General features: G+C 40.1%; 5 protein-coding genes across 6 annotated transcripts; 3 read left to right on the top strand and 2 right to left on the bottom strand.

Annotated features, from left to right (window-relative positions):
• The first annotated feature begins 202 nt into the window (after positions 1–202).
• gghl (gamma-glutamyl hydrolase like) lies at positions 203–8,148 on the top strand. The gene is made up of 9 exons (XM_088335085.1): positions 203–413; positions 1,940–2,054; positions 3,686–3,736; positions 3,808–3,892; positions 5,678–5,816; positions 6,689–6,795; positions 6,872–6,965; positions 7,728–7,865; positions 8,003–8,148. The coding sequence occupies exons 1-9, from the start codon at positions 302–304 to the stop codon at positions 8,119–8,121; spliced, it is 960 nt and encodes a 319-aa protein (XP_088191211.1). The 5' UTR covers positions 203–301; the 3' UTR covers positions 8,122–8,148.
• Positions 8,149–10,307: 2,159 nt separating this feature from the next.
• Positions 10,308–28,403, top strand: rnf122 (ring finger protein 122). Of its 2 annotated transcripts, none has more exons than XM_088336148.1 (6): positions 10,308–10,606; positions 19,563–19,719; positions 24,183–24,228; positions 24,299–24,340; positions 25,832–25,911; positions 26,385–28,403. In XM_088336148.1, exons 1-6 carry the CDS (start codon positions 10,582–10,584, stop codon positions 26,494–26,496), a joined length of 462 nt encoding a protein of 153 aa, XP_088192274.1. In that variant the 5' UTR covers positions 10,308–10,581; the 3' UTR covers positions 26,497–28,403. The 2 variants fall into 2 exon arrangements, with proteins under 2 accessions (XP_088192274.1, XP_088192273.1); XM_088336147.1 differs by having other exon boundaries at positions 25,829–25,911.
• Positions 28,404–33,961: 5,558 nt separating this feature from the next.
• Positions 33,962–50,713, bottom strand: rgs7bpa (regulator of G protein signaling 7 binding protein a). The gene is made up of 6 exons (XM_088335084.1): positions 50,477–50,713; positions 47,730–47,896; positions 40,234–40,364; positions 39,994–40,138; positions 36,399–36,469; positions 33,962–34,842 (listed from the first exon to the last, which is right to left on the bottom strand). The coding sequence occupies exons 1-6, from the start codon at positions 50,624–50,626 to the stop codon at positions 34,751–34,753; spliced, it is 756 nt and encodes a 251-aa protein (XP_088191210.1). The 5' UTR covers positions 50,627–50,713; the 3' UTR covers positions 33,962–34,750.
• A 1,265-nt stretch (positions 50,714–51,978) lies between these two features.
• On the bottom strand, positions 51,979–72,982 carry rnf180a (ring finger protein 180a). Its single transcript, XM_088336146.1, has 4 exons — positions 72,184–72,982; positions 57,041–57,275; positions 54,914–55,039; positions 51,979–52,689 (listed from the first exon to the last, which is right to left on the bottom strand). Exons 1-4 carry the CDS (start codon positions 72,853–72,855, stop codon positions 52,475–52,477), a joined length of 1,248 nt encoding a protein of 415 aa, XP_088192272.1. The 5' UTR covers positions 72,856–72,982; the 3' UTR covers positions 51,979–52,474.
• Positions 72,983–76,300: 3,318 nt separating this feature from the next.
• htr1aa (5-hydroxytryptamine (serotonin) receptor 1A a) lies at positions 76,301–80,196 on the top strand. The gene has a single exon (XM_088336145.1). The coding sequence runs from the start codon at positions 76,605–76,607 to the stop codon at positions 77,856–77,858; it is 1,254 nt and encodes a 417-aa protein (XP_088192271.1). The 5' UTR covers positions 76,301–76,604; the 3' UTR covers positions 77,859–80,196.
• The last annotated feature ends 41,700 nt before the right edge of the window (positions 80,197–121,896 follow it).

The following is a 121,896-nucleotide window of genomic DNA, read 5'->3' as shown; positions in this document are numbered from 1 at the left end:
TGTCTTTTCTCATTTTAAAATGGCGACTAAAAGGTGGCTACCAGTCAGTGCTTTTAGCAACATTCGGGCCAACAGAAAATAACTTGCCTGTTATGTTTCCTCGCTGACTAAAACACTTCCTCTAAAATGATGATAGCGTCCTCTTGAAAATCCCTCAACTATCAGCTTGCATGTGCAATGTTGTGCTTGTGATTAGTCACATGTTCCTGCATTTTACTTCCTTATTCAACACCTTGGTGTATGCTTTCTGTTTATGCCTCTTTCAAGAACAATTTGATTTGAATCTGCGTAAGGCTTCACAATGCCATTGTGCTCATTTTCTCGTGTCTTTTTTGTTTGTGTTTGTGCACATCTTTCCCAGGCAAAGCTTACTGGACGTAAGGAAACCATCGTCAATGACCGACCCGTTATTGGTGAGCACTGGACGACAAATTTGGCATTGTCTAAAAAGATGTCTAGCTCAAGATAGCAGTACCTGTATGTCCCTTCTATACAATTATTATATTCTTTATCATATTGTACAGTAGGGCAGCACAGCAGAACAGTGGTTAGTGTGTGTGCAGCACAGTTCGGAGGTCATGGGATCAAACCTTCCTGTGTGGAGTTTGCATGTTCTCTCTGTGCTTGCGTGGGTTTCCGCCCACATTCCAAAAAAACATGTCAAGTTAGTTGGATGATCCAAATTGTCCCTAGGTGTGGATGAGCGAGTGACTTGTCTGTCTCTGTGCCCTGCGACTGGCTGGCAACCCGTTCAGGGTGTCCCCTGCCCACTGCCCAAAGATAGCCGGGATGGGCTCCAGCATCCCCTTGACCTTACTGTGGATAAGCGGTGCAGATAAAGGAAGGATGGATATTGGACAGTAGTGAGTTAATTGATAGACTGATGCGATGCATATTTTTCAATTCCTGTTCTTTTGTTGCTGCTGATGTAGCTTCACTTCTGTCATGTGGCACTCCCTATTCAAATGCTGAGACAAAAATAAATAAATAAATAAAAATAACAATAATAGAATCATAATATTAAGTATACTTTCGTATTAATTTAAAGCTGAAAAACTAAGAAAAAAAAGTGATTAGAATTGAAACGTTTTAGTTTACAATTTTCATATTTACAGACGCTGCCTGACTTACGAACGAGTTCCGGACGATCGTTCGTAAGTTGAATGTGTTTGTAAGTTGCTTCAGTGCTATATATTGTATGTTTAAGGTTTATATAAGTATGTTTAAGGCTTGCAAACTTAACCTGTATTGTTTTGTACCAAAAAAAACGTTTCATAAAATAATATGCTCTATAAAGATAAATAAAGTTTAAATTACTTTTGGAAGATGCGCTTCAAGAGGTCCTCCTGCGTTGTAAAAAAGGGGCCGAAAAAAAGCATTTCAACCATTTTCTCAACCACATCAAGCTTTCTTATTCCACTTTCATTTCAAAAGAAACGGCTCGCCTCTCCTTTACACTTTATACTTTACACCAACCATATTGAAAGGATGCACGAGATAATAAACAATAAAAATGGAAAAACTTCTTAGCACGCTGGAGATACAGTATAGAATGCTTACACACGAACTAGGAAGAGGAAGCGGATTCCTTCTTCAGGGTGGATGCTGGGGGACCTCTCACACGCCGGTAGTGGCAGAAAGATGCTCTATAGTAATGTCCTGTACTCTGAAAAAGGTGCCCACATTACAAATGACAACTTTACAGCAATATCTGGATATTTTTCGACATCCCGAAACAAATGTTTGTATCTACCGTTTTACGTAAGTCGAATGGTCATAAGTAAGTCTGTACTTAATTTATTTTTGCAAATTTAAAGGCACCCTGTCTAAAATTGGAGCACTAGATGTCACTGTATTACATGTAAAGTGGGGAAAAGTACCACCCCCACTTAACATGTAAGTCAAAATGTTGCTTGTCATTGTGTTGATTCTATTGCAGGTATTTTGACTCAGATTGTTTCAGATGAATCCATGAAACAATATGGCAGTACGTACATCCCTGCCTCGTATGTCAAGTACATTGAGTCTGCTGGCAGCAGGGTGATGCCAATCAAGTCAGTCAGGAACATTTAAATAAATTAAAGGGATAGTGTGCGTTATTTTGCGCTTCCTGGTGGTTAAAGATAATTATTCACTTACAAAAGACAATATTGATTTGAATAAATAATTTAAATAATATTTATACTATCATATAAATATGCATGATTTTAAATAGTGTAAGTTCAAGACATTAGCATTTATTTTACATGACATGAGCCTTACCTAATTGAAGGTCGCATAATGTTCTGCTATCTTACTGCTATGAGTACTCAAAAACTTAAAAAAGACTGGGCAAAAAAAAAAGAAGTAAAATGATGTGTTTTGGTCACTTCGAGTCCCTGCAGTTTGTTTTACTTCTTACACGTTGAAGCAAATGTGTTTGGTTGTACTTCACCAGGGTTTCGGGAAGCGATTCCACTTAAAGAGCCACACAACCAAATATTTAGATGTTTTTTTTAGTGTTAGCCACACATTTTAAGACAAAATTCAACAAAGCCACTTAACATCTTCTCCAGACAAAAACTAATTCTTCACTGCATTTTATTTCACTGTGTAATGTTTGATTATTTGATGAAGTATATGGAATTATAATAATACTGTGTCCTCTAACAACAAATATCCTACAATTTATCTCCCTTCAGTATGTTCTTAAGGGTAGGATACGTCATTTGACGTGTCCTTAAAAACACTTTTAATTTAAAATATTTTCTCTATTAAGTATGTGTCAACATTGCCTGACTGAGTTCAAAGAGCCCTTATGCCTTATATTCCACTGTGCCTATCTGGTTTTATCTTACTTTTAGCAAAGCCGTAGGAGGCGAAACATATTTGGTTGAAGGAAATGGGGGTGGTGAAGTGCTGGAGAGTGACGCCATGTTTGTTCCCACGTCTTTTTTTTTTTTTTGTTTGTTAGTGTAGTGGTAAGCACATTCGCCTGACATGCGAAAAGTCCCCGGTTCGAGACCGGGTGGAAACATGTTGGCCTAGAGAGGGATGGGTGCCAACAGGCTGACACACTGTAGGAAATGGTGCCCCTACTACCGTATGGGTTAAGGGATCCAACCAACCCAGCATGAAGAAGCTAGTCATAGAAATACGGTATTGCACTCCCCAAATTCGTTAAACTATTGAATTTGATCTCTGAGCCAGATGCACTCGTGAAAAGCCAGACCTTCCCAAACCCTGCCATACAGCAACATCTAGTCGTCAAATAATACCTACTGTTCCTTGAAATAAGATATGTGAATTATTCAACCACTAGATGTCGCTGCACATTGTTGTGCCACCAAAAGAAGTGCTAAAAGTAAAACAAGTAATACAAACTACGGGGACTCTGAGTGATCAAACCTCATGATATATTTTTCCAACATTTTTGGCCACACTTTCATGAGGGTTTTGGGTAACCGTAGCAGCAAGATGTTGGGCTATTATGTAAATAAGAATCATTTCATGTAAAATGAACTCAAATTTCTCGACCAAAAGTATTTGAAAAATTTATGTTCAAATGATACATTGTGTATTTTTGCTCATCGTTTCAATATGAAGTTTTTTTGTGACCACTAGGAGGCACAAAGTAATACACAGTGTCTCTTTGACATCAAATTCGAACAAAACCTTGTATTCTGAGTCTTCATCTTGTGCATAGGCTGACGCTTACCACCGCAGAGTATGAAATTATCTTCAGCAGAATAAACGGGTAAACGACAAAACAAAACATAAATAATGTAACTTGTTCTCCGCCCCTCGACACTTTGATTTGTTTTTCAGGCTCCTTCTTATCGGCGGAGCGTCCAATCTTGAGACATCTGATTTTGCTCGAGTGGCAAAGATTTTTTATCAGCTGGCTTTGAAGGTTAGCACCGATCGTGGGAGGTTTTATAATAACTCACCTTTACGCATATCGTGTTGTATGAACTGTATGTATTTTCATTTAATGATTATGATAGTACTGTTCTGTCAGAAGTGTACTATACCTTTCTGTATGTAATGTATGGTGGCCAGTATATAAGGACTACTTCAAACGTCCATGGTAAGGATTGGTAAAGGGATAGTTTGAAAAGTAAATGAAACTGAAGGTAACCCAAAGGACTCCAAAACAGCATTATTTTATCATCTCTACTTCCGTAATTCCAGTCTACAAGTCGCTACTTTTTTTGCTACATTTGAAACACTGCGGCTTTAACTACGGTGCAGCTTATTCTTCACTGGCGATTGGCATTTTGTTTTTCACGCCAGGTGCGCACTGTCACTTTTCGGAGGAAAACGCCTTGGCACGTTTGATCATTTTGGGCCTCAGTTGCCAAATCCCTCAAGTGTGTGCAGCACCTAGAGCAAGCTGCTCATTTCACAACTTATGCGCTATAAATACAAAATACCGCGAGATGTCTTGAAACATTTCTGACACACTTTAAGAGAAGTTGATCCATATTTTTTACAGCACTATTCAAATAATGTGTAACTGGAGCAAAACGGGAGGTTTAACAGAACTATATTGAATATTTACAATTTGCTAACAATATTTCAACATTTTCACCCACAAATCAAGTTATACCTCCGGATTGAACAGCAGTGGAAGTTATATATCAATAACACCACACCTCTCCTTTTGGTGTAAATCTCAGATGGCTGGAGTTTCCTTTAATCCTCGAGGAGCGATAACAAGTGAATGTAATCTGGTCAATTACAGCAGCAACCACCAATCACAGCAGCGCAAAAATACATGTCCTTGTTTCAATCTGTCACTATTATCCACAGTATGATGGCCCTGGTACTGTCATCTAGAAATATAGCTCTCACATTTTATGCGACGCAGCCCTTATTTACGTTTTCTTTGGGTGCAGAAGTGAATATGTGCTTGTTGATCTAATCACCATCTTGAATGTTCACATAATATGAAAACATGTGACCCAAACAACTTGGACCAGAACTGAAAACGAAGCTACGAATGGAGTCAGGTGTGCTGGGGCACAGCAACATTGGCGTTTTGTAGCCAAAGGCGTAGAGGCTGAATTCCCCACAAAGGTTGACACTACGTATCCGCTGGGCCTAAAGTGTAAGAATTGCAGTTAGTTCAATTACATGGCTATTTAAGCCAGCGGCTTTAAATCTTGTGCGGCTTTGACAAAGAGAAAATTTAATTTCATCCTTAAATTTGAGCCTGCAGCTTTTAATCGGGAGCAGTCTGTCGTTCTTAATTTACAGTATTTTAAATATGAAATTTATCACTTTAAGCTTGAAGTCAGCAGTATAGGACAGAGTTCCTTCCTCTTTCTTTCAATAAAACTGGTCGTAAAAGTTACGCATTTGGGTCCTGATTCCGTTCTGACATGACATAACGTTGTTTTAAAGTTGGCAGGTATGCATTACATTAATAAATAAGATAAGATAATCCTTTATTCGTCCCACAATAGGGCAATTTTATTTTGTTACATTAGTAAGACAGTAATTGAATAAATCTGTGTTTCGACTAGTTGGGGACCTATTCAATATATTCTTAGGATAATCTTTTGGGTTTCAAGACATAAACTGCTTTTGTATTGTTTGTGACTTTACAGCTATTTAACCTCAAACAAAGCCAGGAAATATTACAAATGTATCGTTGACTGTTTTAAAATGTCTCCAAATTGTCAAATAACAGGCTAATTCGGCGGGAGATCACTTCCCAGTGTGGGGCACGTGCTTGGGCATGCAGCTTCTTACTGTCCTGGTGTCGGGCCACAACTTGTTAACCAGAGCCACAGCTGAAAATGTTGCCTTGCCTCTCAATTTGACACAAGGTTTGTCACTTTTTGTTTTTTTTGTCCAATATGAAGGTTTTAAACTTTTTTTTTTTTTTTTTTTAACCCTAGTTTCCCCCATATTGCTTAGAAGGCCTTTCGCATCCATTCCATGCAGCTCTTGTTGTGTTGCATTGTATAAAGAGCTGAAAAATTGTGAAAAAAATGGATGATCATATTATCTAGATAATCTAAATGACCAGCCCGGTAGCCTAGATGGTAGGGCGCCCGCTCCGAGACTGGGAGGTCGCTGGTTCAAGCATCCGGCCGAGTCATACCTAAGACTTACAACATTGGTACTCATTGCCTCCCTGCTTGGTACTCAGCATTAAGGGTTGGAATTGGGGGGTTTGCTCACCTAATGACTAAAAATGGCTGCGCCCTGTTTGGCTGCGGCTGCATTGGCTCGCTACAGTTTAACTGTACGGGTCAGGTGTATCGACATTTCGATCTGTGTGCATTGTTACAAAGAATGACAATAAAACGCATAAAGCTGAACAGCAAAACAATTCTGGTTGTAAGGTATGGGATTTATACATGTGAGGACATCTGCTTTTGTTTTCCTACGCAAAGTATTATTCAAGCATGCTATGTATGGGATGTTTTGTTCTTTTAAGCCATGTTCATACATTTGTTTAAGTTACATTTGGAACATGTGAACATGGCTTAACAGCACTACAAGTCCAAAGATACACTAACACGAAAATGGCACCACAAGCAGACATAGGCAAAATAAGGGATGTCTATGGAGACAAAATGAACCTCAAAACCAAAAGACAGAGTAAAGCGCTCTCCATAGTGAAGCTTTCACAAACTGCCTTACACTAACATTGACAGTGAGTAATCAAGCTTCGTTTATCTGTATTTTACAGCGGCCTTTTCTAGTCGAATGTTTGAGAGATTACCAGAGGAGCTCATGAAAGCTTTGCAAAAAGAACCGCTCACTGGCCATTTTCACCATTATGGACTCACAGTGAAAGTAGCACGACACTCTCCATCTGTCAGTTTAAATTGATAACTTATTAAATGTCATGATTATTGTATGATGTCCCCAGGCCTTCAAACAGAGCACAGAGCTGATGGACTTTTTCTCTGTGATCTCGACAAATGTCGGTGAAAATGGAGTCCGTTTTGTTTCTACCATCGAAGGTCTGTGAAAGTTAAGTATTTTCAAGACTATAAGGTGCTTCTAAAATATCTTAAATTGGCCTGAAATGTGAAGTGCGCTCTATGAACCAGTCAGTGCACCTTGTATACCACAGAATACGGTGGATAAGATTGGAAATGCATACAGTATTTATAGGTGTGCATTACTACTCAAGCAGTGATTGATTTATTGATAGTTTTCGCAGGTCTAATTGGAATACATTGTACAAAATGGGATTCGAACGAAGGTTTTGGTGGCGAGGGGACCAACACTTTACCGCTAGACCACACTATTCTACTCGGTGCCAGAAACACTGATTTGCATAGTGCATTCTGTTAGGTAAAATAGACTATTGATCCGCATGTTGGGTTAAACAGTCTCTCCACTTCTTGACCTGTGCGTCAATATTGTTGCAAATGACAGAAACAATCTTTAGACAAAATACTATACAAGGTATTTTATGTACGTATACATATTAAACCAAGAAGTTATTAAGGCATAGGCGAAGAAGTGTTTTTTAGTTTTTCCTTGCCCTCATGTAGGTTTTAGATCAGGAGATGGTTTAATAGTAATCTGTAGTTTGCAATAGCCTGTGGTCCGTGCAGCCCTCTGAGACTCCTTGTGATTTTAGACTATTTTTGGAGGGTATACCTTATCATCCAGTTCCCCTTATAATGCGCAAAATATGGTAATATCACCCACAAGCCACGTGTCCCAATATCTTTGTCCATTTCTCATCTCATGTTCCTTTATTGTATTTGCAGGCAAGCAGTATCCTTTTTATGGGGTGCAGTGGCACCCAGAGGTGAACTGTTTTCAGTGGGACAGCACACTGAACTTCCCCCACTCACGTCACGCTGTGCAGTTGTCGTCACTTGTGGCCCAATTTTTTGTGAATGAAGGTCAGCAATTACCCAGGCCAATCAACTCAAAATGAATGACAGGCTTTTGACCTTTTTCATAACAAACGCTTAGTCTGTTCAGGACTCAATTCCATGCATAAATTGTATACATTTTGTTTCTGATTGTTTTTCTTCAGGAAGAAGAAGTTTACATAAGTTTGATGACCCTAAAGAAGAAGCCTTGAAGCTGATTTACAACTACACTCCTGTTTTTGCAGGAAACTTCAGTGGTTACGAGCAGATCTATTTCTTTTGAAAAGGCGTCATTAAAAAAGTAAAATGATTTGTCCCAAGTATTATTGAAAAATGTGCATAACGGTGGCTGACTGGTTAGTGTCACATTGGTAGGTGGACCCAAACGCAGGGAAGCCAGAACATAACTTATTTAAAAAAAAAAAAAGAAAGCAAAGAGAAAAGTGTCTAAACCATAAACAAATAACCAAACCATGGTAACTGAAGAGAGAATAGAAGTGCATGGAAATTACAATGACCCGACCGTGTGTGCTGTCCAAACAGTTATTGTAAAGGTTAATCACCATTAGGTGTGGGGAGAATGGGTGCGCTTGTGCCAAGTTCAATACCCCCTGATTAGTGCCCTCTAGTAAAGGTGGCGTGCAAGAACCCGACATTACCATCCCCTCAAGGGCCGGATGCCATACGGATCAAAACAAAAAGAAAAAAAAAAATCACATAGGTTGCAGCAGACAGTCCTGTGTCAGAGTATGGGGCGGCTGTAGGTCCTTGTCTATCTTTTGTTGCCATAGTAGGGACGAGAAGCGGCCGGGGGACCCTTCCTTCACCGCCGGGACAGGGATGTTGAAGCCCTACAGTCATGCCGGGTCCTTTGTGTGTCAGATCTTTTTGTCCTGTTTTTATCCTTTAGGGTGATCCTCTGATAAAAGACTTAAAAGAAAGAAATTCGATGACAAAATGTCAAGATAAACAGGTAAAAATGTTGACAAAGTAGTGCTCGGAGACTGGCCCAAGTTGTAAGTGCATCAAAACAGTATTGCTATTAAAAATAGTGCAATTACATTAGCAGCAACCTATTGTTTCGGGTGGTGTTGGCCCTGGCAGCAAATTTAAAGAGGGTTTTGATTGAGGTGAGAGGAGTTTTTTTTAATGATGCAGAAAAATAACCTTTTAAATTATCTTATATTCTCATATTTTATACACCGTACTTTTCAAAGCATTGTAAGTCACTGATCTATTGTCATTGTAACATGTGAAATGTTCAAAGAAATTAACATTAGTCTGTGGTAACATCTCGAAAAATTGTGCAATCATGAGAAAAAACCTAATGCTTTTTCATCTGTAATTTATCCTTTTACAAAAAGTTGTTTTTTCTCAGATGTTTTCTTTGAAACACTTATTTCCCTTTCTTTTGATATGTCCTATGCCTATATGGTTGTTTGGTTGGTTTCCTGTGGTGTGTCTTGGGTAAGTACAGCCTGGAGGCACCTTTCCCTCTCCTGGCCACTAAAATGAGTCAAAATAGCAAATAAATGTCTGGCGTTTAATAAGGGGAATTGCAGTCTTTAATAAGTGAGGCAGTTGGCTTAGGTTTACAGGTATGGGTTTGCTTTCCAACGTGAAACAGATTGCACTGGTTTCCATGGATACCAGTAGCAGGAGAAGCCTCAGAATCTGACTCAGATACAGCACCTCCTTCGTCTGGTAGCCATTGTTGTCTGTTTAAAGCAAGGGTCTCCATCGTGGTACCCGCAGGCACGAGGGTGCTCCCTAAGGACAGCGGAGGTGCCTACAGGCCTGTTTTAAAAATGGCTTTCAATGCCAGGTGACTGGGTCGTTATGATTTTCTAGTAAAATTACTTTTTTTGTGGTTGACAGATTATTAAACCTACTTCCAATAATGAACCCGACATGGTAATAATTCAGTAATAGCATCTTTGTATTAACAAAAAGTAGTAGTAGTAGAAAATAATTGGAGACCTCTAGTCACTAGACTCTAGTGACTAGAGTCTAGTGTATAGCATCCTCCTGCTCTTCAGAGATGCGCAGGACCTGATCTTAAATCACGAGCGTCTGTCCGCCATTGTGCGTAAAATATTGAGCACAAAAAAGAACGAAACGATAGAATTGACTCAACTCAAATTTAACTTTATTGTCAAATATGCTATATGCGCATTATACAGCACAGATGAAATTACTTCCTCTTTCCCGGGTGGAAACATGGAATAAACAAGGCACAATACAAATAACAAATAGGAGCGAGAGGGAAAAAAAGGAAAATGTATGCAGATACAAATATAAAAATATGCATTTTAAAATACAAAAATATATATAAGACTTATTTTAAGAAAACATGGAGAAAAAGAAGAAGCTCAATACAAAAACTAATCAAAAATCTAAAAACTAAAAACAAAGCAAAAACAAATGCATTCACGCAAATAGAACACACGTCACCGTCGTTCTCGGCGGGGCTGGGGGTTGGCAACAACAGGAAAGCTAAAATCGAGCCAGTGTTCCACTTTGATTCTTCAACAGATGCTCCTGGTCTCTCAACAGGACACGCGGTTGACAAAATCCCTCTTTTCGTGACGGTTACGCGTGGAAAGAGCAGTAGGACGCGGCTGGGATCGTTTCCATCGGTTTGAATGGATGACCTCATCCTATCTGCCGGATACTTTTTTTGAGATCTACTATCCACTTTTGGGGGATCTTCTGATAGATAGAGACTCCCCCCGATGCATTGATGCACCCTTCGCAGTGGTGCAACGGTAAGCAATGATACTTTAGAAAGTAAGAAGCTCAAAATACATGATGATGTTTTCGTTGCACTACGATGCGAAGTGTTCAAGTGAAATGGTACAATATTCGCTCGCTTCAGTCTGGGCTGAGCAATTATTCCCTTTGTGTTGCTCAACTTCTCTCCTGTTTATGAGCCCCTTTTTATCCTTCAAAAACGTGCAATAAGAACCATACACAGGGTAGAATCTCGGGATCATCCTAATATTTTATTTATGCAGTCCAAATGATTAAAATTGGATGATTTAATAAAACAAAATTCACTTCACAACTGTCATTTAAGGTCAACAAAAACATGGTGCCAGAAAACATCCAAAAATTAATTATTCGGAATGAGGGAAATGATAACTTGAGGGGCTGTAGTAAATTCAAAATCCCAAAGGTGAGAACAACCAGGAAAAGTATGTGTCTGTCTGTGTGTGGAGTCAAACTTTGGAATAATTTACAAGATGAGATCAAACAAGGTCCAACTATTCATGTGTTCAAATTTAAATACAAAAAAACATTACTGGCGCAATACAGGGATAAAGAAAATGGGATATGAGTGAGATTGGAAATACTGCGTTTAAAACTATGGTTAACTTGTTATTGTTGCTATTATTATAATATCATAACTGTATTTAAAATAAAAATTATTTTTATTTTTATTGTTATTATCATTGGTGCCGCAGTGATATTTGGTAACTAGACGTTGAGGGATGGGTATTACAAAGATTATTGTAAAAAATATGTGATTATTGTAATTATTATAAATATTAATATCTGACCTATGTAATAAGTATATCCATGAGATTTTGTTATATTAGACACAAGAGGAGAAGAGGATTTGTAAAATGTATTTAATAGGGAAGATAAAGGGGTAGGGATCTGCTTCTGACTACCCCTTTTCGAACATGTTATGTAACATGATTTTGTTGTTGACTCATTGTTTATGTCCTGTTTTTGTTTTAATGTTCGAAATAAAGTTTTCATTCATTCATTCATTCATTCAAAAACTGTGGAAAGTAGCAAAAGAACAGCGTTGGGCACGTTACTGAAAAACATAAATTACAGTCATGTTTTTGCAGGTTCTCAAGCAACCCCAAAAATTATAGCGTTCTTTTCCTCGATATAGAACAGGACAGGCTTGAATACAATGAAAAAACGCTAGATAAATTAAAACAAAAGTAAAACAAAAAAAAGGTGAACACGGAAGCGTTGGAATGACAGTAATCCACCGCTTTGAAATAGTTCAGTTTGTTTGATTCCTAGCACCGCTTTCACTCCTCTTTCGCATGGCTTGTGTCACTTACGGCATAGCAGAGGAGTCCATGGGCCTCGTTGGTGTATTACCATGAGAGTATCTTATAAAATGGGTATGTTGAACAAATATTTTTCCAACTTTGTTTTCATCAACAGATATTAGTCCTGATTTTAGCCACACTAAATCGAATGCAACAATGAGCCTAGCTTACTGTAATTGTTGAATGTGTTTAGGCTATGTGTGTAGTCATCCTATCCAGCACCAGCATGGACATTCACAGTTTTTTTGTGTAAGAAAAAGCACCATGTTCAGGTGAGAGTCTATTACCCACAATGACTATGAAAAAATTAACAAAACCCGCTCCTGATATATTTGTATATGGTTGTCAACGCTAGGAGAGAGAGAGGGGTAGAAATGAATAAGAGGGAACCCCGGGCAACACCGGTAACACTCTCACGAAGAAGCAAAATATGAACAGTGGCTGAGGTTAAAAGCATCCCACCCAAATTGAAATTTAAGATGTATTCTGATAATGAAGTATTTTTTCCCTCATAGGTTAACCCCATTATCACCTCATTTTAATTCATAATCTATAAACCATTCACTATTTGAAAAAAAATGTGAATTGATTCTGAATTCTATGATACTAAATTCTTATCTTCTTGGTAATAAAACAGCTTGTGTTTGAGAACATGGAGGTAGATTATTTATTTATAATTTTGTAATTCATTACTTATTTAAATACCTGAATTAATATTTTAATGACTGAAAGATGTTTGTATGTGGTTGTTAGTGGAAAGGGCGAGCGATCGGACATACTGGGTGCTCAGCACCCCAAAAACTCTGATCCTTACATCACCCCTGGTTACAGTTACTAATTTTTTTATTAAAAAAGCAATTCCGTTACTCGAACAAGTAGTGTGTTACTCTGAAAGTAAGTTACTAATTACTGTTTATACTCTCATTGAAGGCAACATCCTAAAACTGCTTTCAAATAGCCACATAATAAAATAACAGAATAGAATAGAATTTACTTTTATTGTCATTCTTTGTAACCATGCACACAGAACGAAATGACCCGTACAGTTAAACTGTAGCGAGCCGATATGTATAGCAACTGTGGAAGTGGTGAACCCTTCATATCTGTTGGCTTGTGTAATTCCGAACACTCAGAGACACTCCATATCCATTTTGTCTCTGGGATTCAAACCACTCAAATATCTTCTCCTCTTCTGTGTACTGTCCAAGACATATTCCTTTTTTTCTCCAGGCATTGTGTATAGCAGACATGGGGACTTGAGACTTAGTGACTTGGACTCGAGTCGACTCGAGTCGCTGTTTTTATGACTTGTGACTTGACTTGGACTTGGCAATCTAAGACTCGGGACTTGACTTGTGACTTGACTTGCCCAAGAAAAAAATACTTGGGACTTACTTGGGACTTGAAGGTGAAGACTTGAGACTTACTTGAGACTTGCACATGTGTGACTTGGTCCCATGTCTGGTGTATAGTGAAACTATTTTAACGGTTAAAGCACACCTTTATCGTAAATTCTGTGCTAACGTTTGCCTCATCGTTTCCTGTTGTTTTTTTTTGTTTCTGTATAATACACGCCCTCCCACCCCTCCTACACTGCCTATGTATTCTTGCCGCTTAGTTGCAAAACTCGATTAAGGAAACAATGGACTTAAATTAACATGATATCTTGTCGCCATCATGTGGACGTTATGTAAAACTGTTTACTTTCCGGTCCACAACCCGAAATGTTGAGCCATGTAGAACATTAAGTAAACAAAACATTTAAAGCCTCATATACGCCTTATAAGGAAGGAAACACATACTGTATTGATCTATATTCATTTGTAGACGTTAATAACATGTTCTGTTTGCCCTATTGCAATACCCTACGTATTTTTCCTTTATCGAACTTTTTTGAAAAAGCGCCAGGGAGCCACTAGGAAGCGCCGAAGATCCGTATGCGTCTCCGGAGCAAGTTCAGCATTTGAAAAGTCAAACTTTGTTGGCAATAGTAAGCATCTTCCTCTGCCTTTTGGTAATTTTGTAAGACCAGAGCGCTTTGTTGACTTAATGGCTTTTAGACAAACTTGAAGTTGAATAAGTTCTGAGCATACGTAATGTAGATTCGTCAAACCGTTTTACGCATGTGTACAACTCGGACTGCATCGTCACATGCAGACACAGGCAGAAAAGGGGCGAGGCAACTGTTAAGACAATCAGAATGCAGAAGACAATGCACGATGAAAATCCACGAAGTAGCAAAACCACGAAAAGTAAACCGTGATACAGCAAGGGATTACTGTGATTCAATATCAAATCCATATAGACACATATGGGGCGGCACAGCGGCTCGGTGTTTAGCGTGCAGGCCCACGGTGCGAAGGTTCAGGGTTCAAGTCCAGCTACCGCAGCCTCCCCATGTGGAGTTTGCCTGTTCTCCCCTTGCTTGCGTGGGTTTCCTCCAGGCACTCAGGTTTCCTCTAACATTCCAAATACATGCATGTCAGGTTAATTTGCTGGTCCAAATTGTCCCTAGGTGTTAATGAGCGAGCGAATTGTCTGTCCTTCTGTGCCCTGCGACTGGCTGTCAACCAGTTCAGGGTGTCCCCCGCCCACTGCCCGAAGATAGCTGGGATGGGTTCCAGCACCCCCGTGACCCTACTGAGGATAAGCACCGCTGATAATGGATGGGTGGATAGACACATATGGGAATTGTGTCCATACAATGTTTAAATATTCTTTAATTGAATCAATTTAATTTTCTCCCCCTTACCCATGAAGTAAAGATTTAAATGAAAGAGAAAATTATCTGCTGGATTTTGTGGACGAGCCCACTCCACCAGCCTTATGTTGACTTTTATTCCGCGCCGTGTTTTTGTGACAATAAGATTTCATGTCACCATGCTTTGGTCTCAACGTATTTTCTTGTAGCTACAGAAAAAGGCTCCAATGATCCTCCTTTGCCTCTTACGTGAACAGTTGAATATTTGATGGGATTTTTGGTGCGCGTAGCAGCGCTCCTTTGTGTAAACAGAACAAAACCCCGCCAGGAGGTGTTTGAGGAGTTATAGAATCACACGGGGGCTTTCCCACTCTAATTTGTCCAAGAAGCAAAAATTAGAGCCTTCTTTCTGGGAGGGGGATGATTTGCTAATGTTATTGCTATAGCAACGCTGCAAGTGCGACCATTTATAGGTCAGCGGTCTTTAGAGTGCTCCCAAACCCATAACAAAAAATCTACCGTAAAATCTTGACTACTAACCCCTACTTTTTTTGCTACATTTAAAAACTGCAGCATTAAATAAAGGATTATTCTTTTATTTTTTTGGGCGTCACTGAGTAAAACGGCAAGCTGCTCTTCTCGAAAACGCATGCGCTCTAAATACAAAACACTGCGGTAACATCTGGAAACATTTATGACACACTTTGAATGAAATTAAGTTTTTGCCAACATTATCCATATAGTACATAACAGGAACAAAACGAGAGGTTTGACAGTACAATACTTTTTCAATATTTACATCATACTCCAGATATTTGAACTTTTTCACCCAAAAATCAAGTCCTCAATTTATACATCCAAACTGAACAGCAGTGGAAGTTATTGAACAAAAACGCGACACTTCTCTTTCTGTTCGGCGTCATTTTCAAGTCACATGAGTGTCCTTTAATCCTCGAGGAATAATGACAAACAAATGTAATTCGGTCTGTCACTGTGGCAACCACCAACGACAACAGAACACATTTTATGTCTGGGTTGCAATCTGGCACTATTCTCCACAGAATGCTTGCCCTTGTAATGTTGTCGAGAAATATATGGCTCACATTTTACTCAAAGCTTTTTTTTCGAATTCCCATCTTGAATGGTCACATGATCAAAAAAAATGTGAGTTAGACAAATTAGGGGGGAGAGGAAAACAACGTTCCACAGCCAAAGGCTCATGCGGCTGGCAACTGTGTTTGCGCTGGGCCTAAATTCTATAAACAGTTGTGAATGACCTTATTTCTATGGCTGTCTAAGCCTGCGGCTTTGTATCCAATGCGGCTTGTACAAAGACAAAATTGAGTTTCATTTTTCATTGTAAGCACGCAGTTTTTAATCAGGTGCGACATGTAGTCTGAATTTTTTGGTTAATTTTTTTCAGGTATCGCAGATTTACCCCTGTAAGGGATGTATGTGGGAGTTTCTTCAGATCATCCAAGCAGTTTGGTTGGACTTATAAAAATTTACTTATTCTGAATGATTAGAAAACTCCTCAATTTTATGTTCAATTGACTTTTGAAGTTGCTGTTTCACTCATGACACTCGCCCTGTATCATAACAGGGTCATGAGTTGAATCCTCATTTGATTTACTGAGGTTATTTCTTTAAACATAACTTCTGAAACGTACTGTGAGTACTTTTGCAACCACTGCAAAATAGCTCGCAGATCGCCCCCCCATGTACACATAGGTGGGGGCAGAACATGCAGGCACTCATGCGTGTTGACAGCAGTGATAAGGTTAGAACGTGCAGTGTGCTTGACCCAGATTGCCGAATGAGTGTGCAGCAACCTCGCAGGTGTCGTCAACTCCTTCCTACCCACCTTGGGTATTGATAATTTATTTGTATGTGCGCATGCTGTCACCCATGGCAATCGCATGGATAATGAAGTATTTCCTTGCCGGGGTTCCCAACAAGGAGGCCGCTGATTGATAGTTCGTTCTGACAGAGTAGGGCACAGAGTTGTCCTCTATCGATCAGCTCGAGGGGGCATCCATTTTTGTCCAGAAGTTGATTGTCAAATCCCACATGGAATGTTGTTTTTAGGTGAGGCTCTTGGTGTAAATGTGACCTTGATTTCTCGAACAAAATGAACAAAAAGGAAACAAGAAACATGTACCACCAGAAAATCTTGCCAGTGTTGTTTTCTATATTCCTTGAGAGTGCCAAGCATTTAATCAGGGTTTGCGGATCCCTTAATTGTTAAGGTTGTTGGGACATCAATTCCTGTGGTGTGTCTTTGGCAAGGCCAGTTTTTGGAGCTGGGGTTTTCTCTCCAGCGTAAAAGAGATAGAACTGGTTTCCACAGTTACTAGAAGCAGGAGAAGCCTCCTGATATGACGTTGATACAGTACTATAGGGCACCTTTTCAGTTCCTATCAACTTACACAGCTTTTTGATTTGTAAGGATTCAAATTCCCGTCCCTGGTCACAATGAAGACGACTAGGAAACCAATAGTAAAATAGGAAACTCTCCCACAGACCTTCCACAACATTTTTTGCCTTTTGATCTTTGTTGGGGAAAGTGACCGCAAATCTGGTGAAATGTTCTCAACGCCGAGATGATTCTGGTGTCGCGACTGACAGATTTAAGAGAAAAGTAGTCCATGCAAACTCATTGTAGCTGGTAAGTGGTTTTAACGTTCTCTATGAATGCTGATCCCTGTGGTTGAGTCTTTCTCCAACACTACTTTTAATTTGCCTCCTCAATTCGAGGCCAAGAACAATGGACTAGCCTTAAGTCTGTCTCTAGGCATGTAAACAATTCATTGGGATTTCTCCCCAAATCACAACTTTGATCCCAGACGGTCTATTCCCTACATGTAAAAGAGGCCTGTTGATATACCAATTTTTCAAGAGGCCTGGTTCTAGCAATCACATCCTTTCCAGAGATGAATACCGGGTTTTGTTTTTCTGCAATCAGCAGCACCGTATTTCAACACACTTATCCCGGCATCGCTCTTCCTGTAACCTTGGCGATATGGTTATGATGTGTTTTGCATTTGAGGAAAGAACACTAAGGAATCAGCGACAAAGTAAGGCATGATGAGACAAAGGAGTGTACTTACAGTGTCATGTAAAGGCCGTCTTTTTGTAGCAGAGGTAGACACGAGAGCATTGGCTTTCTTATTTTGAATTAATATGGCGCAGGCTCAGTACTCAGTACTTTGTATTACGTTTCAAACAATCTGCATAGTAACAATGGTCACAAGAACATCACATTACACACGGATCACAAACTCTTCAGAAATGTATACCTACACCAGAAGCCAGTAAAAAACAACATTGTTCATTGGTTATAGAAGAGCACTGAGGTCTACAGTTATGAAGTGGACCCCCATCTGCAGTGTTCATTTTACCTTTGAAAAGTGATGGGTCCCGGGGACTCGCATGCTCAAAAATCTATGGGTCCCAACAGAGATCTATGGGTCCCCAAAATTTAGTGTTATCGGGGTTGAAATTGTAAATCTGGGACAAATATATAATATAAATCCATATATTCATTCAGTTTTAATCAACACAGTTTATTGGTCATACAAATCACTTCAAAATTTTTCAGTTCACAACAATATTGTACATTATACAAAATAATATTGTCGAAATAATTATATTAATCTACCTGTATATTTTCATTCAGTTTTAATCATCACAGTTAATTGGTAATACAAAGCAGTTATCACTTAAAAATTTTCAGGTCACAATATTGTACATTATACAAAATAATATTGCTGAAATATTAAGCTATATATTCATACAGTTTTAATCATCACAGTTATTTGGTAATACAAAGCAAGTTATCACTTCTGATTTTGCAGTTCATATATTCTTTGTGGTTTGCTGTCCCGCCACAGTTGTAATGCCTTCTCAAGGTCCAATCCATTATCATCCTCCTCATAGCGTAACCAGGAATATAATTTAGGTCGCTGGCTTTGTCCCACTGGTTTGGTTTCTAGCTTGATCAAGCTTGGCTGCTCACTTGCCAAGGTTCTCTGGCTGCGTGTTGAGCTGAGACTTGGTAAGGACCGTCCAGGATTTTGGTCCAGTTAGGATATGCCCTCTTGCCTTGCTGGCCAAATTCAGACTGCCCTTGCGAGGTAAGACGTGTACCCGCTCTGGGTTCCAGTATCCTGGGAGGGACGGACCCCCTGTGGTGGAGTTGTCACGGCAACCTTTGATGCGCAAATGCAGCTAACATCCCCTCCCCAACCTCACATTCCAGCAGTATCAGTCAGACAAGATAGCTATGTGATTAACTTAAAACACAGTATTCACTTCACATGTCTTGTCATTGTTTTATCATTTTCTGACATTGTGAAACGGAATTCTCACCAAACGTTGAATACTTCTATTTGTAGTCATATTGTGTGTCATGTAAAAAAATAACCTCAAACAAAGTTAGAGGTAATACAGAAATTGTGGTGACAATGTAATGGTTCAATGTATTGCAACGTATACACAAAACTCCCAATTCTACTTTTCTGTATTCCTTAGGGTGCCTTCTAGAGATAAAGGGCGATGGGTTGTCAATATTTTTATCCCTATCCCTTTAGTTTTATAATGTTAAATTAAAACACTTATTGAAAAAAAACATTGATCTATAGACAATAAAGTTAGGTTTTCAATGTTTATTGGTACAAAGGAAAGGAATTATATAGAAGATGAATGCTTCACGTTGTTCTATTTACAGTAAATGAATCCACTTTTGAGCCAGTTGCATGTTAAAATAGCATGTTAAAGATCAACAAAAATGTAAATGAAATGCTTTATTAAATAGCATCCATTTACTAACAAAATTGCTCCTGCTGCGGTCCTTTTATAATAGCATAATATTACTTTGATAGTTCCTTTCACTTGACATGTTCTTTATAAGTCCCATTCAGTGGTCTTTTTATCTTTTCGCAGGCTGCTTCTGTGGTCTGGCTCTGGATTATTCCAACAAATCGTGCGCCATGCCGCCTATCTCCTTCCAGGACCTGCCACTCAACATCTACATGGTCATCTTTGGCACGGGCATCTTCGTTTTCATCCTCAGCCTCATTTTCTGCTGTTACTTCATCAGGTAAGGAGATCAGGATGGAAATGTTACAGCGTCATTATTTACGAGCCCACTCGGAGTGGTGCGGAAGCTGAAAACAGAAACACAGATTAGTACAGAAAGCTGCAGTCTTATATTTGAGCAGGGTTCAGTACACGGGAGATCAGGTAGCGAGGCAACAATCGTGCTCCAAGAAGCAGGCCAGGGGTTAGTGTTTCAGGAAACCCAAGTAGCTGTCAGACAGCACTTGTGATCCCGGGGGGAAGGCAAGAGTTTGGTACACTGGAATAACAAAAGGCTGGGACAAGAGTACTTGGGACGTGACATGGAAACAATGAACTAGCACAGAGCCAAGGAGACAGCGTTTAGCGGTGATAGGAGGGAAATCAAAACTTGTAACCGCAGCTGCGGAGGAAAATTCAACCCAAAAGTGAGTGATCAAATAAGGTAAAGTTGAGAAACATAGAAAAGAGTGATCGATAGAGTGAGAACCTACAGAGAAAATAAAACATGAGTTCAGTATTGTGACATCGTAGAGCTGCAACAAACAATTGGATCAAATCGATTAAAATCCATGTTTAAAAGCGGTGGCAATGAATTAGGTCATCAATTCCTTGTGTCACTCAGCACGTTGATATAGGATACATGAATTAATCAAAGCACAGAAAGCATTTAAACACGCTCTATAAACTCAACGCAATGTAGCTTATTGTAGATAAAATCTTGAAAATTCTTTAAAGCCGTTCAGGACTAAAAAGTGGGTTTCAGGTCTTTACTTTGTCAGAATAATGCTAAGAAAAAGAAAAAAAAAAAACAACAACTGAGTGTCAGTGACATTCTTTAATAATAGATGGTGATAATGCCCTGCAAATGTGAGTAGACACCCGTTATTTCACATCTCAGGAAATAACCAGTAAAATTTGTTTACACATGCTGAAAGATACAATGAAAAATATGTGAGATATTAAATGTACTGAAAGCTACTGAAGTGAAGCCTTTTGCATTTCATTAAAAATATATGTGGGTATTGTTTGACCACTAAATGTCGCTTTACTGCATTGTGCAACCAAAGACGAGTGTTAAAAAGCCCAAGGAAGAATAAAAACTACAGGGATAAAAATGACCAAAACGCTTTTTTCCCCGCAGCTGTTCCCAGAAAAAGAAAAAATGGAAAAATAAGAAACAATGAGAAAAAAATAAAAAGGAAAAAAGAAATAGAAGATAAAAATAAAAAAACATATAAAAAAGATAGAAGAGGGAAAGAAAGAAAAGAAGAGTAAAAACAAAATGAGAAAAAGGAAAAGGGAGACAAACATAAGAATAAGAAAAGAAGAACAGAGAAAGGAAACAGAAAAAAGGCAAGTGAAAAAGAAATAAGAAAAATCTGAAAAAAAGAAAAAGAATGCAGATTAAAAAAGGGAAAAAGAAGGAAAAAATAAAGAAAAACCAAAGGATAAAAAAGACAAAAATTGAAAAAAAGAGAGAAAAGGGGAAAAATATATTTTTTGTTTACCCATAGCAGCAAGATGGGCGACAATGCTTTTCAATCGATGAATTTAAAAAGTGGAAATGTTTTTCGAATTGGGTCAAGACTTGTAGTTAGGGTGGGGCATTGTCAAGCAGGACCAGTGGAATTTGAATTTCAAAAACACTTTAAATCTTTTCTGTTACAGTTAATAAAGCCTTATTTTAATTTAGTACATTGTCTCTTTTTTTAATTATCTTACACATTAATAAGGATACAGTGTTAGGTGGCTGTGTACTTAAAACTATCTTATACGCAAATTATACTACTTTTAGCTGTGTTAGGAAGGGGGAGCTTGGGTGAGAGGTTTTCTTCTTCCGAAGGGGCACATGACAGAAATGAATTCACAAGCACTGTTTTAAAGGCAGAATGTGTATAATTTAATAACTCCTAGTGGTAGTAAAAACTTCATTCATTGAAAAAAACTCCAGTAGACTAATAAATACAATTTTCATGGCCATTTTAATTCCCTGCAAAACAAATCCTCTGCATCAAGATTAGATACGCTGAAACAAGTAAAGCTATTAGAAGGCAGAAAGAAGCCTCGATTATTTGTGTCAATTTTGATCCCCTCATAAAAGCCTCGTTTGATGACTTGAACATGAGTCATCGGCAGCGATTCATTTCCTGCGCCCACTTTCGCGCTGTGACGGCTGAGCTGGAAAGAAAGCCACTAAAAGCTTCATTTAAAACGCGACTTATTCATCTGATGAATGGCGCTACTTGTCATGTCGGGGGCATTCTTCCCTCTGACGAGTTCCTTGCTGGTCCGGATTCTCCTGCATGATGTTGTGTGTCATGAAATCTGGCCTCATGTTGTCTCTCACGTTAGAATCCTGTTTACACGAAACCTAAAAACAAAAGGTGTTGATCTAAAACAGGGGTGTCAAACTCATTTCAACTCGGAGGCCACACGATAGAACAAACATTCTCTATTAGATTAGAGAGAAAGAAACAAAGAGAGAACGAAATAAGAGTAAAGGAGGGAGAGAAAAGTAAATGACGCGGCTTGGATCAGGGATCGATACAGAATACAGGATACGGGACGGACGGGATCGATATCGGATACATGATACACGATACAGGATACAGTATAGTATAGTTCGGGAACAGACCGGGAGCCAGAGTCAAAAGGCTTGCCTTGCAAGTGCGGAGGTTCGTTGACGGACTGACAAGGAGTAAATGAGAGCACTGAGTTTAAATACGAGGGGAACCAATCAGGCAACGAGCAGCAGCTGTCGCCAAGCGGGCGGGCACAGGTGAGGGCAATGGGCAATCATGACATTAGATTGACGACTTGGTGTTTAATTCGGATGTATACATTGAGGTTTTAATTTGTGGGTGAAAAAGTTAATATGTTGAAAATATTATTCATAAAGTATTATCAAACCTCCTGTTTTGCTACTTTTATGTATTATATAAATATAATTGTCAAGACGTTGTCACAAATGTTTACAGATGTTACCGCTGTGTTTTGTATTTAGAGTGTCTGGAAAAGGGCAGCTCTCTGTTTTCCTCGGTGCCACCACGAAAAAAAGAAAATAACCCGCACCATATTTAAAGTAGTAGTGTTTAAAACGTAGCAAAAAGTTGCGGCTTGTAGTCGAGGATTTACAGTATTATAGATAGTCCTTTGAAAATTATTTTTTTTCTTCCAAATGGTGTCAATGACCTTTTTTGTGCACACATTAGCCGTTGAAATATCCCCCATGCCCCCCCTTTCATGCTTTAACCCATTTCCCATGTTCTCATCATGGGAACCTCACGGGCTTGTGAAAGCTGCATCCTTACATTGTTGCCATGTGGAGCTTCACAACACTCAGCGCAAACAATGAGCTCAATGACAAAAACAGCCGATAATTGTTATTTCCCCGCTTGAAACGGTCACTCAGCAACATGGGATTTGGACTAGGGGTGGGTGGATCGATCCAAATATCTATTTTTCTGATAGTATGCAAGTCCTATTGTCCCACTCCTTCACCAAACTCCTCAACGCGCCCCTTCCTATGTGGATAGCGAAGCCCTTCTCTCTCCCATCCAACATCTTTGACCACTCTTTAATATTATGCCTGAGTATTGACTGACAGGAACACTTTTAGTACCTCTCCCTACCTGGCCTGCTGCTGCATTCTGCCTGCCAGGTAAAAGCAAGGGCCAAATCTATGTGCAAAACCTGACCAGAAGCTAAAAATTACAGAGGCAAAGAGTAAAGCTCTGTGTGGTGAGGACTTTTTTTCAACTACAGAAAAAGACAATGGCAAGTGTTGTGATGCGGTCTACTACTGTGGCAACCCCACACATTTACGCAAGCAAAATGTAAACATGTTGCTGTTCCTGAACACATTTTTTGTCACTATTCAACAAAGCCGAAGAGACAATTGGCTCTTTATTTGCAATACATTTTCCAAAATATTGGGAAATAGATGGTATTTTATTTCTTCAGTTGACATTGTTATACAGTATTTGTATTATCTGTTTTGCTGTTTTTTGGTTTGACTCTCGTGGCTTTTGTTCTTAAACAGTTGTATTAGAAAAAAAAATATATTTTTTATTTATACAGTTAACTATTTCAATGTGGTTATTTAAAATAAAAATGAAACAGTTTTAGTGACTAAAATAACTCAATAGGGTAGGGTTCAACTATAAACATGACGTTTTCAAGCAAAAAGTATTGGTATCGGTTTGGTATTGATTGATACTATGCATGTATTTACTTGCGTCAGATCAAGAGCTGCAGTACCAAATTTGGTAGCAAGGGGTTGTTAGGACCATACAAAATCAGACCACACGAAAGAATAAAATCATCAATTTCATGGGATTCATCGGCTCTGTCTTGACATGAAACCTAGCTAAAGTCAGGCCCAAGGTATAACTGTAATTTTTTACGAAAACCTGCTTCGTATCTTATGTTTATAAAGTAGTTTAGATTCGATATGAACGTGTTCTGTCTTTTCTTCTCCAGCAAACTTCGACAGCAAGCTCAGAGCGAGCGCTTCGGATACAGAGAGGTTGAATCGGCACGCTTCTCTATATCTCCATTTCGTGTCATTCAAGTATGTCTAATATGTATCTCTACAGGTGGTTTTGAAAGGAGATCCAAAGAGGCTGAACATGCAAGGGGTAAGAATGCAACACGACATAACGATTTGTCCCCTCCATGAACAACCAATCAATAGAATCAGTTATTTAAAGCATTGTCAGCGAATGTCATCATCGATTCATTGTGTCGCACGATTTATGCGGGTTAATTAGATACAATTAAGAGTTTGTTGTGACGTTGAGGGGACTTGTTTGTAGTTGCACTTTGGTGTGGCAGAGGGCGCCTGAGACCATTTTTATAAAAAAAACATCTTACATATTTGCAGGTTTATAGCATACATTTTTTTGTAGGTCAGTTAGACAACGCTTATTAGAGGGGGTGCGTTATCTTTGTGTATTGTGTTGGGGCTCATTTTTGGGGTGAAGCAGGTGTGTAGATTTTTGTACTTGTGATGACACATTATTCTACCTGTGGCGCCATTTTGTGTCAGTTTTGGTTTGTTAAGTTGAGGACGTCTGCATTTGTTCTCTATGTCAAATATTATTTTATTTATGCTATGTTAAGCCATGTTTATATGTTTTCTTTATGTATGTTAAATTTAGAACGTTCGGCGCTTTCTTTGTTGACCTGTTATGAACCTTAGACTGTAATTTTTTTGTCAGGCAACTGTTTGTCAGGTCAACTCAAGTGATGTTTATTTGTATAGCCCTTTATCAGAAGGAGTCTCTAAGGGCTGCACAAAACCACAACTTTTTGCAAACTACAGACTACGCCATCCCATGATCTAAAACCTACATAGGGCAAGGAAAAACTCAAAAACCTCAACATGAGGTAAACGAAGAAACCTTGAGAAGGGACTGCACATGAGGTAATCCCCCTTCCAGGATGACCAGGCTGATATTGTCTACGTGAAATATAGGTCATTCATAAACTATAGAATAGAAGTGTGTTTTAAGCCTATTTTTAAACAGTTCCAAACTTTGTTTGCTAAAATGTTAGCAGTGTTTCTTCGGGCTTGTAAAATATTAAAAGTCAGCCACATTTTACCTCTGTGCCGGTTCTTTCCACGCCTCCATCCATAAGTAAAAACACAACATAGACTTCTCATGTGTGCAGGCGGCCGCTGCAGCGCAATAGGGTTACACATATAGAATAGAATAGAATAGAATAGAATATGCCTTTATTGTCATTGTTACAACATGGGATATATTGTAACAACGAAATTGGACGACTCCAAGTCCACATTTTACAGTGTGGATAATGAAACAAAGAGATAAAGGAACAAAGAACATGTTTAATTTGTTTACTGTTACGTTTCAGTTGGATTTATAATTTTTTATATTCTAGAATATTCTGCTGTTGTGTGCACACATTTTCCAACTTCAATATTTGAATAAAGAGGATTAAAAAAAATCTAAAATGTGTTTTATTTTGAAATCCGATTCATTGATTCATCAAAATAATCAACAGATTCATCGATTGATAAAAACCTTGTTAGTTGCAGCCCTAATTGGGTATAAATGGTGGGAAAACAAGGCGGCTGAGTGCGCTTTCTGTCATTTCCACAGCAGACGTGCGCAGTGTGTTTGGAGGACTTTAAAGTCAAAGATGAGCTGGGGGTGTTGCCATGCCAACACACTTTTCATCGAAAGTGAGTATAAACAGGTCATCAACCGTCTGAAACCCAGATTCGTTTATCTCTGGTGCTTTGTTGAAAATATTCGTGATGGGGGAAGCTAATCATCTAAGCTCAGTTGTGGTCCGAAACGGTTTTGGCAACTTCCGCTATTTGTGGATAGAAATAGTCTCGCTGTCAGTTCCCATTGTGTGTGTTGTGAGGGAGATATCTACTCCTTAAAGTAATTATTACATCATATAGCAGTGGTTGGCAAACACTGGCTCGCGGACCGGTACCGCGCTTTGGGAAATTTTAACAGGGACAGAAAGATTAAAAGGTTGCCTTATTGTTGCTTATACTGTATTTATTTGAGAAACATGCATTTTGTTTAAGCCATAAAAACTCAAAGTTTTGGCGCGTTAGTATATTACCGCATTAGAGCAATGATTGTTTCAGTCCGGCTAGTCGGGTTTGATATTTCAGGCCCGATCTTTCCTTTGCTGCAGGTGTCTGGTCAAGTGGTTGGAGGTGCGCTGCGTGTGCCCTATGTGCAACAAGCCCATCGCGGGCCCCCATGAACACCACAGCATCGGGACTCTGCTGGACGAACTGGTGTAGCCCGACCACCTGCCTCTAGCACAGCAGTGCCACTGACCCCGCCGGGGGCCACTTACCCTGCCAGAAGCCCCTCATCCCCCCCAGGGGCCACCTACGGGCCAAGAGGGTTGATGCTCGGAGGTTACGACAACCTCGCTCGGAGGCTAGCCAAGCACCCAGAAAATGAATAATCAATCTTGGAGAGGGATGCTGTTGCCAGGCAACCGCCTCGAGACGACAACGTGGCAGCTACTTCTGGTGTGGAGATTATTAGCAGCCACCCACACACGTCCCTTCCATCGTTTTTCTTTTTCAATCTTCTGCGCTTATGCATATTTCGATCTTCACTTTGAGTAGGTCACAAGTTTTTTCATGTTTGTTGACCTAGTCGACAATCTGTGTCTTTCAAAGGACATTGAGTACTACTGAGCACCTCCCAGTGGTAAAAACGCTTAATTCATTAAAAAAAAACAATGCTGATTTGAGTAATAATACATCAACTATCATACAAACGTACATTTTTTTTTAAATTCAGTGGTAGCATTCATACGAGCTTAATTCGTTCCAGGAATGTGCTAGTAGCTCGACTTGCTTGTGTAAACAATTACAAACTCATTGATCCATTACCATCCTCCCGGAAGCATCCATGGGAACCCTAAATAGCTATTAAACACATTCAAGTAGTAAATAACAGTGCTAGATCTAACGCCCTTATATTTTTTTCACTAACGGGGTAATCTAACTTGTTATTTATTTTATCTGCCGTTACAATGCCGTTACCGTTACAGTCAAAAGCGGTGCGTTACTTTGGCTACAGAACACCAATGGTGGCCTCTACGTGGACACCAGTGCGCGGTTTCCCCGCTCTTGTCTGACATATAGTTAGATAGCAATTAAAAGTATAGTATTTACTAATGCGACGAAAGAAAAGGCAAATGAGTCGTGAAAAATGTGGGCCATAGCTCTGAAAGCTGTTGTCAATTGTACAGACCCTGCCCGACTTATGAGATTCCGGACGATCGTTCGGAAGTTGAATTTGTTCGTAAGTTGCTTCAGTGCTATATTTTGTATGTTTAAGTAACCTGTATTGTTTTGTACTAAAAAATAAATTTTTCATTAAATAATATGCTCTATAAAGATAAATATAGTTAAGTTTACCTGACTTTTGGAAGATGAGCCTCAAGAGTTAGGCGACTGTAGAAAATGGCCGAAAAAAATCGATCCAACCATTTTCTCAACCGCATCAAGCTTTCTTATTCCACTTTCATTTCAAAAGAAAAGACTCGCCTTTTCTTTATACTTTACACCAACCATATTGAATGGATGCACAAGATAATAAACAATAAAAATCTCAAAGCTCTAAGTGCGCTGGAGATACAGTATAGAATGTTTACACACGAACGAGGAGGAGGGAGCGGATATCTTCTTCGCTGTGGATGCTGGGTGACCTCTCGCAGCGCCACCACAAGCTGGTAGCGGCGGAAAGAAGCACCACAGTAATGTCCTGTACTCGGAAAAAGGTGCACACAATATAAAATACACATTTTTTCTCTTATGATTGCTCAATGTGCATTTTGGTGGGATTTTGTGTTGTTGACTTTAAATTTGTTAGGTAAATAAAAGGTTAAAGTTGTTTTGTATTTTCTCTTTTTTGTAGATTTATAATTTTTAATTATTTTCCCTGTCTTTTTCAGTGGTAATATGTTTATATAAAATGTAAAGTTGATTTTTTTTTTTATCCGTCTTTTTTACTTTTCTTATTCTATTTTTTTGTTTTATTTTCCATTTCATTTATTGAACTCACTTTATATTGTTTACTGCTGATTATTATTTTATTATATTGGTAACTGTTTATATATGTTGCACTTCAAGAGGCGGATAAATCTGTTGCTGGCGAGGTGCAATAAACAGGACAAGGTTCTAACACATCCACCTGTCTGTTCTTCTCTATTCAACTGATTCAAATACTCCTCAGAAAATGTCTAATTCCTTAAAATTAAACTTATTTTTGAAGTAACAGAACTTTCCCTGATAACTCGTTACTTTAACTATGGAATATGTCAAATACTGACTAACAGTTACTTTTTGCAAGAAGTAGTGAGTAACTATAACTAATTCCTTTTTGTTAAATGCTGTGCCCAACACTGGTAATTTAACATAAAAATCTAGTAATAACAAAAATAACGAATTAAAATGTGAGTTTTATATGAGCACTTCCCATGGAGGCATTTGGAAATTACTAAGAGAAATGTATTTGTGGTGCGGAGGAAGGCTGGGAGGGATTGGAAAGAGGAGTGACGGAGATCATTGCTGTCAATTTATATGTTTTCCCGTATTTTATATAAATGATGGATGGTTGGATTCCTTAATCACGAGGATCGTAGGGGCACCATTTCCTGCGGTGTGTCCTAGGTGAGTACAGCCTGGTAGGGCCCATCCCCCTTCAGGCCAACATATTTTTCCACCTGGTCTCGAACCGGGGACCCTTCACGTGTTAGGCGAAAATATATATATATATATATTATCATATTAGTAATTTCACTACTTTTTTTGCAGTTCCAGCAGTATTTTATTGAATGGAGCTAAACAGGTACCGTATTTTCACGACTATAAGGCGCACCGGGGTATAAGGTACACCCCCCAAAAGCAGTTTTTTGTCCTATATTTTCCATACATAAGGCGCACCGGACAATAAGGCGCTACAGTGGGAGCGTCGACGAAACAGTAAGATAGTTCAGTCAAACTTGTTAACCCTTTAACATTCCAACGGCTTGCAAAGAAGCAAATACGTGTCTCAGACACGTACGAACACGGTGTCTGTACGATGTCACCAATCCCTCAAAAGCGTCATTTCACATATCATTAGGAAGGTTAAGCATAAAAAATTTCCTTGTGCAGGGAAACGTGATTTTTTACCGTGCATATGACAATACAAAACTCTTTGAATTTAATCGAATTGAATTTAAAAATAGACTCATCACAGAAACATCAAGATCAGTCTGAAACAAGATACTGGGAAAATATAAAGCCATGGTAGCTCACCGAAGTCATTTTGCAGCCATCACGTCCGGTAATAATGCGCAGCCATGGTCCTCTCACATTTGTGAGTGTAGTAAATCCAACCGTGTAAAATATTTACACACTCTAAAACGCGCAATTATGATGACAAATAAAAGAAAAAAATCCGCAGAGAAGCATCTCTGAATCAATAGACGTTGCTTGTTGGTAGCTGTCTGTTTAGGCCCATAATTCCTGTATAAAAATAAAGACTAGTAAAAAATGTTTTATCCATGCCGTAGAGCAACCTAACTTTTGATTCACATCTCTCTCGACCAATTGCAGGTTTGTTTTACGCCGTCTTAGCACGAGCCTGTAAATGCTAAAACGGACCCACCTCCTTTACCTCCGAATAACTTTAGCATTAGCTCAAGAGGTAGAGCGCTCGTCTCAGGATCAAGAGGTCGAAGGTTGAAGTGTCCTTGGGCATGACACTGAATCCCTAATGCCCGCAATAAGCAGGTAGGCGCCTTGCATGGCTGACTCCCTATTGGTGTGCGATTGTGTGTGTGAATGGGTAAGTGTGAAGCACATTGTAAAGCGCTTTGGGAGGTCTTCAGTGACTTGAAAAGAGCTATATAAATGCAGACCATTTACCATCAATAATTGACATTATTATAACAAAACACGTGAACATACAATTATTGTTTTTTTTCTATAAAGGCCTGCAATGCTCAATTCAACAATGTTACTTGTTTTGACTATAGCTGGAAATGGCAAGTGTTTCTAGTTTTTCAAATTGTAAATGATGCTGTGCACTTTAACACTAATGTAAATGAACTCTAATTAATAAATCCCTGCAAATATGTTACACTTATTAAATTGGAACTCAAGTTAGTTATAGTTGTACCTAATGAAATATCCTATGATTGCAACAGCTATCCACTTAATGAAGACCAATGCACTTTACATAAGTAAGATTGCGCCAGAGGCACCACTCTGATTATTACTTGTGCCTCAATATTTTTACATTCCATTTTTTCCCTCAAAAAAAATACTGTTTAAACTGAGCGCATATCGAATTAAGCACACTAGAAAAAAAGGTGTCCTTGTGCAACACATGTGCGAAACAAAATGTATTTTTTGTGTAACACAAAATTTTCATCATTCATAACCACCTCCATGTTCGTTTAGCTCCTCAGTGGCTTTGCTTTGCCATTGCATTTTTGCTTGCATTAGTTTGGTCTAGATCAGGGGATGGTGTCATAAGAGACGGCTCAGCTAAAAAGTCTCTGTAGTGCGAAGTGGAAGGAGAAGAGGACGACGAGGTGAGCGGAGAAGATGAGGTAAAATTTTGGACTATTTGATAAAGTTTCAGGAGCGAGCAGAGAGAGTGGGAAAGGTGAGATGGCACAACATTCATTTGGACAGGTAACTTAAAATTAGTTTTACCTGGTTATATCAGTATCAGAAATTATTTTCCCCCCATTTTATTAACACTCCACTTATTGAAACATAAATATTTTGTTTGTTTGTTGTACATGATTCAATTGTTTGTTTGTTTGTACATGATTCAGATTGAATCGTTTCTTGTACATGATTCAATTGTTTGTTTGTTTGTACATGATTCAAATTGAATCGTTTCTCCGGCGCCGTCACGAATGGCTGCTCCAGCAGCTCCCGTGTTATTTTTCGATTGTTCTCAGTTATTTTCGATTGTTCTCAGCTTAGGGATGCTGCTGGAAAAGTGAATTTCCCTTCGGGGATGAATAAAGTATCTATCTATCTATCTATCTATCTATCTATCTAAACAACAATAAATCAATTTCCCTGTTTCAGTCATTCATTTCGGGTTTGTTGCGCCACCCTCCGGTGAATCACGGTCTTGAAATCAGAAATGTATTTGCCTGCGTTTTGGCATATATTTATGCACCCAACATGTTTGAAATAGCAAATCATTGAATGTGACAGTAGAACTTAAATAGTACAGTATACACTATAGAGAATATTCGAATCTCATACTTGCGCCAGGTTCCAAACCCATTTGGCGCCCTCTGGTGCATGATGACGTGGATCCTAACAATGTGTTGATGATATGGATAGAAATGCTCTGCATTTATATAGCGCTTTTCAAGTCACTAAAGACCTCTCAAAGCAATAACCATTCACACACACACACACACACACACACACACACACACACACACACACACACACACACACACACACACACACACACACACACACACACACACACACACACACACACACACACACACACACACACACACACACATACCGATAGCAGCGTCAGCCATGTTGTTCATTAAAAGTAAATGTCCGTCGAAAAATTGTTACACAGCGTACAGAATTTGATCTGATCCCCCAACCCCCTCCCCCGAAAATAAAAACTGTATAAAATACAGAGAAAACATTGAAATCACATAGTAGAATAGACGTTTGGTATAATCCCAAGATGTTTTAAATGTTTTCAATCAATGTTTTGAAGTATAAACACATCCAACCTAACCCAAATTGATAACAAAATATGCAAAGCATCATCAACTAAGGGACAATTTGTAACACATTGTGCACAAACCAGTTCTTAAACTGTCAGCATTTTTGATTAAACTCAAAAAACACTATACCGTTTTAACAGTAACACTAAACTTTTTCCTCAATGTTTGCGCTATGGAGGCCTTAATCTGAAGGGTGGCGCTGCTCAGGTATCTTGCTTTGTTTCCATTAGTGCGCAAATCCAATATCAGGGACCTCTTTGTGTGCAGCAAGTCCGCTCTGAGCTTTTGCAATGTAAAGCAGGGACATGTTTTCTTTTTATCTAGCTTTTGCCCGGACAAACCAACGTTAGTTTCACAAGGTGTCATGAAGGTTGCTGAAGTTCAAGCAGAGTCTGAATACATCCCTATAATAACAACATAGTCTCATCATGTATGAGAGCGTTTCAATTGCAAATGTGACAGCCAATCCTGAATTATCGCCCAGATGATTGTACCCCATAACTTTATGTAAGGTTGCAATAACAAGTTTTGTGATTGTTGTTGAGCTGATAGCTGGAATTGAACCCTGGATCTCTGAACTGCTCGGCCATTTTGCTTACCGTTACCAGTCATTATTTCTATTATTGATAAAAGTGCAAACGTTTTATCCAGACTTTGGGCGCAGTTGTGAAAAAATTGTCAGATATTAAACAGGCCCGTGGAACAGTAAATATTTGGGATCCCAAGATCTAGTACACCATGTCTCATGCAGTAAATTGGGTTTCCTTCCATCCCAACATCTTCTGTGGTGGTTTGTCATCACCTAGTGGATGTTTGGGAGAAAATAAAGGAGCAGTACTGTTTTGCACATTCAACACTTTCTTTCTAGAAAAAAAGTTTTTAAAATAATGTAAAATCATAATCATCCATTAGAATGAATAATAATAATAATAATAACAATAATAACGATAATGACAATGGGTGGGCCCCAGGACCCCCACGACCCTACTGAGGATAAGCGGTGCAGATAATGGATCGATGGATGGATAATGACAAAGACAATAATAATAATAATTTAAAAGAATAATAATAATAACTACAACACAATCATTTCTATATTTATTTTGTCACTTTTCACATATGATATATTGCAGTTTAAATTGTTAAGGTGATGATACATTTTTTATGGAAGACTAAATTAAGAAGACAAACAGGGGGATGGGGGTTGGCCTGTACACATCAAAATAACTTCATCTAGTAGTTGAATAAAACACACAGTCTTTTTAAAAAGAATCCCAGATTTATTTTTTGATAAATTCAAACAAAAACTGGTGCCGCTTGATTTCGTTCCACTTTTTCCTTTTAATAAAATACCTGCGTTTTATATTACCACTAGAATTATGTCACTATCTAAACATGCAGTAGCTCACACATTTAACAAAAACAAGTGTCTTTCTTTTGCACATGGATACATTTTCTCTTTTCGACGACAGGCATCTGGAAAGAATGTGATGTAGAGGTAAGATGGGGCCAAAAAGTTCAGCCCGACCCAACCCGAGTCGCAGGTATATAAAACCGAACCGGCCCAAACCCAACGGATTAACTATATTTGATAACCGAGCCGGAAAAAACCCGAAGCTTTAATTTGCCGCCAAAGTAAACATGAAGCTTTACTCCGGCCGTTCTTACTTCAGCGCCGAACTTTATATTTCGGCTGAACTACGCAGGTTGGGGTTTACTTGGGGCAGAGTCCCTCAGATCAATTGTGCACTGCAAATGCAGCGGCAAGATGAACGATTCGAAGTGCGCATTTTGACAACGTGCAGTGAAAGTAAGTGAAAGTGAAACTGAACAAAATGGAACCCAAAAGAAAATCATATTTGACCGATTACAGGCTGTGAATAGTGAAATATTTAGCCAAAAGCACAAAAAACGTTTTAAAAGCTTGCAAGCTACTGGCAGGAAGCGGAAATGACGTCTGATGTGAGGGAGGTGAAAGTCTTTTACCCCAACATCCAGGCTAAAAATGTCTGTGGATTTAGTGATTTGGAGTTGAACTGACAGTTTGGTAAGAATTTTCTTTATCTAAATTATTACTTGAGTAAAAGTAACTGCACGAATGGAAAAAACAAAAACAAACAAAACAAAGGAAAAAAGCGGCAGGAGAGAAGCCGGACCGGCCCGACTTATCCATCCGTCCATTATCCGCACCGCTTGTCCTCAGTAGGGCCGCAGGGGTGCTGGAGCCCATCCCAGCTATCTTCGGGCAGTAGGCAGGGGACACCCTGACCTGGTTGCCAGCCGGTCGCAGGACACAGAGACAGACATCTCACTCGCTCATTCACACCTAGGGACAATTTGGATTGGCCAATTAGCCTGACATGTATGTTTTTGGAATGTGGGTGGTAGCCAGAGTGCCCGGAGGAACCCACGCAAAAACACGGGGAGAACATGCAAACTCCACACAGAAAGGTTTGATCTCATGACTTCAGAACTGTGCCGCAATCACGCTAACCACTGCGCCGCTGTGATGCCCGACTTAATGATTGACATTTTTAGGCCGGGATCGCGTCGGGTTCGGGTCGAGTTCGGGTCGGGTTCGGGTCAGGTTCAGGTCGGGTTTGGGTCGGGTTGGGCCCAAGATCTTATCTCTAATGCGATGAGTGGATAACAAAACAAAAGTCCCAAAAACTGGGCACTTTTGCTATTTTTATTGTTTGAAAATGGCAGTATTGAGTAGCGAAGGACGGGACAGGAAGACAGAGTCTTTTGTTGATCTCTCAGCTGGTTACCAAGCAACAGAGGCCGAAGAAGCGTCTTTTTCTCTGCCGGACGAGCGGGTAGGGAGACAAGTTTAGCAAACTACTGTCGTCTGCAAAAAAAAAAGGACACCAAATATTAGATTTTTTTTCTTAAATGCTACCATGGGCGTAACCAGCCTGTTTTAGGGGTGGTGGTCAAGCACCCCCAAGTTCAACCCAAGCACCCCACCAAAATGATAGCATTTTTAAAACTCTCTTTTCCTTAATAAAGGATGGGATAGGATAAATATGAGGAAATATGCAAGAAACAAAATAGAAAAGGTAAAGGCTTTAATGTAATAAAATATTCTAGCTAAATATAAAAGAAATTAAAACAAAACAGAAATGTGTATAACGCAGCGTCGAAAATACTCCACTGCCTAGAAATGGTTCAGTCTTTTTGATTCCTAGCACCGCATCATAGTATTTATGCAGTAGTATTTTTTGTGGTATTTTTATAGTAGAATATATCTGTTGTATTACTATTAGTTGTATTTTTGTAGTATTGCTGTAGTATTACTGTAGTATTACTGTAGTGGTATTTTTGTAGTATTTCTTAAATTGTATATTTGTAGAAATCCACAGTCAGATTTTTGAAGTATTTCTATAATAGTTTTTGTAGTATTACTGTACTTTTATTTTGAAGTATTTTGGGGGGTTAATTCTACAGTATTATTTATGTAGCATTTCCATAGAACAGTAGTATATCTGTAGTGTTTCTGTAGTATTACTGTAGTTGTATTTTTGTAGTATTTCTGTTGTAATATTTATGTGGCCGCATTTTTGTATTATAGTGTTACTGTAGTGGTATTTTTGTAGTGTTTCTATAGAAGTATCTTGAAGTATTTCAATACTAGTATCTTTGTAGTATTTTTTTTAGTTTTTTTGAATATTACTGTAGTTGTTTTTCTGTAGTATTGCTGTAGTATTACTGTAGTTTTATTTTAGTAGTATTTTTACAGTATTACTTTTGTAGTATTTGCCGAATACATTTTCTTAGAAGAAATGTAGTATTTCTGTAGTATTAATATAGATCTGTTTTTATAGTATTTCTGTCGTAATACTGTTGTAGGAGTATTTTTGCATTATTTCTGTTATAATATTTATATAGCAGCATTCTTGTGCTGTAGTAATACTGTTGTGGATTTTTTGTAGTATTTTTGTAGAGGTATTTTGAAGTATTTCCATACTAGTATCATGTAGTATAGTTTTCATTTGTTTAAGTAATACTGTATTTTTGTAGTAATATTTCTAATAGTATTTTGGATCAAAGGTCTGACTATAGTAGTATTTTTGTAGTATATCTATAAATTATTTTTCTTTACAGAATGAAGAAAAAATAGTATTTTAGTACCTGTTTTCAAGCAATTAAAAAAAAAGATATTTACTTTAGCGAAAAAAAAGTTGTTGGACCATCTCTCTCTCTCTCTCTCTCTCTCTGTATATATATATATATATATATATATATATATATATATATATATATATATATATATATATATATATATATATATATATATATATATATATATATATATATATAGTACAAACACTATGCTGAAAAATATAAAGACATTTATCTAGTTGACTACTTAAAATCAAGGAAGTGCTTGTGGTCGAAACGCACCTTGGTTTTTTAGTGGTAAAGGCATGGTCTCCCTGAGTTTACTGAGAAGGTTCTTCATTTCCCTCATGTCCCTGCAACGCAGCAAAAAGACTTTTTGACTGCAAGTGGCATGCAAAAAGTCTCCTTTTTGGGAAATAATATGCATGCAGATTTCAATTGCAACTGTATTTCTCTTCGCTAAGTGTCTGGTGTGTAAAATGCAGGGTTGGGTAGGGTTACTCTAACTGGATTACTTTCAATTACTTTTGGATTACTCCAATACCAAATATGCTAATAAAAGACAAAAGAAACTAAATATGAATAAAATTATGACTCACAACACGTGCTAAGCTTTCTCTCCTGGCTTTGATCTCCGGCAAAACTAACATAAAATGCGACAGAAACAAAATGAAAATAAATCCAAACAGCTTGCCAACATCATTTTTGCCGTTCCATGTATTCCAAGCCTGCACAAAATTTAGTAATTTTATTTATATTTAGTTTCTTTTGTCTTTTAATAGCATATTTGGTATTGGAGTAATCCAAAAGTAATTGAAAGTAATCCAGTTAAGGTAACCCTACCCAACCCTGGTCAAATGTAGTGCTATATTTTTGGGGTGCCCCAAACCCCTAAAATGTATTTCACCTTTCTACACGGCTAATTACCACAGTAAGGAAAAAATGTGTGGAATTTACAAAATGAAAGTAGTTGCACAAGATATAATAATTTGAATCCAGTTATTTTTTAAGTGGTGAGTTAATTACATCGCTGCCTCATCGCCCTCTGTCTCTCTTTCTCTCTCTTGCTCTACCTCTCTCTGTATGTCTCTCTCTCCCTCTCTCTGTCTCTGTCTCTCTCTCTACCTTCTCTCTTCCTCTCTCTGTATGTCGCTCTCTCCCTCTCTCTGTCTCTCTCTCTCACCCACCCCTCTCTCCCACTTTCTCTCTCTCTCTCTCTCTTCCCTGTCTCTCTTTCCTAACCCTTTCTCCTCCACTCTCTGTATGTCTCTCTCTCTCCCTCTCTCCTTGCCCCTGTCCCTCTCTCTTTCTCTCTCTCTCTCTCTCTCTCTCTATTTACATATATACACACTAGGAAAGTAATAATTAGATAATCATTATTTTTCTTATTTTCTTCTCTATGTCATTTCGTCTTTTATGCTTTTCTAGTTAAAAAATAATACTTCACAGTGACATGACCAATCTTAGATTTTTTTTCTTTTTTTCTGGCAAATAATAGGTTGGTTTTAAAAGTAAAACAAAAGATAATCGTGCTAAAAATGGTAAATGGTTAAATGGTCTGCATTTATATAGCACTTTTCAAGTTAATGAAGACCTCCCAAAGCGCGTTACAATAAAAACGATATCTTTGAATTAGAAATTGTATTCGTGTAATTTATGAATATGTTTTTTTTTAATAATAGGAATAATGCTTAAAATATGTCTAATTGTCCGCTTTTACCAATGGAACATCATTTTCTGCCAAACAATTCCTAAAATTGTAACGCAAGAAAAAGATAATTGTGCTCTCTTTAAGTAGATTTAAAGTAAAAAAACAAACAAAAAAAGAAAATGCCCAACCACATTAATGACTAGCTGGAGGTAATCCTGGGAAGGAATGAACCGATCATATACTGTATTAATGTTGTGTTACTTTTCTGTACGTAAATTCCTACAGGGGGCGCTGCAGGGCAAAGAAAACAAGGACAGGGGGTTGCCGCGAAGACGAGCAAGAATCAACAAGAATGAAGCGCAGTACTCGTCTGAAGGCATACTTATTTCTTCTGCAAGTTAAAGGAACAGTGTGAATTATTTAGTGCCTCCTAGAGTTGAAAGACACGTTGGTGATGAAAATAGAACCTATATTTATTCAAATTATGAGCAAAAATACAATAAATATAACATAAACGAGAATTTTTGAATAGACGTAGGTTGAGAAATTAGCAACTATTTTACATATCATAAGCCTTACCTTAAGGGAGCATAAAAAACATAATTGTCCGTTAGCCTGTTGCTACGGGTACCCGACAACCTCAAAACTCCCTGGGCAAGAAAATAAGCAAAACTGCATTTTGGTCACTTTAAGTCTTTATAAATTGCAGTCTTTATTGTGCCTTTCGGCACTCGTTTTCCATTGCACTACACTGATACAGCAACATCTAGTGGTTAAATAATACACACTGCCCCTTTAAACACATAGATTATTGTTGAAACCAGTTGCAATGTTAATGTTTTGAGAGGAGTAATATGAAGAAAGGAAAAAGGAACAAACAATTGTTGTATCTGTAATGTCACATAAAACGCAGCTCCAAGTAATAATCTAGTAGGGAGGAAGTATGTTCCTAATTCCTAGAGGAATTGTTCCCTTGCCCTCACCAAATAAGTGGAAGGTAGAAGAGATAGATGAAGTAATGGGATTTGGCCGAAATGTCTTCCTAGCTGCCATTATCAGCAGGCCCCTGCTACCTATGTATGTAGTATGTTCCTAAATCCGAGAGGAATTGTTCCCTTGCCCTCACCAAAGAAGTAGAAGGGAGAGGAGATAGAGGCAGTAATGGGATTTGGCCAAAATGTCTTCCTAGCTGCCATTATCAGCAGCCCCCCGCTACCTATGTATGTATGTAGTATGTTCCTAAATCCGAGAGGAATTGTTCCCTTGCCCTCACCAAAGAAGTGGAAGGGAGAAGATATAGAGGAAGTAATGGGATTTGGCCAAAATGTCTTCCTAGCTGCCATTATCAGCAGCCCCCAGCTACGTATGTATGTATGTATGTATGTAGTATGTTCCTAAATCCGAGAGGAATTGTTCCCTTGCCCTCACCAAAGAAGTGGAAGAGAGAGGAGATAGAGGAAGTAATGGGATTTGGCCAAAATGTCTTCCTAGCTGCCATTATCAGCAGGCCCCTGCTACCTATGTATGTATGTAGTATGTTCCTAAATCCGAGAGGAATTGTTCCCTTGCCCTCACCAAAGAAGTGGAAGAGAGAGGAGATAGAGGAAGTAATGGGATTTGGCCAAAATGTCTTCCTAGCTGCCATTATCAGCAGGCCCCTGCTACCTATGTATGTATGTAGTATGTTCCTAAATCCGAGAGGAATTGTTCTCTTGCCCTCACCAAAGAAGTGGAAGGGACAGGAGATAGAGGAAGTATCGGGATTTGGCCAAAATGTCTTCGTAGCTGCCATTATCAGCAGGCCCCTGTTACCTATGTATGTATATAGTATGTTCCTAAATCCAAAAGGAATTGTTCCCTTGCCCTCACCAAAGAAGTGGAAGGGAGAAGAGATAGAGGAAGTAATGGGATTTGGCCAAACTGTCTTCCTAGCTGCCATTACCAGTGAGCCCCTGCTACCTTCTGCTTACTCTAATGATAACATATTCAATAAATGTTTGTCTGCTTCCTAATTGATAAATTATCTTAGTTTTCTTCTTGACGTCACGAAGTATAAGGCAAGTAGTGTTTCAAAACATTTAGTGACCACAAATAATTTGTTGTCTCGACTTTCCTATCCGACGATTCCAAATCGTTGATAAAACAAATACATATACAATAACGTCAATGACATGCAGAGTATGTATGTTTATTATTCATGCATTGAATAAAACAACTTGGGCCTACTTTTCAATGTTTTCTATATCCGTGGCGACAAGCCCTGTTAGCGGAGGACCCTCGATGGGCGAGGAGGACGTGTCTTCCAGGATGGGGACGTCAGAGTTCTCCTCTGCCCCTCTGTCCACCGAGTGAAGTCTACATGGGTCTTTCCCTGCATAGCACAGCAACAAACAATCATGTCAGATATTTTCTTTGGTTCTATTCAGTAGTGCATCTATGGATTGGTGTCGGGGTGTGTGTTGTGACCTTTCCTATGGAGCTGCAGTGAGCCCAGCAAACAGTAAGACTTGAGCATCTCGGTGATGTACATCTCCAAGCAGCACTGCAGTTGGATGAAGAGCCTGCAGATCTCTGGGTGAATCTCGCCATCCTCTGGCCTGAAGAAACCACAAGATCAGTGAGTCCTTAAAGGTGTTCCCAAATTGTTAAACATGCAAAATGTGAGGAAATAGTACAAGTATTTTCTTTGCATTAAATCAATATATATCTCATTGGTATGTTCCAATTATTTTCCGACATAATGCGTTTTGAAGACAGCATGTCTTATCTTTGTCATCCCGAGATGTGATGTCATCAGAGGAACACCAGCACCGTAGCAGACCAGTCGCCATATTCTTTTACCCTACATGTTAATTAGTCAAAGAGGTTACAAGTGTTATAGGCGAAGTTCCTGAAGTTTTTGTGGCCAAAGCGTTGTGTCACAGGTGGATGCAGTAATGGTACAACAAAAGTCGAGCATCTAAAAATGGGCTAAGTGTCAAAAAATGCAAAGAGAAATAAATAATAAAATGCATCATGAAATGATCTGCATTTATATAGCGCTTTTCAAGTCAATGACTTCCCAAAGCGCTTTACAGTGTGCTTCACATTTCCCAATAGCGGCCTTGTATTGCAGCCATGTAAGACGCTAACCTGCTTATTGGGGGTATTAGGGGTTCAGTGTCTTACCCAAGGACACTTCGACATGTAACACGGACAAGCCGGGATTCGAACTGGGATCCCTTGATCCCAAGACGAGCGCTCTACCTCCTGAGCTACTGCCGCCCGCAATACATGAATACTTTGCATTTATGTTGTATATTTAGGTAATATGTGATTTATTTATTTGTTTACTTATTTATATGGCATATCTTTGTGGAAACATATGTTGGCCTGGAGAGGGATGGGCGCCACCAGGCTGTACTTGCCCAAGACACACCACAGGAAATTTTACCCCTACCACCCACAACCCTAGTTGTTAATGGAACCAACCAAGCAATCAACCAAGCAACCAACAGGCCAACCAACCAACAGGCCAACCAACCAACCAACCAACCAACCAACCAACCAACCAACCAACCAACCAACCAACCAACCAACCAACCAACCAACCAACCAACCAACCAACCAACCAACCAACAAACCATACTTATGGGTATGTATTTATCTATTTCTCTATTTATACATGTATTCTACATCTTGGATGATTGGTTCTCCACAATCTTAGACCTCGTGGTTAAAATATATCAACTTTTTCACCCCAAAATCAAGTCCTTATTTTATACATCCAAATTGAACAACAATGGAAGGTATCTATCGAAAACGCAACGCTTTATTTTCCATATCATTGGCGTCGAGTTCAGGGCGCTAAAATTTCCTTTCATCCTCGAGGAACGATGACAAGCGAATGCGATTTGGTTTAGCTCAGTAACCTCTGATGACAACAAAACAAAAAGACATGTCTGTCTTATGATCTGGCACTTCTGTCCACAGTATGGTTGCTCTGGCGCTGTTGTCTAGAAATATAGGGCTTACATTTTAGCGATGCAGCCCTCATTCGCGTATTCTTTCAGCGCAGTACTAAATATGTGCTCATTTTTGTAATCTCATCTTAAACGGTCACATGATCTGAAACCGACAGTTTCCTCAAACTGTTGGAAACTTCTAAGTTTGCCGCGGGCTTAAAATGTAAGAATTTGACGTGTATGAGTTAATTTTTGTGGCTTTTAATCCTGCATCTTAAAATCGGATGCGGTTTGTACAAATACAAAATTGAATTTCGTTCTAAAATGTCAGCATGCTGCTTTAATTCTGGTATGCTTTGAAATCCGTAATTGTCGGTAGCTAGCACATATGTATCTGCCGCACCTGCCTCAAATATACTCAGAGTGAGTTGCAATATCACCATAAACCAGGGGTGTCAAACAGGCAGCCGGGGGGCTGTACCAGGCCTGCTAAAGGATTAAATCCAGCCCACGAGACAGCGCTGAGGGAAGCGCAAGAGAAAAACGAGCTGCAGGTTGAAATAAATCCACTTAAAGGTTGCCGAAGCCAGGTGCCTCTCACAAAGACGCTGTCGTTATATTTCTTTCTCTCTCTCTGTCTCTCTCTGTCTCTCTCTCTCCCTTTTCCTCCCCTTTTCTCTCACTCTCTATCTCTCTCTTTCACTCTCAGTGTCTTTTTTTTTTCTTTCTCTGTTCCTCTTTGTCTCTTTCTCTCTGTGTGTCTTTTTACCTTATTTTGCTTTCTCACTTTTTTATCCTTTTCTCTCTTTTCTCTCTCTCTCTCTCGCTCTCCCCTTCTCTATTTCTTCCCTTTTCTCTTTCTCTTTTTCTTTTTTCTCGCTTTCTATTTCTCTTTGGATTTCTTTCTTACTCTCTTTCTTTCCCCCTCTCTGACTATTTCTTTTTCTATCTCTTTTATTTCTCACGTTCCCTTGCTTTTTTCTCTCTCAACTCTCTCTCTTTTCCCTCTCTCTCTCTTTCTCTTCTTTTTTGTCCCACCCTCTCTCTTTTTCTCCCCCCCGTTTCATTTATTTATTTCTCTCTCTTTTTCTTTCTCTATAATCTACTAGTCCGGCCCTCGTGAGAATGTTTGTTCTATCGTGTGGCCCCCAAGTTGAAATAAGTTTGACACACATCAACCATCAGGTGTTTATGTACTATCATAATTTAGATGTTTTTGCAAAAACTCATCAATTTATCTTATTAACTTCTCAATCAAGGGCAGCGGCGCAGTGGTTAGCACGTGTGCGGCACAGTTTTGAGGTCGTGGGAACCTCCTGCGTGGGTTCAAATTCAGCTACCGGCCTTACTGTGCGGAGTTTGTATGTGCTTGCGTGGGTTTCCTCCGGGCACTCCGGTTTCCTCCCACATTCCAAAGACATTTCAGGTGAATTGGCCGGTCCAAATTGTCCCTAGGGGTGACTGAGCGAGTGAGTTGTCCGTCCCTGTGTGCCCTGCGATTGGTTGGCAACCAGTTCAGGGTGTCCCCTGCTTACTGCCCGGAGATGGCTGGGATAGGCTCCAGCCCCCCCGCGACCCTAATAAGGGTAAGCGGTACAGCTAGTGAGATAAGATGAACTTCTCAATCAATTTAATATAATAGACAGCAGTGATTCTCCTTCATTTTTGCTCGATGATCATGTCCATCTTGAAGTTTGTTTAGCTTTCAAATGCGGAGTAATGAAATGCGCCCACATAAAAAGACCATCAAGTCAGATTTATGTAGCCGCTGAAGCCTCATCGTCAGCTTTTATGAAACTCTGTGGCATCTTCACGCATCCTTCAATCTACAGCAGTTGATACCTGAGCAGCACTAAATCACTCACCGGAGAGTGAAAGCGTCGAGTGGCACTCGCCACACTCAACATTTAAAGTCTACTGTTTTTGAGCGCATGTTGTGATCACAGAGATATTGCAAGAAAGTGGTATAAAGAAATTCAGTCTTATCGTAAAAAGCATAGCTTGATCTAGTCTGGCCAGCGCATTTGGGCTTAATCGGTTGCACGTTTGCTGATTCGGGATGAAATGGCGCGGCTATACCAAGCCAGCTGTGCTTAATGCTTATCCATGGTATCCTAAAATAGGGGACAGTAATGCATCAAAATGCACCACCGTTTAACTGGAAGTAGAAGAAGAAGGGTTAGACCCCCAGGATTGAAGTTAGGATCGCTGATTGGAAAATGGGAAAGCGTCACCTATTGTCTTTTACTGCCACTGAATAACAGCTCCTTCGGAAGGTTGATGAAGATGTGAAAGAAGTTACTGGGGAAAAATTTACACAGGAAATCGCACAAGCCTGGCACAACTGAATGCTCATACAGACGCTCCCCTACTTACGACCATTCGACTTACGTAAAACGGTAGCTACGAAAAAAAAAATTCAGGATATCGAAAAATATCTGGTACAGGACATTACTGTAGTGCTCCTTTCTGCCAGTACCAGTGTGTGGTGGCGCTGTGTGAACTCACCCAGCATCCACCCCGATGAAGAAATCTGCTTCCTCTTCCTAATTTGTGTGTAAACATACTCTACTGTATCTCCAGCGAAAAGAACATTGACATTTTTATTGTTTAATATCTTGTGCATCCATTTAATATGGTTGGTGTAAAGTGTAAAGAAGAGGCGAGCTGTTTCTTTTCAAGTGAAAGTGGAATAAGAAAGCTTGATGCGGTTGAGAAAATGGTCAGAACGTTTTTTTCGGACACTTTTTACCACGGAGGAGGACTTCTTAAAGCTAATCTTCCAAAAGAAGTTAAACTCAACTTTCCTTTTTTTTTAGAGTCACGGTTGCCATGGCGCCCAATTCGCCTCGCCCACATGGCACCAGCTGCGGCTCGTTGACAGATTGGCTTCCCTTCTATTTAAGCTCAGTGTTATCTCTCACCCTTGGTCAGTCCATCAACAAACCTCTGCACTCGCAAGACGTGGGTTTTGACCCTGTCCGGTTTCCTGCTTATGTCCTGTTTAATATTGATATCCAGTTTCGTTCCCGTCTTGTTTGTCCTGTTTAATTTCGATCTCCAGTATTTGATATCAATCCTGTCTGTCCGGTCCTGTCCGGTATCGACCCCATCTGTCCGATATCTGCTCGTGCAATTGGAATCGATCTCCCTGCCAACAATCGCCGAATCACTGGCGTTTGGGTTAACGTGCATGACTGCCCCATTTCCCATCAAATAAAAGCTTGTGTGAGAAACGTCACGCATCTGGGTTCTCCTCCTGTTCCGGTTCATGACAAGTAGAGCATATTATTTGATAAAATGTTTATTTTTTAGTACAAAACAATACAGGTTACTTATACAAGCCTCAAATATACTTATATAAACCTTTAACATGCAACATATAGCACTGAAGCAACTTACGAACAAATTCAACTTACGAATGATCGTCCGGAACCTTGTTCCTAATTAGGGCAGCGTCTGTATTATTTGCAAATAGTTACTAAATTGCTTTCAGCGATGTAGGGGTATGATTGTTGCCTGCCATGTGGGAGGCCCCGATTCGATTTCCCGCTAATGTAGCACAGATGACTCTTTGGCTAGTGGTCCTAACATTCTTTTAATCTTAATTTTAAGTCTATCATTGCATATTTATCCCGATGTGCGAGTAATTCTTACCCATTGGATTATTGTTTTTTTTGTCTTTTTAAGCTCAATGGGAGTATATATATCATAATACTCTTGTCAAAAACTTTATCGATACCATCTTTGCAAGTTTTTGTGTCATCTTTAAGAATTAATAAAAAAGCAATAATATTTATATTCAGAGGCGACACTGCGGCTGGGTGGTTAACGAGCAGCGCCAGGGTGCAGAGGTCCAGAGTTTGATTCCAGCTACTGCAGCCTCCCCGTGCATATTTTGCATGTTCTCCTCATGCCTGGGTGGTTTTCCTCCCACATTTTAAAAAACATGCATGTCAGGTTAATTGGTGGGTGCAAATTGTCATTGGGTCAATGGCTTCCAGGACTCCTGCGACCCCAGTGAAGATAATGAACATGTCTCGGGCTTAATTCCTTAGCCTGGTTTTGCGCAATAACCCCCAGTTGTCAAAATCCTTATTTTATACTCATAAAAAGTAGAGTAGGTTTAAGTGAAGGCTCAGGAAAATTGCGGTGGCTGCCATTGTGTTTCCTTAATTTCCTCCATGTCATTATAAAATGGAGGTCTGGGCTAATTAAGCCCAGGGTGGGGAACGTGTGCCCACCATTATCGAGGAATCATTGTTTTGTCCCCACCAATATTTTGTGATCACTTGTCCCTGCCAATGCCAGGACGAAACTTACCTCCTTACATTGAGCTACAATGCTGTGAAAAAGTATTTGCTCCCTGCCTAAAATCTGTGTTTTTTCCCTATTGATCACTCACAAAGGTTTCAGATCATCAAACAATTTTAATATCACAAAAAAAAATCAAAACCTTTTTGGCCCTATCTAAAAAAAGTAAGAAGAAATTGGAAAAAATGTGATTGAAATCTGTAAGTCCAGAAAAGGTCACAAATCCATTTCCAAGGCTGTAAGGGCTCCAGCAAACCACTGTCAGGGCCATTATCCACATTTGAAGAAAACTAGGAACTGTGGTAAACTGTTCTCAAACAACTAAGATTATTCAAAGAGTTTGATGACTCATCCAAGATGTTAAAAAAGAACCTCAAAAAACATCCATGGAACTGCAGGTCTCGCAGTGTTCATGACTCCACTATAAGAAAGACACTGGCAAAAAAAAATCGCATCCATTGGAGAGTTCCTAGGCGAAAACCACTGCTGTCACGAAAGAATACAAAAAGTCATCTCAGTATCTTCATTGTCCTCAAGACATTTAACTTTTGGATGCTGTGCAGCCAGTTACATCTGGCTTAAAAAGGGAACAGTATTTGGCTAAATGAACATGCTGCCAACAGTAAAGCATAGTGGTGGCAGTGCGATTTCCTGGGGCTGCTTTGCTGCCTCAAGATCAGGACAACTTTCTGTGGATAATCTCATCTCATCTCATTAGCTGCACCGCTTATCCTCAGTAGGGTCGCGGGGTTGCTGGAGCCCATCTCAGAAATCATCGGGCAGTGGGCAGGGGACACCCTGAACTGGTTGCCAGCCAATTGCAGGGCACACAGGGACAGACAACTCGCTCGCCCATTCACACCTAGGGACAATTGGGACCAATCCACCTGAAATGCATGTCTTTGGAATGTGGGAGGAAACCGGAGTGCCCGGAGAAAACCCACGCAAGCATGGGGAGAACATACAAACTCCGCACAGGAAGTCCGGTAGCTGGATTTGAACCCACACAGGAGGTTCCCGAGACCTTAGAACTGTGCCGCACACGCGCTAACCACTGCGCCGCCGTGCTGCCCTTCTGTGGATAATGGAATAATAAATTCTTGTGTTTACTAGAAGGTCTTGAAGGAGAACATCCGGCAATCAGTTCCTGCCCTCCAACTCAAGCGCTCTTGAATCATGAAGTAGGACAATGATGAAAAAACACCAAGTCAGAGTCTGGATTTAAATCCAATTGAGATGCTGTTGTGTGGTAAACATGGTGTGGTAAAGTCAAACTGGCAGCTCATGCTAGAAAACTTCCAACATGGCAGATTTTAAACTATTTTACAAAGAAGAGTGGGCCAAATTTCCTCCACAGGATTGTGAAATACTCATCACCAATTATTGTATGTTTTGTTTCTGTTGTGACTGTCTAAGGTGGCCAAACTAACTATTAGGTTCACAGGTTAATTACTTTTTCAGATAGGACAAGATAGGTTTTATTTTTTTGTGCCTTAAACAATGGAATCAACATTTCAAAACAGAATTTTGTATTTCCTTGGGATGTTTCTGTGTGATATTAAAATTTGTTCTGATGATTTGAAATTTCTGTGAGTGATGAATATGCCAAAACACAGAAATCAGAAAGGGGGCAAATACGTTTTCACAGCACTGTATATGATAAAGCAAGCGATTATCAACATTTTAAAAAAGGATGACCCTCACCCGGCTATCAAGGTGAGACTGTGGTGAGCGGAATTGGCCATTTGGCAGCCTTTGGTTCGAGTCCTCAGCATGTCGGCTCGCAGGTCGGGACAGTCGGCATTGATCTCGCCGATGGAGATGACCAGCTCGCGATACAGCGCCACCAACGTGTTGAACTCCTGCACGATCTTTGTTAACACAAACAGGGGAACACACTACATGTCAAGACAACAGTCTATAAAGAAACAATTTAAAAATAAGATGAAGTGAGATAAGTGAAGTCACACTAAAAAAAGCACATACAGAAATCCTTCGTGTGTTGCGTTCTACCTTTTTAGGTTTCGATACTTTTTCGTTTTTCGTTGTACATTTTGTTCTGCATTCTAAACATTCACCCCGCCCCCTTTCTGCCTGTGTCTGGCTGTGCGCCAATAACGTTGCCATTTTAGTTGCACACGTACGTACGATAGCATGACTAACCTTGGGCAAGAAATCGTTTCTCTAATAGCCATTATGTTTGAATGCTCTGGACCCACTAAAAGTAAGAGGAGGAGGCATTATATTCTGAAGTTGAAGTTCTCCACATGCTAAAGTAAGATAAAAGCATTTTCATGCCACGCTTATTGTTTTCCGTATAACGTCCACATGATAGCGACAAAATATAATCCAACATGTCTTGAAATATACCCTGCGATTGGCTGGCAACCAGTTCAGGGTGTCCCCTGCCCACTGCCCGGAGATGGCTGGGGTGGGCTCCAGCACCCCCGCGACCCTACTGAGGATAAGCGGTGTAGCTAATGAGATGAGATGTCTTGAAATAATTTTTGTGTGGAGTTTGCATGTTCTCCCCGTGCTTGCGTGGGTTTCCTCCGGGCACTCCGGGTTTCCTCCCACATTCCAAAAACATGCATGTCAGGTTAATTGGCTGGTCCAAATTGTCCCTAGGTGTGAATGAGCGAGCGAATTGTCTGTCCCTGTGTGCCCTGCGACTGGCTGGCAACAAGTTAAGGGTGTCCCCTGCCCACTGCCCGAAGATAGCTGGGATGGGCTCCAGCACCCCCGCGACCCTACTGAGGATAAGCGGTGCAGATAATGGATGGATGTATTGTTTGTTATTGCAACATCCATTGCAGCCTGGTCATCCTAAAAGGGGGCTTCATTTTCCTCATGTTGAAGTTTTTTAGTTTTTCCTTGCCCTCATGGAGGTTTTAGATCAGGGGATGGTGCAATAATATTCCGTATAACCCTTGAGAATGAAGGGCTATACAAATAAACATGAGTTGACTTGACGATGCCATATTTTGGTTTCCCAATAACGTCCACATGAGGGTGACAAAATATCAACTAAACTAAAAAAAGGATGGTGTCCTGAAATAATCTCCATCTTTTCTCTAATCAGTACTTCGATTTTATTTTTAAATTATAATTTGACAGTACAGAAGATACTGTATTTGTAAAGAATAGGAAACTAAACATATAGTACAGTACTTGTATTTGTTAAACAAATGCTTCAGCCTGAAAATAGGCTTTTATTATTATTTTTTTTTTTGATGTATAATGAAGTATCAGATTCAGAATCACCTTTATTATCATTGTGTTGCTACAACGAAATGAGAGTTGCACTGAAGCAACTTACGAGCAAATTCAACTTACGAACCATTGTCCGGAACCTATCTTGTTCGTAATTAGGGCAGTGTCTGTAAATACTATTAGAATAAAAAATATCCTTGTCCACTTTACTGTCAAATATGCTATATGCACAACATACAGCACAGATGAAATGACTTCCTCTCACCCCACGTTTAAACATGCAACAAATAAGACACGAATAATGACTAAGTAAAAAAGTAAGCATATAGATATAAAAACACGGTTTAGGAAAAATAAAAAGTGCAAAGTATAAGCCGGAATCTAAATGCCTTATTATTCAGGAGAACCATCCACCCATCCATTTACTGCACTGCCTGTCCTCACCAGGGTTGCGGGGGCGCTTGTGCCCCTGCCAGGCATCTTCGCCAGTCACAGGGCACACAAAGACAGACAACTCACACTCTCACTTAGGGACAATTTGGACCGGCCAAATAACCTGACATGCATGTTTTTAGAATGTGGGAGGAAAGTCACAGAAGCACAGGGAGAACATGCAAACTCCACACAGGTAGTTGGATTTGAACACATGACCTCAGAACTGTGCCACTGACGCGTTAACCACTCGGCCTGTGCATAATATTACATACTAATTCGTAATTTATGGATTAAAGCAGTGTTTCTCAATTCTTGGGTCGGGACCCAAAAGTGTGTCACAGACCCGTTTTCAATGGGTCATGGCAAAAAAATAAAAAGAGCCATTAACCGCAATAACCGAGGAATCACTGCACCTTTAAGTCACATCAGTTGCAAACCACGGTATTAGAACTACAAAATAAATTTGAAGAATCATTTGGGAGCCGAAAGAACCGGTTCCTTTTTTGTGAGCCGAGTCGAAAGAGCCGGTTCTGCAAAAAGAACTGGGATGCCCATCACTTTGCAGAGCGTTTCTTGAGGACAGCCTTCCAAGCCGTGGACTTCACATATGCTTTGCCCCTCGTCATCATATCGACACTCATTCCTGCAGTTTTGAAGAGCAAACTGTCGCCAGACCCCCGCAGCATTCCCCTTTGCAATACTACCTATAACGTCATGCATGTTGCGTGGTCGTCATTCGTGTCACATGAGCGCAGGATGCACAAGTAAACCGGAAAATAACGCGTTAACGTCAGCCACCTTACCATCCGGCAGTCGGTAACGGCGCGCTGGGCTCTGCGGCTGCTCTCCGTGCTCTCCCTCCGCTGGGGGTCTCGGTAGAGGGGCTTTCCGACCTGGAAGACGGTCCTGGCCGATCTGGGGCGGTTTTTGCGCCCGTTCAATGCAGAACTCATGCATACACAAGCACTGAGGAGACGGTCCTGGTACGGAACGATCGCTCCCTTCTACTTCAGCCCCCCACCTGCCCTTCTTCACCCCCCTCTTCCTCCTCTCCTCAACCCTTCACCGTCCTCCCTCGATCCTCTTGAGTCGGAGCTTGCTAAAATATAGACCGCTTTTAAGGGTACGTCATCACCGGATCAGTACAGGATGCGTGCACATTGTTGACCCAAAACAGCGGGAAGTAGGAGTTCGAGTTTGAATAGAGCGAGGAAAGATTTGTATGTATCGTTGCGTTTTGAGAATTGCAATTCCCAACAAAAAAAGGACAGAGAAAAAGGAAAAAGAAAAAAAGAGAACAGAGAGTGAAAGGAAGTGAAAGGGAGAGAGAAAGAAAAAGAAAGATTAAGGAAAGGGGAAAGAGAGGGAAAGAATAAAATGGAGAAAGGGAAAGTCAGAGTGAGAGAAAAAGAATGAGAGCGAGAGAAGAAAGAGAGAAGAGAAGAAAAAGAGAAAGACAGAGAGAAAGTGGGAAAGAGAAAGAAAGAGAAAAGAGAGAGCGAAAGCTAAAGATAGAAAGAAAGAAATACAAAGAAAAGATAGAAAGAGAAAGAAAGAAATCAGAAAGAAAAAACAATGAAAAAGAAAGAGAAGTAAAGAAACAAAAAAAGGGATAAAAAGAAAGAACTCAAAAAGAAAGCAGAAAGGAAGAAAGGAAGAAAGGAAAAAGGGAAGAAAGACAGAAAGACAGAAAGACAGAAAGACAGAAAGAAAGAAGCAAAGAAACAAAGAAAGAAAAAGAAAGAAAGAAGCAAAGAAACAAAGAAAGAAAAAGAAAGAGGTAAAGAAACAGAAAAAGGATGGAAAGAAAGAAGGCAGAAAGAATACAGAAAGAACGCAGAAAGAAAGAAAGAAAGAAAGAAAGAGAAAGAAAGAAAGAGAAAGAAAGAAAGAAAGAAAGAAAGAAAGAAAGAGAGCTCTCTCTCTCTAATCTTTCTCCTATCTCTCTCCAGCTTACCTTATTTGGTCCCTTTTTTCCGGGTTCAATTTCCTTCCTCGCAGCTGCAGTCATTTGTCTTCGTTTTCCTCCTATCGCGACTCTCTCTCTCTCGTTACAATTTAAAAACTCTGTCTCCTTGGTTCCTTGCTAGTTCGTTGTCTTCCATGTCACGTCCCATGGACTCTTTTCTCAACCTTTTTGTTATTCCGGTGTATTAAACCTTTGCTTGCTCTCATAGATCACGATGACCGCTTGACCAACTCTTGGACTGTCTTGGACCTGACTTCCAGTGTAACAATCAGTGTTTGTACATGTTTTTGGCAGCAGCCCGAGTTGGTCCTTGACACAGTAAGCATTACATTATCAGAGCAAGTCACTTTTATTTATGAATGTATAATAACAAGCTGACACTCGCCACTTCTTACCTCTGTGTCAAAATTATTATTATCAAATTGATCATGCAAATAATCATTATTTCCTCCGCCTCATCCTCATGAGTATCACCTTGATTGTGAATTAAATGATTATTTCCTGATCCTGATCATCAGCATGTGAATTTCATAATCATGAAAACGATTATTTCCTGGTGATCACCGTCATTATTTTCATAATCAACATTATCATTATTATCGTCATCATCATTACTCTTCGAATCATCATTATTATTACAATTATTTAGACTGTGCAGTTGAGGACCCCCACCCCCGATCATCATCCTCAGCGCTGTTTTCTTCATCATCATAATTATTAATATGATCCTCCACAGCATCATTTTCACCGCATCATCACTCATCAATTATCTGCATTATTATCACTGGCATCAATGGATTCAGTATCAATTCTAATCATTATCATTATTCTGTCAAAAAGAAGGGAAAAAAAGGTAACAAAAGATGCAAAAAATGAAGAAGCCGATGATCCAGTTGATGGAGTAAATGTAGATGATGACCATGTCCATGTCCAAGTGCCAGTTGCGGATGTTGTCTTCAAAGTCCAGCGCGTTTGGACTGAAGTTTCTTCTCGCGTGGGAAAATTGATGCCACGCCCCTGGGCTGGAGTTGGAAGACCTTCTGAAACCTAAATGGAAGCCAACAAAATCTATTAACTCAATCTGCGTTTTCTGGGAGAGGAATACGTGAGTAAGTCCTAATACCGGGTATCAAGCTCATATCCGACCAGAATTTAATGTATATGTACTGGTGACAATTAGCTTCAGTTTTCCAGTTCAGTGGTACCCCAATTTAAGAATGTCTCTCTATATAAAAGTTTCAGATTAATATTGTATCTAGTTACAAAGGCGTTTCAGGATACGAAGCAAAAAACTCAAACTAAAACAGGTTGAAACCCAGTGTGCATGCGTGTACTGTATCCCAGCATGCTTTTCTTGTCACCGTCACTGTTCAGAGTTTAGAAACGAGGAGGAGGAGGGGTTCCGCCAAGATGGCGGAAAGGGGGACGCATGTATCATTCATCTAATTATCCATCCATTATCTGCACTGCCTATCTTATTTTTTATTTCTTTTTCTTTTTCCTTTTTTTATCTTTTTTATCTGAAACCCATTTGAAAGTGATAATTTTTATGATTCTAAATTTAAAGAACTACAATACCCAGATGTCAAACATCCAAAACATAACTGGAAACAAACATTTAGACCCCAGAAGTTTTTCCTAGAAAATTTAAATATTTTGACTGCCGGGTCTTTGAATGCATCACCAGACCAGCACAAATCGACAACTTTTCTTTTAATTAGTTTATAATTTGTGAGCAGTACGGCGGAGCAGTAGTTAGCGCGTGTGCGGCACAGTTCTGAGGTCATGAGATCGAACCTCCTGTGTGGAGTTTGCATGTTCTCCCCGTGCTTGCGTGGGTTTCTTCTGGGCACTCCGGTTTCCTCCCACATTCCAGAAACATGCATGTCAGGTTAATCGGCATGTCCAAATTGTCCCGAGTTGTCAATGAGTGAGTGAATGGTTGTCTGTCTTTGTGTGCCCTGCAACTGGCTGGCAACCAGTTCAGGGTGTCCCTTTACCCACTGCCCGAAGATAGCTGGGATGGGCTCCAGCACCCCTGCGACTCCACTGAGGATAAGCGGTCCAGATAATCGATGGATGGATAGATAATTTGTTTATTGTTTTTTTGTTGATTTATTGTTTATTATAAGTTAATGAGATTCACCCGGTATCACTATTTTGAGTACATTTCCCCTTGAAAGGAATATTTGACCCCTAGATGTCATTGTGTTTTGCAGTGCAACAAAAAAAATGAGTGTGCATAGCATGAGAAGAATACAAACTAAAAGCGACCAAACTGCACCAATTTATTTTCTCATTTTTTTAACTCTTTTTCACAAGATTTTTTTTTTGTTTTTTAAGGGTATCTGTGGAAGCATGATGGCGGACAATTGTCAGCTTCCTCTAGGTGAGGCTCATGTTATTTATTATAAATCTAAAGTAATCAACCTACGAGTATCTAAAAAAAAATGCATGCTTATATGATAGCTCGTGTATTTTTATTAATTGTTTTCAATTTCTTTTAAATAATAAGAAAAAAAGGTTTTATTATGCTACATATTGTATCTGAAGGAATTAAATGTGGTTGTATTCACATCCATAGGCAGCTATTGTAAAGTCCATCTATCCATCCATTATCTGCATCGCTTATCCTCAGTAGGGTCGTGGGGGTGCTGGACCCTATCCCAGCCATCTTCGGGCAGAGGGAAGGGGACACCCTGAACTGGTTGCCAGCCATTCGCAGGGCACACAGACAACTCACTCACTCATTCACACCTAGGGACAATTTGAACCAGCCAAATAACCTGAAATGCATGTTTTTGGAATGTGGGAGGAAACCGGAGTGCCCGGAGGAAACCCACACAAGGACGGGGAGAACATGCAAACTCAACACAGGAAGGCTTGGAGCTGGATTTGATCCCTCGGCCTCAGAACTGTGCCGCGGACCACACAGCCGCCGTGCCAGTTCGATTGTAAATAGCTATGTAAATATATCACTCCCGAGCCAAATGAAGAAAAGAAAACGAGTTGACGCAGGGGCGTAGTTTTGCCATAGACAGAGGGGACATGTCCCCACCAATATCGAGCAATCATTATTTTGTCTCCAGGAATATCATGTAATCACTTCACTATTGGCCACCAATACCAAAACCAAACCTTCATCCATGGGTAGATGACTGGAGTTTAGAACCAGTATTTCAATGGAGTTTCCTCAGGAATGGTCATTTTTGGCGATATGACCAGTTCAGTACATTGTCTTTTTCCAATTTTATTAACATAAAAACCTCACCTCCAAATATCCTGAAGAGTTTTCTGCAGCTCGGGAGAGGCCATTTTGCACAACTGGCTTTCTGGAAGTTCTGTTTTCGGTATGCGTATTCTGTCGGAAAGACCGTCCTTGCCATTTGGTTTAACTCTGTTGATAAATAAATCAATGGACATGAATATGATTCATTCAGTATGCTCCAAAAAGCATCACGGCCTGTGTGACAAGACTCTTATCTTGCTGTGTCTGAGTGACCTTGACTCAGCTAATCAACACAAGTACTCAAACATCATCTTCATCCTTATCATCACCAACTAGAGCTCTCTGCTTTCTGGATGCTTTTTTCCCCTGTGACCACAACCTCTTTGAGTTTTTACGGATGTGCTGGTATAATTATTAAGACTCCTTCCTTATCATTATTTATTCATCAATCGGTGTGTGTTGACTGACCACAACAATAGATACACTTGCGCCATGAGGATAGTAATGTACTGTACTATTGATTTGAAGAAGGAAATCATTTCTAATCATGAGTGAGAGGAGTTCTTCTTCCGAGGGGGGGCGTGACTTAAAATAATTGAAAGCACTAGTTCAGGTACGCGTTTTATTGTTTATAGGGGATTTATGGTTGTTTAGGTACCATGATACTTTTAATTTATTTTGAGGGTTTTATGGTTGTCCGGTTACGCGTTTCATTCATATTTTGGGTGTTGTTTAAGTGCTTGTTTTATAAATATTTGGTATTTGCTGGTTTTGAAGTACCTGTTTTTATTCCTATTTTGGGTGTTTCTGATTCTGTACAGTACTACTGTTGTTAATACTTGGTGCGTAACAATGTTACTCTGTCCCTATATAAATGCAGAGTATTGAATATAGTGTCTTGTGATTGTTGAATACTCTACGTTGTCACATAGATACCTCAATCCGGCAGATGGAATGCCTGAAGGGTGTTCAAATTTACCTACAAAGTACAACTGAATACAGTTAGGGTGGTACTTTCTCAAGCACAAGTATAAAGATGCTGAATTTCACCTAATGTAGACTTTCACCCTACCATATTGACTCACATCTAAACTGAATTTACAACTATAAAATAAAATACTTAAATCAGGGAGTCGGGTTTTATGCGTTATGTGTCACCAGTATATGGGGGTGGTTTGGGGCATGTGAGCACAAAATATTTTGGTAAAAGTGTGCTGAATTTAGTTGTTCTTATTTGTAGTTATTTTTGTAACAAACTATGCCAAGAGAAAAAAAAATCTTGGACAGTACCCAGAAGCGCAGAAGGAGATCAAACTGGATATAAAGTATCTCGGCTAAGTGTTTCTTTGTAGGCTATTGAGATTAAACAAGCCAGGAAACATGAAGGTTTCACTTCTTCCACAGGTTGGTGAACACATTTTCTTCTATTTCCTTTATGAATATTTTTAAAAAGTTTTGTTACTTCTGGAGATAGTTACTTTAGGAATAACGCGGTACTTTTTGGTAATAGAAATATTTTTAAATGGATTAACAAGTAACTAATTACTATTCTTCAGTAAGACGCTCAACACTGCTTGGTATACAAGGATATGAATGTAATGTTACAATCCTGCACACATATTCACTCTCTCATCCTTTCCTCTCTCCCTCCCTTTCAAACTTATGTTGTTTGGTAAATCTGACCTGGGTTCTGTTTTCCTACTCATTTGTTTCCATTTTTCAGTCTTTCTCCTATCGCGACCCCTCGTTGTCAACATTAAAACACTCCTGTCTCCTTGGCTCTGTGCTAGTTTGTTGCTTTCTATGTCACAACCTAAGCATTCTTGTCTCACCCATTTGTTATTCCAATGTATTGAACCCTGCCATTCCGGATCAAGTACTGCCTGATGAACTCTTGGACTGTCGCCATCGTTATTTGGACAACACCTCGCCTGCATATTGGACCACGATTTTTGCCTTGCTAACTGACTTCCTGTGTACTGAACCCTGCCTAAATAAAAGACCACTTTTTGCTGTACCAACCAGTGTTTTTGAACCCCAGAGAGGGTTTTTGACACTATATTTTGGTCACAATTTTGGTGTTGTTGTATTTAAGGGGGGACCTTTATGTTCAATAAGCTGCATGATCCAACCCCTTTTTCAAGACTAGAGGTGACCTTGTGGCCTCACCCTTCTGAAAGAAGACGTGCGTGATGATGGTTCTGCAGAGGGGACAAGGGGTGCTGGCGGGACAATTCTTGGCCAGCGTCCTAAGGCAAGGTTCGCAGAAGATGTGCTTGCACGGCTGACACATGTACGGGCTGAAGTAGATGTCCAGGCACACAGCACACAAGTAAGACTCCTTGTTCAAATCCTCAACGTCCTCGTCGCTGCTGCTACTGCTGCTGCTGCTGCTGGAGGAACACTGGGCAAGGGAAACCAAAGAAAGTCAAAATCAATCACAAAATGATTTAAGGGACTGCCCAGGCCACAATTACACCAGCCCCAACAGGATGCAGGTAAGGAAAATCGAGAAAAAAAAACCTTAGCATGAGGAAAATAAGAAACCTTGAAAAGGGGCCTCAGAGGTAATCATCCCCCATCCAGGAGGACCAGGCAGCAATCAATGTTGCATTGGCTAACAATACACAGAATGTAGTCAACATCGACAATAAACATAGGTAATATGTTCCAGAAGTTCAGGAATTCCAGGACAGCGACGGTACATCTTCCCATTAATTTAGTTATATTCTGGTGACAACTCCACTGACAAATAAATACTTACAACGGTCCCAATTCATACAAATAGAAATGTCTTTCCTGATCTTTTGATACAAATAGTTTGTCACATCTGCTCTTGTATGTGTTTGGCCTGACCTTGTAATCTCGTAAGCATATACATCCATCCATAATCCATTTTCTGCACCGCTTATGCTCAGTTGGGTTGCGGGGGTACTGGAGCCCCTCCTAGCCATCTTTGGGTAGTGGGCAGGGCACACCTTGAACTGTTTGCAAATTGTACATTTTTTAGCTGTAATCAAAAGATTGATGTTTGTGTCTCATGATTTCATGCTTGATTCGTGATTGGAAAATGTCTTAATCCTGTGTGTACCATGTTAGGCCAAACCAACAGGGAATCTGACCCTTCTGGCTTCTAGATTGTTATTGTGAGACAATAAGTTGTTTTAGTTTTTATTCATATATAAATATGTGTCAGTATTGTCACATGCCGCTGCCCCTCACTGCCGGGGTGCAGGTCATCTCTGAAGAGTGGGATGACGCTTTACCCCGAAAAACAACGGGCAACCAAATGATAAAGGTGTTGTATCTGAGTCGGATCAGAAGGCTTCTCCTGCCACTGGTAACCAGTACTATCTGTTCCATGTGTGTGTGTGTGTGTGTTTGTGTGGGGGCGGGGCGGGGATGGACGGTTGGGGGTTAAGGGGGGTTGCACTATTACTATTACTCTACCCAAAACACATCGTAGGATGCCCCAAAGACCCTGACAGTTAAGGGATCCATCAACAGTCATATACATTTAAAATAAAGATTAAAATCTGGATGTAATCAAAAGTTGTATCAAATTTTGGTCCTTTTACTTAAAACCAAATTTTTGCTATGAACAATGCCTGGAGGAAAAAATAATCCAGAAATGATATTCCAGTGATTTGAACCCCGCAGACAAAATGGATATAGAGTCTCTCGGCTGGGTGTTTGTTTGCAACCTTTCAAGACTGCACTTGCCAAGAAATTTGAAGAGTTCACTGCTTTCACAGATTGCTGTACACGTTTAATTTCTTTTATTTTGTGGCTATTTCAAAACATTTTAGGAGGTTGGCTTCTATGAGAGTATATACAGTAATTTGTAACTACATAATTACTTTCAGATTAATGCGCTATTTGTTGGTGTCAGTAACTAGTAACTGTAACTAATTTTTTCAGCATCGCGCCCAACACTGATTATTTCGGATATCATGTGATTGAGAGACACTTTATCAGTTGAGATTTCTTTTTACAGAAACTGACTGTGTGGCGCTAATGTTTACGCATCTATTCAAGTTCGATGCAAGCCAGGGACTATTAGGTGAAGTACAAACCACTGAAGCATACACAACTTGCTTATGGCCGATTTAAACCTGATTCGCATCTGTTGCCCCTTCGTCCTGGTTATTCCCCCCTTGGGCCGACACTCCCAAGAGAGGTTCACATATGTACACAAGCGGTCGACATCGTCCCCTAGAGGCCCCCGTCCGCTTCACCTTGAAAGTGTGCCATGGACACAAAAACACGTTATTAGGACGAAGAGAGGGCTGTTGTTCTGCACAATGAAAAGGCACACTTAGGTATCCAGTTATCGGAAAACAAAACAAAATAACAACTAAAATGGCAGTGCGCCATTGGAGCATCACCTCCGTTGAGACGCAAAAGCATTTTTGTTTGGCATTTCCTTATTTGGTATGGTCATTTACTTCTAGAGAGACCTACCTGATTACTTGTAAAAGATTGTGATTCTGGCCAAACTGTTCTGGCCTGAGAGAAAAATGTCTTTCTGGGAAAGTTGGTTAGTCAGCAAAACCAAAAACGCCAAGTCAAATTCTTTGGGGCGGCATGCACATCTGTGGTAACTTACCTAACTGCCTGTAAAATATGGTGTTGATATTCAATGTCCTTCGAACATGGGAAGGTGGAGTGTGTTTTTGGAAAGAAATGCTGGGTCAGCAAAACAATAGGTTCTGAGTAAAGCTTTTTGGGGCATTTGTTTCCACTTATAGCTTACCCTTCTGTCTGCAAGACATTGTGTTGAATTCGAATGTTTTTCTGACCTGGAAGAGGGGAATGTTAAATGTTAAATTAATGAGTCCTTTTTTTGGGTGGCGGGGGGTTAGTGTATCTTGGGTTTCATCTCTACAGTGACCTAACTGACCGCTCGTGAGATATTATAATTTTGGCCAAACTTGTTCTGACCTGGGAGAGTAGAATGTATTTCTGGGAAGGCTGATGAGTCAACAAAACGAAAAATGCCAAAACAGCTTTTTGGGCAGTTTTAACATCTGGGGTAATCAAATGCCTATAAAAATAGGGTTGATATTCAATGTCAATTTGGCCTGGGAGAGTGCAACGTCTTACTGGAAAAAATTGCTGGGTCAGCTTTTTTTTGGTAATTTTTTAATTTTGCTTCTTCAGCAGCTTTCCAAGAAAGACATTCTACTCTCAGAATAGAGTAAGTTTTGCCAGGATCACAATCTTTTACACGAATGATGCTCTAATGACACACAGCCATTCTAATTTCTTATGTGATTTTTAATACATAAAAAACAAAACTGAATTTAAATTTGTTTCATCTATTTGATCACTCCAATATGATATTTAGAAGGAAATGAGGCAAAGGTAGCATGGCGCAGCAGTGGTTAGCGCATGTGCGGCACAGTTCTGAGGTTATGAGATCGATCCTTCCTGTGTGGAGTTTGCATGTTCCCCCCGTGCTTGTGTGCGTTTCCTCCGGGCACTCCGGTTTCCTCCCACATTCTAAAAACATGTATGTCAGGTTAATTGGCCGGTCCAAATTGTCCCTAGGTGTGAATGAGCGAGTAAGTTGTCTGTATTTGTGTTCCCTGCGACTGGCTGGCAACCAGTTCAGGGTGTCCCCTGCCCACTGCCCGAAGATAGATGGGCTCCAGCACCCCCACGACCCTACTGAAAATAAGCGGTGCAGATAATGGATGGATCGAAATGAGGCAACTTGCATCGAGTTATTATTGAATCCATTGTATTGTTGTAAAATGCTGTGTTTTTCAGTTTTCACTTTAATGTGCGTTTGGAAATGTCTATAACCTTTTGTAAGAGCACTGTAATAAACCTGGAAAGGAGTACTCGCTACATAACAGTTTGGGGTATCTTAGTAACATCCTTATTTGTGAAGAAAAAGATCTATTTTTTTTCACTGAAGATAAAATTAAACCTTACACCCCATACCTTGTTATCGCAGTAAATGACTATATTAGCAAGTGTTTTTAATGCACTATCTACATACAGTTGGCCCATTTCTAGTAATCAACAACCCATGGTTCTAATAGTACATTGTGTTTGCTAAGTGCCTTAGAAGGCTAATGGATGGTTAGATAACCCTTGTGCATTATATAAGCACGCTGCTAAGAAAATCTATAAAACTGACCTTCTTTTGAGCAAGTCGAGTACCTGGACCATCAAATGTGTGAGTGTGATTAAACTTTCAGAATGGCCAGAAAAGGAAAACTTTTGTGGTTAGCCTAACAATTTAAATAAGCAGCTGTAGCTTCAAAAGGTCTTTCAGCGCATCAGGCTAGCTCCATACCTGGCTTCGAAGGACCATTGGTCTTAATAGACTCCAGGACCTAGTTGTGATGGCAATGGAAAAAGATGTGCTTGACCAAGTGCAACACCAAAAAGTTAATGGCAGGTTTGCAACCTTCAAGGTCAGGCGACCTAACTTAATTATTAAAGTGTAGGGTTGCATTATAAAGCGTTAAATAGAATGCATCGTTCAATAAGTTCCACCTGTATTCTTGTGTGTACTCTGTAAGAGATGCATGGTTAAAAACTGGGCTAGCATAGTAATGGTATTTCTGCTGACCACAAAGTCTTTGTGATGTTCTAAAATGGGAGGTGACAAGCCTGAACAATGTTGAATGATCCTAAATCACTTTAAATTAAATGTAAAAAAAAAACCCTCTGTGGGCTCATCACTCCTAAAAGCTCTAAACCTTAAATTGCCCCTGTTTCGTGTGAAACTCGAAAGTCTATTCCTGTATTAAAAAATGAATGCTATTCCATACACGACATTTTCAAGAAACTTAAGATCTCCTAAAACTGTGTGCACTGCAAAAACGGGCTCTCACCAGAGTAGAAAGAGAATTGGCTGGCCTCGCCGCACAACCAAGCAGGAGAATAAGCACATTAGAGTTTCTAGTTTGAGAAATAGACGCCTTACAGTTCCTCAACTTGCCTTTTTGTTAAATAGTACCAGCAAAACACAAGTATCAAAATCTACAGTGAAGAGGGTACTCTGAGATCCTAGCCTTCAAGGCACAGTGCCCGAAAAAAGCCATATCTGAGACTGGCCAACAAAAGGAGGGTTAATGCTCCGATCCCCATCAAGCTCGCATTCTGTAGAGGCACCATCGAGAGCATCCGGACCAGCTATATCACCGTGTCCTTCAGAAACGATCATTGGTGTGTCCCCTGGACCTCTACAAGTCCGGCCTCACCCGCAAAACTACCAGGATTGCAGGTAACCCCCACTCACACATCTCAAAGCCTCTTCAACCTGATGCCATCAGAAAAAAATACTGTAGTCTCAGAGCCAGAACCAGCAAGCTTAAGGACAGCTTCTTCCATCAGGCTGTCAGGATTCTGAACTCTCTCCCTGCCCTATCCCCTCTCACTCATGTGCCTTCTGCCAAATGGAAACAAAACTGCTCTATTTTGATTTTGGCTTTACTCATTTTTTTATTGTGAACTTTACATATTTTTATATATTTTAGATGCATACTTTTTCTTTTTTACCCTGTCGTTATTTGTTATTTGCATTTGTGTGTTATTTATTGCATGTTTGCATGTGGCGGAGAGAATGTAATTTCATCTTTGCATTATGTTTTGCATATAAAATACCAGACAAAAATGCTGAAAGTTTAAGTTGAAAGTTAAGGAACAGATGATTATGGGTAAAAAACATTGGACAACATATTTGATAAATACAAGTGTGATTTTTTATGGAAAACACAAAACTGTCTAGCTGACCCCAAACCTTTGAACAGAAGTGATTTTTAAGCAGTAATATTGAAGAAAATGATTTTTTTAGGGCACACCCACACATGTAAGTGTCAAATGCTGACTCTTTACCCTTGAGTGAAGGGAAAGGATTCTTCCAGAGTAATTACTGCTTCAAAATCCCAAAGGGCGAGACCCAGGCAGTGCCGTCGCACCATCCCAAGGTGTGTCATTAACACACAGGACCACGGCAATAAATGGCAACACTCTCCGTAAATAACTCCTTGCGGGGATCCTCAACCACAGCCAACTACTAAAGAGGGACTTGCAATGGTTTTTAGGAAGACAATGCAAAATACTGCAATCCCTTGATGTATTGCGTTTTTCTTTTCATAGGTTTGATGCATCTACGATTTAAATCGCACATTGCGTTTTGCAGCAAACACACAACAAATGATATCACAGGGACAGGTTGCCAAAGGCTGTTTGTGTGTGTGTAACAGGTATGTGTCCGACTGTGATTGGCTGGTGTATGCTGTCAGTCAGACAGTAGGGCAGGCGCACAAGTTAATGAGTCCAACTACTCGACACAAACTGCAAAGCATGGTGACAGCTAGTAATTTAGAGGCTTGTTAATTTGAAGAGAAATTCATTATTTGAATCGGACTCCTAGGAAAGTCAGAAGATGCTGATCATCCGTGGATTGCTACCGTGTCCAGGAATAGACTGAGGTCGGGAGAGAAAGCAACAGCCATGCTACAGGCCCGGCCTACTGTGGCTAGGCTATCTAACAATTTTCACGAGCCCCCCTGCCGAACCTGTATCTTCCCAACGCCAAATCGCTTACCCATAAAACAGATGACCAGGAGCTACAACTCGCAAAAAACAGCTACTTTTGTGACTTGTATTTTAATCATCACAGAGATCTGGCTCAACCCAAATATCCCCGTTGGTAGCGTGCAGCTAGCTGGCCCCTCTTTACATCACTTTCTTTCACTTAAAGAAGAAAACCTCCCATTACGTTGTTCTATCGAATAATGGCAATAAAGACGATATGATCATTCATTCAATTGCAATTCTTTGTTCTGTGTATCTATTTGTTGATCTAAAGTTGTTAGTTTGTAACAGTTGTATAAATTATATATTACTGATACCTAAAACATAAATAAATGTTTCTACTTTGTGGGTTTTGACTATCGTTGTACCTTTTGGGAATGCAACCACTGCAAAAACCATGGGATTACTGTACATTAAACCCCTGCTGTAACACGATGAATTTTTTGACGTTTTGCTACTTGTCAGATTTTCATAATGAATTGTTTTCTGCATTCTGATTGGCTAAAAATCTTCTCTACCCTTTTCTCCCTGCGCCTGCAAAATAACATTTTGAATTATAATTTGACTGTACAGAAGTTATTCATTCTGTTTTTTTTTGTTCGTTTTTTTAATAAAGAGCAGTACTATTATTTGTTGCTTGGAATACAGACGCTCCCCTACTTACGACCATTCGACTTACGCAAAACAGTAGATACGGACATTTTCGTATCTGAATGATGAAGAGGCATATAACAATTTTTACCCCATGCAATGACAAGTAATTTATGCAATGATACAGTTATGCATTTTAAATTTTTATATTCCTAACATTCATGCACGTATAACATTTTGTGTAACATAATCTGTTGGAAATTCCGGTGTATAAGACGCCCTTTTTTGCTACTTAAACACTGCGGCTAAACCCTTTTAAGATCTTTTTTTAAAACAGTGAGATTCTCTTTTCTAGAACGCATGCGCTCTAAATACAAAACACCGCAGTGACGCCTGAAAACACTTATGACTCCCTTCAAGAGAAATTAGTCCATGAGGTTTGACAGTACTTAATTCAATATTTACAACGTGCTCACAATATTTTAGCTTTTTTTTACCCCAATGTCCTCAATTTAAACATCCAAATTGAACAGTAGTAGAAGCTATCTATAAAAAAAATTCACAACACCTCTCCTTCAGTATCATTGGTGTCAATGTCAAGTCAACGAATTTAGATTTTGTATTGTGTGCTTCTTTTTCCAAGTAGAGGACAGTGCTGTAGTGATTCTTACCGCTGCGTTGCGCTGTGAGAGGTCACCCAGCATCAACCCCAAAGAAAAAATCCACTTCCTCTTCCTAATTCATGTGTAAACATTCTATTCGGTCTATACTCTGGCTATACTATCTCCAGCACGCTAAAAACTTTGACATTTTTATTGTTTAATATTTTGTGCATTCATTTAATATGGTTGGTGTAAAGTGTAAAGAAGAGGCGAGCCATTTCCTTTGAATTGAAAGTGGAATAAGAAAGCTTGATGCGGTTGAGAAAATGGTTGGATCCCTCTTTTTTAACATGGAGGAGTACCTCTTGAAGCCCATCTTCCAAAAGTAAGTTAAACTCAACTTTATTTATCTTTATAGGGCATATTAGTTTATGAAATGTTTATTTTTTAGTACATAACAAAACAGGTTACTTATATAAACCTTAAGCATACAAAATGTAGCACAGAAGCAATTTACGAATAAATTCAATTTACGAACGATCATCCGCAACCTATTTCGTTAAGTATCATAAGTAGGGCAGCATCTGCATTCTTTCCACCTTAACATTTACGCCACATTTTTGTTTTCCAATAACGTCCACATAATAGTGACAAAATATAATCTGAAGTAAAAAAGTCATAACGTCTTGGATCAATTGTGCCATATCGGAGCAAGATTATTTTTCAAACTATAATTTGACAGTACAGAATTTATTTGTAGAAAAGAACGTTAGGAAAGTACAGTACTTAACACATGCTTGAGCCTGTAAATGAGATTTTCTTTTTGGTTTCAATGTATAATAGAGTTTTTAATAAATACATAAGAAAAGGTTTCTACTTTCCAAGTCCTTTTTGGAAAGCAAACACCTCAAAAAAGCGAAGGATTACTGTGGATTCTCTTGCATCTAAGGTCATTCAAAGTTTCCGTCTAAAGTGTGAATTTTTAGACTAAGGGCTCACAGTTCCTATTTTAAGTGTGAATCGGAATTTCCAGGGAATACTGGTTAAATGTTTGACTTCTGAGCAGATAGCGTATGCCACATGATGTACAAAGTAGGGATGTGATGAATGGAAATGGCAATATTATAATTTCTGGATACAAAAATTGCCATTAGACATTGTTGTCAATTCCGTTTATGAAGTTCTAATATCATTTCAAAAAAGGAAAATGATAACATCATTAACTTGGACGGATGATTATTCTACTGATTTGACTCTATTTTCTCACTGTACTTCGCTGCAGTGTTACAGGTAAATTTGCATTAGGGGAATTGTGTCCAATATTGGGCTTTTTCTTTATTTGATGTATCAAATAAAAAAACAAAGCAGTAAAAACAAACCAAGGTTTAAATTTGATTGATAAAACTCATCGAGGTTCAAAACATTACTGTTAAGTAAATAATTTAGCGCTTGTTGTCTTGTTTTTTGGACGGTAAAAAATACTTATAATGTCTTTGTATCTGTGATCCAAAACGAAGAGAAAGAAGAAAATGAAGCAGACATGGGACCAAGTCACACATGTGCAAGTCTCAAGTAAGTCTCAAGTCTTCACCTTCAAGTCCCAAGTAAGTCCCAAGTATTTTTTTCTTGGGCAAGTCAAGTCACAAGTCAAGTCCCGGGTCTTAGATTGCCAAGTCCAAGTCAAGTCACAAGTCATAAAAACAGCGACTCGAGTCGACTCGAGTCCAAGTCACTAAGTCTCAAGTCCCCATGTCTGAAATGAAGTACATAGTTTACTCGGTTTTTAATGTCAGAAATCTGTAAATAGGTTTTATGAGGATGCCCAGGTTGTTTGCTATTTTGACTATTATGATTGTGCACAGTTGTTTGTTATTTTGGCTCACTGTTTGTTCTTTTGACTGTTGTATTGAGGATAAGCAGGTGCAGATAATGGATAAATGCTTTTTGTAACTTAATTTAAAATTATGTAGACATCCAGAATACATATAGATGACATAAATGGGATTGGCAAGGAGAATGGGGGAGAAAGACTATAGATAAGAAATTTCAACTTGTTCTACCGGCCTTCCACTGAACCCTTCCTTTTTTATGAAATCTCCTAGGTGACAAAAGCAGATGCGCCGATAATGATAATGATGTAAACTGTGCATAATAGTCCATCCATTATCTGTGCTGGAGCCCATCCCAGCTGTCTTTGGGCAGTGGGCAGGGGACACCCCGAACTGGTTTCCAGCCAATCGCAGGGCTTTTTCAGTTCAGGGTGTCCCATGCCCACTGCCCGAAGACAGCTGAGTTTGGCTCCAGCACCCCTGAGACCCTACTGAGGATAAGCGGTGCAGATAACCTTTTAGAACAAGTTGGAACTACTTATCGTAGGGTTTGGAACAGTCCTCTCCTGTTCATTCTGTTCAAAATCTATTGATCTCGTCTCTCCTTATTTTGAGTGTCTACTAAACTATAAGCTTATCAATACCAAGCTGTCGATTCTTTCATAGTAATATCACAACTTAACTACGTCCTCTTTCCCTAAAAGTGTAAATTGTTTCTATGATTACAAAGAATGACAATACAAAGGAAATTATTATTATTATTATTATTATTAAGGGTGATGTAAAAATGTATTCCGTAGAAGAAGTAGAAGCAGAAGATACTAAACACAACGTGCTCTTTTGTTTCCCTTTGTGCGTCAAGAGCCAAACGCCGCCGCGTCTCATTGAGCTCCTGATTCACACACGAGCCTACTTGAGGTTCTTTCTGACAATGCTCGTTGAGATGAGCCGAGTGCACAGCAACGGCTTTGTGGACAACAGAAACCCGCACATAGCCTGCATAAAGGGTGAGTACATCTATCCAAATCGAAATTAAGAGCAAGTATTTGGATCGGATCGATACTATTGTCTTGGAATCGATACTATCTTCCCATTTTAGCACGTCAATAATGTTGTTAGTCGGTCGTAAGATTGTACAAACATAATAGAGGTGAGATTTTAGGGCCCAAACTAGGCCCAAAATTCAGGTCTAACATATCAATCATTACGTTCAGGTTCGGGTTCTCTCAATTGGGGCTCAGCGCAGTACGCACGCTTGTCAGCAAAGAGAGAAGCGTGCGTGCAGAGTGGGGAGTCAGTCAAAATCACCTTTCCTTCCTCCTCCCGACTCCTCATAAATAAAATATGAAAATTCGGGTTTGCTTCTGGGTCAGTCCCTCAAATCAAGTTAATTGGTCCTGCTAAGGTTGGTCGGGCTTTTATACCAGTGAGCCAGGTCGGGCTTGATTTTTTAGGCCTGATATTACTTTGAATACATTATAACTGTCAAATTGGAACCAATTGTGTTGACACTAAAATTGCACTACCAAGCTTATTTTTGAAATATTGTGCAATGGAAGGCATTTTAGTTGCCTTGTTGACATTTTTATAAAGAATATGTATTTTTGTTATATTTCTGCTTTTTGGGTGTGGCTTTCTTGACCTTTGTTCCAAAACAGTTTTAGGTGATATATTTATATATATTGTTTATAACGTTAAAAATTGCATTGCAGTCAATTAGAAAAAAAAGCATTTTTCCTGCCTAAGATACTTGTGCCGTGTATATTGTAAATTTATACTAACCCAAGAAGGGAGGGGTTCAATTATTGAATGATCATGACATTTTTAAGCTAAAGAAAATTTATCGATCGATACTTCCTGGTATTTACTACTATCAGATCAGTACCAAAATTCCCAGTATCGCCTACCCCTACCACACGAATAAAAAGACTGTCATGATTGCCAAAGTGAAGACACCTGTGGCAATCGTTTGGCGCGCTGATGCGTGCTCTCTGATTGGCTGACGTTCTCTTCTTAAGCGGTGAGCGTCCAGAGAAGGACGTCAGACCGTACTTCTGTGTTCCTGTGTGTTTCGCCAGATTACCAAGTACCAAAGACTACTCTCCTGTTTTGATTCCTGCCTTCGGTTCCGACCTGTTTCTGCCCCGGGTTTACGATCTACACTCCTGCCATGGCCATCGACCTGCCCGCAAAGACGTATTGATTCTGCCTACCTGTCACGGAACTACCGTTCCGTCCAACGCTGCTAAAAACTGACAACCAAAGCCAGCTCTGTCAGCTCAATCCAATAAAGGTTCATTAAAACGAACGCTATTGGGTCCGAGATTTAATTCTGGGTCGTGACAAAGACATCGGCATATTAGATTTCACATATTTTTGCTGTCATGTGAAAAAAACTCTTTTAAATTCCCCCAAAAATGAATTTGGTAGATTTATATTACTGTAATTTCAAAACTAAAAACATCAACATTTGTCAATCAATTTCAACCCTGCGGCTTATGCAGAGTTGCAGTTAAATGAATTGTTTTCTCTAACAGCTTCCAGTGCCTGTTGCGAAAACACACTACGGGACCCCGGATAAGACAATGTAACAGGTCGACGCAGACCAAAGGACTTGGAAAATACGTCTAACAATGACCTTACACAATGGGTCCTTTTGAAAATGTGAAAAGATTTTTCAGATGCTGCTACCTTTTCGGGAGACTGTCAGACATTTTACTTTGTTGATGTTTTCAGTGCTGAAAAAATGCCCTCTATTTAGCAGAAAAGGCAAGAGTGAGACAGTTGGAGTCGATAGGTACACAATAAACGCCAGCGAAGTTCAAAATTTATGGTCGACTATTCCTACCATCTATTTTTATAGACGTTGATTAATCATTGCAGCCCTAATACAAGCAGACTACACTGATTTGAGTATTTTATATCATAGTTGTAAATTACAAATTCATGCAAGTATACAGTGTACGGTAGTGAGAATTTATCCGTGAGGGGGAGCTAAGCCTGCTAGAACTTTGTGCTTAAACCAGGGCCGCCATAACTCTATTCAATTGTATCATCAAACCTTTTTTAAGTTAGAGAATAACTAAGACTGAAAGTCCTCCGTAAAAACAGAGAAAAAACGCAAACAAATCACGACCAGGGAGAAAACTCCTTGGTGTATCTGATGATGAATCTGACTTTGAAGGCCATTAAATAAATACATTGTACTAATGATTTTAATCATGGATGCAAGTGTTCAACAAGTTTTGTAACGTACAATGATTAGTTGGAGCTGAGGAAAAGTGAAACAACATTTTCACGCATTTTTTGTCACTTTTTGTTTCAAAATTAAACCTCAGCTTTGTCATATGCATCCTTTGTCCCGTCATGTCCCGTCGATACTGTCACGACCATAACAGAATCAGGACCCAATTGCGTAACGTTTACCACAAGTTTTATTGAAAGAACGAGGAAGGGCTGCGCCCACGATCCGGTGTTCGCTGGACGCGGGAAGCAAGTTGCTCTTGCACTCGGATTGTGATCCGAATACGGAAGTGGATCTTCCGTAGCGAGCGATGGCGGTGTCAGGGATGGAAAGGGCGGTAGCCGGGACAGGGAGAGCAAAAACGTGGTCGGGGTCAGAAACGAGTCGTAGGCCAGGACGGAAGAGTAGACGTAGTCGGGATCGAAAATGGGTCGAAGCCGGAGACAAACGGAAGCAAAAACGGGACAGGTGGGAGTCAGGGTCAAAAAAGGCTTGGATTGTATCAACAGAGGTTCGCAGACGGACTGAAAAAAGGAGAATGACAGGACTGAGTTTAAAAAGGGACAGATAGCCAATCAGATAACCCGCAGCCGCTGGTGCCAAATGAGCGGGCCAGGTGATTCAAATTGGTAACCATGACAGATAGCTGTTATACAATTGTCGCTAACGATATTTTTCGACTCATCAAAAATTGCACAAATAAGGTAGTATGGATTTGGCACTTTACTCGAATATAAGGCTTACTTTCAAATTTCTGGCCAATTTTGGGTTTTTAGGTGGGCCTCTTCCCTGCTGAAGCTGCCCCCGCGACCTGACCCTAGGTAAGGTGAAGAAAAAGGGATGGATACTACAAAGATCCTAATATGGCCATACTTTAAAATACTTCTGCAGAAATACTACACAAATACCACTACAGTGATACTATAATGCAAAAATACGGATACAAAAATATTACAACAAAAATATTTCTACAGAAATATAACAACAGAAATACAACAAAATCTCAACTACTGTAATACGACAGATTTACCCGAAAAAATATCTCATAGAATTACTACCAAAACCCAGTAGAAATACTAAGAAAAACCACTACTAAATGAAAGTACAGCAAAACTATATGTTGTATATGTTAATAATGTCTGTGTATTATCTATACATGTCACGGTTGCCATGGTCCCCAATTGGCCCCCGCCGTGTGGCGCCAGCTTCTGTCACGGTTGCCATGGCGCCCAATTGGCCCCGTCCTTGGGAGCCAGCTGCAGCTTGTTGAGAGATTGGCTCCCTGTCAGTATTTAAACTCTGTCATGTCAGTCTCCCTTTGTCGGTCCCTCAAGTCAAGTCAAGTCACATTTATTTATATAGCCCTTAATCACAAAAATGTCTCAAAGCACTGCACAGGATTACAGACACAATTACCTGATCTTAAACCAACATGCGGGCAAGGAACAACTCAAAACCTCAGCGTGAGGAAAAAGAGATACCTTGAGATGGGACCTCACAAGTGGTAATCCCCCTTTCAGGATGACCAGGGTGATTTACATTTAGCATTACAATACACAAACATAATAAACACTAGGTAACATGTTGAAAATTTGTCCGGAAAGTGCATGACAGCAAGGACGCCCCCAGCCTGCAAACTAGTCCAGAAAGTCTATGACGGCCACGACACAGCTTCTCATCTCTGCCAGCTGGTCCATGCAGGAGTTGACATGCGAATCTCCGTTTTTACACGGCAAACCTTTTTTCTCCTGTCCTCTGTTTTTGCTCCAGTTTTTCTCCTGCTACGATCTGTTTGATGTCGACCACGTCTGCTCTCCCGTCCTGAATTATGACCTGTTTTGATCTTGACCACGTCTGTTCTCCCATCCCGAATAACAATCCATTTTCTTATACCGACCACGTTTTTGCTCTTGCACCCCAGCTACTGACCCCTTTTCGCCGCTCTCGACACGCCATCGCTCGCCACGGAACTCCCACTTCCGCGTCTGAGCAACCTACACCCTGCGACCAGTGATCTCCGGATCCTGTGTGAACTCCTTTCCCTTCCTCCCCCCAAAAATGCGAGAAACATTACGCAAGTGGGTCCTGTCTCCGTTCTGGTCATGACAGTACAGCCCTTTGAGACTCCTTGTGATTAAGGGCTATACAAATAAACATGACTTGACTACTGGAAAAATAAAACAGAAATACTGTATTACAAAAATACTTCTGCAAAAATACTACAAACATATCACTACTGTGATACTATAATACAAAAATACTGATACATAAATATTAGGACAAAAATACTTAAAAATACTTCCACAGAAATATAACAAAATCACAACTACTGTAATACAACAGATATACTCGAAAAAAAATATCCCTTGGAAATACTACCAAAAACATGGTAGAAATGCAACAAAAATAATACTAAATTAAAGTACTGCAATACTATGTTATAAACATGACGATATTTGTAAACACAACCTGATGAATGGTCACCTGCAGTAGACTTTGCCGCCATCTCTCCTTCATCATCTGCCTCGACCTCACCATCTTGACTTTATTCCTCTCCCTCTTGCTTGTCCTTCTCTCCAGAAAACTGGCAGAAGATGGGCCTCTCACATCTTTTCCAGTGTCGGTCTCTTCCTCTTCCTCATCCCTCGCATCTGACCGTTTCTCCTCATCCTTATCACTTTCACTGGGGGAAGTCAGTGATGAGCGTGCATCTGTCCTTAAGTCCAATCGGAGCTTGTCTTTGCTATTTCGACAATTGGGCCTGGCAACAGTCCTTCTTGAAGACGATGACCTCTGAGGATACCGGAGAATGCTTGATGTGGTTCCCTGGGTGTGGTAGGATGGGGGTGAACATCTCACAGTTGCTTGTGGATGCCTAAACCCGATTTCAGTCACAGCAATTCTAGATCGGGCTTGATTCAGAGAACAGGACCCCACCTCCATACGACCTCCTTCTTCTAAGTTGCTTCTATCATTGTCAGCACCTACGCCCTTTCTGTGTCCATCCCTTTTTTCACAGCTTCTAGGATGTGTTCTTTCATCACCATCCGGCCTCTTATCTCGGTGCACTTTCCTTCTCAGAAGCGCAGGTCTGAGAAGTTTCTCCTCAGGAACGCCACTTTCATTTGCACCCACAACCCCCACGTGGGAGCTCATGGCCGGACCTTCAAGCCCCCTCGATGCTCACTGTCTTCATCCTCCTGTTTCTGCCGCAATTTTGTCTTCTCTGGACTGATATTGAGCTCACAGGATGATTCGAGTGTTCAGTTGTTGAACCGTGAAGGTCAACTCTTGGCCCAAAACTGACTGTGAGTGAGGCTACTGGGATGTTCCATGTTGTTGCACCACCACACAATGTGCCCTTTTGCTACAATGGATTTGGATGGAATGGGGCCTACTTATTGTATGTTTGTGGTTCCCTTTGTACTCCACTGTGTCCTTGACATGAGAAGAACCCCCTTAAAAATGTTTCAAAAGAAACAAAAACAGCTCTGGGTGGTAAAATATATTATTTGTTTAGCTATCTTCTGATCTGGACTATTAAGTACATAAAAAAGCAATAAGTGTTGTTTAAATCCCTACCTAATATGTTTCCCTAAAATTGTATTTAATTCATGGCAATTTATTAGTTCTTCTAATTATAGCCAAAGGGAATTATTCAGTGGTGGGCAAACTGTGGCCCACAGGCCACATAAGGCCCGTCAGGCTTTTTCATCTGGCCTGCCAAACGAAAATCTTGAAAATATTAGCATAACATGTATAAAATGGTTTTCTTTTCTATCCCCAGTGTCTTCAACATTAAAAAAGCTGGCCACTTTTTTATTTACTTGCTGTTTTTTTTAAGTCAAGGCAATTCACGTTTGTTTGTACTGTATAGCCCTTAATCACAAGGCATCTCAAAGGGTTGCACAGACCACAGATTATTGCAGACTACAGACTATTATTACACCAGCCCCTGATCTAAAACCTACATGAAGGCAAGGAAAAACTCAAAAACCTCAACATGAGGTAAATGAAGAAACCTTGAGAAGGGACTGCACATGAGGTAATCCCCTTCCAGGATGACCAGGTTGCAACAGATGTTGCATCTATTTTATTCATTCAACAAAATATTTATCAAACGAAATGGGATCATACGTATGAGATGTATTCCATTTTGAGTTTTTAACATCATATTCAAATTTGGGGTTGGTGGATCCCTTAACCACTATGGTCCTACAGGAACCATTCTCTTTGGTGTGTCCTAGACAAGTACAGCCTGGCGGTGCCCATTCCTCTGCAGGCTAAACAATTTTTTTTACCCGGTCTCGAAGTCGTGCTAACCACTGCACTACAGAAATTGAGTGTTTATCTATCTATCTATCTATCTATCTATCTATCTATCTATCTATCTATCTATCCATCTATCTATCTATCTATCTATCTATCTATCTATCTATCTATCTATCTATCTATCTATCTATCTATCTATCTATCTATCTATCTATCTATCTATCTATCTATCTATCTATCTATCTATCTATCTATCTATCTATCTATCTATCTATCTATCTATCTATCTATCTATCTATCTATCTATCTATCTATCTATCTATCTATCTATCTATCTATCTATCTATCTATCTATCTATCTATCTATCTATCTATCTATCTATCTATCTATCTGTCTGTCTGTCTGTCTGTCTGTCTATCTATCTATCTATCTATCTATCTATCTATCTATCTATCTATCTATCTATCTATCTATCTATCTATCTATCTATCTATCTATCTATCTATCTATCTATCTATCTATCTATCTATCTATCTATCTATCTATCTATCTATCTCTACCTTGGTCATATCCCTCAAGAGGGGTGACCAACAGCAAGACAAACACATTCAAAAACATAGAAAATCAAAAAAAGGAAAAAGTAGCAAAACACACACACAAAATTTTTTGGACCATGGCCAACCCAAATGCCCAAACACCCAAACAAGTTAAGCACCTCGGCAACCAAGTTGGTCATGCTTTCGTCCCTCCAGATGAAACGGGACACAAAAAAGAAGCCATGTCACTTGGGTCAGAGTGACACAACACACTCTTCTGTTAAACAGCAGGGAACGATAGCTTTCACTGGTTTACCCCTGCCGCATCACACAGATGCCCTGCCCATCCCTTAGAACACGTCGGAACCTCCCACTATCCTTTTACAACACCTCTCCACTCATTCCTATCACCAACAAGACCTCTAGCTTCCACTATATTTACACCTCTTTTCTGCAATTAACTCAAAACACCATCCATCCACGTAAATTGCGGTCTTCCTCTTTGTCTCCTTCCATTTACTTCTGCTCTGTAGATCCTCTTTAACATTCGCTCCTTATCCATCCTCTCCATGTGTCCAAACCAACCGAGTACTCTCTTATGCACACGATTGCTCAGTTCCACTACTACTCCAGTTCTGCCTCTCACAATTTAATTTCTCAATCTATCCAATCTTGTCACTCCTAACATACTCCTCAAAGACTTCATCTCAAAAACATTTAATTTCCTTCTCAAATCTGCGTTCAGGCTCCAAGTCTCTGCATCATACAACACGGTCGGCACACTCTCATACAGTCCTCTCTTTACATCCATACTCTGGTTGCTCGTCACTCTCCTCAGAGCACCCAAAATCTTGCTTCCTTTATTAACTCTGTGCAATACCTCGCATTCCATTCCACCAAAGGGAGTGTGAGGCATTACAATAAACACCATACATTATTGATTAATTAATTAATCCATTCATTCATTCTTTCTTACGGAGTCGTAAAATTGTGCCTTATTGAATGTGTTTCATCATAATAAATAGATGAACATACAAAAACAAACAAATAAAGAAATAAATGAATCTACTTTGGGGAAAAGGATACAGGGGTCTATTACCCTGTATCATTCAATAGTTTTAAGACCTTATCCCTCCTATTGTCTTCGGTCAAAATGACCCGGCACTGTGTTGATTAAGACCCTGGAAATATCCCCTAAAATATATCCTATTTAACCTTAAATGTTATGATTTTCCTACATTGGTCCCAATAGTAGAAAAGTAAGCCCAATGCCACCAAGTAAGATGTAGTCCTACAAAAAAGTACAAAGATGATCATTAAAATGAGGATACGACGAGGGTTAAATCTTCTGGGTAGTGCATTTAGCAAATAAGGTGAGCATGTTGATTATGAAAATAATTTTATAATCATCTTTTTATAATCCATCAATTTTCTACATTTTGAACCAGAATCATATCTCGTCTACTCTTAGAATGTAAGCAATACTGCATGTATCCGGCAGAGAGCAGCAGTTGCTGCCCTTTTCCCTATTTCGAGAGCCGGTACTTGAAACAGCCACATCGTTCTCTTGTGAACTTTTTTTCAAAGATGTTTCAAAACATAACATCGCATCACTGTATTTTTCAGATTTAAAAAAGTAGACTACATCCATCCTGAATTAAATCAAACGTCTGTGCAAATTTAAATAAGTATATTCCACGAGCGAAAGGAGTGGGTCGAGAGGTTTCGATTTAAGATGAGAAGTGGGGGAGAAAAAGAGCAGAAAAGGGGGAGCACTCAGCGGAGGATCAGTTCTTAAAGGGGGAGAGACCTCCTGGGTCTGACGCTGCCGCTATAAAATCATTCAGGGCTCCACCAAGCTCAGATGAGTCTCGCCACCAGTGAGCGCGCACAGCGGCCACTTCTCACGGGATTACGCACGCACCCAGGCGTGCGTCATGCGTCCTAAGAGCACCTCGCCACATCGGCTGGAGCGCACCAGGACGCACAGGGTGCGCTCTGGAACCGGTCTCGGGAGCAGCTGAGGGACAGTCCGTCTTGCGCCCTCAGGGGCTGCAATCACCCCCGCTCCGCCCCGGGAAATTTGCGCGCAAAGGATGGATTACTTCCACGCCAGAGGAAACGACACCAACGCCACCTTTGCATACCCGCCCGGGGTGGATGTGGTTGTAGACTGGATCGTCACAGAAAAAGACAACAACAACACTATTGGTTCTGACTCTTACCCATACGTGCACTTGGGCTACCAGATCGTCACCTCCCTGTTGCTTATCGCCCTTATTCTGTGCTCCATCTTCGGCAACGCATGCGTCGTGGCAGCAATTGCCTTGGAGAGGTCCCTCCAGAACGTAGCCAACTATTTGATCGGATCCCTGGCCGTAACGGACCTCATGGTGTCGGTTCTGGTGCTGCCCATGGCAGCCCTGTACCAGGTGCTGAACAAGTGGACTCTGGGTCAGGGTATCTGCGACTTGTTTATCTCTCTGGACGTGTTGTGTTGCACGTCGTCCATCCTGCACTTGTGCGCCATTGCCCTGGACCGTTACTGGGCCATCACAGACCCCATAGACTATGTCAACAAGCGGACCCCAAGGAGAGCCGCGCTCCTCATCAGCGTCACCTGGTTGGTGGGCTTTTCCATCTCTATCCCACCCATGCTGGGCTGGAGAAGCGCCGAGGACCGGGCCGATCCAGACGCCTGCATCATTAGCCAGGACCCGGGCTACACCATCTACTCCACATTTGGGGCGTTCTACATCCCCCTCATCCTCATGTTGGTTCTTTATGGTCGCATCTTCAAGGCAGCTCGGTTCCGGATTCGGAAGACGGTAAAGAAACCGGAGAAAGTCAAAGGTGAGCGCTGCTTGACTCTTTCTCCGGCTGTACTGCTGAAGAAAAGCAAAAACGGGGAGGCGGGCAGCGGTAGGCCCTGCATTAACGGCGCTGTCCAGTTCGGTGATGAGGGCGAGTCCCTGGAGGTGATGGAGGTGAGCAGTTCCAAGAGCCACTTGGCATTGCCCAACACTCCGCAGTCGTCCTCGCACGAGAACCTCAGCGAGAAGAACTGTGGTGCCAAACGCAAACTGGCTCTGGCCCGGGAGCGCAAGACGGTGAAAACATTGGGCATCATCATGGGGACCTTCATCTTCTGCTGGTTGCCCTTCTTCATCGTGGCCCTCGTGTTGCCCTTTTGCGCCGACAGCTGCTACATGCCCGAGTGGTTAGGGGCCGTCATCAACTGGCTGGGCTACTCCAACTCGCTGCTCAACCCGATCATCTACGCTTACTTCAACAAGGACTTCCAAAGTGCTTTCAAGAAGATTGTCAAGTGCAAATTCCACAGGGCCTGAAGGCAACATGCCAAGGCCGCACCGTTAGGTACACCTGCTGGACCGAATATAGAGCTGTTTAAGAAGTTGAGCTTCCTCTCAGTTTTTGGTTTTTACTATGTTAACTGCTGATATTGGCGTTTGCTTTATAAATCAATCCAGAGCACCAACTGGCTGCTTAGCTTCCTCTGATAGCATAAAAGCTGACACAAAACTGCACCAGTTTTTCATTTTTCAAATCTCAAGAGCTTCCCATGCAGTTACAAGGTACAAACTAAGTACGTCAGAACACATCTTTTGAATTCATTTCATACATTTTGTTGTCAGGTAATAGTTATCTGTAATGCCATGTCAATCGTCATATGTGTATATATTGTTTGTTTTGTATATTGTATTTTTATATACAAGTATGTTTGAAACACCTATTTACATACAAGTAGACGTTTTATTTAAAAAAACATTATTATTATTGATACATTTAAAGTTAAGTGGATACTCAAAATAAGGAGAGAAGACATCAATGGGGAAGTACAGTGCAACTTTTTTCAAACTGATACAATACAGTCCCGCTACTCAAAACCTAAGTAGGTAATGATAGCGAAACAGGGTAGAAGTGATATCAAATTCTGCCCACCTAAAAATGACTTTTAACTTTCGGGCAAAGAAAGCCAATGTGATTGGCTAATAATGACAATGATATAAATAGTACATGATAGTCAAAACAACAAACAACAGTGCGCAATAATAGTCAACATACCTAACTGGCATCCTATGCAACCTCGTATTATTTTGTCTAATACTAAAAAACAGAATATACCTCTAAATTAATATTCTTATTAATATAATAACTTTTTTTACTATTCAGATCTTTCATATTCTTTTTCATATTCTATTCATATTCTTGAAATACCTGAAAATCCCAATGTATTAATTTTAATGAAAACATATTCATTCTAATTTGTAGTTTCTGATTGGCTGGCAACCAGTTCAGGGTGTCCCCTGCCCACTGCCCGGAGATGGCTGGGATGGGCTCCAGCCCCCCCCCCGCGACCCTACAGAGGATAAGCGGTGCAGCTAATGAGATGAGATTGTAAAACGTGAACTAAATGGCTGACAGTACTGATATCCGCCACTGTCGTAAGTGGTTATAATTTTAAATGACAAAGATTCAGGCACCTACATCGATACCTAGTATCGGTGCTCCTCCTTTTTTGAAAAAATTGGGGCTTCGATATATTTTTTACTTTTTTTTCTTTCATATCTATTTTGGTTAAGTTTAACATTTAGTAGACACTTCAAAAAAGAAGAGAAGACACCAATAAAATACTGATACTTGGAGCCCTAACCTCAGATAAGAAATTAAAACCTCCCCTGAACCTTTTCTTTTTATTAAATCTCCTAGGTTACAAAAGCATTTACCTCTTAATGGGTGTGGAATCAAAGAACAGCAACACAGTTGGCTGATAGTTAGAATAATGTAAACAATGAATCATAGTTAAAACAACAAACAACAGTGAGGTATAATAGCTAAAACAAGGAACTGGCATCCTATGAAATGTCCTTTTCAGGTGGCCAATATTACATATAACAATGAAAATTCCCAAAATGGTGGAAAATTGTATTCAACATGTATCATTTCTAGGTTGACTATAGTTAAACAAAAATGATATACATTATGTTTCAAAAAATTAGGTAACAATATCGCAGAAAGTACATGATTACGGCATAAAAATTAAACAGTATCAATGTTGAAGATCTTGGGGTACAGTCTCCTGCAGATTAGTAATATTTTACTATTCCTTTTACAAATAATTTGCTTTTGAGTTAGTTGAAGGAATAACTTATTAATTTTCAAATGTTATCAGATTTTTCGAAACATCCTGGTATTCGTTCAAATCCTCTCAGATACTTTTGGAATATTGCTCTGAACTGTGTGCAGGTGTACCTAATGAAAGATCATGCCCGACCCCATTTTGTAGAAGTGATTCATAGGACACAAAGACATTTTTACCAACGAATGGAGAATGGAGAGACCATGCAAAGACTCCAAGTTGAGACTGAAACTGTCACAAGGCCTCAATCGGAAGCCAAACCAGGACTCTACATAAGCGCACTGATCCAGTGTTGTAGCCACTGTGTTTGTTGCGTGTGTGCAACCGAGCCTCTGTGTTGCCGGGCACTCCTCATCCATGAACTTTAGCTTTGTAGCACTCCAACATTAAAATGCAATCTGAGTCTTGTTACACTAGCTGAAGTCTATTTGTGTAACGTGTTGTAGGGGGAAAACCGGGAGAGAAATGAGGCAGGCTGGTTATTAACTTATTCCCTCGAATAAATCTTCATATGCATCACGGGGCAATTATTGTGTGCAGTGCAGTTTGGGGACAGGGAGGGGGGAAAGACCACTTATCATACGGATGAGGAGGATGATGGCGATGATGATATTATCAACAGCGTGTCTGAAGCCTGTATACAAACACAGCACAGGATTTCCCGCAATAATTTGCAACAATGTGACAAATATTATAACGGATGGACCTACAGCTCGGAGTCGTCCTCGTGAAACAATGGCTAGCGAAAGTATTGGTCATGTTGCCACATTTCAGGGTTCAGACTAAAAGCCAAACAACTGAAAATAGTTTTCTAAAAATAAACAATATGTGAGACACCATTGTGAAATAGAACCAAATTATTTCAAAATTTTATGTTTGATTTACAACAAAGAAACTGAAAAGTAGGTGTTGCAAAAATATTGGCCCCCTATTTTTTAACTCAGCAAACTGACTCCAGAAATTCCCAGACGACTTCTGAATGATCAAATGTTGACCTAAATTACGATGAGAAACAAAGTGAACCTGTGTGTCATTGAGTCCCAGTTTAAATACAGCATTATGACTGCATTATGAAGACCAACGAACACACCGGGCAGGTCCAGGGTGAAGTTATGGAAAGTTTCAGAGCAGGAAAGCGATACAGGAATATTTTGCAACATTTGCACACACTGCACGAGCAATACCATCAAAATGAAGAGAGCATAAAACCTCTGCTAACCTACCAAGGCCCAAACAAGAGGAAAACTAATCAGAGAAGCAACCAAGAGATAGATGATTACAGTAGATGGCTTGCAGGCATACACAGCTGGGCTGGGACAATCTGTGCATAAATCCACTTCTAATGTAAATGTAAATGGTCTGCATTCATATACCGCTTTTCAATTCAATGAAGACCTTCCAAATCGCTTTACAATGTGCTTCCCCCTTTCCCTTTACACACTAACTAACCGATAGCAGCGTCAGCCATGCAAGGCAACTACCTGCAATTGGGGGCATTAGGGACAGGGTTGGGTAGGTTTACTTTAACTTGATTACTTTCAATTACTTTTGGATTACTCCAATACCAAATATGCTTGGGCGTAACGGAATACATGAAAGCAAAAATGATGTTGGCAAGCTGTTTGGATTTATTTTCATTTTGTTTCTGTCGCATTTATGTTAGTTTTGCCGGAGATCAAAGAGGTCAAAGCCAGGAGAGAAAGCTTACCACATGTTGTGAGTCATCATTTTATTCATATTTAGTTTCTTTCGTCTTTTATTAGCATATTTGGTATTGGAGTAATCCAAAAGTAATTGAAAGTAATCACGTTAAAGTAACCCTACCCAACCCTGATTAGGGATTCAGTGTCTTGCCCAAGGACACTACGACATATAACACGGAAGAGCTCAAACCTGCGACCTCTTGATCCCAAGACGAGCACTTACCTCCTTAGCAAACGCCGCCCAAATCTGCCTTTTATGGGAGAATGGCAAGAATGAAGCCCCATCTGAAATAATGGCAAAAATAAAGGCCTATGGAACAACGTGCTCTGGTCAGATAAGAGCAAATATAAATTTTGGGATGAATAAAAAGCATTACGTTTGGCCTAAAAGTAAAAATGCACATCATCCCAAAAAAAAACATCTCCACTGTGCCCTCATGTTGGTTCCAGATCAGGGGATGGTGTAATAATATTCTGAAAAAATAGTCTGTGCAATAACTTGTGAAACCCTTTGAGACTCTTTGTGATTAAGGGCTGTACAAATAAAAATGACTTGACTTGACTTGACATGTAGCATCATGATCTGGGTTCCCTTTTCTTCAGCGGGGACTGGGAAGATTGTTAGAGTTGACGGGTAGATGGATGGAGCCAAATACAGGGCAATTCGGGGTCTGGAAAAGACCTGAGAATGGGGGACAGGTTCGTCTTCCAACAGGACAACGACCCTAAATATAGAGCAAAATCTATAATTGAATGGTTAAACCAGCAATATAAACGTGTTAGAATGGCCAAACAAAAGTCCAGACCTCAATCCGATGGAGAATTTGTGGAAAGATCTAAAAAATGCATTAACCTAGACACCAGCCTCTTTTTGAAATACTGAGAAATCTATGGCGGGCCTGATTTAATCATCCTAAGGGCCGGATCCCGGCCGCGGTTGTATATTTGATATGCCTTTTCCATGGAATTTGATTTAATTGTTTTGTCTTTATTGTCATCGATAACAAGCTAGTGAAACATTGTATGCATAGAGATTAGACAGGACACACTATGGTAAATACATAATAAAGACTTTAAATATAATAATAATAATAATAATAATAATAATAAATAATTTACAGGCACAACTGTTTACAACATGGTGCTTAGAGGCCGGCCTAAGTTCTAACAATAATGCAATAAAAATAAATGATGCATCGTAACAATAGTAGTGCAGTCACAGTCACTAAATATATTTTCACCGTTTTGTGTGCTTGTTTAGGGTGGTGACAGCTCCTTAGCTGGTTTGTCCTTGTTTTTTTTGGTAACGCCTACCAGAAGACAACAGGTCAAAGAGGTAGTGGCCGTTGTATCAAGGGTCCTTTATAATGTTGATGCCTCTGCTGTGGTATCGCAAACTAGTAATGTCCTCCAGACTGGGCAGAAAATAGCCAATGATTTTCTGGGCTGTGTTCATTATTCTTTAATTGTTTGCAATAAGATTCGGCATGGGACTCCAGAACTTTGGAGCAAAAATAGGATAAAGGATTGTCAGGATAAATAGTTAAATATGTTTGCAAAGTATTTCTTGGAGACTGACCTAAGTCGTTATAATAGCACAATATGAAATGGTACATCCTGGCAATAGTTAACAAAATTCCCCAAATAAGTCACAAGATGTATTATTGCATGTTCTTTCTATGCCTGACTGTTTTTCCGCATGTCCCAAAAGCAGGAGGTTGTTTGTCAGGTCCCAATTGTCCTTAGATCTAGGTTTCTGTATAATTGGTTGGTAAAAAGTAAACTCTAGTCAAGAAATGCGGTTAGCTATAGAATAAATGAGCAATAAGAATGTAAATAGTAATAGGCTACCATAGTGAATATTGAAGTCAATAATTAATCGTATGGATTCAATGAAGATGGAATTGCAGGTCATCATTCTGAGAAGTTTTTGCGATATTGCTTCTCCATTCCTTAAGCAAAATTTGAGCAAACTCAGCAGAGTGAAGAGTAGCTCTCCTGCACTCAGGTCGCTCTCTCTCTTCTTCTCTCTCTCTCTTCTTCTCTCTGAAGCTTTACCTAGAACATTGTAGAATGCGATCCCGTTTTGAAAAACTAAACATTGTTTTTTACACATTTTTCTAATGGTATATCTAGGTGTTTCTCAAAGTGGCCATTGGGAGACACCCATTACATAGCCCTTTGTGTTTTTTACTTTGGCCAATTTCTAGGCATTGTAAAGAGTTGTAAATCTTTAAATTCTATCAAGAATTTAAACTTAAATTGTCCTCTACAGAGTAATACACTTATCTAAATTACGTTTGTTCAGTATTTAGACTGCTTGTTTCAGTTCCCTTATTACTCTACTCTCCAGCCTTGAAATTGTCAGTTATCTTTCTATACCGGACCAGAGGCTTCCTTTAAGCACTTAACCCATTGGGCATCACTTTGTACAATGAATTATTCAGACAATTACAGGACAGAAAGGATTTCTAATACTTGGGTGTTTCACAATTCATATGGACCTATACAGTAATCCCACGGTTATCACGGTTAATGTGGACTAAAATCCCCTGCGTAAACTATAAAGCTGAAAACTAGCGTTGCACTTTTATAATTGCCCCCAAGGGTCAAACTTACCTCGAGATGACACTTCCCGTCCGACTGAGAGTATATGAATTTGACTGAATAACAATTATAGATCTAAAAGTAAAACCACAGAACACACAATTGCAGTTGAATTAATGGTCTTTATTGTCATTTTACCAAAGTATAACGAAATTGGAGGGCTTCTCCTTCCAGTGGAATAAAAGCACATTAGAGAGCAGCTGGCTAACTGCATATTTTACTATTCGTTTTACAAATAATTTGCTTATATATATATATATATATATATATATATATATATATATATATATATATATATATATATATATATATCCTTAGATTGAGCCAGGTCTCAGCAATGATTAAAATACAACTGTCTCAAATGTACCGGATTCCCACGAGTTGCAGCTACAGGTCAGCGGTTTCATCGGTAACGGTTTTGGCGTTGGTGAGATACAGGCTCAGCAAGTTTGGCTTAAGAGAGTGGTTACGTACCCTAGTCATAGCAGTTGGCCACACCGACAGCCTCGCTATTTCCTTCTTTCCCGCCGTCGCCTGGGCCCCTTCTGGAACCCGATAACAATCCACTGAGCACCCACTGGTGATCACAATTTTTTTGTGCTCTACTGACTTTACTCGGAGTCTGATTTAATTGATTAATTTATTTTCAATGATAAAAGATATCTTGCGCCATGGCACAGTTTGTTTTGGTGGCAACTTTTTCGCGTGCTGTTTGACTGACAGCATACACCGGCCTGACACAGTCAGACAGTCATGCCCACCCAACACACAAAGCCCTCCCTAACCTGCCCCCATGAGAGCATTTACTGTCTGCTGTCTGCTCAGAACCCAATACATAACACATTAATATCAATGACAATAAAAACAATTCAAAATCAGTGAAGTAGTAACCAAAGCGTGAAGTAATGATGGGTTGAAAAATCCTGGATAATACACCCATATTAGGATTTCTACATTAACGTCTCTCATGCTAAAACAGTTGCATTTCCTTAACTCCAGTATTCTAATAGTACATTGTGTTTGCTAATTGCATTAGAAAGCTAATGGATGATTAAAACACCTGTGTGCAATGATGTTAGCACAGCTGAAAACACATTTTCATGTCCGAGAACAATCTCTTTGAATCAATGCAATCAGGATTCAGGGCTAACCACTCTACTGAGACAGCTCTGATTAAGGTAACCAATGATCTCCTACGGGCAATGGACTCGGGCACATCATCACTTTTGCTGCTGCTGGACCTTAGTGCTGCATTTGACACAGTGGACCATATTATCTTGCTAGAATGGTTGGAAAAATGGATTGGTCTCTCAGGAAGCGTCCTATTATGGTTCAGATCCTACCTCTCAGATAGGACACACTGCGTTAAATATGGCGAATTGACATCTGAGCCATTTAGTGTTACTTGTGGTGTTCCGCAGGGTTCAGTGCTTGGCCCCCTTCTCTTCAGCATTTATATGCTTCCACTAGGTGATATTATTCGTAAGTATAATATCAGTTTCCATTGCTACGCAGATGACACTCAACTCTATCTCCCGATGGAGGAATCTGCCACACTAAACTGTGGAACTTTGGAGGCCTGCCTCACTGAGATAAAAGAGTGGATGTCGCTCAATTTCCTGCGTCTTAACCCTGAAAAGACTGAAATGTTAGTTATTGGTCCTTCTAAGTCCCGTGACTTATTCTCTAAAACCGCAGTGAACTTGGACAATTGCCACATCACACAGAGTGACTCACTTAAAAATTTAGGTGTCATTTTCGACCCTGATCTGTCCTTTCAAACACATGTGAAGAAAATTACTAGAACCGCTTTCTTCCATCTCCGTAACATTGCTAAAATTCGTCCTATACTTTCTCAGTCGGATGCGGAAATCATAATTCACGCGTTTGTTACCTCCCGTCTCGACTACTGTAATGCACTACTTTCCGGTCTCAGGAAGTCCAGAATCAAGAGTCTTCAGCTGGTACAAAATGCTGTAGCGAGGCTTTAAACAAGGACAAAAAAGTACGATCACATCACCCCAATTTTGGCTAACCTGCATTGGCTCCCTGTTAGCCTAAGATGCGATTTTAAGGTTCTCCTACTACTATACAAAATCATACATGGACTTTCCCCCTCATATCTTTCAGATCTGATCTCCCCCTATGTCCCGGCCCGAAGCCTTCGTTCCGAGAGCGCCGGTCTCCTGGTGATCCCAAGAGCCAAGAAGTGTTCCGCTGGTTCGAGAGCGTTCTCCATCCGGGCACCGGTGTTGTGGAATGCTCTTCCCCCTGAGATCCGATCTGCAACCTCGGTGGAAATGTTTAAATCTAGGCTTAAAACTCACTTCTACTCTATAGCATACGAGTAACCTAATCTTATATGTAATAACTTGTGAAGCCCTTAGAGACTAATTGTGATTAAGGGCTATACAAATAAAAATGACTTGACTTGACTTGACTTGACTTAGCTGGTTAGAGAAACTACAAAACTGACCCCTCTATGAGCTAGTCGATTATCTGGAGATTTATGGGTGTGATTAAACTTTCATAATGGCCAGAAGAAGAGAAAATTCATGTGAAACTTGACACTCTATTCTTGTTCTTGAAATGAAGGCCATTCCACGCGAGAAATTGCCCCAAAAAACTGAAGATATCCTTCAACATTGTGTACTACTCCCTTCACACAAGATCACAAACATGCCCTGGATTGTGGAATAGACGCCTTACAGGTCCTCAATGAGCAGCTGCTACTTGCAAAACAACAGTGTCAATATTTACAGTGAAGAGGCGACTCTAAGATGCCTGCCATAAAGGTAGAATGTCTAAGAAAAAGCCATATATGAGACTGCCCAACAAAAGAAAGAGATTAATATGAGCAAAAGAACAGAGACATTCAACAACTCATTTGATAAATAAATGTGCGACTTTTTCACGGAAAACATAAAATTGTGGAGGTGACTCCAACATTTTGAACAGTAGTGTACATGTAAATGCTATAATGAAAGACACAGAATTGTGAGACACGTCATTCAATCTTCAAGCTTACAAAAGTAGTGCTAGAGACAATATGAGGCTATGTTGAATGAATTTGCGTTGGAAACCGTTAGCACTACCTGACATCAGCACTTCTCACAGATGAAATACGGCATCTGCTTCTGGTCTCAGGCCTCTATTTACAACAGAGCGTTTCAAATTTTAGACAAGAAGTCCACTTGATCACATCATTCTGTTGGAGAACTTAAAAAGTTTACCTTCTGAGAACTTCATAAAATGTGCACAGTTAAAGTTTATTTATAAATGCTTGGATCAACAGTCCCCACGGGTTCTTAGTGAGAGCATAGTTCCCCTTAGGGCTGTGGGCTCCAGAACCAGAGGAGTTCAGAGTGGAAACTGTCAAGTCCCGAGGCGGAAAACTACTTTTGGACAATCATATTTTACTGTACAAGGGACTAAAGCCAGGAACTACCCACTGAACTAAAGGAAGAGCCGAACTGGGCCCTTTTTTAAACATAAACTTAAAGACTTTTAATCAGAGGTTAGATATATGACCACCTATTGTCATGGTTGCCAGGGCGCCCAATTGGCCGCGCCCGTGTGTGTCACGGTTGCCATGGTGCCCGATTGGCCCCGCCCATGTGTGTCGTGGTTGCCATGGTTCCCAATTGGCCCCGCCCATGGGGCGCCAGCTGCGGCTCGTCGAGAGATTGGATTTCTGTCTATATAAAGCTCAGCGCTCTCTTGTTTCAGTTGTCAGTCCGTCAAATGAACTTCGGTCCCACAGGACGTGGGTTCTGACTCTGTCCTCTTTTGCTGTTGGTATTTCAAGTCCGATATTGTTCCCGTTTATTTTTGTCCTGTTTAATTTCGGGTTCCTGTTTTGTTTCCGTCTGTTTTTGTCCTGTTTGTTAGTTTCTCCAGTATATTTTCGTTATCCTGATTCGTTATCGATCTCGTCGTTCTCTGGCTTCCCTTCTTTCCAAGCCAGACCGGCTGCCTAACGTGCATGACTCCCCATTTCCCGTAAAATAAAGGCTTGTGTGAGAACGTCACGCTTTTGGGTCCTGATCCTGTTCTAGTTCCTGACACCTGTAGCCTCTGCAATAGTGCTGTTTCATAAAATTATGTATTTTATGTATGTTTTTTTCTGTAAAAGCACTTCTGGGGACTGACATTGAGAATTAGCTTTTGGCTAAAATGTTATAGTATGTGACATGAGTTACGTGTCCCTTTTCAAATTAACCAAACTTGAAACCCTCTTCCACTCGACTGCCGATACACTGTAGCGCTACAGTAATTGCGTTAAACGAGTCTGCCGGGAATCTCCACGGGTGCAACGCTCGTCTCTCACGTCCACAAACCCACTTAGCGAGGATGAGAAAAGAACGAGATTCAGAGAGAAACCCTGGTCAAGAGGTGGTCGGGCCGCACCGTTTGGCTATTTACTCAGTCATTGCCATAGCAACAAAACAAAGTCTTGGTATCAGGAGTCAGTGACAGATGGAAGGAGAAAAGGGCAGGGACACACAGGAAAACTGGTCGGCATCACAATATAGAGAGGACACCTGCGGCATACAACAATAGTAAAAAGTGGCGGAAAGGATGAGCAATATGACACTCGCTGGTCAATGTTTCATGTGCACCTGCTCACTTGAAAGACAAGTAAATGCCTCATATCTGTAGCAGTGTCCTTCTTGTCGTATTCTGTGGAGGCATTCACTGAGAGATATCGCGTGGTTAAAAAATGTTATTCTTATGGCCATTCCACATATGTAAAACGGAAGATACCAAACATTTTTTTCGGGCTGTCGAAAAATATCCGGACATTGCTGTAAGTTAGATTTTATATTGCGTGCACCTTTTTCTGAGTAAATTAATGATCTGCATTTATATAGCGTTTTCAAGTCAATGACTTCCCAAAGCGCTTTACAGTGTGCTTCACATTTCCCAATAGCGGCCGTGATCTGTGCAGCCATGTAAGGCGCTAACCTGCTTATTGGGGGTAATTGGGGGTTCAATGTCTTACCCAAGGACACTTCGACATTTAACACGGACAAGCCGGGATTCGAACCGGGTCCCTTAATCCTAAGACGATCGCTCTACCTCCTGAGCTACTGCCGCCCCAGAGTACAGGACATTACAGTAGTGCTTCTTTCCGCTGCCACTGGCGTGTGGTGGCACTTTGAGAGGTCACCCAGCATCCACCCAGAAGAAGAAATCTCTTTCCTCTTCCTAGTTCGTGTATTGTTTAATATCTCTTGCATCCATTCAATATGGTTGGTGTCGAGTGTAAAGAAGAGGTGATACGTTTCTTTTGAAATGAAAGTGGAATAAGAAAGCTTGATGCGGTTGAGAAAATGGTTGGATTGCTTTTTTTGGCCACTTGTTACCACGAAGGAGGACCTCTTGAAGCGCATCTTCCAGAAATAAGTCAAACTCAACTTTATTTATCTTAGGAGAACATATTATTTTATGAAATGTTATTTTTTCAGTACAAAACAATACAAGTTATTTATACAAGCCTTAAGCATACTTAGGGCAGCACGGCGGCGCAGTGTTTAGCGCGTGTGCGGCACAGTTCTGAGGTAATGAGATCGAACCCCTGTGTGGAGTTTGTATGTTCTCCCCGTGCTTGCGTGGGTTTCCTCCGGGCACTCCGGTTTCCTCCCACATTCCAAAAACATGCATGCTAGGCTAATTGCCCGGTATTGTGCAATGGAAGGTCTTTTTTTTTTTTTTTTGACATTGTATTTTTGTTGCATTTCTGCATTTTGAGTTTGACTCTCTTGGTGTTTGTCCTGAAACAATATCATTCAATAATCGTTTCAGGTTGTTATTAAACGATACTAGCTGCCATAACCCGGAAAAGGAGGAGGACCCAGATGCGTGCCTTTTCTCACAAAAGCTTTATTTTACGGGAAATGGGGCAGTCGTGCACGTTAAACCAAACGCCAGTGATTCGGCGATCGTTGGGCGAAAGACGTGAGGCAACAGTCTGGCATGAAATGACAATAAGCCAGAGGCCGATGAGATAGATACCAATTGCGTGAGCAGAAATCGGACAGATGGGGTCGATACTGGACAGGACGGGACAGACAGGATTGATATCAAACACTGGAAACTGGAGTCCGATAACAAGCAGGACGAGATAGACGGAAACGATACCAAACACTGGAGAAATTGACGAAATTAAACAGGACAAACTAGACGGGAACGAAACTGGACATCGATATTAAACAGAACAAAATAGACAGGAACAATACCGGACTGGAAACACAAGCAGGAAACTGCACAGAGTCAAATCCCACGCCTAGCGGGTGCAGAGGTACGTTGATGGACTGACAAAGGGGTGAGTGAGAGCACTGAGCTTAAATAGAAGGGAAGCCAATCCGTCAACGAGCCGCAGCTGGCAGCACATGGGCGGGGCCAATTGGGTGCCATGACAACCGTGACTAGCATGTATTTACTTGGAACGGTATGATACCAAAGATCCCCACATTGCTGGACTCTAAAATTCCCAAAAAGTCATAAACTCGTATTTCCAGGTTATGACAGTAATTTTATTTTTATTTTTTCCTTTTTCTACATCAACATTAACTGGACAGGGACTGTGACATCATCACAGCTCAACCTTATTATGGAGGAAATTTATCTTAAATTCGTGACCTGCAACCAAAAAACCGCAACTTCAGAGAGCGCTCATGCATGGACACAGCGCTCTATTTTTCACTTACCAGACTGTAGAAAAGGCCATGCAGATGGCTACCTTTCGGCTCTCAGCGAGGTGAGACGGGATTTTCATTATGATATTAAAACGATGAACTACTCTAATCTCAGCGGTTTTATGATGTAGGACAGTGGTAATCCCACCCACTGTAGGATTATTGATGCAAAATGGGTAGGTGGTCATAAGGCACGGAGACAGGAGCCTCGAGTTCAAGTCGACATCACGGAATTATGTTAAAGTGGTTTTACTTGTGTTTTTGGGGGGGTTTAAGTGGCTTTTGTGTTTTTAGTTTTGTTGTTGAGTGGTTAGTATCAGTGTTGGGAGTAGCGCATTACAAAGGAACGCGTTCCTAGAACCCAATTACTTCCCTGAATAACGAGTACAGTACTTTACTACATTATTCATAAAATGTTTGCTGTCGTTAATACATGGTTTGTTACTGTGTTATTCCGCTATCTTATAAATATAGACTGTAAATTACAGTGTCTTTCTATTGCTTAATACTCCTGGATCACTTTTGTTGTCACATACAACCCTCGACATAACCCAGCAACATAACTTGAAAGGTAGGCTTGTCAATATTTACTTGTAAATTATAATTGAAGTTTTGGTCAAGTTATTCTACTGACCGTATATACGGTACTCACATCCAAGCTGAATTTACACTAATCAAATAATAAAATCAGACGGCTAGCCTATAGGCGCATATTTGCATGGTGTCACCAGTAACGAACAGGGGTGGAAGTGGGGGTTGTTGCGTGTGAGGGGAAGATTGGCTTTTACAGGAATAACTAGCCAACGGTAAGCCAATCAGGAAAACGTGAGCAGAGAGTTTACGGTAAAAGTGTGCTGATTTTTGGTCTTTTCACTTGTGAAGTTATTTTTGCTCTACAGCAAATAAAACGTCTTGGGAAGCAATGTTCCCTCTAATTTTTCACGGGTCTGAGCGTTCACACAAAGTCCGCGAGCAACGCTTGAAACAACAGTGAGCGACGGCAATCCCAAATGTGGCAACTAAATCAATTTCAAACATGTCCAAAACTTGACATCAAGTTACATTTTGCTGAGTTTCCGGCAATGCAAAATTATTTTTCACTTTTGAATGAATTGATTAATGTACTGTTGCAAAGGTTTCACAATATTTCAATTTTTTTCCTGGTATCTTTTGTCGCATAATACTAACATTTTTGGGGGCTTATTTAGTCAGTTGCACAATACACAACTGTATTTAATTGCATGTTTTAGTGTAAGTACAATGTTGGCAACAAGATTGTCCTGATGGAAGTGGAAATATTTGAACGCAACACAAACTTTATTTTATTTTTACCTGTTTTTTTCTCCTTTTTAAAAAAAATCCTTTCAATAAAAATGTCATTGTGTTTATTTTTCCTGTTACTTTTTTCTTGCTTTTTTTGTTCTCTATAACATTTTTTACTTTTTTCCTGGCTTTTTTTCTGAATTTTTCCTGCTCGTTTTTTTTCTTTTTCTCTCCTTTTGTTTCTTTTTTTTTCTCAGCTTCTCACTACTTTTTCAATTTGGTACTTTTTTCCCTTTTTTGCTCTATTCCCCCCCCCCTCCCTTTAAATAATTTTGTGTATAATTTTACATAATATTTGGTCATGTTGGGATTAAAGAAACAAAAACAACCTGAAAAGCCGTTTGGGAACGAAAGAGCCGGCTCATTTTAGTGGGCCAAGCCGAAGAAGCCGGTTCTCGAAAAACTTTACTGACTACTTAACTTTGTTCTACTTCAACATTAACTTCAAAATATTGCATTTAGAACACAGTATCAGGGGAAACCGTGTATTTTTACCTTCAATCACAGTAACTTTGACTTAATTTGCTTTTTAATTAGCAATTTCAAGCCCTGACTTTTGTGAGCTGGCTATATTTTCTTGTGTGCGGAAAAGCCCTGGGCGGTGCGCAATTGCACGCACACGCAGCTTAGGGGGAACATTGTTGGGCAGTACCTAGGAGATCTTCGAGTGGTTTGAAGCAGAGAGTCAAAATTGATATTGAGTGTCTTGGCTAAGAGTTCCTTTTGACACTCTCAAGATTGCACAAGCACACATATAGGAAGGGTTCACTTATTCCAAAGGGTTGGTTTGCACATTTCTTTCAATTGATCTTCCGTTGGAGGAATCTGCCACACTAAATTGTGGAATTTTGGAGGCCTGCCTCACTGAGATAAAAAAGTGGATGTCACTCAATTTCTTGCGTCTTAACTCTGAAAAGACCGAAATGTTAGTTATTGGTCCATCTAAATGCCGTGACTTGCTCTCAAAAACTGCTGTGAACATTGACAAATGTCACATCACACAGAGTGACTCAGTTAAAAATATAGGTGTCATATTTGACCACGATCTGTTCTTTCAAACACATGTGAAGAAAATTATTAGAACCGCTTTCTTCCATCTTCGCAACATTGCTAAAATTCGTCCTATACTGTCTCAGTCGGATGCGGAGATTATAATTCACGCGTTTGGTAACTCCCGTCTCGATTACTGTAATGCACTACTCTCCGGTCTCAGGAAGTCCAGAATCAAGAGTCTTCAGCTGGTACAAAATGCCGCAGCGAGGCTTTTAACTAGGACAAAAAAGTCCGATCACATCACGCCGATTTTGGCCAACCTGCATTGGCTCCCTGTTAGCCTAAGATGTGATTTCAAGGTTCTCTTAGTATTATACAAAATCATACATGGACTTGCTCCCTCATATCTTTCAGATCTGATTTCCCCCTATGTTCTGGTCCGAAGCCTTCGTTCTGAGAGCGCCGGTCTTCTGGTGATCCCAAGAGCCAAGAAGTGTTCCGCTGGTTCGAGAGCGTTCTCCATCCGGGGACCGGTGCTGTGGAATGCTCTTCCCCCTGAGATCCGTTCTGCAACCTCAGTGGAAATGTTTAAATCTAAACTTAAAACACACTTCAACTCTATAGCATATGAATAACCTATACTTTTCTTGGACAATATATGTGTATTATTTGCGATTGCAACATCCTTTGCTGTCTGGTTATCCTGAAAGGGGGATGCCCTTTTCAAGGTTTCTTCATTTTCCTCATGTTGAGGTTTTTGAGTTTTTCCTTGCCCTCATGTTGGTTCCAGATCAGGGGATGGTGTAATAATAGTCTGAAAAAATAGTCTGTGTAATAACCTGTGAAGCCCTTTGAGACTCTTTGTGATCAAGGGCTATACAAATAAACATGACTTGAATTGAAAAATGACTTGACTTATTTTGTGGCTTTTTAAAGGGATTACAATTTGGCACAGAACATTTGTGTTCCTCCCCACAATCATGCAGATAAGTTCTAAAAAATTCAACGCGCCATGGATCTCGAGAAATTAATTTTCAAAGTTGACAGTTTGGCCTCATTTCCTTTAGAGCTCTGATGTCACCGGATGACCACAAGAATTGAATACAACGACGCGTTCCTTGAAAACCAAACAGTGATCGTAGTAATCAGAGAATGCATAGCGCTCATTCTTGCTTGGAGTAATTGGAACTTTGCTTACCGTGTAACTGGGGGACTTTTGACTGTTTTCACTGTTTTCACTGTTTTGACTGAGTTGTCGTGTAAAGCATGTTTTTTTTGTTTGTTTTTTTGCCTTCACCTCCTTTTAGGTATGCAATTGTGACTTTTCCTTGTGCTTTTTGCCACGTGTCTTGCAATTATTATATTATTGTCTAGATAGCTCCCCGTTAGTGTGCAGTATCCCTAAGGCTTCCAGTTTTGTTTGATCTAGGTTAGCCTTGTTAGCATTCAATTAGCTGGCTGCCGTGCTCATTCTTCTTTTTCCGGCTGGGTTTGTTGCAGTAGTATTTTTGGGGGGTTTTGGCTCCAGGTTGTGCTAGCTGCCTACTACATGCTTTTGTTCTGTCAGCTTACCGTTTTTTTGCTGATCGGTCATGGTTATTCCTTTTGAGCAGGGCAGCACGGCGGCGCAGTGGTTAGCGCGTGTGTGGCACAGTTCTAAGGTCTTGGGAACCTCCTGTGTGGGTTCAAATCCAGTTACCGGACTTACTGTGCGGAGTTTGTTTGTTCCCCCCGTGCTTGCGTGGGTTTCCTCCGGGCACTCCGGTTTCCTCCCACATTCCAAAGACATGCATTTCAGGTGGATTGGCCGGTCCAAATTGTCCTTAGCTGTGAATGAGCGAGTTGTCTGTCCCTGTGTGCCCTGCCATTGGCCAGCAACCAGTTCAGGGTGTCCCCTGCCCACTGCCCGATGATTGCTGGGATGGGCTCCAGCACCCCCGCGACCCTACTGAGGATAAGCGGTGCAGCTTTTTGACAATGACTATAAATATTTTGAATTTGAATTTTGTTTTGAGCACTTCTGCTTCAGTTCCTGCTCCCCCCACATGGGTCCATCACCCCCAAAGCGTAATACGTACTTAATGGTTCACTGAGTGACTCGCCATTCATTTGCACGGAATGAATTACTGAAGATTCACAATTGGTTGACACTACGATTCTGCTCCCTGCAGGCACATTCATAATTTAGCTGGACAGAGAAAAGTTATTTGAGCGATTCCATTCCGCGTGGCCTTCTCAAAGAGGTTCATTTTAAGGGATTGTTTGTGACCAACGATGAACCCGAAATGACCAGATGACCCCGAGATGACCAGAGGGATAAATAATTAAGAATAATGTCATCATTTACATGTTGAACATGCCAGAATATTATTCTCGCAATGGTAACAATATTCAAAGCAGTACTCTTGGTAAGAAGGCCAAGTTGGTTACTACTGTAAGGTTTATCACCTTATATCTCAATAAAAGACAAGAGACATTCATTTCAGCTCATGAGGAGATGCAACCAGTTCAAGTCACGATTCTCATCTGAACAGAACCTGAGCAGCTCCTCTGTTTTATCCCCAAAATGTTGGTCTCAGTTGTTAAGGGAGGGATGTTAAACATTCCAAACGGGACACCATTGTATACAAAAGAAAGGATCCATAGGAATACAGCTTCACTCTATGGGCAAACAGTTGGTTGGCTTGTGTAGATCACAAGATAATAAGTCTCTTTGAAGTAAGGAAATACTTTACTCAACAACTTAAAACACTTCTTGGCTCTTGGGATCACCAGAAGACCGGCGTTCTTAGAACGAAGGCTTCGGACCAGAACATAAGGGGAAATCAGAAATGTTCAATATTTATACTAAATGCATCATACATTTACAACAATCCTTTCATCCATGTTTGCAGTTCCAGCACTCTCTGGTGGTTAGTCTACTTGTAGAGATGGTTTTATCGATGGTCCACTGGCCGAAGATTGCTGGGATGAGCTCCAGCGCCCCTGCGACCCTACTGAGGATAAGTGGTGAAGATAATGGATGGATGGCTTTGTCTCCTTTGATGAAGACCCAAACTAAATAGTTTTTGAATTATGATAATGATAAATTTATTCTGTTTTTGCCATTTTATAATTTTGATTATTTTTGTTTTGGCCATTAGCACTATTATGATGACCATATTTGATTAAAAAGGCCCATGGGAGGGCTTTTTGAACAAGTGAGAATTCCTTATCTCAGGTTGGGTCCTTCCCCTGTTCTCCTTGCACGGTCAAAATCCATTGATGTCTTCTCTCCTTATTTTGGTTGTCTACTAAACTATAAACCTATCAGAGAGCTAACATAAAAAAATGTTCTTCACACGGTAAATAGCAGACATTAGCGGCAAATGTGAACTCTTTCACTAATCATTGAAACAATAAAATTGTGTCAATCCGCAGTGGGTTGTGTACAATGCAACCAACTCTCAATCCCTGGTTGAAATTGACCGACTCGATTTATGTTCGTAGCAGCGTGACGTCTGGAGTCCAATTATTGCAGAACAAATAGGACTAACCATTGGAATGAAGGAGTGACTTTGGACTTTGTCTCTCCGGAGACAAATGTTTATGATACTTGGTGCCTCCAACTAACAACAATGTTCCGTCATATTCATGAAGACAGAGAGGAACCTTCCAAGTAAAAAATTGGAAAAATAAATCCCGCAGGTGTTAATTTGAGTGTAGCTGCATGTGATTAACTGGTCCACAGCCCTCGCCTGAAGTTAGATGGAATCGACCTCAGCTCACTGCTGACCCTGAAAACAATAAGCAGTATAAAACAAATGAAGGGTTCTCATATTTAAAGTTGAGGCAAGTGTTTTTTTCACCCGCGAGCAAAGTGAGGGTAAGCATGATTTCGTTTGTGATCTATCTATCTATCTATCTATCTATCTATCTATCTATCTATCTATCTATCTATCTATCTATCTATCTATCTATCTATCTATCTATCTATCTATCTATCTATCTATCTATCTATCTATCTATCTATCTATCTATCTATCTATCTATCTATCTATCTATCTATCTATCTATCTATCTATCTATCTATCTATCTATCTATCTATCTATCTATCTATCTATCTATCTATCTATCTATCTATCTATCTATCTATCTATATATCCATCTATCTATATATCTATCCATCTATATATATATATATATATATATATATATATATATATATATATATATATATATATATATATATATATATATATATATATATATATATATATATATATATATATATATATATATAAAAAAAATCAGTCTGTTTGTGTCTGTCCAGCCAAGAAAAGAGGGTGAGGAATTTAGATATACTTCACAGGCACTCAAGAAATTTACCCTAGATGTGAAACATTTTTAAAAAGCTGACTCACCAGACCTTCTACTCTCCCAACCCAGAACACCTTTTGTCACAATCTTTCACAAGCAATCAAATACGTCACAATAGAGGTGAAAATGCCCAAAAAATCAACCTGACCCAGCACTTTTGGTTTTGCTCTCCCAGCAGTTTTCACAGAAAACCTTTACCATCTTCCAGGACAGAACAATATTTAATTTCAACACAATTTCTAGCAGACAGTATGAAGGGTTGCCATTTATGTGAAAACTTGCCAAAAATGTCCATCCAGCACATTTGTTTTAGCTGACTTTGCATTTATTTTTCCAGAAACACATCCCACTCTACCAGACTAGAAATAAATTGAACATCAACACCATCTTTTACACGCAGTTATACTGTATAGGTTACCCAAGATGTGAAAACTGTCACTGAAAAACTAGACTTGGCATTTTTGGTTTTGCTGACTCCGCAGCTTTCCAAGAAAGACATTCTACTCTCTCAGGCCAGAACAAGTTTGGCCAGGATCATAATCTTTCACAAGCAATCGGGTAGGTCACACTACAGCTAAATGACCTGGCTCAAAAGTGAACCCCAAAATGCTTTCCGTCTTAACTGGGGTGATGCTCAAATGGCGTACAACTTCTAGTTGTTTTACAGGTTTAAGTGTAGCTTCCCAAACTCAATGTTAGTGCAAAACAAGTGACTTTACTCCAAGGCGGTTTGTTTGATTACGTTTTGGGTCCGCGGAAGAGAGGCGAAGACGCGTTAGTGAGGAAACACGGCTGTGCTTATTGCATCATCTCTGGCACTCATCACCATACACCGTATTCTGCCACGTATTTGATTTACGGCCTGAAAATGAAATCTGCTGTCCTACACCGCAAGCTCTCCTGCCGTGCAGGTTTGTCCCGGAAACAGATTCACTTAACAATCCAGCTTTTGGCTTCAGGCCCTTGAATGAGTTCGTTGTTGCATGCTTCCTTTATTTTTTAGCAGATAAAATCTACTAATCAATACTTTTAGTCTTTCTAAGCCGACTGGCATTAGTGAATGCTTAAAAAACTCTTTTTTATTTGGTTTTCAATACATAAAACCCCAAAGGGAAGCCTGCCATGTTTTACCTATGGTTAATAATCTGAAATGGGACACATTTTAATTATAGGAAGAGCCTGAGGTTGATTCACACTAAATATTCAAAAATGATAGAGTACAAAGTGTGATACTGAGAGTCATCTAGGACAGTGTTTTTCAACCTTTTTTGAGTCAGGGCATGTTTTTTACATTGGATTTTTTTTGCAGCACACCACTAACCAAAAATGTTATTAAATGACACTGAACAGTTGTTGTTGTTTAATTAAAATGTTTAATTACAAAATAATTGATGATACCCCCAGTTTTTACAACACAGACTCTTGACAATGGCATCATACTTGCAGAAAATGGTTCAGAAATGTTTTATAAAATTTTAAATTTTAAAAACTGATACTGGATAATTTCTCACGGCACACCTGATGATCTCTCACGGCACACTAGTGTGTCGCGGCACAGTGGTTAAAAATCACTGATCTAGGACATCTAAAAGTAACAAAACTAATTATTTACTGGAAACACAATCTTTTTTTTATTATTTTTGTTCTAATTTAACTGAAAGAACAATGTACAAATGTACTGAATTTAAACTCAAATACCGAAAATTCCGGACTGTAGAGTGCACATGATTATAAGCCGCACCCACCACATTTTAAGAGGAAAACCGATTTTGTACTTACACAAGCCGCACCTGTATATAAGCCGCATGCAAACCCAAACCTGACTTTAAGTCCCGCAATTGAAACTAAATGTCCTTCATTAAAGTACACAGTCCAAAGATCACAGCCAGCAAAATGAACGGAAAATGATACCAGTACTTAAGGTTTGATGCAGTCCGGGTCCCGTTGAAAGTAATCCAAGGAAAAAAGTGTATATTTCCAAAAGCAAGGGTGGGAAAAATAGATATCCACTATTGTCCGCCGCATCCACAAACAGGTCTGTCTGTGCCTCACCTTTACCCCACTTGCCGTCACCCCCCCGTTTGTTCCGCCCCTCCTCGTTCATTCGCCCGTGCAAAACATCGGAATAAGTGTTTAAAATAAATACAAATAAATATATTACGAAAATATACAGTTGCAAATACATATTATACATGGGTTAGACATATTTACAAAGAAAGACGGTACACCGAGAGAGTTTTCAAAGCTTTAATAATAATAATATAACTTTCATCCCAAACGGTGCCTGTGACAGGGTAGTTAATGGTAGCAACACGCTAGCAACACGCTCGCAACACAGTAAACAGGTCTGGTAAAAAAAAAAAACATGTACTTGTAAAAATCATGGTAAACCATCCTCATCTTCCTCCTTAGAACTGAAGCCATCAAAGTCGTCTTCCTCAGTGTCGGAAAGAAACTTTGTCATATAGACGTCGTCCCACGCTGCCTTATCCCAAAACACGCTAGCAACACGCTCGCAACACTTTACACGGGTCTGGTAAAAAAAACATACCGTACTTGTAAAAATCACGGTAAACCGTCCGGACTGCTCGATTGCTTTTAGCTCGAAAGCTGCGTCATGTGCCTTTCTTTTTGCATTTTGCATGATGAGGGTATGTTTACGCTAATTTAATCCATGCACAAGCCAAGAAGTTGCAGTCTTCCTCGGCGCATATAATCCACTGGTCTAAATCTTACCTTTTGTACTCGAACGCCGCTGGCGGCCGTTAGAAAAATTACATAAATTGGCCGCATCACTGAATAAGCCGCAGGGTTGAAAGTTTGGGAAAAAAGTAGCGGTTTATAGTCCGGAATTTACGGTACATACTTGAACTACTATATAAATGCACTAAGGTACCTAAAACAAGGTATCAGGAATTATTAAAACAGTGATATACTGTATATGACGGACACTAACATTTAAATGGCTAAGTTAGTGTTCTTTCATACTTTTCTTATTGTTAAAAGTTTCAGGGGTAACAATGTACTGAGGATCCTCTTAAATATTTCATTATACAGATTTTTTTTTTCAAGTGTCTGTTGTCATTGTTACAAATGTTTACACCAAGATTCATTTTGCAATCAGTTTTTAATGGAAGAAATGTTAAATTTAAATGACAATATGGCGAGCACTGTTGAATTTAAAAGAAAGGGTTATTTTTAAAAGTTGCTGTGCTTGCAAAATTAACATCGGAGGTATGCGTTGGGTGCTTGCTCATAATGTATTTGTCAGAAAAGAAGGGGGTGGTTCTGCATGTGAAGGATAATGAGAGTCTAGGCTCAAGGCTAAGATATAAGATGAAATGAGTCATGTGTGTTCGTGTGCATGCGTGTGATGCTCTTATAACCATATTCTTCACATTAATGTTGCCTTTCAACACAATATACATGCAATAAAATTAATTTATAAATATCTTTTACTAAAAGCATAACTCACTTTAAGTAAAATCCTGACAAGGATTTATAGTAACATTTTTATCAAACACATACTGTATGGACTAAGGACTATTTGGTTGTTTTAAATAAGAGCTTTTGAAAGAGAGGTCAAAGCAGCAGTACCTCTAGGACCACCTATGGACTCCACAGCTCATATTCGCTCTGTTGCGTTCTGTAAAGCAGTGGTACAGGGCCGTTGGTAGATTATTGCTGGGCCGCACTGAAAAAAATATGTTTTATTCTTCTGTTGTTTTACTGACACTGCTATGTTCTGAACTTGAACTTTGATGTGGTTCGTTGAATCAAAATCTGTGTGGTTCGCACGGGCGGGCGCAGTTGCCAGTCGAGTGATGCAATTATCACATAGGAAACAAGGTTTCCCGTCCGCCGAACATACAGTGAAGGATAATTCAAATCAAACTTTTGCGCTCACAGCCAATCAGTCAACTGCAGTCCACTACGTCATTCTAGGAAGATTGTAAACAACCTTGCCTCTATGGAAAAAACGTTGGCAACAAAGTTGAAGGATGCACCGATACCTTAGTGAAGAACACGACAGAGAAACCACATACAACCAACGAGCTTTTCATGTGGTTGTTTTATTTGGTGAGGATTTTTTTGTAATTACTGTCAGAGGATAGCATGTCAGAGGTCCTGGGTTCATTTCCAGCTACCTACCTTCTTGTGTGGGGTTTGCATATACTCCCTGGGACACCCTGAATTGGTTGCCAGCCAGTCACAGGGCACACATACAACCACTCACACGCTTATTCACTCCTAGGGACAATTTAGACTGGCCAATAAACCTGACATGCATGTTTTTTTGAATGTCGGAGAAAACATGGGGGAGAACATACAATCTCCGCATGAGAAGGCTGCGATAGCTGGAATTGAACACTGGACCTTTGCAACGTGAGGCTGCACGCTAACCATATCGTTATTATTTTTTTTAGAAAGAGTAAAGAGATGCTGAGCCCTGGATTATCTCTCAAGAGCAGGATGGCGCTTTACACCGAAAATCAACAGCAACCGGATGATAAAGGTGGTGTATCTGAGTCAGATCAGGAGGCTTCTTCTGCTACCAGTAACCAAGGAAAACTTTACTCTCTGTTTAGTGTGAGAAAGCAAACTCCTACCCCCCAAAATACAGTCTGGAGAGGAATGGGCTCCGCCAGGCTGTACTTGCCCAAGACACGCTACTGGAATTGGTGCCTCGACCACCCTGGCGGTTCCGGGATCCTGGGAACCGGAAACAAAGATGTATATGGCCCCCTTGTGCAGGGCTGTTAAAATATTGTCGGACAACAACCGGTCGGTGGTACGGAGAAGGTTGCAGACTACTGCTGGAAATGTTTTTAAGGGACTACTTTTCAAAATATCTTTGTGTTGCTCGATCATTACAGTGCCGAGGCTAGTGGGCTTCAGTAATCTCTGTGTCAAAGACTCTCCATTAGTCTCTGCCACAGAACGTTTGCAGCTGCATCCCCAAAGCGCGACAGTAGGCTGACACTCTATCATGTGCATGTCTTTAAAAGAGGCCAATTAGATGCTAAAGGGCCTATCCTATGATCTTTTGGTCACGCCATTTAGCCATGCTTGTAGACAAGCGAGTGCACAGAGAAATTGACAGTGTACAGTAGTGAGTAGTCTTGCATTGCAATTTGTGCAGTGTGTGTGCATATGTTTTATATGCTCACAGAAGATCACATTAAGGTCAAACATGTTTGAAGTAACAATAGACACGCTGCTGTACACTATACATGTAGATGGCGTGAGTTGAGCAAATGTAGCGTGAAGCGGTAAGGATGTGGCTTGGAGCTTGATTTACTTTCTAATCAAGTATCTTGAACTTCATACTCATACTTCATTCACATGTTTTTCTCTCCAATGATCACAACAATAATCAATTTTCGAATAACCCTCATTCATGCGTGAGGTACATTAAGTGTGTGAAGAGTAGTGCAAGATCCTGCAAGTAACACTTATTTTTTTAAATCAATGGATTAAGACATCGATTAAAAGACATTGACATTTACTCGAGATCGTAGTTTCTTTTCTCAACCGAGCTACCAACTCTTGACCTGTTTGTAACTCCTGTTAAAAAGGGAATTCGATGGCAATTAATAAAAGAATAATTCGAAATTTAATTTACATATCTAATTTAGGTCGGAAACACATTGTAGTAAATATCTCACAATATAATTAAATTATCAAATGGAATAAAATCCACACGCATGAGAAGACAACAGACAGAACATGTGACTATGATAGCAATTGTTAGCACAACATTGCCTGGAATTTGGAAACCAAATCTCTATTCTTCATTGACACCACTTGTAATGGTGTGAGTCACAATAGATTAAAAACCCAAACTAGAGGGGTTTTGGCTAGGTTTTTTCCCCCTTGGAAAATTCCTCGATTTCGTGGTTTATTTGGAAAACTAAGTGGCGAGCTACCTCTGGCCAAAAATCCCAGGATAATCTGATTTGTCATAGAGCTCTGCATCAAGGTCAAGGTTGGAATTGGATTATTCCTTTAATTTTGACTTGGGGGCGGCAGTAGCTCAGGAGGTGGAGCGCTCGTCTTGGGATCAAGGGATCCGAGTTCAAATCCCGGCTTGTCCGTGTTACATGTCGAAGTGTCCTTGGGTAAAACACTGAACCCCTAATACCCCCAATAAGCAGATTAGCGTCTTACATGGCTGCAATACAAGGCCGCTATTGGGAAATGTGAAGCACACTGTAAAGCGCTTTGGGAAGTCATTGACTTGAAAAGCGCTATATAAATGCAGATCATTTCATTTCATTTCACTGTGGACTCACGAACTTTGACAAACTAGTGACTCCCATGGATTTAGGATCCCCTTAATTGGAAAATATCAAAACTGTGTTTTCCTTGCTTGTTTATTTTCACTCACTTGCCCAATTTTGCTTCTTGTCTTTCTTTTATAGCCGACTCTATGGCTCCAAAACGTCTCTTCAGATTTCTGTGTTTTTCTGATGATATATTACTAACATGAAAAATGTTATGTTCCAAGAACTGTAAATATTTTAATTTATATTTCCTGTATTTTTTAGGGATCCTATATTTAACTTCTGATGTCTTATGCGTAAAATAGTTATAAGTTTATTCTTACATGTCATACTGCAATTGTTGCACTGAAAAGTAAAGATTTTTACTTTAAACTGTCGCGGTGTCGTGCGTATCGCGCCCAAAAGTACCTGTGCCACGGGTTAGTGGCTCGCTCACGAATAATAAGGATAAGCAGTGCAGATAATGAAGGGGCATTGCTACTTCGCAGATTTTCACTTTTTGCGGGGGGTTTTGCTCCCCATTAAACGGGTCTGAAAAATATTTTTTTTTTAAAAAAGTTTTTTTTTTTTTTTTTTTTTTTTTTTGAAGGTGCGCCGCTACTTCGCGGATTTTCACTTATCGCGGGTGGTTTTGGTCCCCATTAACCGCGATAACCGAGGTCTTACTGTACTGTCAATTTAAGCAACATAATGATTTCAGGTTTAAAATAAAATAAAACGGATGCTAGGGAATATCCATCCATCCATCCATCCATCCATCCATCCATCCATTATCTGCACCGCTCATCCTCAGTCGGGTCGAAGTGCTGGAGCCCATCCCAGCCGTCTTCGGGCAGGGGAAACCCTGAACTGGTTGCCATCCATTCGCAGGTTACACAGAGACAGACAACTCACTCGCTCATTCAGACCTAGGGACAATTTGGACCGGCCAATTAACCTGACTTGCATGTTTTTAGAATGTGGGAGAAAACCGGAGTGCCCGGAGAAAACCCACGCAAGCACGGGGAGAACATGCAAACTCTGAACAGGAAGGCTGGTAGCTGGATTTGACTCGCTAACCACTGCACTACCGTGTCGCCCTGCAAGGAACTAATTTAGTAAATATTTTTGATGGACCGTTTTTGATGTAAATGGTGTACCTTGGCTAAAAAAAGGTTGGGTCAGGTAGTCAGAACTATAGTTTTGAGCTTCCATCTTTGTTAACTACTTCAGCCATTGAACTGTATTGGGGATTCTGGCTAGGCTTACTGTTGAGATGTAGCTAAATGTACACATATGTTTTTTTTACCTATATGAAACTCAAGTGTTTTCGAAAGGTGAGTCCATGAAATCCACACGAGAGGCCTCAAAACTAGAATCACATTTTGATGTGCGGATGTGCATTCTCAGTGCCAAATTTGTTGCGGCCAAATAATACCTCCTTTCTTTCTTTTAAAAAATAGAAGGCAACGGGTGTCTTGGAAAAAGAGCATGCAATTGTGATGGTCCTTTTAATCCAAGCCTTCAAGTCAAATCAAGCTTCAAGTGTATTTTCTACTCCTAATCTTTTTCTGATCTTCCTTGCCACTTGATGACAAATAAATACAGGTCAAGAGGAGCAGGGTCTAGTGTTTATCTGGCTGCCGTGAACCTTGAACTTTATTGACTTGTTGTCCCTTCCAGCGGACTGTCAGTTGAACAGGGTGTTTGAATCTTAAGAAGTCCTTTCCATGCAGTCTACAACAACTCTTAGCTGCTAGCAAAGAAATGTTAGTATCTTGACTTATGTCAGGAGAGCAAGTTGAGGTCTGATTGAGGGCACCTACAGAACCTAGAGCAGAAAAGCCCTGACTTTATTCTCTACAGCCACTTTGTCAAATTCTTCCAAAGTACCATGCAAAGCTGTAAACATAGTCAATGTACCATGGGTTGTCAGGGAATATCTTCTCTGGGCCACCAAACCTGAAGTCCAGGCCAACTGTACTGCCAACTGTCAACATTAAGAAGCAGCAGATTACCTCTATTGGAGAGCACAGACAATCTGAAAAGGACACTCTTGTTACTTTTTTCCCGAGGTTCAGGAATGTAAATTAGATAGATAGATACATAGATAGATAGATAGATAGATAGACTTCTTCCACAATAGGCCCCTCATCACGCCGGCACGAGAATTCTTTAGGGCAAGGAGTTGAATCCTCGAATAACTGCATTTTTGTGCGCTAAAACCCATGTCCATAGGATAGAAAGTAATCCAAATGTTTCGTTGTCAAACGGGAAGAAAAACACCGAAGATAGAAGCAGACAATAAAACAATAAATCACAAAAAATGGGAGATAACAACCTAAAACCGATCAATTATTTTGGGCCTTAAGTCAGTTATTAATGAAACTAATTCCAAGTTCTGATCCAATACTGCTTTCTCCTTCAAAATGAATAAAAAAAGAACCATTATCTCCCTTTTTCTAGGGTTTTTTTTTTTAAATGGTTCATGCACACATATTCCTTAACTGCCTGTGGATGCAACTCTGGACTACTGTCTTCACTGCTGACAGTTCCTGGCCAGAGTTTGGAATTTGGGAAAGTCCATTCCTTGATGCTAGTGGCCGAGGTCTCTCTCAGTCTTCCTCTCCTTCTTCCCCCTGGACTCTACCCTGGAGAATGATCTTGGCCAGTCTTGATGATCATGTGACGTGACCATATAACTGCAGTTTTCATCTGCACAATTCTTTGTAGGATCTAATGTGCCCACTGATGGTGTTGTGCACTGTTTCATTCATCACATGGGCTTTACAGTGGATGCCTAGGAGTTTCCTGGCCCATCATATTTCCAGTTTTTAAACATTGAAGTCATAAACAGAACTGCAACCATTAAGGAACCTCGCGCCATGAAATCTCAGAGTTGTGAAAATAATCTCATATCTTGAGGTGTGATTGGGAGAGAATGTCTGATCCGAGAAACCAAACATGGGATCAGACCAGAATTCAGGTCATTTGGACCAATTCAGACATCTCTAGCCAGAACCTATTTTGGGGCTCAGCTACTTTAACAAGACAGACCAATACGGGTCAAACATTACAGCAGATGGTGCACAAACCCTGACTGTTGGTCAATCTGCTACTCTTTTGAACCAGACGCTGAGATAGTTGGCAGGATCTTACTTCACAATCCTATTCCCAGAGCACACACAAATGGAGATAATTAACTGAAGTCCAGAAACTACAATCAGATGATAGGTAGATTAATGTAGAAGTTGCTCAGTAGGTGAAACTCTTTCTCCAATATGCTTTCATAAGTACAAAACAGATTGTGAGGTCAACACAATGTCAGTAGCCTTTTGGAACTCAGTGTAAATACCATCTGACAATCGTGATTTTCCTTATGAGATATATTTTTTTAAAACCTTTCTGCCTACGACGACACAAAAAGTAGAGGTAGACTCAAAAAGAACATTTTAAAAAAGACAATGAATCCGGAATAACCAACCTGTGATGAGAGAACACTTTACTTAATTTTTCTTCATTGTATGGGTTTTGTTGTCTCAATGGCAGCAGGCCAATTATTGTCCAGAGAAAAACAACTTCCCTAGCCCCAAACAATTTTCTTCTCCTCTTTGAAAATTAACCAAGTGTGATGATTGCTTCCTTTTCCCATTTGCTTTGGAGCATGATGACTGACAGCTCCACTTGTGAGCTCTTGCTCCACTGTTGTTTTTTAACCCCAATCAGGAATTTGAGTTACCGTGAAAAAAAGAAAAAGATAAAAACCATCATTATTTTTTTAAATGTTAATACAGAAGCAGTATAATCCAGTCTTTCATCACTTTTAGGAGGAAAAAGGGCACCCTTGCACATATGTATAATTCTTACATAAATATATAATTTCCTAGCGAGATTTCCAACATTTCACGCATCAGGCTTGGTATGAAAATATGAAATAAGTTAATACAGTGGAACCTCGGTTTTCGAACGCCTCTCAGTTCGAACAAATCGGTTCTCGACCAAAAATTTTGAGAAATTCTTGCTTCGCTTTTCGTTCAAAAAATCGGAGTTCGAACGCCGGTACGCTAGGGGCGACGCTGAGCGGCGTACGAGTGTAGATTGCCCCCACCCCTCGTGAAAAACTGTTGTCACGGCAACGCGCACTCCTTTTCTGTTTTTGTTTTTCAAAAGTGGTGAAGGGAGTGTTTTAACCCCTAATTATGCCTCGGAAGAAGGTTAGTGCAAGCAGCAAAGTTGCTACAGGTGAAAAAAGAGGAGTAGTAGGTACAACTATTGCTTTTAAAAAAGAAATAATAGCAAAATATGAAGAAGGTGTGCGAGTTTTCCTTCTTTCAGGAATACAGCATGGCTTCTGCCGAACGGTAAGAAATCCTATTCATAATTCTTTTCTTTATCCTTCAACCGCTCACCACTTGTTGTGGAGACCCGGGTGCTAAATGACGTGTAAACGACCTGATTTTTTTATATTTACACGTTCATGTTAGCGTAATCTTTCGTACGGAAGATTACGCTATCGCGAACGTACGATTAGCCTGGGTTAGCTTTACGTTGAATATTCAAGATAAACATTCAGGGTGTTGGAACGGATTAAAACAATTTTACATTACTTTTAATGGGAAAAAACGGCTTCGGTGATTGTACAAATCGGTTTTCGTACAAAGAAATGGAACGGATTATGGTCGAGAACCGAGGTTCCACTGTACTTTACTTTGGTACAGCGTAGGAGAGAAGCCATTGGGAGGTCGGTGGTTCGCGCCCCGGCCGAGTCATTCCTAAGACTTAAAAAGTGGTCGGCGGCGCCCTCTGTTGGCTGCGGCTGCATCGGCTCGCTACAACGGGTCAGGTGCAATCGACATTTCGTTCTGTGTACATTGTTACACAGAATGACAATACAAGGAAATTATTATTATTATTATTATTAATGAACTTTAAGATTACAAGGATAACAGTAGAGGACATTACAAACGTTTGAATGACGCTAAGATCCCATTCTTTGTATTAAATCTAGGTTACAAAAAGCAGATTTGCCCTATAGCATCTCCGGATCAAAGAACGCAAATTCTTTGGCAGATCGTGACAATGGTGTTAACAGTGCATAATAGCCAAACCAACAAACCACAACGAGGAATAATAGTCAAAATGGCAAACAATCGTGGGATCCTTTGCAATCTCCCTTGAAAATAAAACAATAATAAAGTAAGAGGAATATAATACATAAATACCCAATGTAACGTGTTGATATAGAGTATTTAATTAGTGCTACATAAAATACACACTGTAATAAAAATAGGGTAATATGCAATGTGGGGGTGTGGTATAATGTGGGCTTTTACTCCCCCGGGTGGAGTTCAAGAGCCTCATATATATATATATATATATATATATATATATATATATATATATATATATATATATATATATATATATATATATATATATATATATATATATATATATATATATATACGTGTGTGTGTGTGTATGTGTGTGTGTGTGTGTGTGTATATGTGTATCATCACAAACTCCTGGTAGAATTTTAAAGCATTATAAGAAGCTCTACAAATAACACGAAATGAATTGTTTGCAATAAGGAATCAAGCAGTCAATCTTTAGCACTTTATTTTCAATATGCTTTAAATTTGCATCTGACATGTACAGCTGAATCATGAGTAGAAAATAAATGACAGCCACTCCACAGTTGTCCTGGCAACCCGAGACTGTTAGAATTGTCGTAATAAAGTGTTGTGCTCGTAAACAAAGATTATCGTCATGAGAGTTTCGAACAAACAGCTTTGATTTACTGATAGTAGAGTGGGACCAATATTTAAAGACTATTATGACATTATTGCATCTTCCATCCATCCATCCATTACCAGCACTGCTTCTCTTCAGTCGGGTCGCGGGGGTGCTGGAGCCCATCCCAGCTATCTTCGGGCAGTGGGCAGGGGACACCTTGAACTGGTTGCCAGCCAGTTGCAGGGCATTATTGCATCTTCCATCCATTCATCCATCCATCCATCCATTATTTTCCGCATATCAGAGGTTGGTTTCACGGGGGCAGCAGCCTCCGCAGGGAAGCCCAGACCTCCCTATTCCCAGCCACTCCATCCAACTTATTCGACGGGATCTTGAGGTGTTCCCTGACCTAGAGACATAGTCTTTCCAGCCTGGCATGGGTCGTCTCCGGGGCCTCCTGCCGGTGGGACATGCCCGGAACATTTCCCGAGGGAGGCGCCAATGAGGCATCCTTATCTGATGCCCAAGCCACCTCATCTGGCTCCTCTTTAAGCGGAGGAGCAGTGGCTCTACACATAGTCCCTCCTAGATAATAATAATAATAATAATAATTTCCTTGTATTGTCATTCTGTGTAACAATGTACACAGAACGAAATGTCGATTGCACCTGACCCGTTGTAGCGAGCCGATGCAGCCGCAGCCAACAGAGGGCGCCGCCGACCACTTTTTAAGTCTTAGGAATGACTCGGCCGGGGCGCGAACCACCGACCTCCCAGTCTCAATGACTGAGCTTCTCATGTTGTCTCTAAGCTGAAAGCAGAGATGCAATGCTGAGGCCCCCCAAACCGGACCACTTCCCCACCAAAGCTGCGCCTAGAAATTCTGTCCATAAAGATTAAGAACAGAATCGGTGACAAAGGGCAGCCCTGGCCAAGCCTAACTCCTCCTGGAAACAAAACCGACTTACTGCCAACAATGCGGACCAGACTCTGGCAACAGGCAAACAGGGACCGCACAGCCCGAATAAGACCCCATCCCACCGAACCATCCCCGACCGGGCTTCCCGAGGAACACAGCCGAATGCCTTCTCTAAGTCCACAAAAACATGTAGACCGGATAGGCAAACTTTCATGCCTATCCAAGGACCATGAAGAAAGTGTAGAGTTGGCCAACAGTTACACGGCCAGGACGAAAAACACAATGCTCCTCTTGAATCCGGAATTCGACTTCCTGACAGTTCATTTTCTCCAGTAACCCCGAATAGACCTTACCAGGGAGGCTGAGAATTGTTATTCCCCTGTAATTGGAACATACTCTCCGGTACCTTCTTGGAAAGGGGAACCACCGTCCCAGTTTGTTAATCCAGTGGTACTGTCCCCGATGTTTACGCGATGTTGCAGAGGCATGTCAACCATGATACGCCCACAACATCCAGAGACTTAATGAACTCCGGGCAGACCTCATCAACCCCTGGGGCCTCGCCACCAGTGAGCTTTTTGACCACCTCAGTGACTTCAACCCGAGAGACATGAGATCCAAGCGTCCTTGGCGCGCTGAACCCCGGCTACAGAAACTGGCTTTTGGGACAATTTTGCATCTTGTGATTCATAATTTTTCTTAACAAGAATCAGCTCAAGCAGAGAAAAGGGTTGCAGTGAGACATACATAGAAAGGTTTTGTCTTATATTGCATTCCATTTGAATATATTACATGCATTATGCACGCCAATTGTTACCTACGGCGAATATATGTTTTCTTTGATGGAGCTTAGCAGTGTTTTAAAGGCAGCTGGCCATTATAGGCACAGCTTAACAGTGGCGGGCCGTGTATTTAACACCTAGGCCTTCGATTATGGCCATTGGTGATCAGGCTCTATGGCTCTTGGAAGTGAATGACGGGAGCCGTCTTCGGTTTTTGAGTTTTTCCTTGCCTGCGTGTTGTTTTAAGATCAGGGGATGGAGTAATTTTAACTGTCATTTGAGACATTTTGTGATTAAGGGCTGTACAAATAAATGTTATTTGACTTGACTTGACTATTTTATAGTTTATTTATTGTTGCACTGAAAAGAAAATATTTTCAATTAACAGAGATTTGCTTGACATCTAAGTTAATTAGTATTAAAAAGATTATTGTTTGAATTATATAAAAGGACAGTATAGAGTGAAAAAATAAATGCTATTCTAATTTAGTAAAATAGTGGATTTTAGACTGATGTTTCCTAATGCCTCCAAGAAGGCTTTAATTTCGCCAACTCGAAATCTAAATGGCTAAACCAACAGCTTTATCGAACACTGAGGTTATCCGCCTGGGCCTTCAGTAGTCTTTTTGAAGGCCTCTGGGAAGATTACTAACTCTAGCAACAAATAATGGCAGACAGGTGATTGGTTAAAGGATTTGATATGAAAGCACACACCTGGAAGTAACGCAACCAGGGGGATGGGGCAGGGCTCGGCGCAATCAGTATTCATGGCCCAAAATATAAATACATCACATGGTTCAGACATTTTTAGGCCAGCAGAGAGTCAATGGATCAGTAAAAAAGCGGGCAAGCAGGAGGTATTGTGATGTGTAATGATGCATTTCCAGCATCCCCATCCCCTTTCCGTAAGAATTTAAATCAGGAGTGCTCAATGACATTCTCCTGAGAGGAAAGGAAGACTCTTAGTGAAATGATTTGGCATTTAAAAAAAATCTCAATTTCCTTAACAAAACACAGGCAGCTCTTGTCAGAGAAAAAAACAACACTTCAATGTATGAAAGAAAGCAGAAGCAGCAGGTTGCCGTCACTATAGTCAAATAAAAGCAGTGAACATTTCTGTATACATTTAAACATTTGTGCTTGTTACAAACTGGTTTAAGAATCCGTAAGACACATTACCCTACTCGTTTCTTTCATTTTTTTTTACATACTCAAAAATTGATGGTTGGCCGGATTAAATCATCCGGATTTATTGCTTTGTGCTCTTTTTGCAGGCACTTAATAAAAAAGGGTTACATTTATAGCAAAAGTTGTGAAAACAATTTGATATGTTCATTGTTAAGTAGAAACTCAAATAAGGAAAGAAGAGAACAATGAATTTTGAATTTGCAGGGAGAACAGGAGATTACCAAACCCTCAGATGAGAAATCTCAAACTGTATTGAAAGTCCTACCACAGAGATCTTTTTTAAATTAAATCTTCTAGGTTACCAAAAGCAGATCCTCTCTAAAGGCTGTGATATCAAAGAACATAATTGGTCGATAGTGTCGATGATGTCAAAACGAAGAACAACAGTGAGGTATTGGAGTCGACACAACAAACTGGCATCCTATGCCATCTCCTTTGTGGGTGTCCACTATTAGCAACAGAATAAACGAATCACAATTCTTCAATGATTTCATGCATACATAATAGTAATTTATTCTGAGGTCCCTCGGATGTCATCAATTCGCTAGACAAGCCAAGTTAGCAATTTGATATTGTAATTTTTCTTAATGTAAAATTAAAAAAAATACTTTGGAGGAGATCAACTTACCTGACGACACAGTAAGGACAGTGCAGCTGCTTGCACAGGAAACCATCGTGTCTTGTTAAAATTTTATTCGACTTGATAGTCGTCCAAGTTTTTTTATTTTTTATTACTAACTGGAGTTGAATAGTGTTGCCCAAGAAAATTGTCAGTGCTGCCCTAACCTTTTATTGTACACACTTCAGAATCAAGTCCTTCAAGGTCACTTTTATGTCTCCATTTTAGCAGGAAAAGTTTGGAAAAGGCTTTTTCCTCCACTTCATACATAAAGCAAAGTATAACAAAGCATCCTTCGCTATTTCATTAGCCCCTCCCCACCCATTTCCTGACCCGCTAATCCTCACTTGGGTCTTGGGGATACTGGAGCCCATTCCAGTAGTCTTTGGGAGATGGGCAGGATACACCCTGAACTGGTTGCCAGCCTGTCGGAATACACAAACAGACAGACAATTCACTCTCTCACTCACACTAGGCACAACTTGGACCCACCAATCAACCTGACATGCATGTATTTGGAATGTGCGAGGAAATCTAAGTGCCCGAAAGAAAACCCTACAGTGCCCAGGGAGAACATGCAAACTCACACACAGGGAGGCAAGTAGCTGGAATTGAACCCTGGAACTCTGAACCTGAACTGTTCTATCCACAGTGATTGATATTTCATTAATTGATATTTCCCCCCTGCGGCAGCACAGTGGTTAGCGCGTGTTTGGCACAGTTCTGAGGTCATGAGATTGAACCTCCTGAGTTTGCATGTTCTCCCCGTGCTTGCGTGGGTTTTCTCCGGTCCCTCCGGCTTCCTCCCACATTCCAAAAACATGCATGTCAGGTTAATTGGCCGATCCAAATTGTCCCTAGGTGTGAATGGGCGAGTGAGTTGTCTGTCCCTGTGTGCCCTGCGACTGGCCGGCAACCGGTTCAGGGTGTCCCCTGCCCACTGCCCGAAGATAGCTGGGATGGGCTCCAGCACCCCCGCGACCCTACTGAGGATAAGCGGTAAATATAATGGGATGGGATCATGATTTTTAAATATTTTAGAGTTCATCTTGGTCTCATCTACTCGCCTGCCACACTTTTCACATTATTCAAATCACGTAACCAGTTACAGTATTATAATAAGGTATTACATCCATCCATCTATTATCTGCGCTGCTTATCTCCAGTAGGGTCGTGGAGGTCGTGGGGCCCACCCCTGCCATCTTCGGCCAGTGGGCAGGTGACACTCTGAACTGGTTGACAGCCAGTCGCAGGGCACAGAGACAGACAATTCACTTGCTCATTCACACCTAGGGACAATTTGGACCGGCCAATTTACCTGACATGCATGTTTTGGGGAATGTGGGAGGTAATCGGAGCGCCTGGAGGAAACCCACGCAGGCATGGGGAGAACATGCAATCTCCACACAGGGAGGCTGGTGTAACTGGATTTGAACCCTGAACCTCCGCACTGTGGGGCTGCACGCTAACCACCTAGCCGCCGGGCCGCCGCAAAGTATGATAATAAATGCAAAATAAATAATTTAAAGAAAATAATCATGAACACTTAACATGAAGACAGATAACAAATGTAATAATAATACAGTGAAATCCCCATTCTTCCTACCCAACTTGTTTCCCCCGAACAACTTTGCTAAGAGTAGGATAAAAGTAGATAGCCGGTGTGGAAAATAAAGCATTAGGATTCTTTGAACTCAAACGGGTATTGTTAACACATTCTTCAAGGTGAGGTGCAGGATAAGAAAATGTATGGCTGCAATCATGACTTTAAGCCAGGGGAGGGCGGCAGAGACACTAGTGTTGTACATGCACTTATTTGACGCCTTCGAATAAACTATTCTTTTTTATCGTTTTGGGGATTTGGGTTGGTGATTGACTTAACTAAATGCAGGCCTTTTCTTTCTTTTGCCATTTTTTATGCGCCACTGACGAATGGAAATTAAAAAAAACTATAGGGATTATATATCAGCTATATATCAGCTTTCCTGATCATTTTTCCCTCAAGATACGAGTGTGCATAAATTGTTGGGTGAATGTAGGTTGTGTTTGGTTAATGGGGTCAGATAACTAATTCGAACAATTAGGTAAGCGATACATTTTGATATTTATTTCCAACATGACGCACCCCATCTTTAATTACTATTTTTCTTTCGTTTTGGCTGTTGTCACCCTGGACTTAAGCAGCATTTCTGAAATGTGGGAAGTCGGATTTTTCACACTCAGATGGAACCAGATCCAACCTCTGAACGTTCCAAGCAAACGCAAGCAGCAAAAATGGCTGATCGTGAAAAAATGTTCTATATCTGAAAAGATATTTGGACCTCCAGGAAACCAGCTTTTTTCGCAAGAACTCAAAAGTTTGGAGGAAAATCAGCGGCTGAGGTCAATAGTGCACAATGTAATCGTGTTAGGTTTTACCATCCACAATGTGTTTGTCCATCAGCGTCGCCATTTTGCCGAGTAACGTCATATTGAAGCGATCAATGAAGTCGGGGTACATATTTTTTATCTGACTTTGGGACTAGAACCTCTCTCGTCGAGTGTTTTTTTAGTGATATTTTCCTGGTCAGCGGTTGGAGAACTCTCGCTTCCCACTTTTCTGGAATACAGCAAGAGCACATTTTTAACCTTAGTAGTTAGCTATACGCTTTAGTAATATCAAGCATTGGCTTAGGGGTCACTAGCTGCACTGAGCACAAGATTAGCATCTACTCCAATTTCCCACTTTTTTGGGATACAGCATATGCACATAATTAGCTTTAGCGGTTAGCTGTAAGCTTTAGTAATATCAAGCATTGCTTTGGGGGACACTAGCTCCACTGAGCAAAAGGTTAGCACCTACTCCCATTTTCCACTTTTCTGCAATACCGCATAAGCGCATATCTAGTTTTAGTGGTTAGCTGTAAGCTTGAGTAATATCAAGCATTGCTTTAGGGGGCAGTAGCTGCACTGAGCACAAGATTGTATTTCCATTTTCCACTATTCTGGAATACAGCTTAAGCACATATTAAGCTTTAGCGTATTAGCAACTAGCATTAGCAGTTTCTTCCATCTTCAACAATAAATCAGTCTGGCCCCCGGCTTGTAGTCAATTTTTTGATTCGGTCCTTTGTCCTTTTGACTTTGACTTCCCTGTTCTAGACTTCAGAAGAAACCCCGTCGACGCTGGTGAGAAGGGCAAAGACATTCAAACAATCTCGTAAAAAGCCTTCCCAAAAGATCGGATGTCCTCCCACCTACTTTCCTGTCCCCTGTTCTGTAAATGAGAAAACTGGAACATCCAGCAAGTGCCACGCTCGGACATCCAGAGAGCAATCTAGCACAATAATGTTTTGGACCTTGTGCCATCCATCATTTTGAGCGCACGTCCAATTTTGCCACGCCGCTCTGGACGCCCGCACTGATTCATCGTCCCATCGTCAACCTTATATTGCCAAGGAATGCCGTTCCCTGTCACCAAGAAAGAAGACAGGCCGAGGAAGTTTCGCAACATCAGCACATTCGCATCATCAGCACTCCTATAAAAATGTATTTAAGAAAGTAGCGGGCGGACTGGGTCCTCATCATTTACGCCTTCGGAAAAAAAAGAAGCAAATCATCACCGTCCAGAGATACAATAAAGTCGATGCAGTGGGCAGAGGGTTTCGGTAATTGCATTTAGCAATTTTCGATGCTAATAACAGCAAATTGCGAGCGAGCCAATTTCATAGTTGCCAGCGACTGCAAAAGCGTTTGGCAATCCTGAGCACCAACGGATTCCGTTATCATCCATCATTCATCATAGGGACATCGACACGCAAGAATGACAATAAATGAGCTCGCACACGCCAGGCAGACAGGAAATGGCACCTCTCACTTTAAATTTTTAACAACGTTTCTTTCTTTAACTGTGAGTTATTGAAGTGATCAAAAAGGATAAGATTTTAAAATGATGATATTTACTTACGGGCGCCTTGATGAGTAAATTGAAGGCATCAAATGTGTGCTGGGAACATTTTACAATGAATTGAATTGAATTGTTTTTATTTTAACTGATATCAATGTTGTTAAAAATGGTCGGCAACGAGATTAGACATGGCACTCTAGGTTTAACTCTGAAACTCTGAAAAGGGAATAAAAGATAAAAGACAATCAGGATAAAAGACGGGAAAATAATATTTACGACATAGTGTTCAGAAACTGGCCCAAGTTATTATAAAAATAACGCAATGAAAAAGAATAGAACATCGTAAAACGGTGCAATGAAGTGCAATAGCGCTTATCAGTAAGGAAAAACCCAAAATAAGTAACAACATATATATTTTCACAGCTTTGTGGAATAACATTTAGCGGAAACTAAGAAAGAAAAAAAAAACGAATCGCAAGATGTGTTTTCAGTTTTGTGCTCCCGTTTAGGGTGGTGTCGGCCCTGGGAAAGAAATACATTAAATACTTACATTTAATTATAAAATTTTGATATCAGAGGTGTAAGATTGGATTAAAAAAACGATTATTGACAGATTCTATTTTTTTCCTTCACTAAGATCTCTGTGCATTTCTAAAAAAAACGGCAAAACAACAATTAAATTCATTTCCACAGGAGTTTATTTAACTCTTGCAAAGTAAAATATGACAACCAGCTCACAGACACTTATTTAAGTTCAAATAATTTAAATCATTGATTTAAAGTTACATTTCTGCTTCTTGTTTTTAATATTAAAAAAATGTATATCAATCAAGGAACTTAGTTGTTCGATTTCGTATCTAGCATGAATCGAGCTACCCCTCTTTTATACTTCTGCAAAAACACCCAGGTGCCATTTTTTTTTTTTTTTTAAACTAGGTTAATAACCGATAATTTCTAATCACCGGGGATAAGGGTTTAGTTTAGTACCAAATGCAGGAAAGGCATTCACGCATCACGCAACAGTGCCCTAGACAATTCGTCTTTGGCTTCTATATTAAGTAAAAATAACATTGGGATCGGTGTTTCCTCAAATGTTCTCCGGTTGATAAATGGCAGTCAGCAACTATAGCTACAGGGGGTTGTTTGCTTTGGGAGTGGTGCCTAGCTTTGGCGAAATCCAGTGGACATATTTGAAGGTGCGTGTCGTTGTTTGATCACATGCGGCTTATTTTTCTCTTGTGCTTTTCTTGCATTTTCTCGCGGACTTAATCCATTGACGAGCCTGATCTGGCCTACAGGCTGTATTTTGATGCCCGTGGCCAAGACCGGAGTGACAAACAAAAACTTTCAGCCTCTCTATTGTAACAAAAACATTTAAAATAAAATGTTGAGGTACCTTCACATTAACATTTTATGAGGAAAAGAAGTTTAATATTACGAGAAGGATTTTTATTATTGCGAGACTCAGGTTGTCATTTTACAAGAGAAAGGGGTGCAATTTTCTGACAGTAAAAAAGTTTTATTTCATCAGGGAAAAAAAGGAATAGACTCTGATGGTAATTCAGAAAGGTCAAATTGAGGCAATTTAAATGGGGTTTCCAATCTGAATATTGTTTGAGTTTTATTTGTTCTATGTAGAGCTTAATAGCGATGCCTGGGTAGGCGTGTCCCTTGGGGAAGTTACATCTTAATATTCAGTTATTGTTTTGTGTACTAGGACACTTGTGAGATGCAATTCAACTTTATATGTTGATGATCTTTAACACGGGTCACCAACCTTTTTGAAGATGACAACTACTTAGTTGTTACTGATTAGCACAAAGGGCTAACAGCAAGTCAATTCAAGTCATGTTCATTTGTATAGTCCTTAATCAAAGTGCTGCACAGACCACAGATTATTGCAAACTACAGATTATTATTACACCATTCCCTGATCTAAAATTTACATGAGGGCAAGGAAAAACTCAAAAATTTCAACATGAGGAAAATGAAGAAACCTTGAGAAGGGACCGCACATGAGGTAATCCTTCCAGGATGACCAGGCTGCAATGGGTGTTGCAATAACAAATAATACAGTTATTGTAAACATGACATATAGGTCATTCATAAGATATAGAATAGAAGTGTGTTTTAAGCTTAGAATTAAACATTTCCACTGAGGTTGCAGATCGAATTTCAGGAGGCAGAGCCTTCCACAGCATCGGGGCCCGAAGAGAGAACCTTCTCGAACCTGCGATTCTCTCTTTGGCTCTTGGGAGCACTAGTAGACCAGCATTTTCAGAGAGAAGGCTCCGGACCGGAACATAGGGGGAAATTAATTCTTAAAGATATGAGGGAGCAAGTCTATGCATGATTTTGTATGCTAACAACAGAACCTTAAAATCAGATCTTAAGCTAACAGGGAGCCCACGCAGGTTAGCTAAAATCGGGGTAATGTGATAAAACTTTCTTGTCTTAGTTAAAAGCCTCGCTGCAGCATTTGGTACCAGCTGCAGCTTCTGAACTTTGTCAAAAAATTGCTAAAAATACCCAAAACAAATAAGTTTAAGGTGGCGAAATGATCATCTTTATGAAATTCAGGTTTTCATTCGAGGATATAAGTCATTGTCCATCTGTCGTTGTCCTCAAAGGTGTTTTCCTCTTCCAGCCAGGTTTGACAAACAATTGCTTGCTGTTTGAGATAACAAAGCGAGTGGCCATGGATACCGCAGCATCCAGTGAATCCTGAGTGGCTCTCTTTGCTTTTTAAAAAGGGGACAATTATCTCGTGACATCAAAGACAGGCATTAAAAAGCAAATACTTTCAATGAAGAGAACTCAACCGTTTGTGTGTGACACCTGCAGAATGTTCGGTTAGCACAGAGTAGGAATAATGTTGTCATTTTAGTGTTTTATTTTAAGATTGGGCAAGAATGCTTTATTGTGAGTAACTAAAAGATTACGCAAAGAAGTTAGATAATTAGTATCTGATTCATGGATGGATTTTTGTTTGCCTGATAGAGAAATGGTCAAATTCCGGCTATGTTCTTCAGATCATCATTGCAGTTCAAGTGTACTCAGAAACCTACACGGACTACTCGACAAGGAGTGCACAGGGACCACACAACACCAGCACACTTTTGCCTGGAAAATATATACATAAATCAGTAGTGGGCCGTGAGGGCCTTCAAGGCCTTATTTGCCGGCCTAAAAATATTCGAATCATGTCATGTTAATTTTGTTTTTTTCCATCAATACCTAATTAATGACTGATGCTGTTTTTTTGTGCTGTGCCTAAATAAAGCCACAAATGATGGATAACGAGAGATCGACAGACGGGTCGGTGCAGCGTCTGCCGTCATTCGGACCCGATACCGGTCCGTCGTGGTGAAGAGGGAGCTGAGCCGAAAGGCAAAGCTCTCGATCTACCGATCGATCAACGTTCCTACCCTCACCTATAGTCATGAACTATGGGTTATGACCGTAAGAACACGATCCCGGATACAAGTGGCTGAAATGAGTTTCCTCCGCAGGGTGTCTGGGCTCACCCTTAGAGATAAGGTGTAAAGCTCAGTCATCCAGGAGGGACTGTTGAGCCACTTCTCCTCCACATTGAGAGGAGCCAGTTGAGGTGGCTCGGGCATCTGACAAGGATGCCTCCTGGACGCCTCTTTCCGGGCATATACAAAATTTATGGCACCCCACTGACATAAATCAATCAAGACTTAATTGTAGAAGTTTATTCTAAAAAGGAGGTAAAACGAGGAAAATATTCAGCTTTCTATGGAAAATGATGTTGAACAGGCAGAACATTTAATTTCAAGTATTGTTTTCTTATTGTACAGTTCTATTTTACAAGTATTCATATTTAGAACATAATGCTTGAAAAGACCAATAACTAAATGATTTTCCACATTTAAATAGAATAAAAAACTTGTCTTATTTTTTTATTTCAAAAAAAGCTTAAGTAAGAAATAAGTCTATACTCATTCGATATCAACATAATACCTAAAATAACATTTGAATGCCTTTGAATGATACAGCAATCTATCTATTTTATTTTTATTCTATAAGTACATGGATAAACATAGCTCCTTTAATCTTAAAGTTGTGATTTTAATGTTAAATTGTGTTATGAGACTAAATTTGATATTTAATGAGGACACTCATATCATTAGAAAAGTGTTGTTTGAAAAAAATATAACAACTTTTAGGTAAGAAAAAGAAAATTATTTTTCTTCAGGAACTTTTTATTTCCTGGAAAATTAAATTTGTTATATAAATTATTATGACTATCTAAAGAATAAGTCCAGATGATGACAATTTGGTAAAAAATACAGATTTTCACAGTATGTGTTCCCTTTCTTATTAGGCTTTTATATGTTTTTTACCTGTTATTTCTTTTTTTGGGGTGGGTGGGGGGTTGTCCAAGACATCTCTTTCAACATTTTGGGTTTTCTCCCTGGTGAAGGGACCTCAGAAGTCTATTTCATACCAGAGTCTGTCAAAGATGTTTGTCCAACTGGAAACTGTCCAACTAACATTCACCTTACAAATAGATGAACTACAATTTTAGAGTGGAAAAAACTACCGTGAAACAATTAAAAGGTTGGAAGATATGTTGGGTAACTTAGAGAGAGACTTGCTTGAGGGTAAGAATATAGCTCTGAGACATTTTGTTCCAAGTAACTGTCCTTTGACCTTCTCATACCACACCACCTGAATTTGCCTTACTCAGGGAGGACGAGCAGCTTGAGGCGGCGTCAGCTAGCCCGAAGGTTTCCGACACTCAAGGGCAGATGATGAACTCGTACGGAAGGTCACGACAAGCACGAGCACTCACACATTTGCGCAAACTCACTCAATTTATCATAAAAAGTTTCAAGTGACACACGAGGGCCGGCACGCTTTGCTCGTCTTGACATTTGCGCGCTGGTGCCCGCAACACTGATTGCAACGCTACCCTCCAAAGAGTCATCTTCACTTCACCGACGTCTCAAAGAGAAAAAAATAAACCTCAGAAATTATTCATCGTCCATAGAGACAGTAATTTCATTTTCGCCGAAAGTTGTTGATCCTTGGCAAAGTTCGACGAGTGAGATGAGTCACTGTTTGGCTCCCTGAAGACCCACCGACTCTTCCATAAGTTGGTTTGGCATTAGAGT

This window comes from Urocampus carinirostris, chromosome 5 (genome assembly GCF_059441175.1).
Source record: "Urocampus carinirostris isolate Australia breed hairy pipefish chromosome 5, RoL_Ucar_1.0, whole genome shotgun sequence".
Lineage (NCBI taxonomy): Eukaryota > Metazoa > Chordata > Actinopteri > Syngnathiformes > Syngnathidae > Urocampus > Urocampus carinirostris.
This window is presented reverse-complemented; position numbering and strand designations above follow the sequence as displayed.

What these genes read in the sequence shown, in the direction of transcription:
- gghl (XM_088335085.1), top strand. Translation starts at nt 302, where the DNA reads ATGCCATTGTGCTCATTTTCTCGTGTCTTTTTTGTTTGTGTTTGTGCA. An exon ending in TTTATCAGCTGGCTTTGAAG is followed by an intron (nt 3,893 to 5,677) that starts GTTAGCACCGAT and finishes GTCAAATAACAG; the next exon opens with GCTAATTCGGCGGGAGATCA. An exon ending in CCAATTTTTTGTGAATGAAG is followed by an intron (nt 7,866 to 8,002) that starts GTCAGCAATTAC and finishes GTTTTTCTTCAG; the next exon opens with GAAGAAGAAGTTTACATAAG.
- rnf122 (XM_088336147.1), top strand. Translation starts at nt 10,582, where the DNA reads ATGCACCCTTCGCAGTGGTGCAACG. An exon ending in AGCGCTTCGGATACAGAGAG is followed by an intron (nt 24,229 to 24,298) that starts GTTGAATCGGCA and finishes GTATCTCTACAG; the next exon opens with GTGGTTTTGAAAGGAGATCC. An exon ending in CAACACACTTTTCATCGAAA is followed by an intron (nt 25,912 to 26,384) that starts GTGAGTATAAAC and finishes CCTTTGCTGCAG; the next exon opens with GTGTCTGGTCAAGTGGTTGG.
- rgs7bpa (XM_088335084.1), bottom strand. Translation starts at nt 50,626, where the DNA reads ATGAGTTCTGCATTGAACGGGCGCAAAAACCGCCCCAGATCGGCCAGG. An exon ending in CCGTTACCGACTGCCGGATG is followed by an intron (nt 47,897 to 50,476) that starts GTAAGGTGGCTG and finishes GTGTTAACAAAG; the next exon opens with ATCGTGCAGGAGTTCAACAC. An exon ending in AGTCTCACCTTGATAGCCGG is followed by an intron (nt 40,365 to 47,729) that starts GTGAGGGTCATC and finishes TGGTTTCTTCAG; the next exon opens with GCCAGAGGATGGCGAGATTC.
- rnf180a (XM_088336146.1), bottom strand. Translation starts at nt 72,855, where the DNA reads ATGAGCTCCCACGTGGGGGTTGTGGGTGCAAATGAAAGTGGCGTTCCT. An exon ending in GGCGGCAAAGTCTACTGCAG is followed by an intron (nt 57,276 to 72,183) that starts GTGACCATTCAT and finishes TCCCTTGCCCAG; the next exon opens with TGTTCCTCCAGCAGCAGCAG. An exon ending in GCACGTCTTCTTTCAGAAGG is followed by an intron (nt 55,040 to 57,040) that starts GTGAGGCCACAA and finishes ATTTATCAACAG; the next exon opens with AGTTAAACCAAATGGCAAGG.
- htr1aa (XM_088336145.1), top strand. Translation starts at nt 76,605, where the DNA reads ATGGATTACTTCCACGCCAGAGGAAACGACACCAACGCCACCTTTGCA.